General features: G+C 36.4%; 7 protein-coding genes across 8 annotated transcripts; 4 read left to right on the plus strand and 3 right to left on the minus strand.

Moving 5' to 3' along the window:
• The first annotated feature begins 5,134 nt into the window (after positions 1–5,134).
• Positions 5,135–26,003, plus strand: LOC117327008 (tuftelin-interacting protein 11-like). Its single transcript, XM_033883817.1, is given in 17 exon segments — positions 5,135–5,153; positions 6,505–6,680; positions 7,519–7,547; positions 7,549–7,692; positions 9,625–9,797; positions 11,022–11,079; positions 11,198–11,407; positions 12,623–12,767; positions 13,217–13,379; positions 17,535–17,657; positions 18,606–18,753; positions 19,630–19,826; positions 20,870–21,285; positions 21,772–21,978; positions 23,492–23,691; positions 24,507–24,578; positions 25,501–26,003. Coding segments are annotated over 16 exon segments (2,565 nt in total). The 5' UTR covers positions 5,135–5,153; positions 6,505–6,574; the 3' UTR covers positions 25,675–26,003.
• A 7,200-nt stretch (positions 26,004–33,203) lies between these two features.
• On the plus strand, positions 33,204–49,651 carry LOC117327009 (organic cation transporter protein-like). The gene is made up of 9 exons (XM_033883818.1): positions 33,204–33,627; positions 38,378–38,588; positions 40,936–41,039; positions 45,032–45,186; positions 45,742–45,910; positions 46,576–46,785; positions 47,503–47,728; positions 48,558–48,739; positions 49,488–49,651. The coding sequence occupies exons 1-7, from the start codon at positions 33,482–33,484 to the stop codon at positions 47,654–47,656; spliced, it is 1,149 nt and encodes a 382-aa protein (XP_033739709.1). The 5' UTR covers positions 33,204–33,481; the 3' UTR covers positions 47,657–47,728; positions 48,558–48,739; positions 49,488–49,651.
• LOC117326733 (solute carrier family 22 member 15-like) lies at positions 48,587–50,514 on the plus strand. Its single transcript, XM_033883455.1, has 3 exons — positions 48,587–48,739; positions 49,488–49,654; positions 50,439–50,514. The coding sequence occupies exons 1-3, from the start codon at positions 48,587–48,589 to the stop codon at positions 50,512–50,514; spliced, it is 396 nt and encodes a 131-aa protein (XP_033739346.1).
• Positions 50,515–53,854: 3,340 nt separating this feature from the next.
• LOC117327011 lies at positions 53,855–68,384 on the minus strand. Its single transcript, XM_033883820.1, has 10 exons — positions 68,299–68,384; positions 64,615–64,821; positions 63,243–63,350; positions 61,818–61,997; positions 60,696–60,859; positions 59,408–59,533; positions 58,645–58,806; positions 57,578–57,733; positions 56,656–56,738; positions 53,855–54,942 (listed from the first exon to the last, which is right to left on the minus strand). Exons 2-10 carry the CDS (start codon positions 64,783–64,785, stop codon positions 54,713–54,715), a joined length of 1,380 nt encoding a protein of 459 aa, XP_033739711.1. The 5' UTR covers positions 64,786–64,821; positions 68,299–68,384; the 3' UTR covers positions 53,855–54,712.
• Positions 68,258–80,340, minus strand: LOC117326734. The gene is made up of 9 exons (XM_033883456.1): positions 79,663–80,340; positions 78,849–79,002; positions 77,582–77,700; positions 73,596–73,788; positions 72,547–72,692; positions 71,956–72,109; positions 71,156–71,344; positions 68,948–69,073; positions 68,258–68,384 (listed from the first exon to the last, which is right to left on the minus strand). The coding sequence occupies exons 1-9, from the start codon at positions 79,811–79,813 to the stop codon at positions 68,258–68,260; spliced, it is 1,359 nt and encodes a 452-aa protein (XP_033739347.1). The 5' UTR covers positions 79,814–80,340.
• Positions 80,341–84,038: 3,698 nt separating this feature from the next.
• LOC117327010 (staphylococcal nuclease domain-containing protein 1-like) lies at positions 84,039–101,296 on the minus strand. Its single transcript, XM_033883819.1, has 21 exons — positions 101,039–101,296; positions 99,680–99,829; positions 98,768–98,891; positions 98,382–98,463; positions 97,714–97,877; positions 97,220–97,311; positions 96,711–96,869; positions 96,210–96,316; positions 95,799–95,889; positions 94,813–94,901; positions 94,122–94,254; positions 93,406–93,488; positions 92,157–92,340; positions 91,540–91,681; positions 90,599–90,900; positions 90,107–90,248; positions 89,621–89,747; positions 88,800–88,866; positions 88,045–88,152; positions 87,089–87,337; positions 84,039–86,756 (listed from the first exon to the last, which is right to left on the minus strand). The coding sequence occupies exons 1-21, from the start codon at positions 101,081–101,083 to the stop codon at positions 86,691–86,693; spliced, it is 2,706 nt and encodes a 901-aa protein (XP_033739710.1). The 5' UTR covers positions 101,084–101,296; the 3' UTR covers positions 84,039–86,690.
• Positions 101,297–101,524: 228 nt separating this feature from the next.
• On the plus strand, positions 101,525–109,138 carry LOC117327012 (transmembrane protein 216-like). 2 transcript variants are annotated; one of them, XM_033883821.1, is made up of 6 exons: positions 101,525–101,607; positions 103,883–103,899; positions 105,467–105,560; positions 106,894–106,986; positions 107,619–107,820; positions 108,757–109,138. In XM_033883821.1, exons 1-6 carry the CDS (start codon positions 101,574–101,576, stop codon positions 108,770–108,772), a joined length of 456 nt encoding a protein of 151 aa, XP_033739712.1. In that variant the 5' UTR covers positions 101,525–101,573; the 3' UTR covers positions 108,773–109,138. The 2 variants fall into 2 exon arrangements, with proteins under 2 accessions (XP_033739712.1, XP_033739713.1); XM_033883822.1 differs by lacking the exon at positions 108,757–109,138 and having other exon boundaries at positions 107,619–107,824.
• Positions 109,139–111,867: the final 2,729 nt, after the last annotated feature.

Genomic DNA, 111,867 nt, shown 5'->3' on the forward strand with positions numbered 1-111,867 from the left:
TCCGGAGTGGTGTTAAGTAAAGAGCTTTGTATCTCTTTTTTCTTCTTTTAAATTGAATAGACATCTTCTTGTTACGGTACCGATTACACTTATCAATGAAAATGGACTATAATTTGAATATAATGTTCGCACGATTTATCGCCCTTTTTGAAAATAGTTACATTTATTAGGATATTTATTAGGAAACATTATGGACGCAGGCTGAAAGCCTCTATATCCATATCCAGTAAATTACAAAGAAATAATAATTAAATAATATCAGTCCGGTGCAATGTACATGTAGCATTTGGAGATTATTGTTCTTTATATATAAACCGGTTATTTTTCCATTAATTGTCCAACAGGATTTCAAACTGATAAACAGTTTCTGCATTTATGAAATGTTGGGGAAGACTGTTCCAGAGATCAACAATTCGATAGCTAAAAAAGTGTTTCCTTGCATCCCGTCGACATCGTTTTTTGAAAATTTTCTGGGAGTGACCTCTAGTTCTGTTGTTATTGTCCATTTGGAAAAAGTTTTTCGTTACTCGACTATCATATATATTGTTCATTATTTTAAAAACATTGATGACATCTCCTCTAGTTCTCCGATGTGAAAGTGTTGGAAGATTTAATCTTTCCAAACGTTCCGAATACGATAGCGTTTTAAGTCCTGGGATGAGTTTAGTTGCCCTTCTCTGCACATTTTCAATCAGATCAATATCGTTAATTCTGAAAGGGTTCCAGACGCTCGCAGCATATTCAAGATGGGGCCTTACTAGTGCTTTAAATAGTAATGTAAACATTGATTTATCTAAATACACAAATGATCTCCGTATCAATCCAACTATGCTATTTGCTTTGTTGACACTTAATTGTATGTGTTTTTTAAAAATCAGATCTTCGTCGATCATGACACCAATATCCTTCCCACACGTAATGTTTTCTAGTTGAAATTTTTCTTCACCCGGTCCTGACATGTAGTATTGTCTTTTCTCAGAAGATTTAATTGAGAGAACTTTACACTTCTTTGGGTGAAATTTCAGTAGCCATGTATTTGACCAAATTGGAGTTTGTCCAGATCATTTTGAAATTTTTGAACATCATCATTGCTGTTTATCTGCCTGTATAGTTTAGTGTCATCTGCAAATAATGGCGACTGGGAAGCTGTTATTTCAGGAAGATCATTTATATATATTACAAACAGTATTGGACCTAGTACACTTCCTTGGGGAATACCGCTGATTACTGGGTAAGTTTTCGATGATTTGCCTTTGACAATTACACGTTGGCAACGATTACTAAGGAAGTCCTCAATCCATTTAACAATCTTTTGACTAATTCCGTATCCTGTTAATTTCTTTTATAAACGTTGATGTGGTACTTTGTCAAAGGCCTTCATGAAATCCATATATATAACATCGAGTTGACCGCCTTTGTCTATTATATCTGTCCATTCCTCGAGTACTGTAAGTAGCTGGAGTTGGGTTGATCTGCCTGATATAAAGCCGAACTGTTTAGAGCTTAATAAATCATTTTTGTCCATATGTTTAACAATACTATCCCTTACTAGCTTTTCGAGTGTCTTCACAATTATACTAGTTAAACTCACTGGTCTATAGTTTCCAGGATCAGACTTTGCTCCCTTTTTAAAGATTGCCGTAATATTCGCTTCTTTCCATGCTTGCGGTAGCTTTCCATCTGATAGAGATTTGTTGAATAGATCGGCCACGGGTTCGCTTATATTTTTTCGTAATTCCTTCAACACTCTTGGATTCATATTGTCTGGGCCTTGAGACTTATTTTCATTTAAATTTGAAAGTAGTTTTTCTACGAGTTGAGAATTAACGATAATGTCCTCAAAAGGGAAGGTTATATTTCTAGGCTTAAATTCTGGTAGATCTCCTTGTGGTTCTTGTGTAAACACGCTGCTGAAGAATTTTGCTAAAACTTCTGCTTTGTCGCCATCCGTAACTGCCATTTGATTGTTATCCCCATTAAGACCTTTTAAATCTGATATTCCTGATTTTACTTTTCTTTTCGAGTTGACATACTTCCAAAACCGTTTCGGGTGGCATTTTATATCCTCTGCTATCCTTTTTTTCCATTTCTCTTCTTGCTTTCCGTATTTCCCATTTTAACTTATTTCGAGCTTTACAATAGTCTCTGTGTTTATCTTCATCTTTCGTGTACATGTACGTTAGCAAGTCCCATGCACGTGGGAAATTATTGCAAATAAGATATTTATTAAATAGATTGTAGAGTAGTTCACACAAAACATTTAAACGTTAATTAATTAACCTGGGACTAATCAGACCAGGACAAACGACTTCTGATGTATCAATTAGCTGAATAACGGCTGCAATATATTGGGATTTTATTTCAATACTGTAAGAGTAGTTTTAAGAAGGCATCATTAGCATAGTCAACATTTGATTGCTTCTTAAAGCAGTGGTTTTACAATCTAGAATATTACCCCGTGGGCTGGAGATTTCTCTGTCACGTCATCAATGTAGGTGGTGATTATTGTCTTTTCTCCCATAACACTTTTTTACTTATGCAGGGTCCAGTTGTTTTTGTTACTGGAAAAGTTATATTGCAATATATTTACATATATTAACACTTACAATGCAGCCCCACTATATAACTTTACCAAGCTCACTTGAAGGCATCTTGGTTAGCGAAGATGACTTGAAGGTTACGAGTTCATAACTTCCAAATCATTAGTATGACGTCATTACTATAGTGACGTCATAATTGTCACGTCGGCGATAACGAAAGATGGCTGTTGAAAAGGCTGTTCCGTCTTTGACGATGATAATTTGTTCATTCATCGTAGGAGCAAAATTCCTGTCGGGCTTCATAAAATCTGCCTTTGTCCAGTTGGCATTCATCAGCCCATAACTTCCAACTGAAAGCAGTTCAATGCTTAAACACAATGTTGATGTTATGTGATTGAATCTTTGCCGTGACGTCATTGAATTGTTGCCGTGACGTCACTATATTGTCGGTATGTCGATCTGTCATATACCATTGGGGTAACACATATACCACACCCTAGGGGTGCTAATCCCAAGCAAGTATATAAAATGGCAACGATGGGAAAATCATTATCATTATTCAAAGGGAGAACAAAAGATCTTTTTTTTCGAGAATCCATTTACTTTTTGAGCAGTCATCCACCAATCTCGCAATGATTTGGAATGAGATTTTAGTTTATCAGTAAGTTTAGAGAAAAAGCTTTATTTAGTGGTTCCAATAGTTTCTACAAATAACTCTGTTCAAATTTTAAACCTATTGAAGGGGAATCTGAGTAATTTTAGCCTTCCTACGAGCTCTTTTTCTTGACCTTTTTAATTCGCTTAAATTATAATGCATCCCAACTTTGCTATAGCCAAGTGGTACTCAATATGACACTCTGGAAAATGAGAATATCTTAAGGAACACCCTTGGCTAGTGAAGTTGACTGCATGCATGGTTGGACTTCTTTTCTGACAGTCTGTGGGTTTTGTGACTATATAGTCGCTGGAGACCCAAACTTCAAACCCTGCAATCGCGATTGTTTCCCAGAAGTACACCCCTCTTAGTTACAAAAACATGACTTTTCTCCCAACAGCTACATTCAAATTTGGATCATATAACACGTAGTTCTCTCGAGGAAAGTCATCATATCAATCCATGTCAACCGCAGTATTTTTTCACGAACGAACGCCAACGCATATCTCATTTTGGGCAAGATACTGAGTATTTTAAATCCCGAAGGGACAGTGTCTCGCCGTCCCTGCTCCTCACGCATGTCTTTCACTCATAGAAATTAATAGGATTTTCCCTTTTTTTCTCCCAGAAAACGTAGCACTGATTGGTATTTTAAGAGGAAAAACAAACAAACAAACAAAAAACAAACAAAAAGTACAGCGATGTTTCCTTAACACTCAACAGTATAGCACAGCTTTACATCACTTGGTCCTTGGCCCAGATTTCCATACACATGTACAATGTATGGTATCGAGAAACGTAATTTTCCATCATGCTTTCCAATTTCCCAGTGTGGGTGATTAATTTTCGTGGAGTGAGTCGTCCTACAGGCGTAAGTTAGATTTCATCCTATAGTTTTGCCATAGTTCGAGCAATGCAATGAATATGATACATTGATTTGCCATCGTCAAGAATTACATAATTATTTCCTAATTATAATAAATAAACATGTTTGAGACAGATGTATTTGATATTTCCAATGCTGGGGATTCTGGCGGTTCACATTTTATTGTTATATTTTTTTTCAATTTGCGAATTTTATTATAGATAGGGGGCCCCCTAAAGTCTGAATTAAGTCCAATAAACGGAAATGAAACCCATAGTGTACGTGGTAGTCGGGATTATTCGGATTTCTTTTAACGGCGTCAAAACGAGGAAATACTTTATAGACTCGATTGCCATCTGAAGTTTGTGTACTCTCCGCTAGGTATCGCTTTTAAAATACAATTGCATTTATTAAACAGAATTATCTTAATTGTTTAAAAGTGCCCATTCATGTGCGATTTTTGTGTTGGGCAATGTTCAAAAATCAAAGTATACTGTGTATTTCAGAGACATACATTTCTTTTTCAAATTCCTAAAAACATTTACGCAACTTTGTTGAAGGAACTTTTCCGTCAATCTAACTCTAGAAAAATATTTTAAACTGAGAATATGCCGAGTTTTCAGCCCTTGAAATCTGAAAATTGAATTTCCCTTCCTCGGACCAGTGTATCACTGGCACACAGTATCCCTGGGGGCAGTGTATTTCATGGACACATTATCTCTCAGGGCAGTGTATTGCAGGGACACAGTTTTCCTGGGGACAGTCTATTGCTAGAGAAATTTTCAAATATTATATTGGATTTTTTTAAAACAGAAAATGACACTTTTTTCATAATACATTTTTTGAGACAGATAACCGAATCATTATATGTAGGTCTCTGGTTGAGATGATAAAATAAAGTTAGCCCGGGTAAGGGCGCGGCGTACAATTTTTCACCTTTACATATACTACAAATAAACAAAACATCTTTGTGATTACGATTTCACGCTGCAAACTTCCGGTGTTATACCAGGCGGTAAGTCTCATGTCGTTGAACGACGTTTCTATCTGTTTGTATTCTCTATTTGCTAGACATTATGTATTTTGGATAAAGGTAAGGCCTAGCCACATTAATATTTATTTTGGCTAACCTAATCTTATACTATAAGACCGTATACACCGTACTGTATCTCTTACTATGCAGTGACCGGCCGATTGGGAACAGGTTGTAAACAAAGTGATCGAGCAAGTCTTGGCTTCCGAGGGTGTTTCAAGTTTTTATATATTTAGCGAAAGTGATATCATGATAACCGTTAGTCGTGCACACGAACTAGCCGCGTCTGTCAACACACTTAATAAAGGCTGGTACATTTGTAACTCCATCATGATCACCTATCAATATCAGTAGAAGTCGCGCTTTCACTATTATTAGAGTTAAATCAATTCTATGTCAAACTCTGTCTGTTATCTATATTTTGATCATTTGTTGTATCCGTTTACCGTTTGATACAATGATATATAGAGGGGATTATTAGTGTATTCACTGCACGTTTATTGAAAGCCCCCAGTATTTGACATACACTATATATTTTATCATCCTGATAATGAGTAAACATTTTTTTTACTATACCCAGCTCTCCCTGTAGTTTCTAAGGTTGCTGCTTGCCCTAAGGCAAATATCAGTTCACCATCTCTTTAAATATCACAAAAAAAGGATATTCAAAGGTATATTCAGAACAATTAAGGATTTTATTTCACGTTTTTAATAAAATTTGAAAAAAATCTACTTATATATGTTCTTATGGAAATTGTTTGCCTCGATTTACCATATAAACAAACATAGGATATTTAAATTTTGAAAATTCTATAAAGATCTAGCTAGATCGAATTCCAAATGCCCACATGGTTCTGATTGTGTTGTAACATGTTTGCGTTCTATTTGTTGAACAGTATAAAATATTTGTGTACATTTTAAAGTTGGCAGCCAATAATGAAGCAATGGAATTGTAGTCACAGCAGAAATAATAATATAAGTGAACAGCACACACACTTGTGTATTTATCCAGTACTTGCATAAAAAATATCATTCACAATGAGCCTTCAGTTCTGGATTCCTCAATGCAATATATTCAGTCAGTCTGAATTTTATATTGGTCTGAAGTATATATGCTGACCACATCTACAGGAATAATATCAGTATAAATTGAAGCTGCATGACAGTAGCTTAAATGTCATTAGAAATTACAGGTACAGAACACCCATACATTTTTCAAGTTCTGTCAAATATCCCTTTAAAAAAAAAAAAATGTCTATACAAATTGTAAATTAAGTTGACGAGTACATTAACCCACTACCATCCTATCAGAACGAATCTTGTTGGCTAGTCTACTACCCAAATCCATGTAAATTACAATATATGTATGTTTCTGGATAAATTATTTCATTTTGTGATGTTTCTGTTTCAGTTTTGGAAAAATATGAGGCTGCATCAACTTTTTTGAGGAGTTCTGATAATTATCAATACTGACTCTAACCATGTCGTCACCAGAGGTGGAGAGATTTGAGGTCACTGACGATGACCTTCTTCATGAATTCAACCAAAGACCTGGACACAGGATTTCCAAAAATAGGGCCATATATGGTAATATGTTGTATTTGCTTACTGAATGTTATGGTTGATGATTAAAAAGGTTAATTAAGCTTTTATTTTTAGCACACCTTTATCAGACATTCAAATTACCCTTTGTCCATAGTCCATTGTTTATCCTCTGTCCATAATCAGTCCTTGTTGTCACAATTTTTTCTATTAAAGTGCCGGAGGGATCTCTTTCAGATTTAAAATTTCAAGATTCCCGTTGGTCCCTAGACATGAACGTTTAATTTTGGGACTAATCAAAGTGCAAGATGGCAGCTGTGGCCATTTTTAATTTTGGATTTTGAAGATTGTTATTATAGCCCACCATACTTAGATTGTGGGCTGTTCAAATTACCCTTCTGTAAAGAATCCTTGTTATACCTGACACAACAAAGTTGGTAGGAATGGAATATACTGAAATCAGATTATCTGTCTGCTGTAGAAAAATCTTGTAATGTAAACTTTATTTACCCGGTATTTTACAAGAATTGTGAAAATCTTGTCCAGACAGCTACTAAACTAGAGAATGAAACTTACACATGGACGGTAAGGGAAAGTATGTTGCACTGTGCATGCATTTTTTTTTTGCAGAAATTTTGGTTTCCCATGGTTACCAAGTCACTTTCTGTTTTTATTTAAAAAATTTGTACAACAATTTCTCCTAAATTTGTGAACCAATTTCAAAGAAACTACACAGAAATGTCAGGGACCATATGTAAAGTGCATGATAGTTATTCGTGCAATGGCTCCCCATCAGTCCTTAGATCAATTTCATTTAAACTTGATCAAGTGATGTAGCTTAGTCTTATAAATGGTTATAATTTGATTCATTGTGTTATTTCAGGAATGTGGGCGGAGGACAGTGATGAGGATGACAGGCCCTACCATTGGATTTTCTCGAGGGTCTCGTGGGAAGAAAAACTATGGGGCGCCTGTCAACTTCGTTAGTGGTGGAGTGAAGCAAGGCAGCAAGATCTTAAAAGAAAACAAAGGAAAGGAAATGGAGGAAGAAGAAGAGGTTAGGTTTTGTCAAGATTTATTTCATTTAGAAGTGAATGAAATCTGCTTCATTGTAATTAAGGCCCTATACAACTGGTAAAATTTTGCATTTTTTTTCGGAAATTCCAAGAAATGATATAGTTTGTGGTCTGTAGTGCAACAATCTCTATCTGCTTTTAAACCAAAAATTTAGACAGTTATGTTTTCATCTGACACTATGTTATTACCAAATCATGCACCCAGCAGCTCTAAAGATCAGTACCAAACAAGAGCTGTTGGAGAACAGCATAGCTCGTCTCGCAAATGTTTGTCAATAAATAATTAAAATATATTAATTGGAATGGTTTCGCAAATTGCATTAATAATATTTACACTGTATATTGTTTACTTGATCAGATTATGTTTTTTGAATTCATGCAATTTTCAAAACCATACCAATTTATATATATATATAAATTATTTATTGAAAAACATTTTGGAGACAACCTATGCTGTTGTAGATTAAATGAAGATATTAAACACAAATGTAATTGCTTTTGGACATATTTCTTCAATTTTTTGACAACATATCCTAATGAGAGTTGTCTCCATTGAAAAATGTGGACCGGTATAAATTGTCTATTGTGACGTTTTCATATTGTTTTATATTCAGTTTCACCCCAAGAAAGGATAGTGTAACTCCATAGGGACTCTTTCACCAAATATCAGCACCCTAGTACAATCATAAAGTGATGTGTTAAAAAGCTTTCAACATTTGCACGAAATTTAAAAAAAATAAATGTGTTTTTTCCTCAAAAAATATTTCAGTTTAACTCAGGAAAGGGATAGTTTAACCCCCACAGGGAACCTAATACCATGTATTAATATGCCTTTCAACACTCACAATATAAACTTAACACAAAGTCCAAAGATTTAAAAACAAAAAAACACAGATTTAAAAAGAAAAAATCCAATTTCTTTTTAAAGTTTTACTCCAGGAAGGGATTGTCTTACTCTCTAGGGACTCTATTGCCAAATATCAGCACCCTTGTACAATGATATAGTGATGTATTAAAACCTCTTAACACTTGCACCAAAAACTTAACGCAGAAATATTCTAAGTCCAAAAATTTGATAATTCTGGTTATTTCCCCAAAAAACCTTTTAGTTTAACTCCGGCAGGGGATAGTTTAACCCCAGAGGGACTCTATTGCCAATTATCAGCACCCTAGTTCAATTATAAAATGATGTATTAATACCTTTCAACACTTGCACCAAAAACTTAACGCAGAAATATTCTAAATCCAAAAATTTGAAAATTCTAGTTTTTTAAAAAAAAATCTTTTAGTTTAACTCTGGCAGGGGATAGTCTAACCCCAGAGGGACTCTATTGTTAATTATCAGCACCCTAGTACAATTATGAAGTGATGTATTAATACCTTTCAACACTCGCCCCAAAAACTTAATGCAAAATTTTTCTAAGTCCAACAATTTTCAAAAATCTGTTTTTTTTCCCAAAAAATCATTTAGTTTAACTCCGACAGGGGATAGTTTGACCCCCACAGGGACCATATTACCATAAATTACTATGCCTTTCAACACTGGCACCAAAAATTTAACATTTGGAAAACCAACGCCGACGCCGGAGTGACAACATAAGCTCTCACTCTTCTTCGAAGAGACGAGCTAAAAATGACATCTGTAAATTAAATTTTTTTTTTAATCAACCAACCAAAGTTTAAAATCCTGGATTGGATTTGGGAAAACACAAACACATGCATGTACTTGCCTATCTTATCCACGCTCACTGAAGATGACTGTGTAAGTTTTATTTCAAGACTTCAAAGAGGATAATTATTTGAGAGGAAGTTAAAAATGTTAGGGTTTTGAACTAAAGACAATTAAAAAAACCCAACAAAACAATGATTTATTGATAGATATAACATCTGATACCACTTTTGTTTGTTTTTAGGATTCCGATTCTGACAGTGCTGGGCAGTCTGTACCTCTCGTCCAAGCACCGTTAAGGCCCTCACAGGTTCCAATAGTACAACCGCCTTTGAGGTCATCTGGTGCATCGGCCAAGAGCAAACCAACACAGCTGGGAGGCTCAAAAAAGTTTGCTGGTGTTAATAATCAAGACAAGTAAGTAGACTTGGGATTCAGGGACTGTGTTACCAAACAATTATCAGGTTAACTGACAAAGAATGATCAGGTTAACTGACAAAGAATGATCAGGTTAACTGACAAAGAATGATCAGGTTAACTGACAAAGAATGATCAGGTTAACTGACAAAGAATGATCAGGTTAACTGACAAAGAATGATCAGGTTAACTGACAAAGAATGATCAGGTTAACTGACAAAGAATGATAAGGTTAACTGACAAAGAATTATCAGGTTAACTGACAAAGAATGATCAGGTTAACTGACAAAGAATTATCAGGTTAACTGACAAACAATGATCAGGTTAACTGCCAAACAAAGATCAGGTTAACTGACAAACAATGATCAGGTTAACTGACAAACAATGATCAGGTTAACTGACAAACAATCATCAGGTTAACTGACAAACGATTATCATGTTAACTGACAAACAATTATCAGGTTGACAGAACTGTTTCTCTTAAAGTCATAGAGACTATGTAAAGAATACATGACCAGTTTTCAGGGAAGCAACTATCAAGTTGAATATATGAATTTAAAAAATACATTAAAATTTTTTTTTTCATTGTCTGTATTGTAATCAATTATAGTTAGACAATTTCATACTGATTTTCAATATACAATAATCACATTTCTCGTATAGTATTCAAAGTAAAAGAAAGTCTCAGACATGTTTTCATTATAACATATATACTATATTATAGTTACATTGGTTGTTTATGTGAAGAAATATCAAAAATCATATGTCTTTAAGCTTCAGTTTGATGTGGTAGTAGTGCCAAAATTGATTGACTGACTAATCAGATTCAAACTTCACAAAGACTTCCTATATGCTCAATTCAACGTATGTTTTACACATATTAAAGCCTCACTGGCCAAATAAATCTCCAAACAAGGCATCTGTGACTCATTAAAACAACTTTGTTCGATTAAAAGTTATATAGGACTTTTTTCATTGAATATCCTGCTAAGGAAACAACTTTAAACAGTAGCTATACATGCTTTCTTATAAATTCATTGTTTTGAATGTCTTTGTTATGTGCTCTGAAAATTCATTGTCTTGTAAAACACTGGCTTAAGTCAACGTTTTTCACACCTGAGTTTATGCTACAGTGTTATTTAGTCGGTCCCATCGTCTGTTGGTCGAATAATGGTCAGAAAATTAAATTATGTTTTGTTGAAGTTGTCATTTCAATTTTTACAGGTCGTTTGGCAGTTGGGAAAAACACACCAGAGGGATTGGTCAAAAACTTCTCGAAAAGGTAAATATTTCTGATCAATTAAACAATGAGTTTGTTGTGTTAGGAGCAGTTTTAGTTGTAATATACAATGGTGTAAATGATACATTCGGCTTGTTAACTCTTGAATCTTTTACTTTAGATGGGATACAGACCAGGCGAAGGTCTGGGCAAGACTCATCAAGGTATCACCACTCCTGTGGAAGCAGTGAAGCGGAAAGGTCGAGCAGCTGTCGGAGCCTACGGTACGGAGAGGTCGGAAAGGTCATTGAAGGACTACCCTGTCTATGACTCGGAGGAGGAGGAAGATAATAGATTTCAGTCACAGCTACAGCAATGGAAGAAAACAGAGGTAAAAACCGGCCAGCAAGACCATTTAATCTGATCGTGTGATTTTAGTGCTCTCACCCATTAAACAATATATACAAAATCTTAATCACTCAATTCAGATTCTTTTATACCCAGTTTATTTTTCTATGAATGGATGTTTAAGAATATCATGTCCAGATTGCGTAAAGGACATAGAACTTTTTGTCAATATCCATTTACATAGTATTGATATAGAACAAGTTAGAAAAGTTATTTGAGAAATCAGAAACGTAATATAAAAGAGGTTGCATCTGCCAGACTTGAAAGAATAACTGCTTGATTGTTACAGTTACATATTTAACAATATACAGAAATGCAGTCCATTTTGTTTTCAACTGGTCACCAAGCACTATGATAGGTACTTATGATTAGGCCTGTTAATACAGAGTTTCAGACTGTAGAAAGTCTGCTTTTATATTATTACATTATATATGTAATAATGGATACTCAGAAATCTCGAAATAACATTTACATTGTTATTGTATTTGTTCAAAAAGTGTTTAATTTAAAAAAGTTAAAAAGGATTTGGATGGATGCTAATAACAATCATACTATCTTTAAAAAAAAAAGATAACTGTTGTCACTGTGTTGCCATGGTAACCAAAAGAAGCCCTATTGGTCAAAATTTAGATATTGCCCAATTTTGATGAAAATAGTAAAGAATAACACCAAAAACAGACCTCCATTTTCTGATTCAATAAAATGGTTAGCTCCTGGTTTTCTAAAACATCTGAGCCATAACTTTTGGTCCATTTGGCGCATCAATTGATATGAAGCTTACTTGAAAGTAGCAGCATAGGTCATGCTATTTTGAATAAAAGAATTGACATTGTCAACAATGGCCTTCATATTGTGGCTTCTGATTGGTCAATATTTAGATGTTTCTGATTTTGATGAAAATTGGTATATAGGTAAGGTATATGATACCAGAAACACAGCAAGATATTCATGTTCTGATTGGACAGGATGGATGCTATTTGCTGGCTTCTGATTGGTTGAAATTTAGATGTTGTCAAATTTCAATCAAATTTTGTTTTTAGGTGTTATATGACTAAGAGAAAAATATCAAAACTTCTATATTAATGGCTTCATTACAGACTGCTAGGGGAGTTTAGGGGACTGTGATACTGGCCCAGTTAAATATTGGAATTTATATTATACATTTTACCCATTGGTTCATTTTGAAATATCATTTTAGGGCAACCAGAAGAAACCAAAGTATGTCTATAAAACTGCTCAGGAGCTTATTGACACAGGGGTGGTGAAGAAACGGCCACAGCTGTCAAAATCATCCAAGGTCAAGGTCATTGACATGACTGGCAAGGAACAAAGAGTTCTTTCAGGTAAAGTTTATGTGTACTTTAATGGAGATCATTCAGAAATACCACCATTGCTTCTTGGAAAAAGCTCACATGGGGTAACCAAGTTTGTTCATATGAACGACCTTGACTTACTTTCAAGGCTACATGTGTCAAATGTGGCTGATATTTTCTTTACCTAAATACACAATGTAATCAAGAGAGCAGAATTCATGCAGGGCTGAAAATCTGCAAAGTTTGCCAAAATGAATACATTAAGTTTATTCTCATACTGAAATATATATAGAGACGGATGGTACAGATTAACTTTGAAATTATATTAGTAGCGGGTGAGTAATACAGGACTGTTTGGCCTCTTGTTAGATTTTTATTAAAATTCAGATGGAAATAATAGACGAGTTTTATTGGAAAATATTCAAATTGTTTTATTATAAAAAAAATATAAAGATAGTTATTTTCTATGACCTCCTTAGGTTACCACGCCATAGGTCATCGTCATGACAAACCTGAAATTGAGGAGGAGCCTGCACCAAATCTGACCAATCAGAAGAGAGCCTTTGACTTACCAGAGCTGACCCATAACCTGAATCTCCTTGTAGATATGGCCGAAGAGGATATTATGCAAAATGATCGCAAGTATGAGATACTTTTTTATTTTAAGCTGCCCAAGATTACAAAATATTGTGTATTCCATTGATATGTATCACACAGACCAGGAAGAGTGATAGAATGGGGTTCAGTGCTGGATGAACAGCCAATTAGGAATATTTCATTGGCAAAAGGGAATTTTAGCAAGATTTGGTCCCATTTTCAGTTGTAGGAAAATCCCTGTACAGTATAGTCACAGACTCCCTGGCTCCCTTTATGCCAGTGTTTTAGCCTATCATTTGATAGTAGTGGGCTATTCTGTTCACCCTTCATCAGTAGTCTTCATGGCCATCCACTGTCATTTAGAACTCTGAACATATATTTCAGTCTCTGAGTTTGAGGTGAAAAATACAGATTTCTGAAAACAAAAACCTCCACATTTTAACTATTTGTCTTAAAAACAGTTTTCTTAATATGTTCAGATGCCTTAATGGTACCCTATAGGAGTATTTCTTTTAATGATTAAAATACCTCCCATATTTTTGTAGACATAGCTAGTCAAACAAATGTCCATATTGCATCCTATAAGTCCGCATAAACATAACAGCATAGTTGTTTTGTTGAAAGTATGTATGTAATCTACATAAGGAGTACAGGTTTTCCTGAAACATGAATTTTTTCGCTTATTTTGCCGAAATTACCCAACATTTTAGAAAATTACATAACAAAAGCAAGGTCTACAATTAGATACGATGCATAATAAGAATTGATCAAGTTTTTTCTGTAAAACTTTGCCAGAGTAATATTATAGACTTGATACAGTTTCTAACAGTTCATCTCTGTCCATGACCTCTAATGATTGAATATATAAATAATGGGGTACAGTCACCTGAAAACCTTTCCTGAGAATTTCATTTCATTGTTGAGTGAATTTCATGCAGTTGTCACAAGCTTATATAACTGGGTACTATTTTTTTGTGCTGGATACATTCTGCTGAATCATGATTTGGCTAATGGCACTTGCTATATACCATTTCTATATTAATAGTGAATATGACGATATGCTTACACTACTGCATACCCAAGCCCTTAAAACGGCCATTAAAAACCCCATTAAAATTTCCCATCATAAAACCATCAATCATGCTATTAATTTTGTACCTTTAATTGCTATTAATTGAAAAATTTTAATACAAGTTTGATAGTCTTTAAATGTGACAGTTTTCAATTTTAATGATCATCAAGGGTTGAAACAAATCAATTAGTTCATAGTACTTAATTAATACATTTTAATGGCTATTAACAAAACATTTATAATGATCATTAATTATTTTAATAATGGCTTTTAATTGAACATTAATGACTATTAAAGGTACAAAATTAATGGGTCTGAAAAAAAACAATAAAATTTAAATGCATTTTAAGGATTTTAATGGTTTGACAAAAACATTAATAGTCATTAACTCTTATCACTACTGTCAAATTACCCATTACAAACCCATTAAAGTTTTCACTAAGTAATTGCCATTACAATGTAATAGGGCCATCAATAATTAGTTTTCAATGTAATGGGCATCAAACCTTATGGTGTAATGGGCATTAAACATTTTGGTGTAATGTAATGGCCATTAGGTTTGGAGCAAAACCATTTTTGTAATGCCCATTAACGGTGTCATTACTTTCTGAAGTGTACTCTGTAATGGCCATTACATTTCGATAGAAAAGGTGTAATGGCCATTAAAGGTGTACAAAACTACACTTTAATGGCCATAATTTTTACAAATATAATGACCATTACTTTTAAAGTACAAAAACTGTTTAAAGATCAACACAATGGTAATGGCCATTACGTTTTTACAAACAAAAGTGTAATGGCCATTATATATATACAGGTATACAAAATTAATGGACCTACATTTGACCATTACATTAGACGCATTCAGAAAATTTAGAAAATGCATTTTACCACTTAATGTCATCAAAGTTCATCATGAACTGTATCACTATGCATGTTTGACAATATCGTTGTACATGTAGTCCTTCCATTAAAAATTGCATTCAAAGTGATCCATCATTTGTTTCAAATTGATAACTGCTTCAAAAATGGATATTCACAGTACACAATCATGTGGACCCAAAATCCTTTTAATATTCTTCAGATACATGTAAGAGTGATTTATGTTCATTATTGCATTAATTAATTCTCAATGTACATATGCTGTATGTTTGTACAATTTGGTTGAATAGGCAATACAATTTAAGAAATGCCAAAGCTGTTTGAATATAATGTACACTATGTAAATTTAGGTCACATGCATGGTGATTGGTTTTAAGTTAATTCTTACCTATAAACAGGTTGACATACTTCCAGAGTTGAATATTTCATTTCCTGGTAGTCTTGTATTAATCATGAACCAGGTATTAAAGATAAATACTTCCCTTCATTTGTAAAATAACATGTTGTTCATATGTGTGAGAAAAGCCTCATGGCTGCCATGTATTGGAACTCTCCTGCTTTAAGTTATTGGGCGGGAAATTTGAAGTTTTTTTTATTGTGAAGGGGTTTAGTAAGCCTGTACAGTTTCCTTATTCTTCTTTAAAATTGTAATATAGACATGGAATTCAACAATAACAATATAATGAAAAATAAGATACTGAAATAATACATTAATTTAAGGTCAACAATTCATGGTAGTATATTAAACATTGTCATATATATTACAATATGATGTGATGATATTTGTAATATTTGTAATGGCCATTACAAGAAAAAAAATGTCACTTATGAGGAATTGCACATCGGAATAACAAATGTAATGGCATTACATAAAGGTACCATTAAGTAATGGCTATTGCATTATGACCATAATTTGTGATGGTCATTAAATGGAAAATGTAATGGGCATTACATGAAGGTACCAATAAGTAATGGCCATTGCATTGTGATCATAATTTGTTATGGCCATTAAATGGAAAATGTAATGGGCATTACATGAAGTTACCAATAAATAATTGCCATTACATTGTGATCATAATTTGTTGTGGCCATTAAATGGAAAATGTTATGGGAGTACATAAAATCCACAGTTAGTAATGGCCATAACATTATGATGACTCCACTCTAATGGCCATTACAAACAGAATAAAGGCCATTAAGAAAAATACAAAACACGAAGTAAGGGCCATTATTTTGTTAATGACCATTACAAAGAAAATATTAATAGGAAAGTAATTGAAATTTAGAAAAATAATGCCCATTACATTACTTAACTCCAGGTTTGTCCCAAAAATGGAAACGAGAAATAATGGCCAATTTTAATGGAATCAGTGTTTTTAATGGTTTTGTAATGGGTTTGTAATAGATTTGTAATGACTTTGCTGGGCAGTAGTGTTAGCTGTTACAATTTGGTTTTACACAAATTTACAGTAATCTAGATTCCATAGACCCCAATGTGTGTCTAATTCCAACATTATATATACAATATACATGTGTACTATATGTAGATACTGTAATTATTTACATTTTCACAAAATCAAAATTTGAAATGATTTCTTTAAGAAATATCTAATTCAACAAATTTAGATAGAAGTGTATTATTTCTTTTTCATCCCTAGGGCCCCATGAGTGTGACCCTATTTGAACTGATGTATTTTACGACCCTAGGGCCCCATGAGTGTGACCCTATTTGAACTGATGTATTTTGCGACCCTAGGGCCCCATGAGTGTGACCCTATTTGAACTGATGTATTTTGCGACCCTAGGGCCCCATGAGTGTGACCATAATTGAACTGATGTGTTTTATGACCCTAGGGCCCCATGAGTGGGACCCTATTTGAACCGATGTATTTTACGACCCTAGGGCCCCATGAGTGTGACCCTATTTGAACCGATGTATTTTACGACCCTAGGGCCCCATGAGTGTGACCCTATTTGAACCGATGTATTTTATGACCCTAGGGCCCCATGAGTGTGACCCTATTTGAACTGATGTATTTTACGACCCTAGGGCCCCATGAGTGGGACCCTATTTGTTCCAATGTATTTTATGACCCTAGGGCCCCATGAGTGTGACCCTATTTGAACTGATGTATTTTACGACCCTAGGGCCCCATGAGTGTGACCCTATTTGTTCCAATGTATTTTACGACCGTAGGGCCCCTTGAGCGTGACCCTATTTGAACTGATGTGTTTTGCTTCTCTAGATTGCGGTACTTGAAGGATCATATTGTAAACATGAGGTACGAGAAAGAACGACTAGATGAAATCTGTAACCAGGAGGAAAAACTGATGGACAGGCTAAAGAAAGTGCTGGAAATTGTAGATATGTAAGTCATTTACAATGGAAATCAACAGTGCTTTCACAAATCTATGTTCTTTCACAAATCTATGTTCTAGGAAGGTATACATATACTATGACCTTTCCTTGCCGTTTTGATGGATCTGATTTATTTATAAAAGTGTCAGAAATTTTTTCATGGATCTTTCTGGAATTTTATTTTAATCTTGGTTCTCTAGTTGTGCATATTGAATTTTGAGACTGATCAAAAACAAAATGGCTAATATTTGGCCATTTTCAATTTTGACAGTTGAAGATTGTTTATTGGTATTTCTTAGAAAGTTTTTCATTAATCATTCTCAGATTTCGTATATCGGTTCCCCACAGTCCATAAATGTGCCCATTTAATAGGGAAATGTTTAGTAATCACCAATTCTTATTCAGAATTCATTGTTTAGAAACACCTTGCTTTCATATTCAGATATTTTGGTTGCCAATGTGATGTCATTAATGCAAATGCATTATGTTTTTTATAAATCTAAAAAGTTCATATACTCAAATTTCTAAATACTGTATATAAATGTTTATCAAAAATCTGGTGCAGAAGGGTAATTAATCACATGGAAGAAAATTCATAGAAATTTATATCATGCAGTTCCATTGCAAAATCTTTGGAGTTAGAGGCTAAGTTGCACTGCCTCATATAAAACTCAAAAATATCTTCAATCAATGAGGGCCCACATGTTTTCTTTTTACAGTAAACTAGAATTTTCATTGGCTTGACAAACCTATAGATTTCGACAATAAATGAATTATAATGTTACATGTATATTACAGGTAAACTAGAATTTTCATTTGTTGGATGTTTTCGACAAACCTATAGATTTGAATACCAGTATAACTGGATTATCATGTTACAGGTAAACTAGAATTTTCATTTGTTGGACGTTTTCGACAAACCTCTAGATTTGAATATAACTGGATTATCATGTTACAGGTGTCAAAAAAGGACACAGCCTGGCTGTGATGATCCCATGTCCTTGTCCGAGTGTGCGGCCATCTTTAAATCACTCCAAGAAGATTATTATGAAGAGTATCGAATGTACGACTTGTCATCTCTAGCAATAGCTCTTGTCTTTCCTATGGTAAGTAGCCCAACATCAACGTCATACATCCATGGTCCTTCGTCTGTCTGTAAACAATCCTTGTTTCTTGAGAGAAGTACTGGAAGGATATATCTCAAATTTCACATGTAGGTTCCCCTTGGTCCCTTTTTGTGCTCGTTAAATTTTGATACTGATTAGAAAAACAAAATGGCCAACAGGCAGCCATCTTGGATTTTGACAGTTGAACTTAGTTATAGTTATTTCTTGCAAAGTACGTACTTAAATTCATATGGGTTTTACAGCATTTATTTGATTTAAAACTCATATTTTCTTTTCCAAAATTAGAGAAAAAGATTGCATCTAGATGTCAATTTACTTCATCAAATTATCTTAGAATTCAGTTAAAAGGAATATGTAGTAATGACAAAAAACATAATTTATGGAGCCATTTTCTGTTATAAATGTTTCAATAACAGATGAAGAAACTATCAAATTCAGCCACTGCCCTGGGTATATTTAGACTTAAATTTCAACGAGCTTAATAATATCTTATTGAAATCAAACTGGCTCAGAATACTCTATTCATGATTCATGACACATTTTTTTGGGAAATTAGTCGGAACCACTTTCCCATTGGTTAGACTTGTTCACTGTGCCAGTTGGCAACGATTAAGCTGTTGAAATAAAAGTTCACTTTGTGAAGCTGTTGCTTCCCTATCAGTTTCTTCAAGGGTATTCTGTACTGACAAGAAGATGCTTGTACAGGTGCAAACTGTATCCAATGGAAATAATGTTTTTTCAATTTTTCAATTTTTTTTTTAGATTACATTATTTTCATTTTGTAGGGGTCACAGTTTAAGGAAGGAATAGAGACATTCATGTTGCACCAGCATATATTATTAATTTTATTATTAGATGAAGCAGCATTTTACTGGCTGGGATCCCCTGAAGAACCCCACTCATGGCCTAGAGACGGTGAGAGAGTGGAAGGCACTTCTAGAAGACTACACTACCAAATTGGCGGCCGGACCCCTGACCGGGGGTCAGGACATGGACGTGTATCAGAGGCTACTCTGGGATGTATGGCTGCCATTTGTTAGGACTACAGTGTTGTAAGTACCTAAGGTTTGACTTTAACTGATGGTGAAGAAACCTAGTTATAATTAAAAATGTTGGCTTGTCTATCTTCAGTTATCAATTTCTAGCACATCTGAACCCAGTTGTTCAAAAAGTGATTAGCTTAATCACTTGATTAGTGAAAATCTCATTTCTCCTCGACTTCAAAATCTGTGTATGTATATTCCTTAAAATAGGCAGGCAGGAAGAGACTGATGAATGTTATAGTTATAAACTTTTGTCAAATTAGTTTTACCAGAAACAATTTAATCAGGATTTTAAAATTGTTGGGCCAATTAAGCTTATGCCATGGTGCAGTGTGATATTTGTTGTCACTATTTCTTTAGAAGTACTGTTAAGATTTTTTCTCAAGGTTAGTATGTTGTATAGATTTCCTATCAGTCCCTGTTATGCCCATATGATTTTGAGACTGATCAGAGAAACAAAATGGCCGGGAAACAGATTTAATATAAGTTACTATAGTTTGTTTCTGTATCCTATTCTTTCTTCACTGTACTATGTGTTGTTATAAAGTTAGTGTTAAATTATGAATGAAATAAAGTTTATATCAAAATGGCCGACAAGTCGCCATATTGGAATTTATTGGAGTTAGTTAGTATTTCTCAGAAAGTTCTTGATAAATTCTTATCATATTACAAAAATGTACATATGTAGGATCCACTTGCTTTAAAATGAAGGGCCGCGGTGTCCGAGTGGTTAAGGTGTCCCAACACTCTATCACTAGCCCTCCACCTCTGGGCTGGAGTTCGAAACCTACATGGTACTGTACTGACCGTAGGTTGGTAGTTTTTCTCCTGGTACTCCGGCTTTCCTCCACCTCCAAAACCTGGCTCGTCCTTAAAAGACTCTGGCTGTTAAAAGGACGTTGAACACAAATAAACAAACAAAAAAACAAATAAACAAACAAATCAAATGATCAACATGTCCCCTTCTCTCTCTTCACCAAGTGTGCGTGTTAAATATTGAAATTTCACAAAATGTTAGAAAACTTCCATATCATTGTCCTCTCTGCTTACAGGACGTGGAATGTACGTAACTGTGACAACATCATCGAGCTCTTGGAGACCTGGATGCCTGTACTTCCTGGTTGGGTGATGGGGAACATCCTCGACCAGCTGGTGTTACCACGGTTACTACAGGAAGTGGAAAACTGGAATCCTTTAACGGACACTATGCCAATTCATGCATGGCTGCATCCATGGCTTCCACTCATGGGCGACAAACTGGAACCACTCTATGCTCCAATCAGGCACAAACTTGCAAATGCTCTCATTAACTGGCACCCTTCAGACTCGTCAGCCAAGGTCATACTGCAGCCGTGGATGAAAGTGTTTAAGCCAGGACACACTGAAGCATTCCTCGTCAAAAATATCCTCCCAAAACTCGCCATGTGTATGACAGAGTTTGCCATCTGTCCACACCAGCAGGTCCTGGGTAAGTCAGTATTTGTGATATTCATTAGTTTATGGAAGCATAAACTTTTGATGTGTTTTGTTAAAAAAATTTTTTTATATTTGTGAAACTTTTCTGAATACCTCGGTTAGTAATAGCATTTTTGTTTTTGATATGTCTGTGGTTCCAGAATTTAGAAGTTAGAAAAATATTTTGAAGATTGCTTCAAATATATTTTTACGTCACCTGAGAATTACCTGAGATAAAGTCTTCAGTGACCTAATCTAATTGCTTTTTGATAAAGAACAGACATTTTAAACTCCTTTAGTTGGTCCAATTAGATTTAGATGAAACCTACTGGTGATGATCCCAAGATAATACTGACCATGTTTGTGTTGTTATTTTTGTGACAATATATACAGTATTGTACAAATGTTCTCAATGATATCAGGAACAATTAAAAACAAAACACACACAAACCATCAAATACTGCCAAAATTGATCACTATGTACTTTTTTGCATTTCAGATCCATGGCACTGGGTAGTGGCTTGGCGAGATATCATTCCAGCTAAACACATGGTAGCCATGCTGGACAAAACCTTTTTCCCCAAGTGGCTGCAGGTATTGTGTGGATGGCTGGGTAACATGCCAAACTATGAGGAAATCACCAAATGGTACCTTGGCTGGAAGTCGTTGTTCCCTGAGCAGTACATGTCCATACCTGTTGTCAAAGGTTTTTACAGCTTGTTATTGTAACTTCCATAAGCATATAGACCATAATATTATCATAACCTGCTTGTCACGTTTTAATTCATTCTAATAGCTCAGTTGGTTAGAGCATCAGGCTACGTAACCTGAGACAAAGTTTAGAGGTGCGTAGTTCGACGTTCCCTACCGGTGTTTCTCAGGAAGCAGAGAAACAAGCTGGTCTGGTCGTGTCCATGGGCAAGACACTTTACCCTAACTGCTCTGATATGGCATGTGACGGGCCTCCCATTAGATATGTTGTTAAGTGAGGTAGTCACCAACTACTACAAGAAAACTATGACCTTGGCTGTTCACGGGGCGACAAACCCCGCAAACAAGCAAACTTTTCATTTGAATTGTGACACAGGATATACACATGAACAAATCAAATATTGAAAATTTTAAATTTTGTTGAATTATTGCTTTTTAGCACCTCCCCATCCAGATTTTGGCATTTCTTTCGATCCATATTTCCAGTTTTGTTTGGGGTTGCCTCTTATCATCAGAACTTTATATCACTGATGAGCCTTATGTGTCTCTTATACAATCTGACTTGATGTGACTTACTCACATGACATTACTCTAATCCTCAAACACTTGTGTGGTAAGATTTGTGATGTGTAGCATAGACTGGACACGGCTTTACCGACTGCAAAGTAGTGATGTGTCAACTCTATAAGGAACTGATTATTTTTGGAAGATATTTTTGTTGAAGGCTTCTTAATTAGACTAGTGACATTCAACCCTTCTTATTTGGTATACATTTATATACAATTATTAGAGATTTGGGAAAGATTTACAGAAATAAATTGTAACAGTTATGCTCCATTTCCTGTATTTTAAGATCTTTTAGATTTTAAATCTTGTCTGGACTACTCATCTCGCAGTTTTCATCCAAATTACTCAAAACTTATGTAATAAACACAATTGTACACCAGTGATTTTTTTGGCATGGATTTGGGGCCGAATACAGGCCCCTTCCCCTAAAGAAAATTTGCTGTATTTTCCCAATTTTTAGTTCATATTTTCCCTTGTTTGTTAATAAATATGAAGAAATGTTGATCATATAACATCTCGCATAATGTTTTCGCAAGCCAATGCTTGATCATAGCTATATTATGCTTATTCAAAATGATATTAAACCATTGACTTTATGATTATTTTTGAGCTTGGAAGAAAGTACATTTTTTCCGAAATTAAAAAGATATAGCTATATTTTCCCAATAGAAAAGGTACAGGCCCCTGTATAATTAGGGTAAGAAAATCACTGTACACTGAAGTTGTGCAATATTACTTTCTGTTTATTTAATCTCATTTCATATCTTTTAAAACTTATGTAGGGCGGAGTGGGAATCGGGATGGATTAATGTGCTATCCTAGCAACAGTTATAGTCTTATGTTTGGGCAAATGTTTGGGTGGAGTAGGAATCGTTAGTGGATCAGTGAGTGCCATTCTGTTTCTAGTTGTGGTTTGACAGTTTCTATGTATTTGTTGACAGATCACTTTAACAAAGCCCTGGACATTATGAATCGGGCAGTCTCTGGTCACTTCCAGCCTGGAGCCAAGGAAAACATGGCTTACTTTGCCCATACTGAGAGAAGACACATGGCGGACACGTCTGTTCCTCCCCCTCCTCCTCCTCCTCCTCCTCCTACATCTGTACCCCTCCGCCCCCCAGCACCACCAATACCACAAGACGTAAGTATTAACTACATGTACTGTCCAGTACCTCCCATATGTAGAAATAACACACCTTATGGTATGATGTATGAATGGCTGTTGGTCTGTCTGCACTTATCTCTAAGAAAACTACAAGAAACAGGGTTGGACGGCCTGGGACAGAGCACATTAATGTTTCCTTATATGAATGATCTTGTTGAAGTTTCCTCATATGAATCACCTTGACCTATTTTCAAGTATGTTTAAATTCCTATGAGTATCTTGCTATCAAGTTCCTGAAAACCTGAACACCCGGGAACTGATCATATTTGGCCAGAAGTCATAGGTACCCTAGATTGAGTGATATCAAGTTTCCTCGTATAAATGACCTTTATGTTATTTTCAAGGTCATAGGCTTCACTGTTGTATCAGTGAATCATATATCACCTCTAGTATAGATATTTTATTCTTCCTAAATTATCATTAACGATTCAGGCCCTGTATGCCTCTTGCTTGTTTAACTATGAGGCTGATTCAAATTACAAAATGGATGACAGCCGTCGTTGTTCTTGATGGTTAAAGTTTGTCAGTGTTGCATATGCATGTATTTTTTTTTTTTTTTTATATTTTCAATGTCGCTTCTGTTCATAAGAACAAAAATACAGTAATATTTTGAGATTATCAATCATTGAGAGGAAAGAGAAGAAAAATACAGAAAAGATCTGACTTGCATAGAACCACTAGAAATTGTATAATGGCAGATGCAAAGATCCATCTGAGATCTCTTGTAAGTCATGATCAGTTGAAAGAAATTGCAGCAGTATATGAAGTAATTTAAAACTTTTTCTATTCAGTATCAAGCAGTCCGAAGTTCCACAGCCAGTTCTTCATACCCAGCCAGCTTTAAGGAGTTGGTGGAGAAAAAGGTAACATTCCTTGGGCAGAGACATATTTAAAATCATTCGTCACAGAAGTATTTTAGTGACAGAGAGATTTTAACCCACCATATGATGATCGTCCTTTGTTTACATCCTCTCTCCAGTTGTAAACAATCATAATTATTGCATTCTCAAACTTGATATGTTAGACCCCTCAGTGTCTAGTTGTGACCGTTCAATTTTGAGTTTGATCTGGAGGGTCTCAACTTTGATCTCAACTTTGATGTGTAGCTTCGGCTTGGTCCCAAACTGTGCCCATTCAATTTTTGAGGCTGATCGAGAAAGAAGGAAAGTTTCTGCATGGATATTTAATATTACAGAAATCAGTTTGTAGGCTCTTTGTCTCAAGTGTATGTTCAATTTTGGGGCTGACTAGAAGAAAACTGGAATGATATTTTGTTAATACCACATATTAAAAGAGAAGAAAAAATTATATTTATTTGTTTCCCATATAGTTACAAATTATTTTTTTGGAATGAAAAATGAAGTTTTCTAATCTTTTTTTTTTTTTAAGGTACAAATATTTTATATCCCCAACTGGAAAAATTTAAATATGTGTATACAATTATGGCTAAGCAATAACTGTATACATACATCTTAAATTGGTAGGAGTCGCCAGGGTTGGGGAGCGCTGGGTTCATTTCCCGGAACATTAGTGTTGTCTTCATGCAGGAGGGCTCTCACACAGCATACTATACTTGTAATTATATCAGAATAATATAAATATTTATATATATATCTAAAATATTGATAGGAGGGTAACCTTAATTGAAAAAGAAATGTATTCTATTATGATTAAAGGGGTGTAATTTTTGGAAAAAAAATTGCTGAGTATCAAAAAACAAAGGGGAGAAATTCAGTAAAAATGGTATTAACTAATTTTCTAATCTTTGTTTTTTCTTTCAATCAGGCTGAAGAAAGCAATATCCTTTTCATGCCTATACCGGGTCGTACCCAGGAGGCGAAGCAAGTGTACCGTTACGGTAAACTGATTATGTATATGGACAGAAGTGTGATATTTATACAAGAAAACAACCAATGGATCCCTGTATCCCTACAGACACTTATAGACAAGGCGGTATAGAACTGGAATATATAAAGTGAATTTCTCTATGGACACTCCTGGACGGGCTGTATAACAGTAGAAATTAACAGTTAATTTCTCTATGGACACTCGTGGATAGGCCGTATAGTACTGGAATATAAAAAGTGACTTTCTCTATGGACACTCGTGGACATGGCTGTTTAACAGTGGAAATTAACAAAAAAATTCTCTATGGACACCCATAAACAAGGACGTTTTACTATCGGACTATAATTAAACCCATGAAAAAGTACTGAAAAACCATGAAACAGTCCATGAATATTGTAAAATAAACATGGCCGTGACTTTAAGCACTGCCATGAAAAATCCATGACTTTTTTGTTCTTTTTAATGCCCATGATGTTTATTGCATTCTTGTGGCCATGATACTAAAAAAAAAAAAAAACAATTTTGCATTACTATTGTGTAAATATTTTTATGGCAATGATTTTAATACATTTCGTGGCCCTGATGCCATGGTCCTAAATTCTCCACCAGAAAATTAAGAAAATAATTGCAGTCAGTTGCGTTCAAGACAATCTCGGGATTTTTCACTGAGATGGATTCAATACAGACTAGTGTATAAAGTTAAAATACTTGCAACAAACATGTTTCTTACAAAAAATAAAAACATAAACAATCTTCTATACTCCTACTGAAAACAGATAGAGATATAATTTTAAAATGTGAACTAGTAGAGAGAATCCGGATGATGTTTGAAAATTAGATTTGTTCAATATTGTGTACATCAATAGTTCCAAGATTGATGTTATGTTTGGAAATTATGGTTAAATTTATAACATTCAAAATATTAAAGTTCTTGTAGTAAAATTCTACATCTATATAAACAACGTGTTAATTCTGAAATTAAAATGATATTTTTATACAGTTATACTTTGAAAGTGTGAAAAGAAATCTAAGCAATTCTGTGAGTTGAATTAATGGGATATGAAACACTCATAAATTCTATCTCCCAAGAAAAAGATTTCCAATCGGATGTCAGATCTACATTTGAAAGCAGCTGGAAAGATTTATCCCCCTGTGAGCTCTGATATATATTAGATGTAGTCAGGAGGTTTGATGGGATGCGACACCAGGAAAATATGAATATAGGGGAGATAACTCCCTTTTATGTGATAAAAGAAGAAAAATCTAATATTTATCATTACTATCACTCCCAGAAATGTTATTATATAGTTTTGTTCTTGAAAAAAATGGAAAAAAATGTTCAATTTTCCATGAAAATGCCCTGAAAAATAAATTCTTTCTTCTAGGTAAAGTTTCTCAACTAAGACAAAATTCTCCCTGTAAAAACTAAACAAGAGCTGTTGGAGAACAGCATAGCTCGTCTCGCAAATGTTTGTCAATAAATGATTAAAATATATTAATTGGAATGGTTTCGCAAATTGCATTAATAATATTTATATTGTTTACTTGATCAGATTATGTTTTGTGAATTCATGCAATTTCAAAACCATACCATTTTATATATATATAAATTATTTATTGACAAACATTCGGGAGACAAGCTATGCTGTTGTTAAATGAATATATTAAATACAAATGTAATTGCTTTTGGACATATTTCTTCAATTTTCTGACAAAATATTATCTTAATGAGAGTTAATTGTCTCCCTTGAAAAATGTGGACCGGTATAAATTGTCTATTGTGAGCATTTCGACATTGTTTTATTTTCAGTTTCACCCCAAGAAGGGATAGTGTAATTCCATAGGGACTCTTTTACCAAATATCAGCACCCTAGTACATCATAAAGTGACGTGTTAATAGCTTTCAATATTTGCACAAAAATTTTTAAAATGTGTTTTTTCCCCAAAAAAATCTTTCAGTTTAACTCCGGCAAGGGATAGTTTAACCCCCACAAGGAACCTAATACCATGTATTACTATGGCTTTCAACACTCACAACATAAACTTAACACAAAGTCCAAAGATTTTAAATCAAAAACAAAAAAACACAGATTTAAAAAGAAAAAATCAATTAATACCTTTCAACACTTGCACCAAAAACTTAACGCAGAAATATTCTAAGTACAAAAATTTGCAAAAATCTATTTTTTTTCCAAAAAATCTTTTAGTTTAACTCCGGCAGGGGATATTTTGATCCCCCAGGGCCCATATTACCATGAATTACTATGCCTTTCAACACTTGCACCAAAAATTTAACATTTGAAAAACCAACGCCGACGTCGGAGTGACGACATAAGCTCTCACTCTTCTTCGAAGAGACGAGCTAAAAAGAAAAAAAAAATTATAGAATTTTTTTTTAATGGTTTCCAATGTTGTAATTACAGGCCTACATTCTGAAGTCATATTCCTTTAAAGCTAAACATCATTTTGTTGGCCCTGTCCAAAAATTTGAAAATTCTGGGTTTTTTCCCCAAAAAAATCTTTCGGTTTTACTCTGGCAGAGGATAGTTTAACCCCAGAGGGACTCTATTGCCAATTATCAGCACCCTAGTACAATTATAAAGTGATGTATTAATACCTTTCAACACTTGCACCAAAAACTTAACGCAGAAATATTCTAAGTCCAAAAATTTGAAATTCTGGTTTTTTCCCAAAAAAATCTTTCAGTTTTACTCTGGCAGGGGATAGTTTAACCCCAGAGGGACTCTATTGCCAATTATCAGCACCCTAGTACAATTATAAAGTGATGTATTAATACCTTTCAACACTTGACCAAAAAAACTTAACGCAGAAATATTCTAAGTCCAAAAATTTGAAAATTCTGGTTTTTTCCCAAAGAAAACTTTCGGTTTTACTCTGGCAGGGGATAGTTTAACCCCAGAGGGACTCTATTGCCAATTATCAGCACCCTAGTACAATTATAAAGTGCTGTATTAATACCTTTCAACACTTGCACCAAAAACTTAACGCAGAAATATTCTAAGTCCAAAAGTTTGAAAATTCTGGTTTTTTCCCAAAATTTTTTTCAGTTTTACTCTGGCAGGGGATAGTTTAACCCCAGAGGGACTCTATTGCCAATTATCAGCACCCTAGTACAATTATAAAGTGATGTATTAATACCTTTCAACACTTGCACCAAAAACTTAACTTAAGTCCAAATTTTTTTCAAAAAACTGTTTTTTTTTCCAAAAAATCTTTTAGTTTAACTCTGGCACAGGATAGTTTAACCCCCACAGGGACCATATTACCATAAATTACTATGCCTTTCAACACTTGCACCAAAATTTAACATTTGAAAAACCAACGCCGACGCCGACGCCGGAGTGACGACATAAGCTCTCACTCGTCTTCGAAGAGACGAGCTAAAAATTACAAAGAATAGGGGCATTTTTACTATTTTACTAGACACAATAACTGATATGTAATCTGTATAGTAAAAAAATTCTTCTGAGGTAGAAACATATTTCTGGTTGTTACAGTAATAGGTAAAACAAAAAGCAGTATGCTGATACACAAGACCAAATTACTTACTAAAATAAAAAATGTTAACATAAGTTTATTTATATGATTCTGTTTTCACAAACAAGTTTATATTATGTCTGTTACAACAATACGAAACAGAATACCACGTGTCATGTTTAATAATGTACCCCCAACCAAAATGTACCCGGATACTTTTTACTTTTGCATAGAATGTACCCTCCTACTTCTTCAGTCTCTAATTCTAGTTTTGTCAATCTGAAATAGTGAAGATATGAATAAACGACACAGGAATGTGAATGTTTCTAACCCTACCCCACCAAATTCCCACCATACTGAACAAAAAAAAAAAAATGATGTTTTTTTTTTGCTGCTGAAAACAATTTTAAGGATAAAGATATGAAACTTCATGCATATAATAGACATCTTGCAACTTCCCCACCACCCAGATACTTTTTGTGCAGGAGGTACAATTACATGTATGCACGATACCAGTAACATATGCATTAAACACTGATTAATATATATGGACAATACATTAAGTAGAATTTGAATGAGTGTTTGTGTGCAAGTTGTCATGTTAAATTGTAAAATTGTCATTTGAAAAAAAAATAAAAACAAAAAAACAAAAAAAAAATGTCAAAATAAAATAAAAAATTACATATTTATATTGGACAAATAGTTAAAACTTTCAGGGGTTAAAAACATTTTGAAAGTTTCTGGATGAAATGGATTATCAATCCCCCACTGAGAACCAGGGGACTATAATTTTGCGTTGTATACATCCATTCATCCGTCATCCGCACATTATCTTGTTCGGTCTCTTATCTCCTACACTATACTACTTGACTTGACATTTAAGACCTTCATACTTAGGACATGGGCTTACCTAGTGAGACGATGCGTGGGTCAAACGTAGGTCATCCTGATATTTACTCTAGATACCCCGATCACAGGGGTAAAATATGTTTTCTTTTTCTCAATAACCATGAGGCCCACTAACCCAATGTTGGGTCTGTAGCAAAAATATGCTGGGATGAAGGGCTATCAACTTTGTTAAAATTAATTACCTTGACCTACTGTCAAGGTCACAGGGGTCAATTTAAATGTGTTAAAAACTTAAACAACTTTTTCTCAGTAAAAGAGAGCAGATTTTGTTTGGTTTTGTATTGTTAAACATCATATCAACAACTTAAGTCATTCAATAACAGCCTAAATAAGCTCCCCTGTATTCCAGATGCATGTGTGTGATAAATATGTGTATTTTGGTTGTTAGCCTGCAATATTTTATCGTTTGTCTCCTTGTGACGATGTGGAACTGATGTTGACTTAATAGTGCTATCTCACTGAATCATACTGCCAAAGACACACAGCAGGACACCCCACCCGGTCACATTATAGCAACAACAGGCAAACCAGTCATCTCACTCCTTATATGCTGAGATTTACACAGGAGAAGAAAACAACATTTTAAAAAGACTCTGGTATGTCTCAGCCAGGGGATAGAAACCAAAGTCATTTTTCACAGGGGAGAATGCTCAACTTAAAGCTTTAAGCCAAAAGTGAGGCAGCGTCAAGACAGTAAGAGGGAGAACGTTGTTTAGAAAGAAGAGAAAATATGAGATCACAAATTTAGTCGCCTCTTACGATCATGCAATGGGGCAGCAGGTACAATTCTTATGCCCTACCTGCAGGGCCAATAAAAAGATGTTTAGCTTTACAAGAAAGTAGAGGTAGAATTCTTGTGCCCTACCTTCAGGGCACAGAGAGATGGAAACAGAAAGATATCGTACGCATTTTATAAAAGAATGTATGTCTTTTTTTAGAATGGAACAGGTGTTCATTCCCTTTCCTGTGCTGTTTTTTTCACAATGCAGAATCAAACATCTCTGCATCAACATATGCTAAGAATTTATAATAATTACATGGGAAATTTGAAAATAAAGATTTAAAAGTTTTAAGGCAAATAATTCTGTAATGCTAGGTACCATGACTCCTTAAGGTTCTATTAATAAATGCTTGGTATCAAGACATATGATATCAATCAGCATTCCATATAAGTTAACTCTAATTGTTTTGATGTGGAAGAAGTTTTTGTTGAAGTATAACAAAAACAGTTATGGTCAAATATGATGGACTCGGATTTAGAAGCATGCAAAATTCATAAAAAATCCATAATGGTGTGATGCCTTGTAACCATGATTTCAGTTGAAAGGTAAAATCTGTGGAAAAAGCAATAAAATTATTTAGTCTGGTCAAACTTATATTACACTTGAGATAAAGACAGCAATGGTTTTTAGCTCATCTGGCCTGAAGGGCCTTTGAGCTTTATAATGCCATGGTGCCACAACCATTGTCCATCCAGCATCCATCTGTCAGCTTCACAAAATGTTACTAGTCATGAATGACTTTTTACCAACTTTGGTCAGAATCATCCTTCGTTGAAGGGGAACCAATTTTGTATAAACAGTGGATGTGGCCTGCCAGGGGCCTCAGGTAGGGTCAATAGGGGAAATATAGCAAATTCTTTAAAATCCTTCTTCTTCTGTTGGAATGGAAGGATTTGGTCTGAGGCATTCTTGGGTGAAGGGGAACCGATTTTGAACAAACCATGGGTAGGTGTACCCCCACCCCTCCCTTAAGGGTGGAACCCAATAGGGGATAAAGCTATTTCTTGACAATCTTTCTGCAGGAATGAAATGATTTAGTGCAAATTTGGCCTGAAGCATCTTTAGGTGAAGGGGAATCAATTTTGTTTAAAGTCTGGGTTGGAATGATACAATAAGTCAAATGACCAGAAGTCAAGGTCAAAGATCATGGTCAGAGTAAGATTTTGTATATTTTCTCTGGTGAACATTTTTTTATGACTTATTAAGCAAAGTTGGTCGGAATTAAAGGAAGAGTCAACTGACCAAAGGTCAAGGTCACTGAAGCAAATGCCAAGTTCAAATTTTGTATCTTTTATATGCTCGACATTCTGAATCATTCAGAATGAAACAATAAGTCCACTGACTAAAGGTCTAGGTTACTGGGTCAAAGGTCAAGGGTTAATTTTGTATACATGTATTTTCACTTACACTTTGACAGTATTACAAAAATAATTTACATGGAATTAATCATGGAGTTAACTGACTAGATGTTCAAGTTGAAGGTCAAAGTTACTGTGTCCAAAGGTTAGAGGTCATGCAAGGTCAAATTTACTAATTTTTCACAGATGAACATTCTGTCATGATATTGCGATGAAAAGTTGGTTGGGAGTAAACCAGATGTCAACTGATCAAAGATTAATTTCACTGGGTCAAACTTCAAGACCATTTGGGTACTAAGGTCAAGGGCAAATTTAATCCATGACATTAGCCCTGGATGAGATCAATAACTAGTAAATCAAAAGTTTACAAATGAGTTTATACCAGTATACGGGGGTGGAAGGAAACAAAGAGTAACATAAATGTATATTTAGCTCACTACTTGGTATTGCTTTTGAAGTCCAGATGTCAAATGTCAAACCGAGCCTCATCTTTATTGACAGATGGCTTTTTGATGATAGTGGGGATATATAATCACATGACAGGGGGTCATTCTGACCTGTCAGTACTCTAGTTTGCTTTGAAATTTTCTTTGGAACCAGAACACTAAATTTAGTTATAGTAGAATTTAATTTGACAGAAATACACGGTACTGATAGTCAGATCCCAGAATTAAAAAAAAACTATATGTAATATAAGAGTGCTACAGAATATCCAGGTGAGTGATACAGGCCCCATGGGCCTCTTGTTCTAGGTCACCTTAAAGATGAGCGTTGATGTGTTATCTAAAACACCTAGTTTGCAGATTTTTATTTATTCTTATTTTGTTTATTTTTTTTATAGAATGTGACCATAAATGTGATGACAGACTCACTTGTAATTTTATGTGAATGCACAAGTTGATGTGGAATCCCGCAACAAAGTCAAAACATCATATATATATACATATTTATATATACAGCTGTTATATACATAAACATGTTTAACGACATGTATGTACATGTGAGGGCTATTACACTTATCTTTATGATGTTTAACTGTGATTTCCTTCAACAGTTGTATTTACCCAAAATCATTTTGTGTTTCATATCATAAACAGGTGTGCTACTATCCACAGGACGTCCTGGCTATCTACCTGGAGCCTACAGCAAACATTTGAACAAGAATTGATTTTATTTTTGTCCATCATGTAAATTACCCTCCGAAGTTACAGTTGAAGTGAGTTGTGACATCGGTGAACTTATCAAAAAGTGTGTTATAGCTGGTATCGGGATATATTGGCGGGATATTTAGGGTAGGAATTTGTTCTCTATACAAAACTTCATGTAACAGATTTACATCTATAAATAACTAAAGCCATACTTCAAGATACCATGAAGACGTTTGATGACATTCTCATCTCCATTGGGGATTTCGGAAAGTACCAGAAAAGGTTATATGCATTTTGTGTGATTCCCAACATGCTTACGGCAGCTTTGACACTCATCACAGTGTTTACACTCAACGAGCATCACCACAGGTAAAAAACTTACAGGTAACAAAGGTAACAAACATACAGGTAACAAAGGTAACAAACATACAGGTAACAAAGGTAACAAACATACTGGTAACAAAGGTAACAAACATACAGGTAACAAAGGTAACAAACATACAGGTAACAAAGGTAACAAACATACAGGTAACAAAGGTAACAAACATACAGGTAACAAAGGTAACAAACATACAGGTAACAAAGGTAACAAACATACAGGTAACAAAGGTAACAAACATACAGGTAACAAACATACAGGTAACAAACATACAGGTAACAAAGGTAACAAACATACAGGTAACAAAGGTAACAAACATACAGGTAACAAAGGTAACAAACATACAGGTAACAAAGGTAACAAACATACAGGTAACAAACATACAGGTAACAAAGGTAATAAACATACAGGTAACAAAGTTAACAAACATACAGGTAACAAACATACAGGTAACAAAGGTAACAAACATACAGGTAACAAAGGTAACAAACATGCAGGTAACAAAGGTAACAAACATACTGGTAACAAACATACAGGTAACAAAGGTAACAAACATACAGGTAACAAACATACAGGTAACAAAGGTAACAAACATACATGTAACAAAGGTAACAAACATACAGGTAACAAACATACAGGTAACAAAGGTAACAAACATACAGGTAACAAACATACAGGTAACAAACATACAGGTAACAAAGGTAACAAACATACATGTAACAAAGGTAACAAACATACAGGTAACAAAGGTAACAAACATACAGGTAACAAACATACAGGTAACAAAGGTAACAAACATACATGTAACAAAGGTAACAAACATACAGGTAACAAACATACAGGTAACAAACATACAGGTAACAAAGGTAACAAACATACAGGTAACAAACATACAGGTAACAAAGGTAACAAACATACAGGTAACAAACATACAGGTAACAAAAGGTAACAAACATACAGGTAGGTAACATTTAGTGGCAGTAACAAAGTCGTAACACCAACATAAGGTAGAGGTAGACAACCGGATGTTAATCAAGTACAGGTACAACATAAGGGAACTTAAACAGTAACCATCAAGGCCTAGTAACACGGGAACTTAACACAGTCCACACCAGCATTAACAGTACACAACTAGGGCGTAACAAAAGGTACACTCAAGGGGACACTTTAACACAGGTACACACACTCAAGGGGACACTTTAACACAGGTACCAACATCAAGGGAACTTTAACACAGGTCACCATCAAGGGCACTTAACACAGGTACAAACACTCAAGGGACACTTTAACACAGGTACACACATCAAGGGGACACTTTAACCGGTAACCCCACTCAAGGGGACACTGAACAAGGTACACACACTCAAGGGGAACTTAACACAGGTACACACACTCAAGGGGACACTTAACACAGGGGGACAAACTCAAGGGGACACTTTAACACAGGTACACCCCACTCAGGGGACACTTACACAGGTCACCACTCAAGGGGACACTTTAAAAAAGGTACCAACACTCAAGGGGGCACTTTAACAGGGACACACACTCAGGGGACACTTAACAAGGTACACAACTCCCAAAGGGGCCTTTAACACAGTACACACACTCAAGGGGACACTTTACACAGGTACACCCACTCAAGGGGACCTTAACAGGACACACACTCAAGGGGACACTTTTTCAAGGTGCACCCCCACGAGGGGATAGTTTTTTAACCCCAGGACACACACTGAAGGGGACACTTTAACCAAGGTTTCACACATCAAGGGACACTTTACAAGGTTTCACACACATCAGGGGACACTTTAACTAGGCCCCACTCAAGGGAACCTTTTAAAACAGGTAACACCCTCAAGGGGAACTTTACCGGTTTTCACACACTCCAGGGGAACTTCACAGGTACACACACTCAAGGGACCCCTTTAACACGGTCACACACTCAAGGGGACCTTTAAAATAGGTATACACCACTCAAGGGGACACGTTAACACAGGTACACCACACTCAAGGGGACACTTTAACACAGGTACACACACTCAAGGGGGACACTTTAACACAGGTACACACACTCAAGGGGACACTTTAACACAGGTACACACACTCAAGGGGACACTTTAACACAGGTACACACACTCAAGGGACAGTTTAACACAGGTACACACACTCAAGGGGACACTTTAACACAGGTACACACACTCAAGGGGACACTTTAACACAGGTACACACACTCAAGGGGACACTTTAACACAGGTACACACACTCAAGGGGGACACTTTAACACAGGTACACACACTCAAGGGGACACTTTAACACAGGTACACACACTCAAGGGGACACTTTAACACAGGTACACACACTCAAGGGGACACTTTAACACAGGTACACACACTCAAGGGGACACTTTAACACAGGTACACACACTCAAGGGGACACTTTAACACAGGTGCACACACTCAAGGGGACACTTTAACACAGGTACACACACTCAAGGGGACACTTTAACACAGGTACACACACTCAAGGGGACACTTTAACATAGGTACACACACTCAAGGGGACACTTTAACACAGGTACACACACTCAAGGGGACACTTTAACACAGGTACACACACTCAAGGGGACACTTTAACACAGGTACACACACTCAAGGGGACACTTTAACACAGGTACACACACTCAAGGGGACACTTTAACACAGGTACACACACTCAAGGGGACACTTTAACACAGGTGCACACACTGAAGGGGATAGTTTAACACAGGTACACACACTGAAGGGGACACTTTAACACAGGTACACACACTCAAGGGGACACTTTAACACAGGTACACACACTCAAGGGGACACTTTAACATAGGTACACACACTCAAGGGGACACTTTAACACAGGTACACACACTCAAGGGGACACTTTAACACAGGTACACACACTCAAGGGGACACTTTAACACAGGTACACACACTCAAGGGGACACTTTAACACAGGTACACACACTCAAGGGGACACTTTAACATAGGTACACACACTCAAGGGGACACTTTAACACAGGTGCACACACTGAAGGGGATAGTTTAACACAGGTACACACACTGAAGGGGACACTTTAACACAGGTACACACACTCAAGGGGACAGTTTAACACAGGTACACACACTCAAGGGGACACTTTAACACAGGTACACACACTCAAGGGGACACTTTAACACAGGTACACACACTCAAGGGGACACTTTAACACAGGTACACACACTCAAGGGGACACTTTAACACAGGTACACACACTCAAGGGGACACTTTAACACAGGTACACACACTCAAGGGGACACTTTAACACAGGTACACACACTCAAGGGGACACTTTAACACAGGTACACACACTCAAGGGGACACTTTAACACAGGTACACACACTCAAGGGGACACTTTAACACAGGTGCACACACTCAAGGGGACACTTTAACACAGGTGCACACACTCAAGGGGACACTTTAACACAGGTACACATACTCAAGGGGACACTTTAACACAGGTACACATACTCAAGGGGACACTTTAACACAGGTACACACACTCAAGGGGACACTTTAACACAGGTACACACACTCAAGGGGACAGTTTAACACAGGTACACACACTCAAGGGGACAGTTTAACACAGGTACACACACTCAAGGGGACACTTTAACACAGGTACACACACTCAAGGGGACACTTTAACACAGGTACACACACTCAAGGGGACACTTTAACACAGGTACACACACTCAAGGGGACACTTTAACATAGGTACACACACTCAAGGGGACAGTTTAACACAGGTACACACACTCAAGGGGACACTTTAACACAGGTGCACACACCCAAGGGGACACTTTAACACAAGGGGACACTTTAACACAGGTACACACACTCAAGGGGACACTTTAACACAGGTACACACACTCAAGGGGACACTTTAACACAGGTACACACACTCAAGGGGACACTTTAACACAGGTACACACACTCAAGGGGACACTTTAACACAGGTACACACACTCAAGGGGACAGTTTAACACAGGTACACACACTCAAGGGGACACTTTAACATAGGTACACACACTCAAGGGGACACTTTAACACAGGTGCACACACTCAAGGGGACACTTTAACACAGGTACACACACTCAAGGGGACACTTTAACACAGGTGCACACACTCAAGGGGACAGTGAACCATTCATCTAAACCACTAAACTCAGTGACATTTTGGGACATCGGGTAGATTACATTTACACAATACAATGATACACATATTATACATTGAAAATACAAGCATCTCAAGGACATGTAGATTAATCTTTGTATCTATATATGTTAATAATACACATATTATAAATTGAAATACAAGCAACTCAAGGACATGTAGATTAAGCTTTGTATCTATATATGTTAATAATTACTTATATTATAGTAAAAACATTGAAAATGCATACATCTCATTTAGATTTAATTTCGTATGTATGAGAGTAATAATTAAGAGCATTCATGTTCAAAATCAACTATAACATCATACATAACAATCAACTACAGCATATATATACATCCTTTACGATCAAGTATCATGACATATTCAGGACAGCTCATGGAGTTTACAATATGACCAAGAATTCAAATGCCTTTTGAGTTTTCTATAAATAAACTGACTTTTCTTTAAGGAGAAAAGTATTGCAAATTTAAAACATTCGTTTCATTTTCAAGGTGTCAAATTCCTGACGTAGCTGTAAATTCTACATTTGATATATACACTCAGCATTATGGTGACAAGTACAACGGGAGCGAGGTTCTGGAGAAACAGGCGTCAAAGTGTCACATCAGCAGCTTCAACGACACTTCAAATGTGACGTCACAGACTAAATGCACTAAATGGGTGTACAGTACTGAGGAGATGTCCAAGACGCCTATTTCTGATGTGAGAAAAAAAGTCTTAAATATTGAATCTGCTATAACACTATGTAATACTGTGAGGTATGGGGAACTCGCTTTACGCTACATATTGTCAGACAAAAGCAACAAACGACTTTCCAGTTCCAAGTCTTTATATGAATAATCAAAATGTATCTTACAAAACGAAAAGAATTACAACAAAGGGGAAATAACTCCATTCCGGATATTGTTGTTTATTTCTAATTTTGTTTTATTAGTTTGTACTTGATTCCGGATACGTTGGTCCGAGGTATGTTATATAATAAGTTGAATAAAATTGCGACAACGTATCAAGTCGCTCGTCCTCATTATTAAAATATATTTCCTCTCACAGCCTGTCAGCAACGGCATATTACAACTATTTGAAAATCGATAGAATAAAACATTTTTTTATAATTCTTTGTTATTAGGTTAATACTTAATATCATGTTTCACATGATCTTTAATGTTTCTTGGGTTGATAAATCATTGTATTAACCTTAATTAAGTTAAGTACACTGTATTGTATATTCAATATGTTTAAATATTTCTAGGGTTTAATAAACCATTACATATGCATATTTTGTCCAACTTGCCTCAATTCTCATTGGCTAAAAGATGGTCAATATTTTGGAAACACTGAGTCAAAACTGGTTATGACTTCATAATCATTGTGACATCACATGCCCCAATGTACATTTCCTGTTATTAAGTTGAATACAGTAAAACTCGAATATAACGAACTCGGTTAGGACGAATTTTCACGTATAACGAAATAGAAATTAATCCCCGACTGTAGTACTATATAATATTAGTAATGTAACCACTTGTACAGCGAAATTTATAAAACGAATTTTTGTTCATAACGAACTAATTCTTGGGTCCCTTCATCTCTCTGTCTTAGTAAATAAGCACTCACATATAACGAATCGCCAATCACCCGTGACTTACCTGTACAGGGTTTGTTTACACAGCCGTCGAAGGTCACGGCCAGCTTGCCGCGGCTCCCCGAGGGGATTTATTTGTGTCTGTGTTTACAGGTAAGCTCACACACGCAGGTACATAACAGGTTATGTCAAGTTTTTGCAGGCATACGTTTTACATGTATAATAAATAAATTGAATGAGTACTAATCAGTGTCGGATTGTATATATGGTGTAGATATGGCTTCGCCGTCGAGAAAGCGTAAGGCTTTAACGTTGGAGACGAAATTTATGATAGTGACAGCTGTAGGAGAAAATCTAAGAAAGACATCGCAGGTGACTTCGATATCCCTGCCAGTACTTTAAATACTTTTCTTTAACACAAGGATGATATTATTACACAGTATTTGTCTTTGGCCCTACCAAGTCGAAAACGTGGACAATCATGTGACGTTTCGTGGAATGTCCCGGATGACATTTTTAGTGCTACGCACACTGTTCAATCTTATATTACTCTAAAGACTGATGCATGTTTTCAGCAACAGTCCATTTTAAACGCATTAATTCTGTAATTAAAGGAACGTTAATTTACCTGCTGGTTAACTTTTTTCTTTTAGCAGTACTAGTCTTAGAAATTCTCTAGTTACAGTAGGATTAACACGTATAATGAATATTTTATCAACTTTTATTCCCGTTCGTTTTATTTATACAACGAACTACTTGTATAACGAATTCAATTCCAAGGTCCCTTGGAGTTCGTTATAAACGAGTTTTACTGTATAATGCAATTCCACCCTTCTATAAACAAATATCTTTTCTGATATCAAAATTACAGACCTTTGTTGGTCAATATGGTGTTACATTGTAGCGTTGTTCCAATGAATGACCTTGACCTACATTCGAGGTCAGGGGTCAAATATCTGTATTCTAAAATCTTTTCAATAGCAAAGAGGCCCAGAGACCTAATATTGTGACTGTAGCATTCTGGAGTGAAGGTCACCAAATTTATTCAAATGAATGACCTTGACCTATATTCAAGGTCACAGGGATCAAACAGGCTAAAATCTTTAACCACTTATAACCAAGAGGCCCAGAGATCTGATATTGGGCCTGTAGCATGCTGGAATGAAGACTAATAAATAAGCAAGTGTGTGCATGTGAATGACCTTGACCGATTTCAAGGTCACAGGGGTCAAATAGACTAAAATCTTAAAACAATATCATCTCAATAACAGCGAGTCCCATAGACCTGATATTGGACCAGGAATATGCTGCAAGGACTTGTACAAAATTTATTTAAATGAAAAGACCTAGCCTACTCTGATTTAATGACCTACAGATCAAACCCAAAGTTGCATCAGAAGCAAGTGAGTGATACAGGCCATTAAGGCCTCTTGTTTCGCCTTGTGAATTTCTGTCTTATTTTTGTAGTTCGATCTTGTCTGTGACAATGTCGTGCTCCGTTCTCATGCAACAATGGTGTTCTTTGGAGGAACCTTGGTTGGAGTAATTTTGGCGGGAATGTTAGGTGATGTGTAAGTATGCGGTAATATTAACTTTTAAAATGGAACTTTGACACTGTCAATGATGTGTTGGTTGACATAGGCTATTTCTCATTTATGGAAAGGGCGTAGTTCCCTGTTGTAGGTAATTAATGCTATACACAATCGGCTGACCCCTTGGCCAAGTCAGATCAGGATCGATGTATTAACAATATAAGCTGAATGGTGACAAGTGTATGGTGTTCCGTTACGACCAAATTTCCAATATTACTCCATCGCCATCGTGTTTTCACTCCTTTGTCATCATGTTTTTTGCTCCTTCCTCGTCATGTTTTCGCTCCTTCACCATCGTGTTTTCGCTCCTTCGCCATCGTGTTTTCGCTCCTTCACCATCATGTTTTTCACTCCTTTGCCATCGTGTTTTCGCTCCTTCATCATCATGTTTTTCACTCCTTTGCCATCGTGTTTTCGCTCCTTCATCATCATGTTTTTCACTCATTCGTCATCATGTTTTCGCTCCTTCGTCATCATGTTTTTTCGCTCCTTCCTTGTCATGTTTTTCGCTCCTTCCTCGTCATGTTTTTCGCTCCTTCCTCGCCATGTTTTTCGCTCCTTCACCATCATGTTTTTCGCTCCTTCACCATCGTGTTTTCGCTCCTTCGCCATCGTGTTTTCGCTCCTTCATCATCATGTTTTTCACTCCTTCGTCATCATGTTTTCGCTCCTTCATCATGTTTTTCGCTCCTTCACCATCGTGTTTTCGCTCCTTCGCCATCGTGTTTTCGCTCCTTCATCATCATGTTTTTCACTCCTTCGTCATCATGTTTTCGCTCCTTCATCATGTTTTTCACTCCTTTGCCATCGTGTTTTCGCTCCTTCATCATCATGTTTTTCACTTCTTTGCCATCGTGTTTTTGCTCCTTCGTCATCATGTTTTTCACTCCTTCATCATCATGTTTTCGCTCCTTCATCATGTTTTTCGCTCCTTCGTCATCATGTTTTTCGCTCCTTCCTTGTCATGTTTTTGCTCCTTCCTCGTCATGTTTTTCGCTCCTTCATCATCGTGGTTTCGCTCCTTCATCATTGTGTTTTCGCTCCTTCGCTATCATGTTTTTACTCCATCGCCATCGTGTTTTCACTCCTTCGTCATCATGTTTTTCGCTCCTTCCTTGTCATGTTTTCGCTCCTTCATCATCGTGTTTTCGCTCCTTCACCATCGTGTTTTCGCTCCTTCGCCATCATGTTTTCGCTCCTTCGCCATCGTGTTTTCGCTCCTTCGCCATCGTGTTTTCGCTCCTTCACAATCGTGTTTTCGCTCCTTCGCCATCGTGTTTTTGCTCCTTCACCATCGTGTTTCCACTCCTTTGCCTTCATGTTTTCGCTCCTTCACGTTTAAGTTGAAGGAGGGATATTGTAAAGTTGGCCCTAATGGAACACCATACAAGTGACATTATTATATCGTATGTATTGGGATCAGTGCTGTATTGTATATACAATTGATAAAGCATCGTAGTGCTTTCATATTAGATGTTCAAACGAGAAATAATGGATGACACATTTGAGAAACCAGCAACAATTTAACAGCTCGAGTTCGGGTACACAATTCTCAGCCCCCATTGGCTGTCTGTCTATGGAAGTAACTCTGATAGATCTAAATGGGATACACAGACAACCAAACAATGTACCTTGATTTCGAAAAATTTAATTAATATATTTTCTTGTTGTAGTCTTTTTGAAAACCACCATATTGAATAGACGATGAAAGAAAAAACTTGTCACATAGATGCTAAAGATAAAATTGAAAGAACTATTATAAAAATATTACATAATAATTATATGTGTGACTAAATTCACCAAAAGTGTTGTTTAATCAGAGTTGAACTGTATTTGTTTGACAAAGTAAGCCAAGGTCCTATTGAATATGTAACAGGGTTGGATGAAGGTTTGCTACAATTCAATGTCATAATCTTTTTGTGTGACAGGGTTGGACGGAAGTCCGCTACAATCAATGTCAAAATCTTTATGTGTGACAGGGTTGGACGGAAGTCCACTACAATTCAATGTCATAATCTTTATGTGTGACAGGGTTGGACGGAAGTCCGCTACAATCAATGTCAAAATCTTTATGTGTGACAGGGTTGGACGGAAGTCCACTACAATTCAATGTCAAAATCTTTATGTGTGACAGGGTTGGACGGAAGTCCGCTACAATCCAATGTCATAATCTTTATGTTTGACAGGGTTGGACGGAAGTCCGCTACAATCCAATGTCATAATCTTTATGTTTAACAGGGTTGGACGGAAGTCCGCTACAATCCAATGTCATAATCTTTATGTGTGACAGGGTTGGACGGAAGTCCGCTACAATCAATGTCAAAATCTTTATGTGTGACAGGGTTGGACGGAAGTCCACTACAATCCAATGTCATAATCTTTATGTTTGACAGGGTTGGACAGGAATCTGCTAATGTCAAAATCTTTATGTGTGACAGGGTTGGACGGAAGTCCACTACAATCCAATGTCATAATCTTTATGTGTGACAGGGTTGGACGGAAGTCCACTACAATCAATGTCATAATCTTTATGTGTGACAGGGTTGGACGGAAGTCCACTACAATCAATGTCATATTCTTTATGTGTGACAGGGTTGGACGGAAGTCCACTACAATCAATGTCATAATCTTTATGTGTGACAGGGTTGGACGGAAGTCCACTACAATCCAATGTCATATTCTTTATGTGTGACAGGGTTGGACGGAAGTCCACTACAATCAATGTCGTAATCTTTATGTGTGACAGGGTTGGACGGAAGTCCACTACAATCAATGTCATATTCTTTATGTGTGACAGGGTTGGACGGAAGTCCACTACAAACCAATGTCATAATCTTTATGTGTGACAGGGTTGGACGGAAGTCCACTACAATCAATGTCAAAATCTTTATGTGTGACAGGGTTGGACGGAAGTCCACTACAATCAATGTCAAAATCTTTATGTGTGACAGGGTTGGACGGAAGTCCACTACAATCAATGTCAAAATCTTTATGTGTGACAGGGTTGGACGGAAGTCCACTACAATCAATGTCAAAATCTTTATGTGTGACAGGGTTGGACGGAAGTCCACTACAATCCAATGTCAAAATCTTTATGTGTGACAGGGTTGGACGGAAGTCCACTACAATCAATGTCAAAATCTTTATGTGTGACAGGGTTGGACGGAAGTCCACTACAATCCAATGTCAAAATCTTTATGTGTGACAGGGTTGGACGGAAGTCCACTACAATCAATGTCAAAATCTTTATGTGTGACAGGGTTGGACGGAAGTCCACTACAATCAATGTCAAAATCTTTATGTGTGACAGGATTGGACGGAAGTCCACTAAAATCCAATGTCAAAATCTTTATGTGTGACAGGGTTGGACGGAAGTCCACTACAATCAATGTCAAAATCTTTATGTGTGACAGGGTTGGACGGAAGTCCACTACAATCCAATGTCAAAATCTTTATGTGTGACAGGATTGGACGGAAGTCCACTACAATCCAATGTCATATTCTTTATGTGTGACAGGGTTGGACGGAAGTTCACTACAATCCATGTCATAATCTTTATGTGTGACAGGGTTGGACGGAAGTCCACTACAATCAATGTCATATTCTTTATGTGTGACAGGGTTGGACGGAAGTCCACTACAATCCATGTCATTATCTTTATGTGTGACAGGGTTGGACGGAAATCTGCTACAATCAATGTCATACTCTTTATGTTTGACAGGGTTGGACGGAAATCTGCTACAATCAATGTCATAATCTTTATGTTTGACAGGGTCGGACGGAAGTCCACTACAATTAATGTCAAAATCTTTTTGTGTGACAGGGTTGGACGGAAGTCCACTACAAACCAATGTCATAATCTTTATGTGTGACAGGATTGGACGGAAGTCCACTACAATCAATGTCATAATCTTTATGTGTGACAGGGTTGGACAGGAATCTGCTAATGTCATAATCTTTATGTGTGACAGGGTCGGACGGAAGCCGGTGATGATCATTGGTGTTTTCACACTTACGATATCCAACATGGCGTGTGTGTGGTCATACAACTACAAAATGTTTTTGGTTACACGCTTTTTCTCGGGATTTTCAACTCTCATGGTTTTTGCTCCATGCATGGTCATCCGTAAGTACGAGATTAACTTACATAATTAACCATTTTGTGTTTCATTCAGTACCTCGCCACTTTCTACTGTATACAGACAATCGTAAATTAATTGTCTTGTAAATCAAATATAGTGGTCCAAAAAATTCAAAGTAAGATCACATGCAGAGATGTATCTTTCGAGACAAATACCACAAATGGGAGAAGACAGAAAAACATGTAGAGATAAAAATCAACAGGAGCAGCAGATTAAATTTGGTTTCACAAATATACTTATAGCAAAAGACAAGGAATATTAATGTAATGGTCGCCTCATACAAGGATTCCCACATTAGTTGCCTCTTATTGTAAAAAATCCATCAAGACATGTATGCAACCTTGCTTTTGACACATTTCATCTCTCATTTCATTGTAAATCATTTTAGCCTTTTTCTTTTTTTTATTAATTTTTTCCTTTTTGTTTTCTTAATATATTAGATATTCCACATTCATGTTTTTCTCAAACACTGAAATAAATCCTCTTAATATTATCCCCTATTGTTATTTTATATGATATGGTTTTTTTTTCTGTCACAGCGATGGAAATGGTTGGTCCCTCCAGTCGTGTATTTGTCGGAATTATTATCGAGCTGCTGTGGTGTTTAGGGGAGGTAATTCTGTGTGGCTTAGCGTACTTTGTCCGGGATTGGCGAACTCTACAACTCATTATTTCTATACCCTGTATTCTCCTACTCTCATACACAATGTAAGTTAAAAGTTTGTTCATGCTACTTTTTATATGAAAATTATGATTAAGTCTTTTTATCTAAGATTAATAATTCATAACAAGATGAATCGGTGAATTCAGCTTGATACAATAATTAATACTGTTGAATATTTTAAGTTTTACACGTCATGAAATATCATGATGTTGAATGATGATAAACAATTTTGATGATCAACCTCTCTCGAAACCTTATGTTGTTTTTCCATCAGTGGTCGACATCAGTCCCCAAAATCATGATAATGGGAACATTAATTTCCTAAATGTCAAATCAACTAGGACATGCAAACATTTAGGTGAGGGAAGCAGGGATGTTGCTATAAAGAAATGGAAAATGAACAATTTGGAAATTGAAATAATTTCACTTATACTCTATTAGTTAAGGCTGTAAAGTGTCCTTAAGTTTAAGTTCTGCAGAGTATATCTGATCAACATTATCAACAAAGATTTTGTTATCTAAAAAATAACACCTTGTCAATTAACCTACCAGTATGATGGAATTGATGGACTTAACTAGCTCTGTTCTAGCCATCGGTGAATTCCGAGTTATCTCCCTTCACTAAATTTATGCTAATATGTCTTTAAGTATAACACAAAACGTGAACTAATCATCGAAATGATAAAAGTAATCGTAATTTCCATAACAGCATCATACCAGAATCACCTCGATGGCTTATGTTGGTTGGAAGACGGAAACAAGCTATGAAAATCCTCCGAAAAATTGCGAAGGTCAACGGAACGACCTTGACAGGAGAGGTCACAGATGTCTGCAGGGAAAATGCATCACTGCGGGATGTCCTGATCTTAATGAGAACTCCTAAACTTGTACTCAGATGGGCCATCGTTTCATTTATATGGTACGTGTTGGGGAAGGAGTTTTCACGTATACATCATTTCAAAACTAAAAGAATGATTGGTATATTTTTCATATAACTTGTTTCACAAATGTAAGAGTACAATGGTATATTTTTAGCATAATTTGTTCCACAAATGAGAGAGTACCATGTTATATTTTTTTTTATATAACTTGTTTCACAATTGTAAAAGTACTAGCTATAGTGCTTGGTATATTTAGCTCACCTGGTGCCATGTTTGCCATACGTCCGTCTGTCAACCCGTCTGTCAACCTTTCCTGAAATCACTACTAGTCAAAATTTATAGAATGGATTTCGACCAAATTTGGTCAGAAGCATCCTTTGGGAAAGGGGAACAAACTTTGCATAAATGGTGACTCTGCCCCCCCCCCACACACACACCTAGGACTGAAGGGGCAGGTCCCAATAGGGGTCATTTTAAACTGCTACTACATTGTAGTCCTAAGTGCTGAATGGATTTGGACCACATTTGGTCATGAAGCTTCACAATTGTAAGAGTAATAATGCTTGGTCTATTTTTATATAGCTTGTTTCACAAATGTAGGAGTGATTATATATTTTTATATAGCTTGTTTCACAAATGTAGGAATGATGGTATATTTTTTTTATATAACTTGTTTCACAAATGTAAGAGTGATGGTATATTTTTCATAACTTGTTTAAAAATTATTGTAAATAAATAAATATTTATTGTTTCAGGTTTGCCATATCTCTGTCCTACTATGGTCTCATCCTCAACGCTGGAAGAATAGGTGGAATATCTACCTCAACTTCCTCGTGTCCGCCATTGTTGAGGCCCTGGGCTACAGTTCGTGCCTTGTTATCAACGACAGGTATGGACGAAAAGTTATGAACTGCGGCAGCCTCGTTCTGACGGGAGTGGCTTGTCTGTCCACCATACTTACAACACAACTGGCTGATAATTGTGAGACATTTCACAATTTCCGTCATGCATGATATAACCAAAATCTCTCCTTATCATCATTATAAAAATCACATTTAAAATAGATTTATCCTAAAACTCTTCATAAGTATTATAAAAGAAATTACAAACAGGAACAGTATTGTTTGGAAATTTAGGTGAATCCAGAGACACCAATATCTATCTAAATACCTGTTGAATCAAGATTTTCCTAGAAATGGTTAACATTCAGTTTTCTGGTTTTCAAGAAGGATTCAAAGCAAATTAATTTGAAAAGAACTTAATACTAATATTAATAACCAATTGACTTCCTTTATTGGGTTCTCCCCCTTTGCATTTGGAGGAATATTCTTTTAAGTAAAACCATATTAAGTTGATGTTGCCCAAGGATTCTGCAGATCAAATTTGATTAAAATTATCTTTATCTTTACAGCAGAAAGAAGATTCCCTTTCCCCCCTTTTTTGATCCCACCCCTTCACCTCCAGGGGAGACAAACCCACCGTTTATTCAACATTGTGTCTCCTTTGCCCAACAATTCTCCATATGAAATTTTATCAGGCCATGCAGAAGACGTACTACAAAGAATATATCTCTAATATCCATTTTGGGCCCCGCCCCTCAGACCTCTGTGGGGCCATGCTGACCCGCTGTTTATAAACAACGGTTCCTGCACTCAATAATGCTTCAGGCTAAATTTGGTCAAAATCCACTTATTTATAGAGAATATTAATCCAGATTGACACTAATTGGTCTGCATAAATTTAATCCCCGATAGGCGTCAGACGAGCCCTAATTTGCATCACTTCTTAACACGGTTTCCTTACATTGCAGCCCTTAGTTGGATAACTATCACTCTATCTATGATTGGGAAGTTTGGAGTATCGGCAGCATTTGGAAATATCTTCATATATACATCCGAACTGTTTCCCACATCCAGCAGAAGTTTTATCCTCTCATCATCCAATATCTGGGCACGGATTGGATCGCTAACGTCGCCCTACATAGCTGACTTGGTGAGTAAAATGCGATTACCCAAAACTGTTTTTTTTTTTTTTTTTTTTGTCAGGAAGGGATTGAAGAGAGATTGGTAAAAATTGGCTTCAGCAAAATTCATAATTACTATGCACAGTCACAATTTTTTTTCTATGAATTTGGTAATACAATATTTCATGAAGTGTTCATCAAAAATACCTGATGAATATTCATGAACTCCAGATTTGCTGTATTCATTCATGAATTTCTAAAAGGCAAACCTGCTTAACACCTTAGAACTTGTAAACAATTTTATCACAAGGTCATTCATTTGAACAAACATGGTAGCCCTTCATCTCAGCATTCTTAACAGGCCAAATATCAGGTCTCTTTGCCTCTTGGTTATTGAGATGTCCTTTATTGATTTCTGCACAATGAACCCTATGACCTTGAAAGTAGGTCAATGTCATTAATCCCAGCATGCTACTAGTCCAATATCATGATACTTCACCTCTTAGTTATTTAGAAGTTCTTCTAAAGATTTTAGCATATTTGACCCCATTACCATGAAAGTATGTCAAGGTCATTAATTTGTACAAACTTGGTAGCCCTTTATCAAAGCATGCTGCAGGCCCACTATCAGGTCTCTGGGTCTATTATTGAGAAAAGTTGATGCTTGAGGGATGGGCGGACGGATGACGGATGCCACACAACAGCTTTGGGCAGACGAGCTAAAAAGATTTCATGATTCAAATAACGAGTGAACATTTTTACATGGTTTGTTTACAGTCTATTCTGGTGGACAGTATGTTCGGGAAGGCCCTACCCCTGATTATATTTGGATGTCTGGGTCTGTCAGCTGGGATGGTATCACTCGTCTTACCTGAAACTTTGAATGCTTCCCTGCCAGACACCATTCATGATATCATGTCAACAGACGCCAAGAACAACAAAAGGTACTGTAGTCTGTTTTCACTGAGCTAGCTACTTTTGGGAAAATTCCAATTTATCAACTTACTATAGTCTGTTTTCACTGAGCAAGCTACTTTATGGAAAAAATACCAATTTATCAACTTGTCGAGACATTTGAATATCAAACATATCAACATATGAAACATGTCTGACTGCTTTACTGAACAATGTCATCAACAAGGATAATTTATCCTTTTAGGATTAAATTAAGGTCACGGAAGAATTATTAGCTAGTGACTACAGGTCAAGGTCACATTGAGAAATTTAAGGTTATGGCCTATAAAGATCAAGGTCACAATGAGGGATTATAGGCTACAAACTAATTAAAAAGTCAAGGTCATAATAAAGATTATGCTAATAAAGATTGTGCACTACAGAGACTAAGTGTCAAGGCTACAAGGAAAAATTATAGGCTGAAGAGAAAAGATCAAGGTCACTAAAATAAAGAAGAATTAAAGGCCAGAGACAAAGGTCAAGGTTACAAGGAACAATTAATTAATTGATTAGAGATTTTAATGATATAGGTATACTAAAAAGAATTATAAGCTAGAGGCTAAAGGACAAGGTCACAAGGAAAACAAGGCTAGAGATTACAGGCCAAATCAGATGGCAGAATTATAGGCTATGAAGGTCAAGGTCACAAGAAAGAATAATAGGCCAGAGAGATCAAAGGTCAAGGTAGCCAGGCAAATTAAAACAGAAAATTTATTCATTTAGTAATTTTTTGAGTTTCTAAAATACATGATAAAATTTATGTTTATGTTACAGGGCATGGCGGCAGCATTACCATGCCAACCTGGACAGTGACGACACATTGGACATGCCTTTACAGTCAGCATCCTGAAGCAAGAGACTGCAACGAGTACAATTATTAAGTCACAATTTTATAATATGTCTGTTGATTATTGTTGTCTATCTAACACCAATGTATTGGGATTGTGATGAATGGCCGCTACTGGAGATTTTATACAATCAAGATCACATTTAATATATAACATGCATTTCATTATTATTGTGACATTAAAAGAATAACATCCAAGTCATTTATTTGCAATAAATAAAAAAAATCCCTCTCGGCCAATATGAAATTCAAGTATGAAACAGTATATCTCAATCCAGTATGCCTGCTTTCACAAGATCTGAAGTGATGCATATATATACAGTTGTATATGAAAACGCTGATGTGACGCAGCTGTATAAGCTGCGGATATTTCTTGCTAGGCGATTGGGTGCTGTAGATCATGAGTTTGAGGCTTAAAGTCGGGGCACAAGTCATAAAGTTGTCTTCCTTCGTCATTTGCATTACTATATATGTTATATAATATCTATATATATATATATATATATGTCATGGGCCTTAAAATTAACAAAATTAGTTATAACAAAGTGCTTAGGTACAGCCGGACAGATTGGCGGATGGATGAATGAAGCAAAAATTTAATATTCCCCACAAACACATTTCACAGGAAACAATTAAGGACAATAGTTTAGTTATGTGGAGTTAGCTCCCCTTGGCTCCCGCCATAGTGTTGGGATTTGGGAACACCTACTTTATAAAGAATCAAGTATAAGTCCATGTTCCACTTTATTTTCTTTATTCCATATAAATGTATTTTATTTCCATAAGTTTGACAACTTACTGTACATAACAAAAGAACAAAGACATCTATTTGTACTCGTTCAACAATTCTTACCTTATAATTAGCAGGATAAAACACAATGATAATATTCCATTTTAAACACATTTAGCTACAAGAATAGCACTTAACTTAACTGTAGTATAAATGCAAATTGCCTGAAGAGAGCTGCAAGCCTTGAAAACATTAGTGATTATATTGTGGAATTTCAGTTGTCGTGTTAATATTTCGTTTTTATATATACATGTATATACAAATACACAAAGCGTTTCTCTTATCCAAACTATTTATATAATTATATATCAAAAAATGAAGTGAAGTCCTTTCAAAGGATAAATATAAGAAAAATAAAACAAAAATCAAGATCTACAGCTAGGCCTTTCTGTCCTCTTCAGCTTCTTCAGGTGAAGAGGGCAGAAAGGCCTTGCGATAAATCTTGGTTTTTGTTTTATTGTTCTTACATATATATATATTTATAGTAGAAAAAATGATAGTATCGTCATGGGAGAAAATATATTGAAAATAGGTGTACATTCCTTTATTTTCAAGTTCTTTTGTACTTTCAACTTTGAGTAACTGAATGAGTTTGAACACTTATGTACGAATATTAAAAGTAATAAGGTTTTGATGAAATATATACAAATGTCTGCCCATCACTTATATTTAATGATATCCATCCAAAATAGATTATTTGTTATATAATAATCCCGGTAAATAAAGACTGATGAGCTTTTTTTTTCTCATGAGAAATTTAATTTATCCAATATCATGCATGTACAACTTGAAAGTGTTAAAGAGCTACCGGTATCATTTGTCGTTCTTTGCCTTACAACTCTGTAAAAGATCTTTTTTTATTGAGTAAGAAATTACATTCTTACAGTGTGGGGCTGTCCTGCAACACAAATACTGCTTGTATGCAAAAAGTGAGTTCACAAATCTAATTCTACTAGATACATTTGTATAATCTTAAACTGTAACCCTGGTAAATACTAGCCGCAATATATCGCTCGGCTAGAGAGATCTTCTCTTTAGCTCGATCGGTTGAGCGTAAGACTAGTAAGCCATAGGTCCCGGGTTCAATCCCTGGCGGAGGCAGTGACTTAAATTTAATTATCGTGCGCTCTGTTACACACTATAATTTTTTTTCAGTGAAATTTTCTGAATTTGTTTTCCTATCAAAATTCAATATGCATAACAAGAGACCAAGGGGATCCTATACATGAAATCTGAGTAAGAGCCAAGAAGAACTTTCTTGGAATATAGCAATGTCAATCTTCAAATTCCTAAATTCTAAATGGCCGCCTGTCAGACATTTTGTTTTTTGATCAATCTCTGAATTTAATACGACAACTACTGTAGAGATGTCAAACAGAACTTACATAAAAATTTGATAAAGATGAGAACCTTTGTCAAAATTCAAAATGGCTATCAGTTGACCAACTTGTTTTCCAGTCTCAAAATTGAGATGGATGATGGATGGATGGATGGATGGACGAACAAAGGATCACCATCTTATGATGGTGGGGCTACATGTTACATTTATGCAAATTTTAACATTTATATTGTATAATGTAGATAACGTATCAAAATGAATAAAATTGTATAAAATATGAACACCATTATGAAATATTTGTAAACGTGCATATACAGAAATTATGTAAAATGTTATCAAAATTGTCAATAGTAAGATAACACAAACCAGAAAACTGTCATCGTTAACATCACAGAAACCAGAAAACTGTCATCGTTAACATCACAGAAACCAGAAAACTGTCATCGTTAACATCACAGAAACCAGAAAACTGTCATCGTTAACAACACAGAAACCAGAAAACTGTCATCGTTAACATCACAGAAACCAGAAAACTGTCATCGTTAACATCACAGAAACCAGAAAACCGTCATCGTTAACATCACAGAAACCTGAAAACTGTCATCGTTAACATCACAGAAACCAGAAAACTGTCATCGTTAACATCACAGAAACCAGCAAAATGTCATCGTTAACATCACAGAAACCAGAAAACTGTCATCGTTAACATCACAGAAACCAGAAAACTGTCATCGTTAACATCACAGAAACCAGAAAACTGTCATCGTTAACAACACAGAAACCAGAAAACTGTCATCGTTAACATCACAGAAACCAGAAAACTGTCATCGTTAACATCACAGAAACCAGAAAACTGTCATCGTTAACATCACAGAAACCAGAAAACTGTCATCGTTAACATCACAGAAACCAGAAAACTGTCATCGTTAACATCACAGAAACAAGAAAACTGTCATCGTTAACATCACAGAAACCAGCAAAATGTCATCGTTAACATCACAGAAACCAGAAAACTGTCATCGTTAACATCACAGAAACCAGAAAACTGTCATCGTTAACATCACAGAAACCAGAAAACTGTCATCGTTAACATCACAGAAACCAGCAAAATGTCATCGTTAACATCACAGAAACCAGAAAACTGTCATCGTTAACATCACAGCAACCAGAAAACTGTCATCGTTAACATCACAGCAACCAGAAAACTGTCATCGTTAACATCACAGAAACCAGAAAACTGTCATCGTTAACATCACAGAAACCAAAAAACTGTCATCGTTAACATCACAGAAACCAGAAAACTGTCATCGTTAACATCACAGAAACCAGAAAACTGTCATCGTTAACATCACAGAAACAGGAAAACTGTCATCGTTAACATCACAGAAACCAGAAAACTGTCATCGTTAACATCACAGAAACCAGAAAATTTTCATCGTCAAGATCACAGAAAAAAGACAACTGTCATCCGTAACATCATATCAATAAGAAAAATTTGTCATTAGAAACATCACAGAAACCCAGAAAATTGTCATTGGTAACACCACAGAAACCAGAGAATTGTCATTGGTGACCTCACAGAAACTGGATAATTGTTTTCACCAACATCCTAGAAACCAGAGAATTGTCATTTGTAACATGACAGAAACTTGGTAATCTTCACAGAAACAGGATAATTGTCATCAGTAACAACAAATGTTACCTTCCACTGTTGAAATTCAAAATATTTATCAGCATCAGTCATAGAAATTGAAAAATTGCTACATGATTTATTCAGCGGAGTCTACATACAAAATTTGAGAAAGAGACAATGATATCCTTCCTGAGAATAGCCATAAAACTTTCCTATCGGTCGCCATCTTGTTTTTCTTATTGAATGTGCATCACTACAAAAGAAGTTTGTAAAATCTACTTTCTACAAAATCAATGCAACAAACTTCACCTGTCAAAATCCAAGATAGCCTTAATAGTCAAAATGATATCTAGGGACAGAGGGAAACCTATATAATTAGGAAGTTTGTGGGCTAGGGATAAAGTGTCGGGACACCTTAACCACTCGGCCAGCGCGACCGCTACTCCAGGATAACACACAAGATTCCATCATGTCCGTCTCTCATGTATATGTGCCACGCTTTTCTATCTGACTCCGCCCCATCGGTTTTGATTGGCAGCATGAGGGGGAGGAAGGAGCGTGGTCCCTTACCAAGTCCTGGTAACAGTCCTTGGAGTCGGCCTCTGGAGTCAAAATGATGGAGTGTTTCCCGTGGAAAAGAATGTGATGCAACAGACACCAGTACACCACCTGCAGAAAGAAATTGATGTTACAGCTGAATTGATAGGTTCGAGAAGATGATTAAATCTCATGTATGCGGCCATCTTAATTTTTGACATAAATGGAGTCTCGCAGCAAAGAGACTAATAAACTCTCCCCTTACCTTCAGGGTGTGACAGAGAAATCTCCAGTCTGATGGGTGATATTTGTGGTTGTTAATCCAAGGGTAACAGATAATCAAGAATATTATCCTGACGGTTGGAGATTTCACCGTCACTTCCTCAAGGTCGGAGATGATTATTTTTCTCCTTTTACTACTTATTCATGCAGGGTTCAGTCGTTCAAACATTTTTTGAAATATTGAAAGGTAACACAATATTGGGGTATACAGAGATATCACACCCTAGGAGGTGACAGAGATATCACACCCTAGGGGTTGACAGTGATATCACACCCTAGGGGATGACAGATATATCACACCCTAGGGGATGACAGATATATCACACCCTAGGGGGTGACAGAGAAATCACACCCTAGGGGTTGACAGTGATATCACACCCTAGGGGATGACAGACAAATCTTGAACAAGCAAAATGAGAGACTAATCTGTGTTTTCACAAAAAAACAACAACTTTGCTGCAAAACATCAGCCTCATATCTAAGAATTATGCAAAATATCATAATCGTATAAAATCTATCATATCCCCACACGGAAACATAACCCATTTTTATAGATACAACTATATAATGTTTAATGAAAAAAAAAAATGAAATTTTCTTTTATCTTGGACATTATGTGAGAAATGCATTTTTTGAATGTTGAAAATTGTTAAGTAATTATTATTGACGATGAAAATGAGTTGATGGAAAACAATTGTCAATATCGATTTTTCCCTTGATTGCGATTATGACAGTGAAAGCAAAACAATGTAAGGTAATTTTTAAATTCATGTATTCAACTTGAGAGTGGTTTCTCTAAAACATTTACCCGAATTATAGTCATACATATGTTGATTGTATATGACTAAGAAATTTCATAAATTATACAAAATATCATGCATGTCAGTGTATAGACAATTTGAGTTAGGCTCGCCATGCATTTTTTATAACTAAAACAATAGAAACAGCAAGTAGTATATACAGGCTATCCAATACTTTCAGACAAAAAATGAGGGCAGATTTTTGGGATAGAATTAAGAAATTTTACGGCTAATACAAGGCTAGAATTAGGAATTTAATAACTAAATTAGGAAAGTTTTAGGCATTTAAATATACTTAACTTTGCAATTTTAACAATAAAGAAACTCGCATATTAAATACTTTAAGTACAGGAAGGGTGTTTTCCAAGGTTCCATATTGTCTCAGCTATTATTGATTATAACATTAAAAGTCACAACCATTAAACAAACTTGACACATGGATCAACAGGTCAAATGCCTTTTACTGCAAAATCAGAACTGCAAATTACTTTAGGACACATTTAATGCATTTTCAAAATTGCTAGAGTTAAATTTTAAAAAAATTTGGAATTGACATGAAAAATTATACCTTTTCAATGATTTCCCTTGAATTCAAAATTTTAAATGAGTTTGAGCATCCTTGAATGCAAAATGTTTAAATGAATTTGAGCAAAAATTAAAAAAACCCAGGATTTTTAGGAACTTAAGAACCGTTTGACAGCCTGTATATATCAGAAAGAAGACGTACATTTCTACGTAATAATATCCTAAATATCATACTTACAATAAGGACTGATAAAGCAGATATCCTTGGCGAGGCCACACACTTCTACACACATCGTTATCTCAACAAACTCTGGCTCTTCACTGATGGACAAACAACATGACATCATATTCACAAAAACTCTTTTCTGACAATATTTCTGAAGTATTAAGTCTTCATGACATCATGTTTACAAAAACCTCTTTTCTGACAATATTTCTGAAGTAATACAGTCTTCAAAGTTTTCATAATTCCTATATCTATGATATTTGTTCATACTTCAAGACATCTAGAAGCGGAAAGTTTGGTTAAGCATTAACTAGTTAAAAAAAAAAAAAACTATTTTCTGACAATTTTTCTGAAGTAGACTTCAAAGTTTTCATAATTCCTATATATCTATGATATATGTTCATACTTCAAGACATCTACTAGAAATTAGTTTGGTTAAAGCATTAAATTGGTCAAATTTTAATCTAATATATCTAATATACACTTGGGTAGGGACTACAAACTTGGTCATAAAAATTGGGTTGTTTCTACAAACTTTGCCCTTGGGCTTGGCCTACAAACTTGTCCTTTGAGTTAGGCTTGTCCCTTGGGTTGAGCCTATAAACATGACCCTTGGGTTGGGTTGAGCCTACAAACATGACCCTTGGGTTGGGTTGAGCCTACGAACATGACCCTTGGGTTGGGTTGAGCCCAAAACATGACCACTGGGTTGGGTTGAGCCCAAAACATGACCCTTGGGTTGGGTTGAGCCTACAAACATGACCCTTGGGTTGGGTTGAGCCCAAAAAATGACCCTTCCGGTGGGTTGAACCTACAAACATGACCCTTGGGTTGGGTTGAGCCTACAAACATGACCCTTGGGTTGGGTTGAGCCTACAAACTTATCTTCTAGAAACTATGGTCATTTAAGTGTTTGGCACAGTAGAAGACTTACCAAAGTGGTATTTCCACAACAACCAAATGCGAGTCAATCGCTATGGCTACCAAGTTGTACTTGATTCCGGTGTCCTTGACAATCTCCTTTTCACCAATCACTTTAAAATAAGTGACTCTTTCTTTATCTACTCCATTTGGTAGTGAGGGTGTGATTCTGTAGAAAAATATAACCAATGTATCTATTGATTTGATACTGGTACAAATCAAAAGGCACAGAGGGCCTGTATTGCTCACTTGTAATAATGGCAAAACACTTTTTCATTTAAGCTGTTGTGGTATATGATAAACATTTTTCCTTTTGGGACCTGCCTTCTCAGTACCATACATGGAAGTCAACTGTTCAACTTTTAAATTAAATAATACAACTGTATTTAGCTTTCTGGTTCAAAGATGATTCAAAGCAAATAATTTTGGAAAATTACCTAAGGCTTGATGCGAAAAAAAAAGAAGTAAAAACAGTAAAATTTGAAAAAAAAAAAAAAATTCACTGAATATATCCACATTATTTTGCCATAACATCACCCCTAGACCTCTATATCCCAAACTGGAAGGATGTGGGGTGTTATAAACTTATGTGCTTATAAGCCTTTCAAAAACTTTAAAGTTTTGGAGTGGGACACCGACAATGCATGGGGCAACAGCATTAGTTTACAGTTACTGTTTACTGGTGAGATAAAAAGGAATGTAAATACATGTACAGATGAGGTGGGAACTCAAAATACATCTGTTGACAAAATAATTGATAACTGCTTAGATAGTTTCTCATGTACACGTTTACTACTGTAGTATCTTTGCAAATGTGACATCACACAGGTGTTCTCGTACAAGTGTTTATATATGATATTACAATTATACTACAAAAAGTGCAAAAATGTTATGTTGACCCGGATGGACATATGAAAGGAAAATGGAGTACCCAGAAAAAATCCACATTGTCTGACAGATGACCCCATACTTTTTCATAACCGGTCAAGGAATTGAACCCCGGCCATCCAGGCAAAAGGCAAATGTGTAACCAAACCAACTTTTATACTGACCCTTTATACTCCCACAAATGTTTCTTACTTGTCACTGAGCAGTACTTCCAATGGGAGAAGACTTATGGCGTCAGCAAAAATAAGACTTTCCAAGTTCATCATGATAATGACATTGCGACAGACAGCCATTTTGTTTACAAAGGCAAAATGTTCCAGAACCGTTCTATTCCCATTCAGACCTTGGACCAGGCTAAAATGAATAAAAATGTTGCAATAAACAGAACACAAAACAATGAAGCTGGCATAAAAACATTTTTAGTAATTCAATATCTCGTTAACAATTAAGTTTGCATAAAAACTTTTTTAGTAATTTAATATCTCGTTAACAATAAGTTTGCATAAGAAGATATGAAATATCATTTTCATTATAAACCCTGGTGATCCCAGTCACTCAATTGATATAATTCCAAGTCAAAGTGTTATTGACAGTTTCGGTAAGAAACTCATTAAACAATTGGCATGTACATTCGTTAATATTTTTATGTTATGAGAAATCTTGCTTACAGAATTTTATCTATTTCTGCTTCTTTGACAGCACAGAAACTTTTGCTTTTCTGTTTGTCTGCCATTTGTAAACAACTGGAAGGGAGACAACTCCTTGCAACAGAACATGATGGTCGCCATAGGGGCATGCACTCCAGGGAGATACAATGTTTTATTTCCCTGTCACATGATGCCTTTTGGCTAATCACAGGAACTGTTTTAAACATGAGGTATGATAATATCTTTTATAACATAGCTGGTATGAATTACATATGTGGTGAATTGTATATTATTTTGATATAATTTACCTGTTTTCCTGGTCGACATAATACACCAGGTTCCTGTACACCTGTGGTGGACCACATTCCAGTTTTACATCAGACATAAACACTCTGTCAAATTCCTCTCCATATTTGTCATAGTATATCACTTCACTGAAAAAGTTTTGATTTTAAACAATATGAATATTCATGGTCTGATCACATGACTCTTTATCATTCTCAAATGACAATGCATATGTATACAGAACTAGCACACTGTACGTTGCACTATCTTTATATTTTCTACAAGTAGTGAAAAAAAAAAAGCTCAAACATATTCTGCAACCTGAAACCTTGACAAAAGTTCATCCTTGATACAAAGTTTTATGAAACTTCTCATAACACATACTCTTCAATCTATTCCTGCCTGCCTATTTTAAAGAATTCACATACACTAGTTTTTAAGTAAAGGAAAAATGAGATTTTCGCTGATCAAATGATTAAGCTAATCACCTATTTTAACATTTTTAACAACTGGGGCCCTGAATGGATACAGTTTTGTAATATTGTATAAAATATAAAAGAGCAAGTTAAAAGATGACAATTAAGAAAAAAACATTTGTTTCATCTTCAATGGCTCATTAAATCATTTATCTGAGCATTTCATTTATTGAGAAGGCATTTTAGGATTTTGACACATCTGACCCCTTGTGACCTTGAACTTCATTCAAGGTTATTCATTTAAACAAACTTGGAAGCCCTTCATCCCGGCATGCTACTGACCAAATATCATGACCCAGTTTATCAACCAGTATGTATATGATCCTTACACAGCCTCTGAAAATGATACTGCTTTTTCAAAACAGAAGATTCAATGAGAGATTGTCTTAAGTTTTGACTGGAACAAGATTAAATGGAAACTTAAAACCAAGAATCTTTATATACCTACAATTATGTATATGTGTCAGAGTACTAAAAAAGTATATTATATAATCTGACTCCAAATAACTATATGCTGTAAATCATTTAGATTTAAGAATATTTTCTTTTGAGAATTTACCTCTTCAGATATATTCGTGAATACATGATTTCGTCAACACTGATCTAGAAATGACTTTTTTTAATTCACAAATGATGAGCTTTTTGAGTCATATATCGGTAATTGATAGCTTAAATTGGCTGCCATCCAAATGCGTTATTTTCATACGGGATTCAAACTTGATACTATCCTTGCATATCAAATGCAAAAATAAATCTCACGTGAAATATAAGTGAATTGCAGTATATCAGAATGTATCAATAATAACTTTTACTAAAACGAGTCTTGATCACAAACCTGGATGAAACAGCAAGAGGTACAAGGTCAGCATGAGGTAGGGACAGCATGCTGGTCACAGGAGTCGAGGAATCCCAATAAGGATCCCCGGTATAAAAATTGCGATAACTTTTTATACAAACTTTTGGCTCAAGGAATGTCTCCAGAGATGAGCAATCCACAAACTGTCAACAAAACATAATAAAATAGGAGAAATGACAATGACATTTGTGGGGTTGCAATATCTGCATGTTGTGTGTGTGATGTCTGTGTGATGTGTGTGTGATGTGTGTAGGTTGTGTGTGTGATATCTGAAGTATGTGTGTGATGTGTGTAGGTTGTGTGTGTGATGTCTGTATGTTGTGTGTGATGTGTGTAGGTTTTGTGTGTGATGTGTGTAGGTTGTGTGTAGGTTGTGTGTGTGTGATGTCTGTAGGTTGTGTGTGATGTTTGGTGTGATGTTTGTAGGTTGTGTGTGTGATGTGTGTAGGTTGTGTGTGATGTCTGTAGGTTGTGTGTGTGATGTCTGTAGGTTGTGTGTGTGATATCTGAGGTAGGGGTGTGTGGATGCTGTAGGTGGTGTGTAGTCTGTAGGGGTTGTGTGTGATGTCTGGTAGGTGTGTGGTGTCTGAGGTTGTGGTGTGATGTTGTAGGTTGTGGTGTGTGGATGTCTGTAGGTGGTGTGTGATGGTAGGTGTTGTGATGTGTGAGTCTGAGTGTGTGTGATGGTTGTAGGTTGTGTGTGTGATGTCTGTAGGTTGTGTGTGATGTCTGTAGGTTGTGTGTGATGTCTGAGGTTGTGTGTGTGATGTCTGTAGGTTGTGTGTGTGTGTTGTCTGTAGGTTGTGTGTGTGATGTCTGTAGGTTGTGTGTGTGATGTCTGTAGGTTGTGTGTGATGTCTGTAGGTTGTGTGTGATGTCTGTAGGTTGTGTGTGATGTCTGTAGGTTGTGTGTGTGATATCTGAAGTATGTGTGTGATGTCTGTAGGTCGTGTGTGTGATATCTTTAGTATGTGTGTGATGTCTGCAGGCTGTGCATGTGCATTGTTATACATGATAATAACAGGCCCATGGGTCTTAACTGTCATCTGACTTACAGCAAGGACACACCCTCCATCCCACTTGATAACATATAATACTCACCACAAAACACATGTCATTCTGAACCTGATTAGATTGGATTAAGATCGGGATAATGATGGAACTAGAAAAGCGACCCGGAGTCTTCAGAAAGCAGGTGAAAGGTTCTGCTGTATACTTCCGTCGTGATGTTTGTCCTTTCCTGGCTGTAGCGCTCTCCCTTTTAACAAAGATGCTGATATTCTGCAAAAAGAGTAAATCAAAAGTTACTAGGAAAAAGAAAAGAAAAAAAGGCATCATAAGCTGTTTTGTGATTGCAAACCGCCTCTTCTAACATGACACCATGGCCAGCAGACAGCGATGGTCCAAAAGTTAAGACTGCGTTTGTCACAAAAAATGTGGTACAACAAAGATGAATTTTTAAATCTATTGTTGCTGATAAATTTGAATGAACTGAACATAATTTTTCCCCCTTAATTACCCCAGACATTAGATGCTTCGGTATCAAAAAGATTATAGTACAGTTTCATATGTGGAGCTAGCCGAGTTTCCTGTTGCCCTGAAACCATGTCTAGACATGGTGTCAGGGCCAGAGGAAACTCAGGCTAACGTGAAGCTGGACTTTTCAGGTTAAACGTGTATATTTTTGAATATACATTTTACATATTACTGTGGTTGCCGCTAGGAGTCGTCTTAGTCGACCTCTTGTAGAATTCGTGCTTTTGAGGAGGTAGTAGATTAGCCTACTACTCATTTCGTCCCCTGTTCGCAGCAACTTATTGTGGTTTTAATTTCAAATGTGGGTGTCTTTATACAAATCAATGGTTTCTTGTTAAAGATCGGTAAATCAGACATTCCATGTGGCTATTCATGATGTCATAACACATTCGGAAATGCTCACACCACAACATTGATGTCACTTTTCTTTTCATTTTTGTTGACATTGATGACTTTAGCTAAGGCATTGGTAAACAACAGACATGCATTGGAATTACTGCTAGTGCTTTTCCCTTTTCGAGTGTGTTAATTGAAAGGGCATTATTGAGTAACCGTTCAGAATTAGTGATTATATGCCACTTCATAAAACGGATCCTATCAAACAGCAGAGGTAGTAATTCAGTTTGATTTTGACTTGACCAAAATTTTTTGTCTGTTTGTGTGCTTGTTGGGTTTATCACTCTGTGAACAGTCAGGGTCATTTTGAGGCAGGATCTCCTTGTAGTAGTTGGTGACTACCTCACTGAACAACATACAGGAGGCCCACTGCATGCTATTAAGATCAGTTAGGTTAAGTGTCTTGACCATATATAGACACAACCACAGCAGCACAAACTGGCTGATTTTCTGAGAAACACAAACTGACATGGGTAGGGAATTTCGAACCATGCACCACGGATCTTCACCTGAGGTTACGTCGTCAGCCCTCTAACCGACTGAGCTATAATGGCCCCCTTAACCAACACAGCTGTTTGAACACTCTTCACTTACATTGGCATTCATGAATTTTCCAGTCTCGAAGCATTTTCTCAGTATTTTCCTGCATTTTTCAAGCTTTTCCTCATCCAAATGTAAAGTGTACCATTTTTTGTCTACCTCCTGCAATTAAAGATCAATGTGAAATATCCTAAATTTACTGCAATAATTGACAAGATTTTAGTGACTTTGGCAATACATTTCTAAAAATTCTACAGAAGGATTTCAAAGAGTTTGCTATATTCCCCCTAATGGTCGGTGGTTGATACCATTTGATTCAGAATTGCTGTAAAATAAAGTTTACAAGTAAGTTTAAAACATCCCCCTCCACAGGATGCTTTACATCAAATCTGGATAAAGTCTGTTATTCCCAGAAAATAGAGAAGAAGGATTTGAAAAGAATTTGCTTTAAACCAAATTTGGAAAAAAAATCCAGTTATGCCTAGTGAAGAGAGAACAAGGAATTAGGATTGAGTTTGGTATCTAAATTTCCCCTAATGGCAATGCCTCAGGCTCCTGGCCATCCAGAGCCTCCGTGTATACAAAATTGGTTCCACTTAACCCAAGGATGCTTCAAATATAGACCAAATTCTTTCAATCCTACAAAAGAAGAAGGATTTAAAAGATTTTGCTACCTTTCCCTTATTGGTCCCTGCCCCTCAGGCCACTGGAGTGCCATACCCTCCACTTACGTGTACAAAATTGGCTTTCCTTTTCCAAAGGAGGCTTCAGACCAAATTTGGGTCAAATCTTTCATTCTCACTGAGGAAGGAGATTTAAGAATTTGCTAAATTTCCCTTATTGGACCCTGCCCCTCAGGCCCCTAGGGGACCAGACCTACCCTATTAACAAAATTGGTTCCCCTTCACCTGAGGATGCTCACCTGCTCAGTGGTCTATAACTGGTAGTGTAAACCTGAAGGATGATGGTTTGGTTTGGTTTGTTTAATAATTATTAACAGCCAGGGTCATTTAAGGGTGTGCCAGGGTTTTGGAGGTGGAGGAAAGCCGGAGTACCCGGAGAAAAACAATTGGCCTACGGTCAGTACCTGGCAACTGCCCCACGTAGGTTTCGAACTCGCAACCCAGAGGTAGAGGGCTAGTGATAAAGTGTCAGGACACCTTAACCAATCGGCTACTGCGTCCCCAACGCATGATGTAAGCATGGAAGGAGGATGGATGTCGCACCACGAGATAAAGCTCATCCACAGGCCCTTCTGACCAGATGAGCTAAAATTCATTGTCTAAATCTGTGCATGCAGAATATTGCAATGTACATATTGTATATCACTATACTTGACTAGGTTGAATTGTGTTGCAATATTTTCCCATAGTATCCATAAACCCTATTCCCTGATACCTAGACATTTACCATATTTTACCATTACCTTATACACAGCCTCTCTGACTTTTACATCTAGGTTAACCTTTGACCTTCGCCCATCTGCTCCTGTCCAGATAAGAATGTCGGCATTGAGTTCGGCTTGTTTTTTGGTGGTCATCACAGAGGAACAGAGAAGGTGAATCCTGTTTCCATGGTGATCACAGTACAGCTCCATAGGGGTTGGAGTAAAGCGTAGGTCCGTACACACAACCTGAAAGTATATATGAAAAAATATTAGACATGGTCCAATATTCCTCAATTCTCATTAGGTTTTTTGTTTTTTATTTGTTTAACGTCCTATTAACAACCAGTGTCATTTAAGGACGTGCCAGGATTTGGAGGTGGAGGAAAGCCGGAGTACCAGGAGAAAAACCACCGGCTTACGGTCAGTACCTGGCAACTGCCCCACGTAGGTTTCGAACTCGCAACCCAGAGTTGGAGGGCTAGTGATAAAGTGTCGGGACACCTTAACCACTCGAGCCACATGGCTCAGTTACATGGCGGTCAATATTTTTTTATTATGACCTGAGGAGCGTTTCACAAACAGGGTGTAACTTACACCCGGATGTAACAATTAATGTGTAAGAGAGTCCCTGTTCGTAACTTAATATGTATGGACCGTTTCACAAAACTGCATGTAAATATCTCCTTAAGCTACGTAAATGTAAAAACTTAAGAGCGACCCAAGTTCAAATTATGCGTGAAAATTGACGAGAACTCTTCATTTGGAGGGCCAAAAGCTGTTTGTTGACAAACACAAACAATGGTGAGTGCAAAAAAGAGATGACAAGATTTTACCCCGACACAGGTAGATGTATTTGTTGACACTGCTGGGGAGCACCTTGATATCATTCAAGTAAGCTCTCCTGTAGTGATAGACAGGTAGGTAAGATATACACCTGACACCGACAGGTAGGTAAGATAGCAATACAGCTGACACCGACAGGTAGGTAAGATATCGATATAGCTGACACCGACAGGTAGGTAAGATATTGATACAGCTGATACCGACAGGTAGGTAAGATATCGATACAGCTGACGCCGACAGGTAGGTAAGATATCGATACAGCTGACACCGACAGGTAGGTAAGATATCGATACAGCTGACACTGACAGGTAGGTAAGATATCGGAACAGTTGACACCGACAGGTAGGTAAGATATCGATACGGCTGACAACGACAGGAAGGTAAGATATCGATACGGCTGACACCGACAGGTAGGTAAGATATCGATATAGCTGACACCGACAGGTAGGTAAGATATTGATACAGCTGATACCGACAGGTAGGTAAGATATCGATACAGCTGACACCAACAGGTAGGTAAGATATCGATACAGCTGACACCGACAGGTAGGTAAGATATCGATACAGCTGACACTGACAGGTAGGTAAGATATCGGAACAGTTGACACCGACAGGTAGGTAAGATATCGATACGGCTGACAACGACAGGTAGGTAAGATATCGATACGGCTGACACCGACAGGTAGGTAAGATATCTATACGGCTGACACCGACAGGTAGGTAAGATATCGATACGGCTGACACCGACAGGTAGGTAAGATATCGATACGGCTGACACCGACAGGTAGGTAAGATATCGATACAGCTGACACCGACAGGTAGGTAAGATATCGATACAGCTGACAATGACAGGTAGGTAAGATATCGATACAGCTGACGCCGACAGGTAGGTAAGATATCGATACAGCTGATACCGACAGGTAGGTAAGATATCGATACAGCTGACACCGACAGGTAGGTAAGATATCGATACAGCTGACAATGACATGTAGGTAAGATATCGATACAGCTGACAACGACAGGTAGGTAAGATAACGATACAGCTGACAACGACAGGTAGGTAAGATATCGATACAGCTGACGCCAACAGGTAGGTAAGATATCGATACAGCTGACACCGACAGGTAGGTAAGATATTGATACAGCTGACAATGACAGGTAGGTAAGATATCGATACAGCTGACACCGACAGGTAGGTAAGATATCGATACAGCTGATACTGACAGGTAGGTAAGATATTGATACAGCTGACACCGACAGGTAGGTAAGATATCGATACAGCTGACACCAACAGGTAAGATATCGATACGGCTGACACCGACAGGTAGGTAAGATATCGATACAGCTGACACTGACAGGTAGGCAAGATATCGATACAGCTGACACCGACAGGTAGGTAAGATATCGATACAGCTGACACTGACAGGTAGGTAAGATATCGATACAGCTGACAACGACAGGTAGGTAAGATATCGATACGGCTGACAACGACAGGTAGGTAAGATATCGATACGGCTGACAACGACAAGTAGGTAAGATATCGATACGGCTGACAACGACAGGTAGGTAAGATATCGATACGGCTGACACCGACAGGTAGGTAAGATATCGATACAGCTGACACTGACAGTCAAAGTCATCAAGTCAAATGTTGTGATTGTTAACTATTGTTTTCATTCATTTTACAATGTATCTTTGTAACTCGGACAACCTGATGAGCCAATTCATCTCGGACAACCTGATGAGCCAATTCATCTCGGACAACCTGATGAGCCAATTCATCTCGGACAACCTGATGAGCCAATTCATCTCGGACAACCTGATGAGCCAATTTATATTTGTAACTTGGACAACCTGATGAGCCAATTCATCTCGGACAACCTGATGAGCCAATTTGTCTTTGTAACTCGGACAACCTGATGAGCCAATTCATCTCGGACAACCTGATGAGCCAATTTGTCTTTGTAACTCGGACAACCTGATGAGCCAATTTATCTTTGTAACTAGGACAACCTGATGAGCCAATTTATCTTTGTAACTCGGACAACCTGATGAGCCAATTCATCTCGGACAACCTGATGAGCCAATTCATCTCGGACAACCTGATGAGCCAATTTATATTTGTAACTCGGACAACCTGATGAGCCAATTCATCTCGGACAACCTGATGAGCCAATTCATCTCGGACATCCTGATGAGCCAATTCATCTCGGACAACCTGATGAGCCAATTTATATTTGTAACTCGGACAACCTGATGAGCCAATTCATCTCGGACAACCTGATGAGCCAATTCATCTCGGACAACCTGATGAGCCAATTCATCTCGGACAACCTGATGAGCCAATTCATCTCGGACATCCTGATGAGCCAATTCATCTCGGACAACCTGATGAGCCAATTCATCTCGGACAACCTGATGAGCCAATTCATCTCGGACAACCTGATGAGCCAATTCATCTCGGACAACCTGATGAGCCAATTCATCTCGGACAACCTGATGAGCCAATTCATCTCGGACAACCTAATGAGCCAATTCATCTCAGACAACCTGATGAGCCAATTCATCTCGGACAACCTGATGAGCCAATTTATATTTGTAACTCGGACAACCTGATGAACCAATCAAATTTTTCAAATTATTTCGTAGTTAGCCCACGCATCAGTTGTATTTATATTTGTGGTACCATAGCAACCATGAAAACAGCGAGAGTTTATACATAATAACCATTTTATGTTATACAGTATATGTTTCCAAAAGCGTACCATCCGATTTTCCTGGAAAAAAGGCAGGGTTGTGCTTACAAGGGCAGGTTGGATTATTAGGTTGAATACGATTGTTACTTTTTAAGATCTTTGGTATACTTAATAGTGAACTCACCTGTAGAATACTGACGTTCCATGTTAAATTCGTAGAAAGACTTCCATGTCACAGTTTCGACAGGCACATGTGGGAAACACAGAATTCTGCACAAGTAAAAGAACACTGATTTATATTTTCACTTCTATAAGCTATCATGTTAACATCTGTTACCATGAAGCATAAGCTGCTTCAAGTCTTTCTTGCTAAAGCCACAGTCATATTTTACGTCATACATGTAGTTAACATAGTTGAGGCAGTCTTAAGAACGAACATAACCTTAGTTAAACATATTAAGTATAGTAAGATCTAGTTCAAGGTTGTTATATTGTTTCATAGATTTATAAGACTCAATAGTGATTGTTTTAAAAGTGATGAAACAGGGTCCATTTGGCATTGCATTCTTTTTATTGTCAAAGAAATCTAGAACAATTTTTCAATTTTTATACACATATATGTTCATTTTCTTTTACCATAAACCTGAAGGGAGAGAATTTTTTTTCTTTCTTTATATTCATAGCAATTTCTGATTACAAAAAAAAGTAGGTTTTCTGATGAATTAAAGACTAAAAACATTATTGGGTAGGAATACATTTATCACTTTTAAGACCCCTGGGATTGTGTGACTTTTTCAGCAGGAAATAGCTGTAAACTCTGCCCTGGTACTCACCCTGTGTGTGGGTCTAACTGTACTCCTCTGATCGAGGGCAGTATCATCTCAAAGTCTCCCGTAATTTTTCCATCCTTACTCAGTGTAAGATTGACATCAATACTTCTCATGTCAGCTTCCCAGCTCCTTCAGCACAAAATCAGACATTAGACTAAGAAACAAAAGGCCCATTGGGCCTTATTGGTCACTTTAGTTCTGATATAGATGATTTTTTGCTTTTAAACCAACATTTTTAACACTTCTCATGTCAGCTTCCCAGCTCCTTCAGTACAAAATCAGATATTAGACTAAGAAACAAAAGGCCCATTGGGCCTTATTGGTCACTTTAGTTCTGATATAGATGATTTTTTGCTTTTAAACCAACATTTTTAACACTTCTCATGTCAGCTTCCCAGCTCCTTCAGCACAAAATCAGACATTAGACTAAGAAACAAAAGGCCCATTGGGACTTAAAGGTCATTGGAGTTCTGATATGTATTCCGATAGATTTTTTGGCTTTTAAACTTACACTTTTTACACTTCTCGTCCCAGTAGTTTATTCATTTAACTAGAACACTGACAGGTCAGCATGATCTGCATATCCACCCATAATCATCAACAAGCCATGAACAATATACATTATACTGGTACATATGTTCTTTGATGTGACTCTCGTTTCTTTCCACCTCCCTTTTTGCTAGGCTAAATAAATACCAGTAGAGTACTTAGTTGTCAGTTTTACCTTGTTTCAACTGAACCACACTCCAATAGCAGTCATAGCTATTGTCAGAGATAATATTTGTGCTTGAACTTTGGGTTCAAATGACCTTGACTTTGATCCTGTGACCTTGATCTTTAGTCAGTTGACTTCTTGTTTAAATCCAACCAACTTTGCTTCATATAGACATAACAAATATTCATGTAATAAAATGCTTGTCAGTGAAAAGATACAAAATTTGAATGTGACATTACTAGTTGGGCCTAATTACCTTGTAAATTGATTTTGGTTTTTGACACCAGCATGTATTTTTTGTGAACTTAACTAATATCATGACCATGTGCCTCTTGGTTATTGACAGTAAGTCACTTAAAGATTTTAGCACATTTGACCCCTGTGACTTTGAAAGTTGGTCAAGGTCATTCGTTTGAACAAACTTAGTAGCCCTTTAGCACAGCATGGTACTGGCACAATAGCATGATCATGGGCCTCTTCGCTATTAAGATTTTAACACATTTGACCCCTGTGACGTTGAACGTTGGTAAAGGTCATTCATTTGTTGGTAGCCCTTTATTCCAACTTGTCACTGGCCTGATTTCATGACCCTCTGACTCCTGGTTATTGAGAATTTGTTTAAAGATACATTTATCCAACAGGATAATGTTAGTAGCCTTTTAGCCCAGCATAGTAATGGCACAATACCATGATCCTGGGCCTTTTGGTTTTCAAGAAGAAGTTGTTTAAAGATTTAAGCACATTTGGCCCATGTGACCTTGAAAGAAGGCCAAGGGCATTTATTTAAAAAAAATTGGCAGCCATTCATCATAGCATGCTACAAGCCCAATAACAGGTCTTTGGACCTTGTAGTTACAAAGAACAAAACTTAGTAGCACATCAACCCTATAGTACAAAAATTAAATATATTTATACTTCTAACTCCAGTAGGACCTGACTTTTAGACACCCTTATCATTCTATAGTACAAGAGGCCCAATGGGCCTGCATCACTGACCTGGTATTCACTTCTTTGATAGTTTCTGTCTTACAGATAATGGAAAGAAGTTGTTCATGTACTTTACTAGTGACTTTGAATAAGAGTCAAGATTATTTCACATTGAAATTTTATTATGCACAATTCCAAGAAACAGCAATTATCTTGATTCTAGACCTTTTCTTTAATCAGAAGAAGTCATTTTAGTATTTTAACAAATTTGATCCATGTGACCTTTAATATGGGTCAAGGTCATTTTTTTCATATACTTGATGATCTTTACTACAGGAAGATATCTGCCAAATATCTTAAACAGAAGAAGTTGTACGAGTGTTAAAAATCTCTGGCTTTTCAGATTGCCCATTCTTACTTCATTAGAATCTGACTTTATAGACATCCATTTTATTTCTAGAAGAAACCCTGACTTTCAAGTCTACTCCTTACTATATAGAACCTGACAGCCCACTCTCCTGTTAGGATGACCTTATTTGTCTACACTAGAAAACCAACTTTCTACCTACACATGTTGCTCTGTGATATTGGAGAACCTTGGAGGTCCCAGCCTGGTCCTCCAGAGTACAGACAGAGGTTTAGGGGTGTCAGTAAAAGGCCTCTGGACCATCAGCAGTAGTACTCCCCAGGGCTGCCTGGATATCCTCCCACTGCTGCTTGTCTCTTGTCCTGGGGCCAGAGTAGAGCCCCCTACATACCTACCACAAAGAATATTTATCAACTTATTTTACACTTTTTGTGAAAGATCAGTATGTCACAATAAAATGTTCAGATAACATAAGGATCAGTACCTCACAAAATTCAACACAAAACATTATTTACATTCACATGGCCAAGTCACGATATAAGCATGCAATCTATGAGACAACAGTCATACTGGGTGTTGCTAAAGTGATACACGTCCCTTACCGGCCCTCTGCTATAAACTGGTAACAGTGACATTGTTGTTGTTCCTAAAAGTAAAAGTTCCCCTCTGACAGAGGTAGTGACCCTCCATTACTCACCCTGAGTATGTTGGGTGGAGGGTAGTGTTTAAATGTTTCCCTTTGTCAGAGGTTGATTTTGAGGGTTGAGGTTGGTTTGAGGGTGAAGGAATGTCACCCAGTACTCATCCTGAGTGAGTTGGGTTGGGGGTGGGTGGTCACCCAGTACTCATCCTGAGTGAGTTGGGTTGGGGGTGTAGGAGTGTCACACAGTACTCATCCTGAGTGAGTTGGTTTGAGGGTGAAAGAGTGTCACCCAGTACTCATCCTGAGTGAGTTGGGTTGGGGTGGGTGGTAAAGGGGTCAGGAAGCCACCCATTACTCACCCTTTGTTGACATATGTTCTGTAGGCTGTCGTCGAATCCTTTGTCATTCCTGCCCAGGCATATATCTGTGACAGGTAGAAGTAGACCGCAGGACAACTCTGGGCGATCCTCTCAAGGCATTCCACACAGGAAAGCAGCCATGACTTCACATCATCTGAATAACCACACGAAATACACACAATGAATATCTGATCAAGCTTATATCACCATTGGATTGGTTTATTTGTTTTTTGTTTAACGTCCTATTAACAGCCAGGGTCATTTAATGACGTGCTTGGTTTAGAGGTGGAGGAAAGCCGGAGTACCCGGAGAAAAACCACCGGCCTACGGTCAGTACCTGGCAACTGCCCCACGATTAGGTTTCAAACTCGCAACCCGGAGGTGGAAGGCTAGCGTTAAAGTGTCGGGACACCTTAACCACTCGGCCACCGCGGCCCCATTGGATTGGTACGTCACAATAAATATTCGGGTAACCTCAGGATATTTATGTCAAAATTGAAACAAATTTGTTCAATGAAAGCAGAACAATATGCTAATTGTAGTATTAGGCATTAGTCCTGTGAACAACCAATCAGAGAAGTTGTAACATACCTCTTCCGATCCTGGCATGGAAACATAACAGAGACTCTGCTGCATATATTCCTGGATGCGGAGTCTGCAATCGTTCTCTATCAGCAAAGTGGATTGCGAGAGTCCATGATTTGGATGCTTGCTCAGCTTTGAGTCGGGTCATTGGTCTATAGATACAGTGAAAATAAAAACAATTATACATAATCACATGTCTCACCTTGTAAGGCATGTATTAGTTTAAAGCTCAAAGTTTTTATTTACAAATTTAATCAAACATTGGCCAGTGCTGTGAAACCCTGTCACATTTTCTGTCACAAATTCATCAAACAAGGGTTTAGCTGTTCATGATCAATGAACAAGGATATCTTAACCCTTGTATAAAAATTTGGCTGGCCAGCACTCTGCAAGCCTGTCAACGGAATAGACCCATGTTAGATTCTATTAATCTTAATCTTCGTGTGAGTGTTTGGCTGGCCAGCATTCAGAAGCCTCGTGCAGCCGAGCCGAACTCTTACACTCAGGTTGAGATTTCCCCATCCATGGAACAGACCCATGTTAGATTCTATTAATCTTACCCTTAACATGAATGGGATTACCCTGTAAAGTTCTCGAGAAGTACTGGTACGTGGTGACCAACTCCTCCCTCACCAAGCCCCAGATCAGGGCAGCTAAAGTAATAATAATCATTGGTGGTTCTTTCGTTTACATAATCAGGCAAGGGAAAAGTGTCTGAGTTGTCCGGGGTTTTTTGAGGGATGACTGCTGAGAGTAGAAAATGGCTGACAGAAATTGGTTGCTATAGTCTGGGGTTTTATGAGGAATGACTGCTGAGAGAAGAAAATGGCTGACAGAAATTGGTCGCTATAGAAAATAAATGAGTGGCCCCATTTCAAAATCACTGATCATTAGTCACATTAGACAGGTAGTGGCTATACAGAGGGTTGTTATATTGTAAAATCTCACGGGGAATCAGCAAATTGATCAATATAGCCAGGTGGTCATTAGAGCAGGTTTGACTGTATTGTCATAGTGTAAGCTTAATAAGATTCAAAACAAATAATTAATTTTACCCTTGATCATAGGCATCAGCACACAGGTCTTTGGTTTGTTGTTCAACTTCTCTGATGATTCTTTCTGTTCTGTGTTTTGACTTAGCCAGAACTGCATCCTCCGCCCCTTTGTAAAAGACAATGGCTGTCTCAGCTTCGTCAAAGTGCGAGTACATCCTCCCGACTTCGTATAAATATCGTGCTTTCATTCTGCCTGAAACGATAATTGCAATCTATAACTGCAAGCTCACTGCACTGGGGATGGTCATCATAAAGTATTTATGCTAAATACAAGAGGCCCCTTGAGTTTGTAATACATTGTATTTCTGTCAATTTGACACCTTTTGCCCCCGCCCATAAGCACTGGGGGTCAGTTGGGCCAACCCCTCACTAGGCTCAAACATGACACCCAAGGGTCATGAAATTCACAATTTTGGTAAAGGACCTTAAGACCTTTCAACTGCATCTGTGAAGAGTATCGATTTTCTTTTTACAATATCTGGGAGTTGCTACTGGGCAATCTGATTAAAATCAGCTGTTACATGGCTACGTTTACTATGCACTACGCCTGAACATCTGAAGGTGCTCCGATCAGGGTCACGTTCAGGTGACCTTTCGATTAGCCAATCACATTGCCGCTGGCAAAATCTGTCCAGCGCTTCGATATTCCTCGTGGCGGTACGCTTAATCATGATAAGATCTGAGAGTAATCGAACAGAGCTCAGTGATTCAAAACAATATGTCGGCTCCCCTAGGTGCGTCGTTGACCACGACACCTAGGAAATCGCACGGGGTTTGCAATTTGTGCATACTTTGTGGTTTTTCCTTTACTCAAACGCTCACTCACACAGATGGAACAACATCAATTGAAACATTTTATGAAAGAAAGCTTAAATTAAATTCTGAACGAGTGCAGAGAATTGAAGCGTTCCTGATACTACGCCTCCATCAAAACCAAGTCCAAGACAACGGTGTTTGTCAGAAGTGTTATCGGCAATGTGATCGACTGAGTAAAGCAGAAAAAGAAATTCGTAATGCCAGAACCGACATGGTTAAGAAGTTTAACGTGGTTACGGGGTCATTAAATCCATCGTCAGTGGGGACATGCGAGAAAAGGATGGTACGCAGTCCTGCCGTAATGCAACACCAGAAGAAAAGTAAGGGATGTTCATCGCCCATCACAATCAAGGTGACACCTGTTAAAATTGCACCATTTACAAACCATGCTACTAAGACTACATCAATCACCACCCCTAAAAATAAAACAGCAAGGAGATCTTTAGGTTTTTCTCAGCATCCTACTCCGAGATCAGATTGCCATGGAGAAGTTGAGGTAAGACACTGGATCAAGTTAGAGAAATATAGACAGTACAGATTTAATGAGTTTCAAGTTTATTTGATAGACATTGGTATAAACAATGGGGTAATATTCAATTAGTTTCCTAAAGCAGACAGTCTGTTATTACTGTTCTATCATGTTATATCTAAGTCCTTGTTTATGCATGCTTGGCATTGCTTGATAGAAAACAAAAACAATCAAAAAATGAATCAAACTTGTAACATACAGTATACAGTACTAGTCTCTACAGTAGTTTTTTTTCAGTACAACAAAATCTTGAAAAAAAATGAAATTATGGTAATGCTCATTAAAATTAAATCAACATTATCACAAATCTCTGTTACATTATTATGCATTGACAGTTATTAATTCTTTATATTTGTTTAATGTTTCAAATTATTGTTAAGTGGAATAACTTGTACTGCATTCTGTCAAAAATTCACCATTGGTCAGTAATTGGTGAATATGAATTGATTTTAAATAGGCCTGCAATGTGTGTCTCAAATTCTGATTTGTAAATTTGAGTTTGTTTATTTTGAAGATTCAATGTTTATTTATTTATTAATTTTGGTTGATCAATGTATGCAAACTCAGTCTATTCTTGAATTTCTTCCAATACACATGTTCCCAACACATGTTTAACAGAAAAACTGATTTTGCTTTCATTACTCATTTTTATAAAAAAATATATGTTTCAGTAATTCCTCTTGTTATCAGTTCTTGCATTGTGTGTTGGTTTACTTGCAGGTTCACAGCATGTTGTTTGAAATAGTCTCTTACAGAGTACATGTAGTTGAGTTTATCAAAGGACTGAAAGGTATATTATTGTAGTAAGTTTACAAACATAATTTGAATTTTTAAATGCCATGAATAATTAGATATTTGTAATATTTTTATTTAATATCATAAGAAATGACTATGTTTAATGGAAAAAAAGATGGCATATATCATTTAATATAAAGTGATGTTAAAATTGATTTAAAAAAAATTAGTTTTATTTGCTTGTAAAATGTCATGAATATGGAAAGCACCTTACATGATGATTTTCACTTATTTTGTCAGTTTCTGTAAGTGTGTAGAAAGTTGGATTATCTTGAAATTTACCTTTGAATTGAGTTCGAGTTGAAAAGTGATTTTAAATAAATATGTATAGTATATATGACATGCTTGACTTTCTTTTTCAGATATCAGTATGGTATCCAAGTGGGAAAAAAACAGAACTAGTTGTGAATGAAGATCACAAAAAAATATGTAAAGCAATAATGAAATCTGAAAATGTAGAAAAGTCCATATTAGATATACTAGTTAAATCCCAACCAGGGGAGGTTGTCAGTGCAGCTTCAAAAATCATCGGCACTGAATCAAATGACTTGTGCAAACGCCAATCCGGAACAATTTTACAAAACAAAGAGAAAACAGATCTGATGACATTTACATGGAATTAGTTTTATGATGAAATACAAATCCGTGCCCCGAATACTTTTCAAGTAGTTTCAGCAATTGCCAGTGACATTCCGGTAACTCCAACAGAAAACAAATGTATGCACATACTTTACACACTGGCATCAGGACTTCATGGAAAAACAAATCAAATATCTGCCATCCAATATGGCATAGCTATGATATTACTTCATGGTGGATGCACACACAGGGTATGGATCAAACCTGAAGATTTATTTTTAAAACAGTATTTGTGGAGATGGTTAACAGATAAGGTGAAATTTCGCATGATGTTTTATGAATTTTGAGATAATCAAATATAAGTTTAAATGTACAATTATTAATATACATTTCTCTCATCCCTACCGGTATCATACTGGTACATGTAAATTGCAGTATACATGAGTCAAGTTTCTTTTAAGTCAATATGATAAGTGATACTGATTATACAGTAATTTTCATATGTCAAAACATCCAGATTAAACTGACATTATAGTTTAATATTTGTGAAAAAAGAAACATTTTTCAAGTATGTTATTTGTTTAAATCTATGATTCCAGGACATAGACAGACTTTGCAAGCTTGGAATTTGTGTCAGTTCAAGTTCACTTCACAACAAATTGGCCTCATGGATACACACACTTGATGAAGAAGTATTGGCTCTTCGAACTGAGTGAGAGAAAGGAGGCAACAATAAATACCAGTTAGTGGGTGACAACTGGGACAAAAACATTATACCATCTTTCAGGCATAGTGCATAGTAAACGTAGCCATGTAACAGCTGATTTTAATCAGATTGGCTGCTGGGTTAATATCATGGTTATTGAGAAGAAGTTGTTTAAAAAGATTTACTACATTAGACTCGTGTGACCTTGAAAATAAATCAAGGTAATTCATTTGCACAAACTTTGTAAGTCCTTTATCCCAGCATGCTACTTGCCTAAGATCATGGCCCTTAGACTCTTGGTTACTGAGCCGAAGCTGAAATGTATGTTATCTACGCAGGATGCCCTGGACAAAAGGCGATCACAATAGGTCACTTGAGACTTTGTCTCAGGTGACCTTAAAGTCAAAGAGTTTAACATTAATACTGAGATTATTTACTGGGAAAACAAATCAGACAACAATCATTTTGTCAGATGTAGGTAAAATTTCAGACTCAGCCTGGAACAATAAATGTTTGAATTTATAGCCTTAATTTGTTTTCATACCACTCTATGTGACCTACATTTCTCTTCCTTGGATGCTAGATCAGAAAACAGGTGGGCAGCCTTGGAAATGAGTCCTCGGGCCCAGAACACGTACGGCAGTACTTGATGGTAAAGATTCTTTATTGTAAGAGGGAACCTGAAAATACACAAAAATATTACATCTGATTCAACCATTATATTGGTACGTATATGATGAGTTTTCAAATTTCTGGTTCTTTTTTTAGTAATAGCAACCTTGATATTGACATTTGAAACTTTTTAAACCCATACTACACATCTGTATATCAAAGATATCATCATGTGATATTTCAGAAAGCTGTCTGATGTATTTGGACAGTATATTCCAAGTTATAGCTTTAGTAAAAGTGACCTTGACCTTAAGGTTATAAACCCCTAATGTGCTTTGTATATCAGTGTATCGTCATGTGAATTTTTGGCCTTAGGGCCTTAGATGATGCATTTTCAACAGCGGTTTCATTAAATAACATTCCTTAACTTAATGAAATTCCTTGACTTGAAATTTTCCAATTTAGGGAAGCATAACAGATTTTAAGAAAAAACCCTTAAGTATAAAGAACCTTACTCCAATTCTGCAATGATCTGAAATGTTTTAACCCCTATTACACATCTGTAAATCACCGTGTAAACCCCCCCCCCCCCCCAACTTCCCCTGAAGCGAAAGAACTGACGGACTGATCTGATGAACGAACCAACAAGACAAAGATTTCTACGCACTATATATATATATCTAGGTCACAATGTAATATGGGGCCTCATAAAAATTCTCATAAATTTATCAAAAATGTGAAAATCTGTCTTGATTTCATTTTGATACATCAAATTTGGGATCGCCTGGATATCATTTTTGGTCAAATTTTTTCATCTGCAAAATTTATGGATATTAGAAAGTTTTGTCAAGCATTTTTTCCACCCCAAAAAATACCTGTGCAAATTACACAGGTGTGCAAGTTACATAGTTTTAAGCATTGTGTAGAATTTACACATGAATTTGGCTGATTCTGAAATTGAACCTTATTTTTATGTTAACCTGTTAATTGATAAAATGATTGTGTTATCTATAATTTTATTTCACGAAACAATATTCAGCAGTTTTGTTTTCAGTATAGGGGCAGACATGTTATTTCCTTTCGTCAGGAATTCCTCATTATAAACTAACATTATTTCTGACCAATCAAAACATAATATTCACTGCATTTACTGCTGAACTGTTGTATGATGTAGGTTTTGAATCTCAAACATGAACGGCACTTCTGAAAAACTTACTTCTTTTCCAGCTCGGCCTTGATTCGTAACAGCATCCTTTCCATATCAGCTGACAACATGTCTTCTTCTGATTGGCTGTTAAATCCCCGCCTCCTGTTTACAGATTTGTGAGGGACCGTTGGAAGCAACATGAGATCAATAACATTTGCCAGGGCTAAAAAATATAAGACAAATATATCATATTTAGAACAAAGCATCATATTACAACAAAAGATGAACAAATCAACAAACAAACAATTGAACCTTGTTATCTAGAAGTCAGCGGGGGTCACGAAAAACTTCAAGATATCCTAAGTATTCAAAATTTGAAGAAACCAATTTTAGGTATATTTCATATGGATTTTTTTTGTTGGAACTGAATTTTTAGTTCAAGTTTAGTTGAGTCTTTAAGTTATCAGAATTTGAGAAAAAAACTTTTGATGGTATATACATTTTTTGTATAGTGAAATGTCAGTGGAGAATAAAATAGTTTGTTGACAAATATTATCACATCACATTTTGTAGCCCGAGTTTCCTCTGGCCCTGACACCATGTCTGGTGTAAGCCCCTACACCAGACATGGTGTCAGGGCCAGAGGAAAACTCGGGCAACACATTTTTTTGACATGTTTTGAAAATTTACATTTGACAAAAAACATGAAAATCTCATATGGCCCCGTATCAAAGTTTACAGAATGAAGAAAATGAATCGATAAAAATTTCTTAATGAAAAACACTGTTCAAGTTATTTAGGAAAAGATCTTAAATTACTTCTGACTTTTTTAGATTCTGTGAAAATAGTGCAGGGATCGAACCTCTTCTTTTTTGTCTCTTACCTGATAGTTGGAGAGTGAAAGTAAGATGATCTGTTTGGGTTTCATACTGTGTGCTCCAAACAAACGTGTATGGTAGATAACATGTGGCTGATATCCTATTATAGGAGTGATGCTCATCATAATTTCGCGATACAATATCTTTTGAGTACATATCTGAGCACCAGATGTTTCGATACGGAAATTGGAGTTTGCATGGTATTCGATATTTGAGATCGTCAGCGAATTTCTGTTCGATAAACGGAAGTATCTTAAACAACCATGATAACTGAATCTTCTGTAGTCCTAAACGACTGTTGGAAAGTCTTAAGATTGATTTAATTCCCCCCGGAATCAATGTTTGTGTTCTTCTGCCCTTGTGGCAACTTTCTGGATGCAAATATGCAAAGTTCTACCAGAGATGGAACTTCAGCAAATACACACCTTGCTGTAGATAGTGATAATTCTTCCTTCAAATACAGAAAATCTACATCTACATAGTCAGCATTACCAAATGGAAGTACCGGACCCTCTAATTTGACTGTTTCTTTCCTTTTCTTTTTCTGCTTTTTACTGCGTCCTTTAGAGGGCATTGAACTTGTATCAACTTTAAATGTACACAGTGATGTAACCTTCTCCTTTACAGGATCCACAGATTGAGTATGATCATCAGAATCATCTCCAGAAAAAGTTTCATCAAGAAAACACTCGTCCTGTTCTTCTTCAGCAGAGAAATATTCACTTTCTCCAGAATCATCACTTTCATTTCTTAAGACATGAGCCAATGGATCAACAATGATGTGTTCGGGTGATAAGATATCCAATTCATCATTTTCTGGGTTAATGGAGGAGGAGGATGATTTCTTAGACCGTCTGCGTTGTCTTCCTCCTTGGACAGGAACATGTGACTCGGCACAACTGAATTCCTGAGACACCATACGAGTATAGGCCTTTTGTTGCTTGTTAGTTACCAGAAACTGCAAGCCTTTCAAATCTTCTTTCTCCGCCATATCTAGTCCTCCTGAGACAAGAAGTAAAAAATCATCATCATCATCATCATTTTGCACATTCTTTTGTGTATTACTCTCTAGGCGAGATGTACCATTTCATATCCAAGGTTCACATATCTTAATTCATTCTATATGAGATCATAAAACAAGTGGCCCAATGGGCGTGTATCACTCACCTGCTACCTCCTGTTTACCATATTTATCCTCAAATAAACTCCCTTCCCATATGTAAAACTTTAGTGACAAAGCTTTGAAAGTTTGTAATCATGCATTTTTAGCTTACTATTTCAAAAATTGATGATTCTGCAAAACTGATAAGGGGACTTATGATTATCTGATAAGAGTCAAAGTTGAATGAACACAATAATAGATCAAGAGGAACTTGCTATAAAGTTTGAGAAAAATCCTTTTTAGTACTTCTCAAGAAATAGCAATGAAAAAGCTTATCGTATTATATGATGGTTGGCTAAAAACTATGGTATGGCAAAAACAGGGAAAGTAAAACAATCCAGATTGAACATACCGAAAAACTTAATAAATCATGATCAGTTGGTTGAAAACAGTTACTTATGGCGCGGGAAGGATGTCATAATTAAATATTTTTGCCTAGGCAAAAATATTTCTGCCTAAGCAAAAATAATTTTGCCTAGGCAAAAATCGATTTCTGCCTAGGCAGAATTCGATTTTTGCCTAGGCAGAAATATTTAATTATGATATCCTTCACGCGCCATAGTTACTCGCCTCGTCTCTCAACACACTCAGCCTAGGATTATAATAATATATTGAATGACAGAGGGGGTACCTGTTGGTTAAGTGGAATATAGAATCAGAAATTTTAAACCAGTTAAAAACAAGACTGACAGAATATTGGAAAACAAGAGGCCTAGAGGGCCTGTATCGTCCACCTGGTTTCATGAGATATGAAACACGAATGATGCTTAAGTATATTTATCACTGGTATTGCTGCCGATATATCATAAGCATTTTATATGGGTACATGAACATTGCTTTTATTGAAATTCTAAAAATGTCAATTTAGCCAAATTGAACCATTTTGGCCCCACCCCTCAGCCCCACCATTTGTACAATTTTGAATCCCTACCCCAAGGGTGTGCTACCAGGCGAATATGAGCGATATCCATTGCTTAGTTTCAGAGAAGAAGTTGTTTATATTAATTTAGCCAAATTGACCACGTTTGGCCCCGCCCCTCAGCCCCCCGGGGGGTCAGCCCCAACATTTGTACTATTTTGAATCCCTACCCCAAGGGGATGCTACCAGGTGAATATGAGTGTTATCCATTGCTTAGTTTCAGAGAAGAAGTTGTTTATATCAATTTAGCCAAACTGGCCCCTTTTAGCCCCGCCCCTCAGTCCCAGTGGAGGGTCAGCCCTGTCATTTGTACTATTTTGAATCCTTATATCTCATGGGGGTGCCACCAGGTAAATATGAGCGATATCCATTGCTTAGTTTCAGAGAAGAAGTTGTTTATATCAATTTAGCCAAATTTACACTGTTTGGCCCCGCCCCTCAGCCCCCCAGGGGGTCAGCCCCACCATTTGTACAATTTTGAATCCCTACTGGCCCCAAGGGGATGCAACCAGGCAAATATGAGCAATATCCATTGCTTAGTTTCAGAGGAGATGTCGTTTATATCAATTTAGCCAAATTGACCCCTTTTGGCCCCGCCCCTAAGACCCCTGGGGGGTCAGCCTCACCATATGTACAATTTTGAGTCCCCACCCCATAGGGATGCTTTTGACCAAATTTGCTATTTGGTCAAATTCCGATCTGTGGTTATGAAAAAGAAGTCAATTGTTGACGGACGGACGGACGGACGACGGACGCCACGGTATGGCATAAGCTCACCTTGGTCCTTCGGACCAGGTGAGCTAATAAAACTGGAAAACTAACCCCTGTCTGCTTTTCCAATGCGCCACACTTCAACCGGAAATGATAACAATTAACTAGGCCTAGTATTGAAAACCTCTAAGAGGTCTCGACAGGTTGCACAACCGGCTTGAAATAGATTACGCCATGAGAGTAAAAATATCTACTGCCAGTAGGCTCTAAATTGAAATCAGTAATAATATCATAAATCATGAGTGTTAGTTGGAAACTTACGACTAAAATCGTCAAACGTATCTTCTTGCCATCGAAAGGCAGCCAACTGGCCTAGCTACGACGCGGCCTTCTTGTAAACAAATTATCACAAGCGCCGAGGTGACGCAGATCAGAACGAAAGGTACTCCCTAAAGTCAGGAATGATCGTGCCTGTACAATTTGAACTGCTCTGTCTATTGGCGATATAACACCAGAACCGTTTGAATTATCTTTACTAATTTCAAAAAGTTTTATTTATATGAAGTAAAATATATATATTCTGATCGAAATTTTGCAATTGACCTACTAAAAACTATGATGCATGTTTATATTATATTGTCATACTGCAAAAGAAAATCTAAAGCATTTGTTTGGTCAATCACCCAATTGTGATTTTCTGTAATCTTATTCTTCATGGGTACCGTTGGCACATTATTGAATACAATATATATAAAATGAGTTTATATCTCGGCCTACTGTAGTCAACTGATATCCCGGAACTTGTAGACAGCATATTGTATAGTTTTTATTTTAATGAAGGTGAAGTTGAGAACTTAGTGCTGATAGGTCATATATATTCCAGCTCAGACATAAAGAAGTCTGAATATGGACACATCAGATGTGAACTTTAGTTAATCCACTTGTTAGAGAACAGGAACATTGATCCACATTATATATATACATGTACATGTTATAGTACCAAGGGGGGCAACTCCCCTGGACACAGAACTGGATATGGTTTTTAACAAATTTTTTTTTTTTAGAAATGAAAATATTACAGGTCGTTAATTCCACTATTATATATCAAGGTAAAGAGAGAAATCTCCACTCTTTCCAATGAGTGTTCATACGAAGATATCGGCCTAGTATTGAGAAAGCCTTTTGACCTTTGTCTCTACACAACCACGAAGATCTGGCATTTTGTGCCATGTAAACTAAAACCTCAACTCAAAATGACTCATGTAGTCAAAGTATAAAAAGTTGACGAACAACAAAAACGCAATACTGGTTTATGTAAACGTGAAATGGTTTAATGTCGATGTACACAATGTTGTCAATAACAGGGTCATCCATGCATACAGAAACAAACCTGTGTAATCCACAGGTACATTATGAACCACAGGTTCAAAAATCACATATCATTCAACCATGCATGTACCAAATGCACCTACGCTTCACCATGATTCATTGGTCCATGAACCGGAGGGTGGACCCTGTACAAGGGTTCAAAAAATCAATGAATCAGAAGTACATTGGATGCAGAGCTCTATGAATAACAAATATAACTATCATACAGGGATTCAAAACTTATCATCTCCAATTACATGCCTTATACAGAGATCCATAAATGAATCTTAAGACAAAGTATTGCCATTTGATCAGCAGCAGGTGCAATTGATTTTAATCACTGTGCTGTATTGGCAAATTAATCTGCTGCTGTTTCAGATAAACACAACTATTTATTAAAAATATTAGATATCTACAACCTGCATTAACGCAGGCTATGAAACGGTTTCTGTATCAGTGACCAGCACTGTTAATTAAATTATTTCTACGTGAAAATTTAGAGGACTGTGCCCAATAAGAGGCCCAAAGGGCCTGTATCACCCAAACGCCTGGATATTTCAGTGATTATGACAAAACATTCTCATTTAAGTTGTATTGACAAATTGGGCAAAATTGGATTTTGACTTGCAATAACCCAGTTACAGATTGGAAATATAAGAAAAGTTTAAATTAAGAAATGAAACTTTATTTTGGCACATTATGATTAAACTGTCAGCAATCCTGTGAAAATTATAAAAGTTACTTTTCAATGGTAGAAATTTAATGCTTAAATAGTCAAATTGACCCCTTTTGACCCTTCCGCTCAGTCCTCTAGGGGGGATGCTTTCAGTCAAATTCCAATCAGTGGATACGAAAATGTTGTTTGAAGAAATAATTGACGTACGACAACGGACAGACGCCACAGTAAGCAGACGCTGATTTTTACCGGGTGAGCTAATAAATATATCATCTGCATTCTTACCACGATGAAGATATACTTCAATGCTGTCTTATGACACATTCCACATTTATCAGTACTTGGTAACAGATTCACTTACTCCAAGAAACAAAACAGAGAACGACTTGCATTTATATAGAGCATGTCCAATCTGGAATAATTGTCTGGAAGCACTTATATTTGTATCATTTACAGTGTTAACCTGTACAAAAAAACATTATTTCCAAAAATAACATATCTTTCACCAAAATGACTAAAACAAGATATGTGTTTAATTTCTTATAAATAATAATAATAATAATAATAAAATCAAAATTACACATCAACAGGGAATACATTAGAGTGACTGAACACAGTACTAACATAATTTAATCTGAACAAATATACACAGATCTAAAAACAAGTCGATAAGTTGTCTTTTTTCTGCGAGGTTCTTCAACATTGAGAGTTAATAAGCTTCGGCTACAAGATGTACATAACAGGAAAGATATGTGCGAGATAAATAATTTTGTCCCTAAAACCATGAGATGACCTAGTCAATGACACAGTGACATATGAAGGTGTTTATGTGTAGAGGCAAATGAACAATACTTTCCCCATCCCCAATCAGCTTAAATATCTTACTCCATATGCACAGACGACGAAGCCCCTACCACACTCCATGCAGCATAGGACACACTCGGCCAGGTATACGCTACACATTACTGTACCTAGCTCGGGTAAACTCGCACATATATAATACACCCATCTACATTACCAAATATACATGCGTGTACCTAGGATACAGAGACATCATAAAAGGTAACCTCAAATTAGGCCATTGTCTGATTAAAATATAACACAAGATCAATGCATTTTAGTGAATAATCTGTATATAAAAATACTTGTGTTACTGTAAAGACACAGATAATGTTTCTGGGTTAGTCCTCCACCAGCCCACCCTTTGTAGAGGAACTGCTGCAGTGGTTTACAAAAATATCTCCGGGCATGGCCTGTCAAGTATTTTTTTAAATTTCATTACACATCAAGCAACCAGCCAATGCAATACTGTAACTTAGAGACAGTGTAGTTGGTTCATGCTTTCCATGCTACAGACTTAACATATTTCTAGCTATTTCTGTCCATCCAGGAGATAGCTGTCGGTGATAAAACACATTTGAAATAAATGCACACTTGTTGAAAAAATAATACAATAGAAATGCACTTGATCTGCTTGTTGATATCGCCATCAACACTTATCAAATGTCTCAGCACCAAGCACGCCAGCTAAACAATGGCACTGACTCCAACACTCCTTTCACTCCGAAATACAATCATGCTCTGACCTCGGGTCGCTGGGCAACATTCAATGCGTGTAACAACCAACATGGTCAAATATCCAGAATGATACAGTACAAATTAAAAATACATACAAAATAGTAAGATTCCTCATGTTCTATTTCTTGAAATATTTGCATTTTTCTTGTTTTGTAAAATTGAATTAAATAAATTTCGCTAGATTCCACTTGTGTTGATGCATATCAGTTTTAGTAATATCACAACGAAAACAGTGACAGAGGAAAAAATTCTCGATAATAAATGCACTGCTCTGCATGCCTAGCTCACCTACAGTAAAAAGTACACCTCCATCAAAGGCAACTGTCTACTGAGATTGTCGCCCGGTAAACTGAAACAACTAAGCACAAGGAACATATCTCGACCCTCATATCATTGCGACAGGCAATTTTATGACATGTTATTTCCAGGACAGGAGTCCAAGAAAAGTCTCCTCTGTACTGTTTTGTTCATGAAGTTCTAGATTCCACTTGTGTATGTTTAAAAATATTTCTAAATTTCACTTGTGTTAACAGAAACGGTTGCCAAGTCTTACAGCCATTCAGAAATATCATTACTTATGAATTGGGTGTAAGGCCAGCTGCAGATCCGAAGTATTTTTCTACTTCTTGTAGCCGAACTCCTTGGCGTCATCTTCAGTAAAATCACCGTACCTCCATAGATTTACCTGAAAGTGATAAAAAAATCTATATTTAAAACAAATGACTTAAACTTGATTGAGACAAGTACTTTGTTTTGTATGTTTTGTATAATGATCTGCTTTTTTCCTGTGAACTGATATCTACTGTTTAAGGAGAGCTGTTTTGCGAAAAAAATATACGTAGTCCCATGCCAAAGAGATATGACCTTATTTTTTTTAAAAGCAGATCACTCTTCAAGAGTACAACAAAAGAGTGTAAAGCTTTTTTGTAAATGTCAATTAAGGAAATTTTGCAAGTTTAGATTTTCAGTGTTTTTTTTATTGTAACCTTTTTCTTTAATATTGCCATGATTCCTTACCCGAGCAATCTTGGCCTTTTCCTGAGCTTTCTGGTAGTCTGTTACTATCTTGGCTAGTCGTTTCTCACGCCTCTTTTCAGCAAGGATCCAGCCTGCTGATATAAGACCCTGTGCAATGTCGTCCTTGTTGTCAGAGAAGACGAGAGTCACATACTCCAGACCTGGCACTCTATACTCAACGTTCATCATCAGTTCCTTGTTTATAATCTCGTTGTAGAACGCATCAAGGGCATCAGCTTTTGAGTCCTCCTGTAATGATTAGGTGGTTACAGGTTAGACTACGACTTTCATTTGTAAGTTCTGTAAATCCTCTAGATATCGAAAATAATCTATTTTGTCATTTATCGGAGAATCTGTGTATTCTGTCAAAACTAGTCTGAATATTTCAGAAATGCAGCAAAATAACCAATTTATCTATCTTCGCTTGGATTGGAAAAATCGGCAAGATTCAATGAGGTGAATACGATGGTTTGCTCTGATTGGTCAAAAAGGAAAAACTTATATTTTCAGTGCAAAATCTGATACTTACTTTTTCAGACATATTCACCAATACATGATTTCACAACCACTTAAGTAGAAATGACTTTTAAATTCTATTGAAGAGCTATTAAAGTCATGGATTCTGCAAGACTGCTGTATCAGTAATTGATAACTTGGTTGTCATCTGCAGATGTTATTATTTTCGTACAAATAATCGCAAAGGATATAATTTCGCATTTGACTCTCCTAGCGTATTGACGCGAAATATAAGTGATTTATAGCTATCACAATTTGAACATATTTAATAAAGGGTTGCTCAGAATTATCCTCTCAAACTTGAGAGTGTTAAGACATTTTATTAAGTAATAAAGATAAGTGGTTGAAAATGTGAAATGATGCACACATAATGTAAAATTCACTACACTGATCACACATTATGAATATGCAGACAGGCAAGCTAAGAACAAGTGACTTACATCTGGAGGTAGTGTAACGCAAGCCATGGCAAACTCCTGGGCTTGGGATGCAAGTGTCTGATATGTGGCAGGCAACTTTGCTAACCTTGAGGCATCTGTCTTTTCTCTCTGAAAATTAAATGGAATATCTCAATTAGAATATAACAAGATTACTGACATGTCTATGAGGACCCCGGAATGTCTCTAAAACCTGAACTTAACCCTACTGTTACTTTGATGATGAATTTCTATGTGTTGGAATTAAACAAATTACAATATATCTATGATTTATTTTTATTTTGAAACAGTGAGGAATAATTTGGTTTGGTTTGTTTATGTTTAATGTCCTATTAACAGCCAGGGTCATTTAAGGACGTGCCAGGTTTTAGAGGTGGAGGAAAGCCAGAGTACCCGGAGAACAACCACCGGCCTATGGTCAGTACCTGGCAACTGCCCCACGTAGATTTCGAACTTGCAACCCAGAGGTGGAGGGCTAGTGATAAAGTGTCGGGACACCTTAACCACTCGGCCATCGCGGCCCCTTTGTGAGGAATGAAATCGATTGAGGAGTTTAGGAATCTCGTAAAAACTCAGAAGTGGTCAAGTGTGGCCTTTGACTCTTTAACCTTGAAGGATGTCCACTCAATTTAAATAAAAGCGACCTAGACCTTGGCTTTCTTGGTTATTAAGAAAAAACGATTAAACATTAAACACATCAGAAATGGGTGACCTTGAAAGTAGATTTTGGGCAGGTGAGCTAAAAATGTCACATTTACATTTCCATAGTCGATGAAAAGTACTGTCACTTGAGATCTTTCAATTTTCTCCACTTTGGCTCGGTACCTGAAACAAGAAAGACAATGATCAGTCTCACATCAATTTCATTGGGAAAATGTTCAACGTTGTCACTGGTTCTCAGATTTATTAGCCTGATTGCTTGTTAAAACAAGACTCAAAATACAATTCTTGAGTCATAAATGAAGGATTTTGACCATTCTGTAGGTCTAACTATAAAACTGACAGGAAAGGACCTAACTGCCAGGGTCTTTGTCATTGAGATCATTGTTCTTGACCTATGGAGCCAAATGATCTTGACCTTTGACCCAGGGACATTGACCTTTGGTCAGTTGACTCCTTGCTTAATTCCAACCAGCGGTGCTTCACAATGATGTAACTAAATGTTTATCAGTGCAGCAAAGATTACAATTTCGACCTTGACCTTTGGTCAGTTGATGCCTTGCTCAACTCCAACCAGCTTTGCTTCACAAAGTTATAACAAAATGTTCATGAATGAAAAGATACCATATTTGATCTTGGACTTTGACCCAGTGACTTTGACATTTGGTCAATGGACTCCTCTGTCAATTCCAATCAACTTTCCTTCATCATGTCATAACAAAATATTTATCAATGAAAATATACAAAATTTGACCATGACCTTTGGACCTAATGACATTAACTTTTGCTGCATGGCAGTATTTGGATTTCTAGAATACTTCATATTCCTCAAACTATAGACATGTTCCCTTCTAAGTTAGTGATCTTTTACGGTAGAGATAACGACCCTTGTCCAAAAACAAATGTTCAGCATACGTACCATGACTCGTCTACAGAGAACTGTGCGGCACAAACATCGCCCTTCTTTGGTGTGTAGGATCCTGCCAGGGGTGGGTTAGACTCCATGTCTTGTCGTAACTGTTCCATCAGCTTCTCCAACTGGGGGCCTACAAGCATTTAAAGGTATTTTAAATCAAAAACTAATATTTATAAATAGACATTTACTCTAATGTATTTTCATTTTCAGAAAATTTACAAAGCTTATTCAAATTTACTGAATAGTATGGTTACTTTGAAGACATAATCTAATTCAATGACACCTAAAAATTTGAATAGCTTTTTATAAGCAAGTAATAAAATCATATTAGTACATGTGACAACAAGGTGCCAATTTAGATTTCTAAACAGTAACAGGTGAAAAACAAAATAAAAAAAAATAAAAATAAAACATGGAGATAATTTGTTCAGGATAGTACACAGAATGTTTTTGTCAACAATTTTACATTTAGCAGTAGATGGTCCCTACCATTGTCTACATATTGAGCGTAGAATTTCAGTTCATCCGGAGACACTTCTGTGACAACCACCTGTTTGTAATTTACTTTTCTGTCTGATGTGTCCTCGATTACCTCCTCCTTCTCTGTAGGCTCTTCATATGTAGCCCATACCTATGAACAAAATATATATATTTTACACACATAAAAAAAAGTACTGAAACACAGCAAACTATACAAACTAGAGATGTGCAACTAGCCCGAAATCATGATCCTGTCTTTTTCAAATACATGTTCTACACATTTGATTCCTCATAATTATTGAAAGGCATTTCAAAAATTTTAACATATTTGACCCCTGTGCCTCCACAGCTCTGAAAAAATTTCCTATTAAGTCACCTGCAATTATCATAACATGGACACGAGATGAAAAAGGTGAGTTCCATGGTGAGTTCCATTTGTAAATTAACATTTTTAACTCTTCCCTATTTCACAACTACAGATGGTAAAATTTTCAGACTTACATTGAGTTTCTTTGACTTGGCCTGGTCTTGTGCAACACAGAGAGCTTTGTAGTAGTTGCTACGCTCAGCAGTGAAATGGACTTTGGACAGTCCTTCCTCCACCAGTCCAACAGATAAGTTCACATTCTCCACAAATAGCCAGCCGATGAAATTACCTCCCTTGTCCATGGCCTCCACCTGAACTTCGACCTCACGCTGTAGACACATCTCCTTGGTGAAAAGCATTGCTTCATCACCGAAGGGCTCTGCTGGAGTAACCACGCCACCAGGCATGGTACGTGTACCTCTGGGACAGGAGATACCTGGAAACATATTGCAGAGTCTTTAACCATCCCAAAAGGATAAAAAGAAGACAAGAGGCCAAAAGGGCCTTTCAGTCATATGACTAATTTTTGCATGCAGTCCCCTCATAACCATAAAGGAATGTTTGTTGTATCATTTCTAGTAAAGTAAAATGTGTCTTCAAATTTTGCACATTTGTTTGAATAGGTTATCCTGAATTCTTGTTTATTTAGATGTATTTTTGTTTTCAGTATCTAGCATACAGATTTTAAATTGGGGAATATTTGATTCTAGCATGTCGGGGTCTAAAGAAAGTCTTGAGAAGCTTTCTGAAATTACAGTCAATTTGACCCTTTTTGCTATGCCCCGAAGGCCCCCGGGATGCTATATAATTGACAATTCTGGTTGACCATTGGCTATATAATAGAAGCTTTCTGTTAAATTCCATAGAAATAGTTTCAGGGGTTTCGGACAAGCAGAAAATGTCAATTGTTAAGGTTGATGAACAGAAGGCAATAAGGAAAGGTCAATTGAAACTTTGTCTCAGGTGACCTTGAAATCAATTCAGAGGTGTTGAAGGAGTTCAGATGACCAATTAGCACAAGATAAAAAGTCCACTTTTAATGGATGTTGACTCCTGGACCGTTAATGTTACTCACCTGACACGAGGAATGTAATGAGGCAGGTTTCTCGTGGAATGAAGAGACGAAGTCGGGAGCCACTGGCTACAAACTCTACAATGGCTTCAGATCTGCCAGCCCTCTGAAGGAAGGGCAGAAACTGCTTGGCCTTTGTGATGTCCTACAATAAAACAATGATTTAACAATACTCAATCTATTCTTGTGTACTGAAAACAATGCTTCGTAAACTAAGTTAAGAAAAAGATGCATGTCTAGATGACAACTTCCAACAGATTTTATAATGAATCATATAATGAGTTTGAACTTGTACAAGAGACGATGGTTGTGAAAAAGAGTAATAAAGTTCCGAGCAATTGGATTTTAAACCAATGAAGTTAGTAGGGAGGCAAGGCATTGAAACACTATTTATTGTAACAGTGATCTCAATTTTAGCCCCAGATGACTGAAATCTTTTTTTTAACAAAATATGATGGTTATGAGTAAGTGAATGAAGTCGCATGATAATCAGATAATTAATGACGACGGTATTGCAAGTACGCATGGGCTGATCCTTCATCAGTAATAAACCACAAATGATTATTTTTCTGGTTTCAAATTTTCTCCGATTACATAACCTTGACTATTTTGAAACCTACCCCTGATACATCAGCAACTCTGTGAATTGGTGGCTCCTTTTTGGAATGCAAGCCCATTCCCTTTTTGAGGGCCCTGGCTTCGGCTGCCAGTAACTCGTCATAGTGAGAAGAGCGCTGGTCGTCGTCCTGGCGATATCTTATTACTGTAGCCAAGCCTTTACCAACTAATGCTTCTCCAACATTTCTGAAACATAAACAGGTATAAATGTACAACTGTTCATATTACTTTCAATGAAATCATTTACACAGGCAAAACTTTATTTTCATATCTTTGCAGTAGCAGCTTCTTTTGCACAGCCTGCTGTCATCACTCTTAAGGCTATTTTGTTCCCACACCAGACTCATTTATCTACCTATACACGAATACAACGGATATGAGTTACCAGCCCTGGCCCCACAACGCCAACCCCGATATGAGATACCATCTATAGATTTATCTCTTCAAGCTATGAGGTACCAACCCTGGCCCCACAAAGTCAACCCCGATATGAGATACCATCTGTAGATTTATCTCTTCAAGCTATGAGGTACCAACCCTGGCCCCACAAAGCCAACCCCTATATGAGATACCATCTGTAGACTATATTTCTTCATGTTATGGGGTACCAGCCCTGGCCCCACAAAGTCAACCCCGATATGAGATACCATCTGTAGACTATATTTCTTCAAGCTATGAGGTACCAACCCTGGCCCTACAAAGTCAACTCCTATATGAGATACCATCTGTAGATTTATCTCCTCAAGCTATGAGGTACCAGCCCTGGCCCCACAAAGTCAACCCCTATATGAGATACCATCTGTAGATTTATCTCTTCAAGCTATGAGGTACCAGCCCTGGCCCCACAAAGTCAACCCCTATATGAGATACCATCTGTAGATTTATCTCATGTTATGAGGTACCAGCCCTGGCCCCACAAAGTCAACCCCTATATGACAGCTGTACCTAGCTATTGGCCTACAGGATACTTCCCAGACAAAGTTAAAGTGCTCCGAAGATACAATCTTGTTTCTTACTTGGAGACATATCTATGATCACATACATTCCCGTCCAAGCTACAATCGAAATGTATAGTGAAATCCTGCGAAAATTTGTCCCTCAAGGAACGTATGGGTCAATTAGGCACCAACCCCGAGAGACCAACAAAACCGTCACTCTACAAGTCAAACACAAGGTCCACAACCAGGCTACAAGGCACCAAGGCCTGAAAAATGATTGTTCTACAAGGTACCCACCAAACCAGATACTTACACTCCTCCTGTTGTGATTGTTGCACACATTTTCTCTGGGAAGCCCTGATTTGGAGGCTGTATGTAGTCAACTTGTACATTCACCTATAAACAATGATATATATCAATTGACAGATAATTATTTATCACGAAGTGTTTACTGTCCTTCACTAGTCACAGCTTTAACACATATGGTCTTTTATGATAATCAAATATCAGAAACAAATGACAAAGGAAACAATTTTGTGACTTGTTTATCTTAATTAAAGTTTTGTAATATTTTAAAAAATATCACGTCTGATATTGTTTTCCATTTAGTTTGGTTTGGTTTATTTTGTTTAACGTCCTACTAACAGCCAGGGTCATTTAAGGACGTGCCTGGTTTTGGAGGTGGAGGAAAGCCAGAGAAAAACCACCGACATACGGTCAGTACCAGGCAACTGCCCCATGTGGATTTCAAACTCGCAACCCGGAGGTGGAGGGCTAGTGATAAAGTGTCGGGACACCTTAACCACTTTTGATAAAGCATAAGGCATTTTAATATATTAAGATTGAAAACAGCATCAAGATTGTCAAACATACCCCCAAAAGATTCAAATACTATTCAACTACACAAACCAATATGTTTCAGGTCTAGGGAACAGAACCCAATGCCTTCCTTATAGGGCAAACACTCTGCTAAAGGACAATCTAACTGTAAGAAATTATTGTGATACAACTTTTGTTTTCGCAGCTTACCTTCTTTCCAATAAGTTTTTTCCTGAGGAATTCTCTAGCTTCAAACATGTATGGTATATCATATAGGGGACGTGGCCTCTTGTTAGCTTCCTTGGGGGCTGGAGGCGCATTTTCATTCTGCTCAAGTGATTGTCTGTAAAGAAATTTCTTGATCATTAATTGTTCATTTGAAAGAGTTCCTGAACTTTTATATCTTGTTTACCTTGAAATTGTATACCCTTCATAAGTCCACCTAGGTGATATCTGGAACAACTAGTTTTAGCTTGCATCTGTTCTACTTCCCAAACTACACGTGATTAATCATTGATGAATGGACATTATGTTGTCATGTAAATGTAAACTTTATTTATTTTACAACAATTACGAAACAAATTATATAACTTATATTAATCACGCTTGTTGGCCAGGATGGAAGTGCCCGGGGAAATCCCATGTGGTCGGGTAGGTGACCCCATACCTTTTCACGTCCCATCGGGGAATCGAACCCTGGCCGCCTAGGTGAAAGGCAAGTGTGTTACCGCTGTGCCACCCGACCACCCATTATGTTGTCAAATTCAATATATAACATGGGCACTGGAAACAGATGCATAATGCATTCATGGCAATATGAAATGAAGATCTTACAAAACCAATGTGGAAAGCACTTTGAAAAAGAGATGTTTTACACTTGTATTAAGTCAGTCTTACTTACCTTGGTGGTCGAATACTGGCCAGGAAAACTTTTTTAATAGTGTCACCTGTTTTAACATTTAATGCATCGCCATTTACGACTTCTACAACCTGAAAAGAGAAAAGAGAGTGTGAAACCTGTATAATCTCAACTGCTGTCTTCCCCGACAATATCCCATTAACGAAATTACACACAAGTGGATATATCATATGCATTAGAATAGTTGAGAGGGTGTCATTTTGCAAAAACAAGTGTCACCATATGAAAATTATCATGGTTTCTGTCGTTCAACCATTGAACAACATTCTGTTCCGTGTTATGGTCCTATAACACGGAACAGGATAGCAGACGAACTGAATAACACAAGTTAATGGTCTTGGTAGTGTTACATATTGACAATACAGAGCATATGTAAATATGAATTGGTTAATATCCTCACAACATCTGAGGTCATCTGCGGATGGTATAACGGGAGTATGACATGAATTGCGAGTGGTGTTTTTGGTCTGCTTGAACTAACTAGTGAAACTTGAAGCTGATTTTACAGTGCCAACTCTCTGGAGTACATTGCTGCAAGCAAAGCACTATTATGTATTATTATAATTAAGGGAAACAGTTAGTTATGAGAACTACATATATACAAAGGGCCATAACTCCTGCAACAAGGCATGTCACGTTGACAACCATATATTTTGTGAATATTCACCATATGAAGGCAGGTTAGAGAAATCCTTCTGATTTCAACCAAAACCACTCCTATATTTAAGGAATTGTTTCCAGCACAGCATAGGAAATGTGGAGGAGTTGCATTCACAATGTCCATATAGTGATACATCAAAACATTTTTATGTCTGGTTGTAAATCTCACAAAAATATTTCATTAAACAAAAATTCTTTACTTCATGAACATCCCACCCCCATGGTCTATGAGAGGTAACAACTGGAGATGTCATTATTGAAAGAAACTAGACATTACATAAAAGAAAAACTTCTCTATTTGTTTATACCTTGCCGGAGAAACTCTGGTCTTTGAGGTCTACACTTTGCTCCTGTGCCTTGTAGTCTTTCCACATTCGCAATTTCTTCTCTTTGGCCAATCTGTCATAATAACAAAATAAAAGTAAGGTGACCAGGAGCTCACATAGATACATGACCACCCTCCTTATATAAATCTGCCCAGGAGCTTGTAGGGGACTAAAAACATGGAAATAATTTGCTGTATGGAAACTGAGGATCTATATATATATCACTATGAAAGACCTTGATCTAAGACTTCATCATTTCAATCATTACGTCTCTTTTACAAGCTAGAAAGAGTGCAAATCAGAGTGCTAGGGCTATGGAAACTACACAACATTGGCTTTCATTGACTATGTACCTGGGTATGGTAAATATCTATAATAGACAGTAAAACCTACTTTTCAGCTGCCCTGAGTTTTTCAGCTCCTTGTGTCACTACACCCATGCTCCAGTCTACACACCGTGCGAACCCTTCTTTCAGCAACAACTCAGCAATGTTCCCATTCTGTGAAAATATAAAAATCCATCATATTATGAAAAGGTAAAATGATAAAATAATTTTCTTTTAATTTTCAGGAACAACCTTGACTTACTATCAATTGTGCTTCGGATTAAACTTAGCCAATTAACATATATTCTAGTAACATGCCCAACCAACTTTTGGAATGAGGGAGTAGCGGCCACGTCTTGTTCGTTACCGGTGCTTAGGGAGATGAACTTTTTTGCACAAACTTAACTTCTGTCATTTTCTGGATTTTAAAACCATTTCTGAACTGATGTTTCATACTTACATTCCTGATTTTTAATAAAACTAAACAAAGAGTTTTCAAGGATGATATGACCACGAGAAGGATTAGTAATTGATAAAGTTACTATACCAGATATCTGTAGAAACTTACCGGGTGTATAACTGTGCCCAATAAATTCTGATTTGAAACTCCCTCCAAGATGATCTTGACGTCCCGTTGTAACAATCTAACTTCAGTGAAGTATTTTGCCTCAGTGGCGAAAGGTTCTGCCATTTGTTTGCCTTCTTCATCTTGTTTAAACATTGGACACTGAAAAAACACAACACTCCATAAGTATTCTGAGTAACCATATATCAGCCTAATTTTAAGAAACTATGATTTAATATATTATTATTTTACAACTTACTTTGTTCTAAATCTAAAATCTGACCCCCACTCCTTCACCTCAAAATTCACTTCTGGCAGGTGAAAAACCCACATGTTTTTTTTAGATAAGAATAATCTTCTTCTGAATGGTTTAAGCCAGAATATGAATATATTTAACGAGAAATCCCTTTTTACAAAATAAACCACAGTAAACACTGTCATTAAAAAAATAGCATTGCAGTATGACACAATATCACATTTTATGGTAAAAACTGTGTGAGAGCTGTACTAACTTTGATTCCAGACAGCATAACTGTTACATAATCAAATGAGGGTAGAAGGAATGCCCGTACTGTACAGCCGTCTCGTACATGCTCAATAACAGCTGAAAATATAAAACCACCATCTTCATATCTGCCTTGCGACATGCAATTTTGTCAATATTTGATATTGTTTAAGCTTACAAAGATTCAGAGTAATCAGGTGAAAAATGTAGATTTCGAAAAAAAAAATATAATAAAATAAAATACTGAAATAACAAAGAGGAAGAACTTTTGTAAAATAGAGGAATCGATAGATGGTATTTTACCATAATACTCCTGTATAATTTGACAGGCATATAAAAAGACACATTTTTCCTTCATATTTTACACACCAGTATATTTCAAAGTAAGAAGTAACATAATTCATCAACCTTCAGAATTCTGCGACATTTAAAACTTGAAAAAGGGAAGACCCCTGCTCTACACAAGGTCCCCGGGACTGGTGTGATATCCTTTGTACTCACCATCTATGGGTTCATTATGGTGCGAGTCCACAAAGTTACGAGGGTTCTCTACAACCCATGTTACGTCCCTGACACTGTTTGGTTTAATGCCCTCTGTTGCCCATTTGCCTTTGCCTGCTGATTTGGCTCCGTCTTCCAGCTGGATCAAAGCACTCTGGCTGGCACTGAAATTCACACCAGGAATATTATGTTATTAAACAGGGTATTTAAATTTGAGTTTCATGATCTGGAAAAAATTTGAAGAACGTAAAGAACACATTAATTGTGTTTCCAGGCTGAACAAGAAACATGTTTTCCACTCTTGGTGTACTAACTTACAAACATATCTGACAGCCATAAACACTTATAAAATTATCTCTCCAACAATTACACCAACACGCAAAAATAAACCCTCAAAAAACAAAAACCGACAGATTATTTGGTTTGTGTACTGCTCAATTGATCGAGAGACCTAAGCCAGCTACATTTCAGTCAGCAACATTTCGGTCAATCACCATCCATTCATAGAGGGTCCCAAACCTGTATTGTCTAAAGGGAAAACCACTAACATTTTAGTCAACCTCCAACCATCCATAGAGGGCCCCAAACCTGTATAGTCTATAGGAAAAACTACCAACATTTCAGTCAGCCACCATCTTAATTTAAAATAAAGATACAAGAACACATACTCATCAGCCCGGACTCCACCTCTCCTCACTTCCACAAGTCCCTCAGAAACCAACTGTTCTGTCATGTTTTCACCATTCATGTCTGAAAACAAATGAACTTGCATGAAATCCTCTTGTTATACAGCTATTATTTCAAATACCTAAAATTCTACTGTCTATGAAAATTACAATATGATACACAACATATCTTAAGGATACATTGGGTATGTTTTTCTTCAAGACTACAGTATGTCATTTTTATAGATTTATTTATATATTTTTTTTAATTTCTCATGTCTTTTCTTAATCTATATTTCTGTTTATAAAAGTTCTTAACATAATGAGCTAAAAATAGGAAAATTCAGAAATAATGCTCAATTGTCATATATTTTTTAAATGTTCTTTACCTTTTCCCAGGTATACACATCCATACTCTCGTCCTGTCCCTGGAACTTTGTACTCTACAGTGAAAACAACTTCCTTGTTGATCAACTTTTTCCTCAGGAATTCTCTTGCCTCCCATGCAAAAGGCTAAAAAATAAACGCTTTTAATGTTTACAGAACTTATAAACCTCTATAGCTACTAGGCTGCTATTTTTGAAAATTTATGATTCTGAAAAAAAGAAAAAAGGAAGCGGCAACTCAATACAACATATAAAATACAACCTCAGATCAATGATAATCTTCATCATTAGGATGTAGAGACAGAAGTATAGAGTGGAAAACCAACAGCAGTTAATATTTTGGTGCCAAAAAAATAATGTAAATGATTTACACTTCCTAATCTGAACCAGTGTCACTTTGCAGCTGACATACAGATCATGTGAGGTTATTCAGACTGTCATCATCATTTCTTCGAAGCCAACAGACTTGGCCCTCTTAATATGATCTACATGTACTTATTGTGTATATCATTTGTGGATTTGAATGTTTAACATGTCTTACTTGATTGGAAATTAAAAAAAAAAAATTTTGATCACTGAGAAAACCACAATCGGTGCAGTCACTGCATGTAAGTGTGATGACTTATAGCTCCTGTCCCCTTGGGTCATCAGCTGTCAGACTGTCATTGTCAAGTGACCCTTTTAATTGCTGCTATCAATAAGTACCTACGGACATAGCCCATAAATTCAATAATGAGTCTTAACAATGGAATTATAGGCCTCTAGACATTGAGGTTATCAGTCATGTGAAGTGTCCACCTGGCCCACAGCATGCAAAAGATGTAAAATTTGTTCCTTATTTGACCTAAAGTCTCATTTTAATGGAAGCCCTGAATGAAAATGAACCAAAGTGAAATTTAATATACAGTATCTTACCTCATCCTTAGTTTCTTGTGAGCCCTCCATGTTTGGGTTTGGTCGTCGAGCCATCCTTGGAGCTGTGATGTTGGAGAAGCAGATGGTCTTCTCTGGGGGTGGCCCCCCACGGGGTTGTCCTCGGATAACAACAGCATCCCCAGAGAGGATCTAGTGACAAAAAAATACATTATGAAATTATGAATATATTAAATATTATGATATGCATTCAGGTCTAATTTCAGCTATGCATATTGACATATGCATGTTGATTATTTAACAAAAAGGAGATATTTGCATGTTTAATTTTAACTATATAGCATGAGGCATGAGTACAATATATACGGTACCTAACACTAGGGTTTATGGCTACAGTTTAGAATTAAAATAAAATACGATTTTGACAGAATCAAAATGTTTAACATTTTACATCTTTCAATTGAAGAACAGTCAATATTTCATGTACATATAGAGTGCAAAATATGAGCTGGATGAACTAATATAGTAAGTTTATACAAGTGTTCACTTTTAGAGCAAAGTTGTTAATGTTGAAATGGTATGATTCAATGAGCAGCGAGCATGTGAATTTAAGAGGAATATTTTTATAGAAAAAATATAATAATATTTTTTTTAATAACAAATCCTAGTTATTCAACACAACTTAGTGACGAAATCTGCAACCACAGCACTCATTGGAGAACCCATTTATACTAAATTTAAAAGACGGGAATTATCAAAAATTTTGGGAACACTACCAATTTATAGCACTGGGGATTTTGGAAATGGACGGCTAAGTGAGGAAGTCACAGTTAACTTATGTACAGCAGTTAACTTGTATAGAACAGACAGGGGCCAGCAAGATGGCACCCATGTAGTTGAAAATTAAAAAAAAGAACGGTAACCATTACATAATCTCACTTTGGTAAAAAATAGTTATCCCAAAAGAAAGATATAAAAGTATGATGAGTTCTCTATGACTATTTAATAAAAAAATGTTTACAAATTTTCACCTGTTTGGGGATTTTTTCTTCTCAGATTCTTTTTATTCGCCCTTTTTTTATTAGAGGGGATACCGGTATACCTTTATGGAATGTAAAAAGTATATATTCTGAAAGCTAAAAAAAAGCGGGATCGGGACATGTATTTCCTAAAAATTGTGGCAATGACACTATTGAACATAATGAACATTTTAAAAGTTAAATATTAAGATCCCAACAAACTCGTACATTGTTACGTTACTTGGGCCTACCTCGACCGGCCCAACATCTGGACCCCCAAAATTACTTTCTGCCGAACACTACCGCTAATGTCGACAAAAACAATGTATTAAGTTTTGTACACATCTCTCTCTCTTACTTGAAGAACATTTGTTAACTTTACCTGTTTCACTATTCCCTTCTGAACAGCTGGTGATGGTGCAGTCATGTTGTCAACTCGTGTGTCCGTGCGTCGACGTTAGAAAAAGGAAGTGTGGAGGTGTCACGTGATCAAATTCGGCCAATATATATTATTGATATTTCTCTATTGTTCGGTTGTTTAAAGTCCTAAAATCAAACAAGTATTACAATTTTTATATATTACATATAACGGCGAAGTTAAACTTAATGTTTTGACGTACAGCGTTGTTTTTCAATGAATTTCGGAAAATTGTTGGTGATGTGGCGAATCTTAGTCATCAGCATGTTTGAGCATAATGACAAAACCTAATAAAGCGTGCCATCAACCAAGATCTGATATTTGGCTGCGTTATAGATTTAATTTATCAAATTTATACCATAAAAAAGAACAAAACAACATAAACACAATTTTCTCAGGGAAATAATTGTAATTAATTTGCATTCAATTATATATTTGGTCTCATTTAATTTACTTTATCTCATTGATAGTCCCGCAGAAACGCGTGTTTTGTATAAAAATGGCGAACACACAACAACAGGCAGGCAACAAAGGTATATTTTTTACTGTTTAGATTCACAGTGAGATTGAAAAATATATTTAAAGTATGTATTTATCAAACATAAGTTCATAATTTTGTGACGGAATTGTTGGTATGTTGATTGCGTGTTCAGATGAATAAATATCTCGAAATATACAGATTTATGATCAAGCTCTGACAAGTTTACCTCCAAACTGCAAAAACGTTCGTCGGTATATCATCTGTCCAACATCAATGAAAACCCTTTATTGTTTATAAGGATGTTTTGATTTATAATATGAATCACGCCAACCATTGAGAAGAGCGAAGCTCGCATCTTCTGTAATGTTAAGTAGATCTCGTACTATTGAAAATTGGCTGGTTCTAATTAATTGATCTAGAAAATGTTATACATTTGATTAATTTTCATATGATATATGAAACAATAGTGGTTTCAGGTTGTAACAACTTACAAGGATAAGGTCAGAAATTATATATGACATTAACAAATTAAAGGCAGCAGTGCATTATATTATCAAATTTAAAAATGATTTCGGAGATAATTTGTTCCTATATTTTCCCAACATCATTTTTTTTAGACTTCATTAATATTGCACTACAGATAAAATGCGCCAATCCATTTTAACTTTGATTTTCTATATTGAATTCTAGTGTCATGTATCATCAAATCATATATATAAATACAAAACACTTCAAAATCAGATCGAAACAAAATTTTGATTTTATAAACAAAAAATTCAACAGACAAGAGGAATGTGAAAAAAGTATTATTATGTGAAAAAATATTGTTCTGTAAACTTTTCCAGTATATAGAGCGTATAAGGCTGAAACAAAATTCCATGATATAAAAAAAAAATAATCTCATAAAGAGTTACCCCCCTTGATCAATTTTCAGGAAAAAGTACGTATACTACATTAAATTAATTTAGATAGAATGTTTCAAATAAATTGAAATGATAAATAAGTAGGTGTATTTACCTTAAAAGTGAACATTTCATATATTTTTTTAAGATATTCAATGCAATTTTCATATTTGAATATGTGGGGCCAATGAAACAGTATGTGCGACTTGAAATAGTTTTTTCTAACTCAACTGTATTATGCTTTAATTTATTGTATAATCTTTAAAACGTTCTTGTGATTTTGACTGTTCAATTTAATCTGGATGAATAAGAATAAATTAAAAGCACTGAAAAAATACAATGAGGTAAAGAACTTGTTTTGTGACAATTACCTAACAGTGAAAATATAAGCATAAATAAAAGTGGGGAAACCCCCAAAGAATGTCTGCAGGATCATTTTCAAACCTGGACTCTGGAGTTACTGCTCTTCTTTCATACCTTGAGTAAGCGTAAATGTTAGGAACACATTGTTAAAATTACTTCATTAACCATAAGTAACCTACTTAATTAGCTTATATTACCTGCCGGGTTACACAGGTCCTCATCTATGACCGAGTTATCTTTAATCTTATTTATATATTCATATCTGGCTCAAGAAACTGGAAAACAAATACGGAATAATAATCTACTGTTTTAAAGGGGTATTCCTTCCTTTGGATAAAGTTTAGATCGCTAAAATGGAACTTAATGAAAGATAAGCATTTTTCCAAAGTAGTAAAAGCTAAAATTGTTACATTAATATGGCAGATTTACTCACAAGATAAACCCAAACTTGTTCAAGTATTAAGTCCTAAAAGTTCTTAATTCGCCCCGAAGTATCACTAGTTACCGCAAAGACAGGCAGTATTTGTGTACAATTGATTTCATTACTTTAATTTACTAGTGGGCACAAACACTCATATAATCCTTGTTCGGACATATATTTCCTCAATAGAAATTTTGCATATTTCTTCTGTCCAAACGAAGGATTCATTAATGCTCCTTTAAGAAAAGACTATCAAACTATGATATTACCCCAGTACAATTATTTCATGTTTAAGCCAAGTTCCCAAAATCTGCAATTTACTCCTGAAAATGTCTTTCCCAATTCACCAATTTTCTTCCCAAAATGAGACAAAAAGACCCCATCCCAAACAAGTGAGAAAGATCCTTGCAGATTATTAACTATGCTGCTAATGCACACATTAATAGTAAAGGGTAGAAAACTCAAGACTCCACAAACTTCATCATCATCATCATCTGCATTCCAGAGTTTGGTGACCTAGCACTTTTGACAGTTATGGATTGGATATATATCCTGGATGGTTATAGAATTACTAGTTTTACGATGAAATATATTGACTAAATATATATGTTTAATATTTAATTTTCTCTCTGCTATTTCAGGTCGAGTTCAAGTGATTGTATCCTTTACAATTTAGATGTCTTATTCATTAATACCCCTCTTCCTGAAATGTGGACATTTTCACAGGATACAGTGCACCAAAGCCATTTTCGCAGAAGACAGTGACTGTGAATCAAAATTTCTCAGAGTTCAACATTAATATTCTCACTAAATCTGATTTAGAAATGACAGCAGACCACATGAGAAATCATTTCTAACTTAGATTGTCCAGCTTAGAAATTCTTTCTGAGGTGATCTAACCTCTTGACATGATACATTTCTAATTTGCATACACTTCAAAATATAATGAGAAACTAACTTAGTTCTCTCATGTGAATCTATAGGGTGAAGAAAATAGAAAAATCTGTATGGCTTACACAGTCTTTACCAGTTATCTGAATCACCGAGATGGCATCATTGTACAGGTTGGAAATTAAACTCTGCAGAAGAGTTAGTTAAAACACTCTGTGAGATATAGTGTTGGGTTTTAGAGACAACTTTGTATTATGATCGAGTGCACCTTATGTAAACAGCAAAATTGGATTTTGGTATATTTAATGGATAACTGCACCTCATTTGTCTGTCATAGAAATATTTTCTTTCAACATTTTTCATTTGTTAGCATACCATCATTATAGATGGTGGGCTATTTTAAATACCCCTTTGTCCTTCCAGCCGTGAACAATCCTTGTTATCACAATTTCTTAATTTACTTAATATATAGGTTTCTCTCGGTCCCTAGTTGTGCGTAATCAATTTTGAGACTGATTCTTGGCAAATGGATGGAAAAGGTTAATTATACCAGTAAAAGACAAAATTATGAAACAACTTGAGGGCAACAGTAAAATCTGTATCAATACAACGGTACAGTTGTAGGAAAGGGAAACCTACAACACAGCTGCTGGAAGTTCTAGAAATCATCACAAAAACTGTGGATGAAAAACAATGGTCCTGTATATGATATATATCTGGATTTTTAAAACGTTTTTGATACAATACATAAAGCCACTATTAACAAAATTTCAAGGGTATGGCATCAATGGAAAACTGGATCAAAAACTTGGTAGACAGAAAACAGTGACTTATAATATTGTGCATGGAGAAGAATGAAATATTGTAAAGAGTCAAGAGTGGAATCCGTCAAGGGAGCATATTAGGGCCTGTGTTATTTCTGGTATTTGTTGATAAGATAAGTTTTATTCTGATTCAGGCCTACATGAAGTCCTCTATACCAGACCGACAATAGATACATAATAAATCAAGATATTAGATACTTTATCTGGTTAATGATCTCTCAGAACATGTGAATACATGTACAATTAACAGCAAAACTATTCACCGATTATGCCCAGATTATTGGTACATGTAATTCGAAAACTGTGGACGAAATTGAGAAAACTATTATCAGACCTGTATAACTTGACTAGATAATAATCATGAGGACTGGCAAATGGAGCTCTACACATCCAAATGTGTTATGAAAGTCTTGCAGAGACATGACCTTATTAATTATATAGAAACCAATACACAAAAAAAATCATCTCATTGGTATTATATTGTGATATTTCCTTAACCTTTGACCCCAGAGATCATCACTTCCTTTTCAAGTCCTCCTGTATCTAAATGGATGGTATTTTGGATTCTTCTTCATTTGCGAGATATTAATATTTATTTTCAAAGGTAAGTTACTTGCATGTTTGTTTTGGTTAGATTGGAATTTGAATCTTGTTGATATATATATATTATGTAATATTGAATCTGTTATTAGTAAAACATCAATTCATTAACTGTATTAATATATATTTATAGTGCACAAAGTCTTTAATGTTTCAAACAATGGTTGACTGCATGGAATATTATCATATGACGTGCATATATAAATTTGAATAAATTAGATTTATAATAAAAAAATAAAAGTTCAATTTACTGTTGAAGATTAAAAAAAAAATCCTATACTATACGTATGACTTGTACTCTTGACTTATGACACACATAACTAGAGCACTGAAATGTGAAATGTCAGAAAGGGCCCGTAATGTAATTATGAATTTAACATAAGTGTCACATTGTGATTGATGTCAAGTTACTGTTTATATACTTCACAAATGACAAGACTACATAGATAAACTCTTAATCATCTTAACAGTACTTGAGATATATGCATGTGCATATCTGGTACTTAAATTATTTCCTGTTTAAATTGACAGTGACCTTGACATTTGACATAAGTAAGCACTGACTTTGAGGATATACATAACACAAGTTATTGTACATCCACTGGGTTTCTTTTTTATAGTAAGTGACTAAATTGACCGTTGTCCTTGGGGACCCTGAAAATCTACATCGTGCAACTTCATTTTACCAGGAAGCACAAGACAATTGCACAACGTAACTCAAGATGTAGTGCAGAAACAATACAAAAGGCCCAATGGGCCTGTACCTAATGACTCATAGTGGTTCCAAACTGAAGAGCTTGACAAGTATCGCTTTCCTGCTACTAATATAATGCAATTTTAAAGTTGATTTGTCGTTTATGTGGCTGCTGAACTAAATACTTCCTTATTTGAATATGAGAAATGTAGGTTTTTTGAAAAACTTCAACCTAGTATAATTTTCTGACCCATATCACATACTCAGATTTCTTGCTTAATTTAGATAAAAAAAATGTTAAAACACATTTGATACCTGTGACCTTGAAAGTAGACCAATGTCATTCATTTGAGCGAATTTGGTATCCTTTCATCCCAGCATGCTACAGGCCAATATCAGGTCTTGGGGGCCTCTTTATTATTGAGAAGAAGTTGTTTACAAGGAAAAATAGATGCATGATGACCGATGGACAGACGATGGATGCTGCACCATGACAAACACTCATCTGCCCAAACTGTTGGACATACAGACAGCCAACCTGACAACTATAGGGCATCACGTCTCATGATGAGGGGCCCAAATTAATGATACATTTGACTTTTTGAAAAGTACTGCTAGTAATACCAAATGATTGTTTTCACAGGTGAAACCCTACCGTACGCAGACAATGTTTTACTTGCCGAGGTGATTCTGCTGTTTGTTCTGGCAGCAATTGAAGCCCTGAGGATATTTTTTGGTATGCTTCATTTTGAAATGCTCCTTCAATTTTCAATATTTGTTGTCTTTATCCTATTCATTTTCTTCCATTTTTATTGAAAAAATACAGTGATATGTTTATTTCAATTTAGTGTAATGCTGGTTCATATGTTAGTTATGCTATGCATCTCTTTTTGCCATTGGTCATTGAACCCAAATAACATCATCAGATGTTTTCTCAAATTTTACTAAAATAAATAAAACAATATTACATTACATCTTATACCAACAGGGTGATCCTTAGATAATTGTTTGCAGCTATATCATAAATATATATTCTGTTTATGTTTTCTTTGTTTTTATTTTTTTGTTTTTTTTTGTTTTGTTTTTTTTCAAGTCTCAAATTATCAGCTTTTAAACCAATTGCATAGTTTTGCGGCCAATTTTTTTCTGTAAAGGTATTGCCCGTATAGTCAATTTCATATTCAATAAGCCAATGAAATGTCACTTTCAAATTTATCTATGGAATATTGCACTACACTACACTACAATTGACAATTGGGTATCCAAAGATGCTGAAATGCCCAATGAAAATTTTATGTATAACAATTTCCTTATTTCATAGTTTTCAGAATGTGCATATATATATACAACATAACATTTTTGTTTTAGCCCAAAAAGGAAATCTCACGGAAAGGATTGTTGGAGTCATAGTTTCCATACTGCTCAGCATACCAGCCATCCTAGGAGCATTGTTCCTTTTACTGTGGCAGACATACGTCCTCAAAGTTGATGTCATCCTTGCAGCGATACAACTGGCATTCACTGGACTTGAACTCATCATGGCCATTGTGTCTATCATTAATTTTGCACGGTAAGATTTAACACGAAAAAATTGTAGTAGTTGGTGGCTACCTCACTGAGGGCTATTCCAGTAAAATATCTATCCACTGGATTCCAGGACTCCAGGTTTTGTTAAGGGGTACCACCCATAGAATCTATTTGGTAAATTAAATAGAAGAAATAGGAAGGAAATCCAACCATGGATAGAACTGATTTATTTTGGAGTCCGGGGGTCAGGTAGATATTTTAATGGAATGGCCCTGAATAATAATTGCTGGAAACAAAATCAATATATAAGATGATTAATTCTACCTCAGAAGAGCTTGAGCTGGAGTCTGATTTGTAATCTGATATAACATTAGAGCTTTAGACAAAGGCAAACTACAAGGACAGAAATTATACATTAGTTTATCATGTCTCACCCGATATACAGCTGATAAGTTGAACTCTTCCTTCCAAATTCTATCACCAGAAAAAAATTTACCAATTAAAATGCATTCCCTGTATACTTTTATCGATTGTACTAAATCTTTATATCAGTATATCGTACAATGCCAATGTATTTTACCACTTTGTTGGGCACACCAGTAAAAATATTAATATATTGAATTGCCCTTTGCTTATAAAGTCAGCATCAGTTCAACACTATCACAAAGAGGCAAACACAAACATACCGAATCCCGCATCCTCCCAAAACACACGCAGCGACACACACTCGATACACACATACAACTTACACACGTACAGGGGAGGCAGTCCTTAAATGACCTTAGCTGTTGATAGGATGTTAAACGATAAAATGTTCAACAATAGCTGTGATAATTATACCTGGTGACGTCCTGTAGTTTCTGTTTCTATAATGTTCAATTCTGAATTTAACCTTTGAGGAGGCAATCTGTATGCTATTTTTAATGCAACATTAACTGTATGTACACAATCAATGTCCGTTATTATTTATTTATTTCAGAGCTACGCCTTACTGAGAAGCCATTTTCATCGATATCATAGGAACATTTAGAAAGCCAGTACTGTGTAAATTCCAATCTGTACATCTTGACCGCTGGTGTTAGGAAGACTATAGCTGTCATCGGGCAATGGTCATTTGCTTGTGTTTACGACTCGGCCAGTGATATTGCTACTGACGAATAGTGCTGCTGTACATTGTACACGTATTATACAAGGAATGTATAAAAGTGCCACAATTACCAGATATTGGAGAAGGAACGGATGTGAACCTTATACCATCAGTAATTTCATTACTGTGTGTGGCATACTGGAATATCAAACAGTTTCCTTTAAAAGGCTTTAAGGCTGTGATAGACGTACCTGTTGTCCTGCAGTTTCTGTTCTAGAAACATTGTCCTGTTGGAGAGTGTATGAATTTTCTACAACTGCTTCCAGTATTGGAGACCAGCATTTGAATACAGATATACATCTTACTAAAAACAGATGTCGAATGTGTATCAGATCATGAATGTATCGATAATTATAACTAATCTGTATTGTATATGAATATGTAATATGAAAGGTCAAAACTTTCTTGCTTGAACAGATTGTTTTTGAAAGTATAGTAATCAATATCTTGATGAAAGTAATGGAATTTTCTAACTTTCCATTGTAAAATTAATGTGTAATTGTTGAAGATCAACTTCTTCACTGCAGCAATTGTTTATACATGTAATTGTTAATTAAATTAGATATTTATAACATAACTATCTTGTGTAACTTGGTTTTTTTTTTACATTAATTTGTAGTGAATGTTGTATTGAACATCTTGAATTTGGTTGTAAAGACAATGTACCGTCATCTATTGTATAACATGAAATGGCTGTATATTCATTCTTTTGTGGTTTGAATCTTTCAAATTATTTCATGGGTATAAACTTTGATGGTTGGCCCATGCCACAGTAATATAACAATAAGACATACATACAACAATAATTGTTGTGTTTATCTATCTTCACGGTTATATAGCAACCACAGAAACAATGAAAGTTAATACACAACGAATGCTCATTCTCAAGTTGTGAAGGAGGCCATGATAGCTCAGTACAGGTGAAGATCCAATATCGGGTATTCAATAGCTGGTAAATGGACTGGTCTAGATATGTGCTGTTGTTGTTGCATGCAACAGGACTCCTGTATGTTATTTAGTGAGGTAGCCACCAGCTACTACAAGGAGACCCACCATAAAATGACCCCGGCTGTTTATTGAGCAATAAACCTATTTGTGCATATTCATTTTTGAGACTGATTGGAAAAACAAGAGGCCCAGAGGGCCTGTATCGCTCACCTGGTTTCATGAGATATGAAACAAGAACTATGCTTAAGTATATTTGCCACTGGTATTGCTATGTCAATATATATCATGTATTTTATATGGTTACATGAACATTGTTTTTATTGTAATTCTAAAAATGTCAATTTAGCCAAATTGATCCCTTTTGGCCCCGCCCCTCAGCCCCACCAATTGTACAATTTTGAATCCCTACCCCAAGGGGATGTTACCAAGCGAATATGAGCGATATATATATATCCATTGCTTAGTTTCAGAGAAGAAGTTGTTTATATCAATTTAGGCAAATTGACCCCTTCTGGCCCGCCCCTCAGCGCTCAGGGGGGTCAGCCCTATCATTTGTACAATTTTGAATCCCTACCCCAAGGTGATATTACCAGTCAAATATGTGAGATATCCATTGCTTGGTTTCAGAGGAGAAGTCGTTTATATCAATCTAGCCAAACTGGCCCTTTTTGGCCCCGCCCCTAAGAAACCCCGAGGGTCAGCCCTATCATTTGTACAATTTTGAATCCCTACCCCAAGGGGATATTACCAGTCAAATATGTGAGATATCCATTGCTTGGTTTCAGAGGAGAAGTCGTTTATATCAATCTAGCCAAACTGGCCCTTTTTGGCCCCGCCCCTAAGAAACCCAGGGGGTTAGCCCCACTAATTGTACAATTTTGAATTCCTACCCCAAGTAGGTGCTACAAGGCAAATATGTGAGATATCCATTGCTTAGTTTCAGAGGAGAATTTGTTTATATCAATTTAGCCAAATTGACCCTGTTTGGCCCCGCCCCTCAGCGCCCCGGGGGGGTCAGCCCCACCATTTGTACAATTTTGAGTCCCCACTCAGTAGTGATGCTACCAGGCAAATATGAGCGATATCAATTGCTCGGTTTCAGAGAAGAAGTCGTTTATATCAATAGAGCCCAATTGACCACATTTGGCCCCACCCCTCAGGCCCCATCATTTGTACAATTTTGAATCCCCACCACATAGTGATGCTACCAGGAAAATATGAGCAATATCCAATGCTCGGTTTCAGAGAAGAAGTCGTTTATATCAATATAGCCCAATTGACCTCATTTGGCTCCGCCCCAGAGGCGCCCAGGGGGTCAGCCCCATCATTTGTACAATTTTGAGTCCCCTACCCATAGGGATGCTTCTGACCAAATTTGGTGAAATTCCGATCAGCGGTTATGAAGAAGAAGTCAAATAAGTCAATTGTTGACGGACGGACAGACGACAGACGGACGACAGACGGACGGCGGGCGCCACCGTATGGCATAAGCTCACCTTGGTCCTTTGGACCAGGTGAGCTAACAAGTTAGCTATCTAGAATAAAGTTTGTTTAATATTTCTCAGAAAATGCTAGATACACATATCTTCTTCATATGCAGAATTTCCTTGGTCCATTATTATCATTCCATGGGCCACTAAATGTTTCTAACTTCAGATATTGATTTTGTTGTTAAGTGAAATGATTCAATATGATACTTAACAGACTAAAACTCATTTAGTGATAGATTCATGCATAATTATACAAAAGTGTAATCACAATATACTGCAGAGAATCCAAAATCACATTAAGATCATCCCCTAAATGTTTTTCAAGATGATCACAACCAGACTAGTACAATATCAATAGTAATTGTAAATGCAGCTTTAGAAAAAACAAAAAACACTCTTTATAACACATCACAGTCAATGTTTATTGATTATACAATATTGCTAATCTGATGTATTATATAGAAGACAACTGTCTACCAGCATGCTCTCTCGCTAATAAAGTCTC

Source organism: Pecten maximus, chromosome 5 (genome assembly GCF_902652985.1).
Source record: "Pecten maximus chromosome 5, xPecMax1.1, whole genome shotgun sequence".
Taxonomy (NCBI): Eukaryota; Metazoa; Mollusca; class Bivalvia; order Pectinida; family Pectinidae; genus Pecten; species Pecten maximus.

Excerpts from the sequence above, each read along its gene's own strand:
- LOC117327009 (XM_033883818.1), top strand. The coding sequence starts at position 33,482 with ATGAAGACGTTTGATGACATTCTCATCTCCATTGGGGATTTCGGAAAG. Across the intron at positions 45,187-45,741 it reads TGCTCCATGCATGGTCATCC|CGATGGAAATGGTTGGTCCC; the intron begins GTAAGTACGAGA and ends TTTCTGTCACAG. Across the intron at positions 45,911-46,575 it reads CTCCTACTCTCATACACAAT|CATCATACCAGAATCACCTC; the intron begins GTAAGTTAAAAG and ends TTTCCATAACAG.
- LOC117326733 (XM_033883455.1), top strand. The coding sequence starts at position 48,587 with ATGATTGGGAAGTTTGGAGTATCGGCAGCATTTGGAAATATCTTCATA. Across the intron at positions 48,740-49,487 it reads CGCCCTACATAGCTGACTTG|TCTATTCTGGTGGACAGTAT; the intron begins GTGAGTAAAATG and ends GTTTGTTTACAG. Across the intron at positions 49,655-50,438 it reads GACGCCAAGAACAACAAAAG|GGCATGGCGGCAGCATTACC; the intron begins GTACTGTAGTCT and ends TTTATGTTACAG.
- LOC117327011 (XM_033883820.1), bottom strand. The coding sequence starts at position 64,785 with ATGGAGCTGTACTGTGATCACCATGGAAACAGGATTCACCTTCTCTGT. Across the intron at positions 63,351-64,614 it reads TCAGAGAGGCTGTGTATAAG|GAGGTAGACAAAAAATGGTA; the intron begins GTAATGGTAAAA and ends CTTTAATTGCAG. Across the intron at positions 61,998-63,242 it reads GAAAATTCATGAATGCCAAT|AATATCAGCATCTTTGTTAA; the intron begins GTAAGTGAAGAG and ends CTCTTTTTGCAG.
- LOC117326734 (XM_033883456.1), bottom strand. The coding sequence starts at position 79,813 with ATGTACTCAAAAGATATTGTATCGCGAAATTATGATGAGCATCACTCC. Across the intron at positions 72,110-72,546 it reads CCATGCCAGGATCGGAAGAG|ATGATGTGAAGTCATGGCTG; the intron begins GTATGTTACAAC and ends GTGGTTATTCAG. Across the intron at positions 71,345-71,955 it reads AGAACATATGTCAACAAAGG|GTATGTAGGGGGCTCTACTC; the intron begins GTGAGTAATGGG and ends TCTTTGTGGTAG.
- LOC117327010 (XM_033883819.1), bottom strand. The coding sequence starts at position 101,083 with ATGACTGCACCATCACCAGCTGTTCAGAAGGGAATAGTGAAACAG. Across the intron at positions 97,878-98,381 it reads GGTGGAGTCCGGGCTGATGA|TGCCAGCCAGAGTGCTTTGA; the intron begins GTATGTGTTCTT and ends TGTGAATTTCAG. Across the intron at positions 95,890-96,209 it reads AAACTCAGGGCAGCTGAAAA|ATTGGCCAAAGAGAAGAAAT; the intron begins GTAGGTTTTACT and ends TTATTATGACAG.
- LOC117327012 (XM_033883821.1), top strand. The coding sequence starts at position 101,574 with ATGGCGAACACACAACAACAGGCAGGCAACAAAG. Across the intron at positions 105,561-106,893 it reads ATTAATATTTATTTTCAAAG|GTGAAACCCTACCGTACGCA; the intron begins GTAAGTTACTTG and ends TTGTTTTCACAG. Across the intron at positions 106,987-107,618 it reads AGCCCTGAGGATATTTTTTG|CCCAAAAAGGAAATCTCACG; the intron begins GTATGCTTCATT and ends TTTTTGTTTTAG.